Below are 144179 nucleotides of genomic sequence, written 5' to 3'. Positions count from 1 at the left end.
GTGTGGTGGCAGGTGCCCATAATCCCAGTTACTCGGGAGGCTGAGGCAGGAGAATCGCTGGAACCTGGGAGGCAGAGGTTGCAGTGAGTTGAGATCACACCATTGCACTCCAGCCTGGGCAACAAGAATGAAACTCCATCTCAAAAAAAAAAAAAAAAAAAAAAAAAAAGGCAGAGGGAAATGAATATACACCTACTCTGAAATGAAATGGTTGGGGCCAAAGTGTGTGTGTGTGTGTGTGTGCGCGCGCCCGTGCGCGCAGTTGTCTCAAAAACCTCCTGAGTCTTTCCCTTACATCTCTGACACTCCCACTGCTCCAAAGTACACTGTGGGCTTTCCTCAACTTCCACCTAGATACCTGGAATTCTAGGAAACAGTTCCCTCAGTAGATAACTGCTCCCTTATATGGGCAAAAGCAGCAGAGTGAGTACGTGAATCAAGCTGTATTTCACCTTTCTTTTTTTTTTTTTTTTTGCTCTGTTGCTTTATGTACCACACCAGCCCCACACAACTCTTCACCAAAGAGTTGTGGAATTATTACATGAGAGAAAAAACTATGTGACAACTGCTATGTCACAGACTGCTGGTGGCTTACCTAGTACTTCTTACCAACACTATTTTTAGAGGTGACAACATAACCAGCAAAAACACTGCCTCTCCCAGCCACTTTTACAGCCAGGGATGGCCACATGACCAAATTACGGCTTACGAGACATATGTGGAAGATGCTGGGAAGGACTTCTGGGAAAGCCTCTTTAAAAGAGTTTCTAGTCCGGTGCTGTGGCTCACACCTGTAATCCCAGCACTTTGGGACGCTAAGGCGGGTGGATCACCTGAGGTTAGGAGTTCTAGACTGGCCTGGTCGACACGGTGAAATCCCGTTTCTACTAAAAATACAAAAAGTTAGCCTGGCGTGGTGGTGGGTGCCTGTAATCCCAGCTACTTGGGAGGCTGAGGCAGGAGAATCCATCTAAGAGAGAGGGAGAGAGAGAGAGACAGAGAGAAAGAGAGAGAGAAAGGGAGGGAGGAAGCCAGGAAGAAGGAAAAGAAGGAAAGAAGGAAGGAAAGAGAAGAAAGAAAAGAAAAAAGAGAGAAGAGAAACAAAAAGAAAGAGAAAGAAAGAAAGGAAGGAAGGAAGGAAGGAAGGAAGGAAGGAAGGAAGGAAGAAAGAGTTAGTTTTGTTTCCAGGTGGGGTGTGGTGGTTCATGCCTGTATTCCCAGCACTTTGTGAGGCCAGCCTGGCCAACACAAAACCCTGTCTCTACAAAATATTACAAAAATTAGCCAGGCGTGCTGGCGCATGCCTGTAATCCCAGCTACTCGGGAGGCTGAGGTGGGAGGATTGCTTGAACCCAGGAGGTCAAAGCTGCAGTGAGCTATGATCTCGCCACTGCACTTCAGCTTGGGCAACGACCCCTCCCCACCCCCAAAAAAACGAAAACAAAAAAAAGAGTCCCTAGCCATTTTGTAATACTAAGAATGATGGAAGCCATATGCTTGCATAATGGAACGAAAAGAAGACTGGTCTTTGATGAACATGAAATGGAGTGTCATATCAGCCCTGAAACCACTACTTCTGAACTTCCTTTGCATGAGAAATACATTTGTATCTAGTTTATCTCCACACTGAGTTTTCTGTTGTATGCAGCTGGACCTAACTCTTAAATGATACTCAGTCCCAAGATAAAATTATCCCAAGAATATAAACCATCATCAAAGGCCTTGAGCACACCCAGATTCCTACTATTGCCCCTTGTCTTCACATCTGCCTTTCTATCTCAGAGCATTGATGTTGTTCAAATTTCCTTCTTCAACATTTCCTTTAGTATCTCCCTCCTCCTTTCAGGAGATTCCAGGCCCCACTCACAGGGGTTGGTCTCACACCAGCATCCCTCCTCTTTTCCCAAGCCAAACATTTTCTCAGGTCTGAATTTCTCAGGTCTGAATTACTCATTTGATTTAAAATATGGCTCTAGCAAGAAAATCCGTGGTGGGTGTAAGTAGTCCAAGTTCAGTTCCCTTGGAGATATTTCCACCTAATTCCTCCTGGTGCCCAGTAAATAACTATTATGTTAAACACACCCACATCTCCCAAAGACAGGCATTAATTCTGAGAAACGACGTTGTACTGTGAGTACATGTACGTTTTCCATGCTGAGAAAGAGAAATATTTGACTCCTATAATCAATGTAACTTTACCCCTGCTCACTATCAAGATAGCATTTTATTTTGCAGAACAATGTCAATTCTTTTTCGTCTTCTAGTTTTCAGACTGTGCCTAACCAGGCATTAAAAAAAAAATAAAAAGATGTTTGAAATTAGCTTAAAAATCAGTCCCCCAAATTGAGCTATACATCTCTCTTTCTTGTCACTGCTTTGCTACACCAAGATCAAGCTTTGGAAATACCCCATGTATTTATTCTGTGCCAAATTAAATTTTTGTAGGTGTCATCCTCCTACCACCCTCTACTAAATTAAATTCTTGATTAAGGTCTCATACTCCCACTGCTCCAGAATAGAGGCAATATGAGGACTTATTATCCTCTGATACAAGTAATCCTCTACCCCAGGGGGGTGGTGTGGAGAGGAGGTTTGCTTCTCCAGTTACATAAATAACATATTCTTCACAGAGCAGCTTTCCAGGCTGTATTTTGTTGTTTTGTTTTGTTTTTCTGCTACTGACCTTTTGCTTGTTTGCCTGTTCAAGGCTGAACATTTGCCGGTGCCCTGTGGGATCATCTGCAGTTAAATATTTTTCAGAACCATATTGGTACAGGAGAACAACAGCTTGACCCAGTTGTTTGGCAACCCAAGAGCTTTACCACTGACCTTGTGGGCTGTGGTTTGCTTTTTGCACAGGGCTATTATTTCCACTAAAGACGAATCAGGAAATATAAAACAGATATACTCTAACCAATCTATCTGACTCCTTGTTGAACAGACATGTCAAAAGATTTAGAGGAGAGGTTTGAATTTGTGGCCAAAATGAAGGCTTTGTTGTAGTTGTAAAATAAAATTTATGGTTCCTATAAGTGATGTGGTGTCAGATACCCGAAAAGTAACTATTTTGTCCACTATAGTAATTACAATATTATAAGCATCTATCTATCTATCTATCTATCTATCTATCTATCTATCTATCTATTTTTTTTTGTTTGGTTTTTTTGAGACAGAGTCTCGCTCTGTTGCCCAGGCTGGAGTGCAGTGGTGAGATCTCGGCTCACCGCAAGCTCCGCCTCCCGAGTTCACGCCATTCTCCTGCCTCAGCCTCCCGAGTAGCTGGGACTACAGGCGCCCGCCACCTTGCCTGGCTAATTTTTTTTTCTTTTGTATTTTTAGTAGAGGCAGGTGTCACCGTGTTAGCCAGGATGGTCTCAATCTCCTGACCTCGTGTCATGCGTCTCGGCCTCCCAAAGTGCTGGGATTACAGGCCACGAGGCCACGGCCGGCCTTTTTTTTAAGTGACAGGAGTCTTGCTGTGTCACCCAGGCTGGAGTGCAGTGGAGCAATCTGGGCTCACTACAACCTCCACCTCCTGGGTTCAAGTGATTCTCCTGCTTCAGCCTCCCGATTAGCTGGGATTACAGGTGCCAGCCACCACACCTGGCTAATTTTTTTGTATTTTTGGCAGAGGCAGGGTTTCACCATGTTGGCCAGGCTGGTCTCCAACTCCTGACTGCAGGTGATCCGCCTGCCTCAGCCTCCCAAAGAGCATCTATATTATATTTATTTACTTCAAATATCTGTAGACAAATTGAATGCCGAGACAGGAAAAGTAAATAAACTCTATTAGCACAGAAGGCTAACTTCAGGTCAGGGAGAAAGAGTTATACATAACAGGTTAAGCGGAAAAGAGGGGAAAAAAAGGAAAAGAAAGGGAGTTGTCCCTTTCTCTCTGCTACCTTACTCACAGCTGTTTCTTTCACCTTCACTTCTTTGAAAAGATTAGGGTAAATCACAAGCTAGAGAACTGGTTGGGAATAGGTAAGTTAGGGGAGAATCATGTTAAGGGCTGGTGAAAGGAGAGAATCCATGGCTGTTTGATAAGAGTGAAAATGTTTTAATGAAAGTCATCAGCAGAATGCGGTGGCTCATGCCTGTAGTCCCAGTACTTTGGGAGGGCAAGGTGGGTGGATCGCTCGAGGTCAGGAGTTCGAGACCAGCCTTGCCAACGTGGTGAAACTCTGTCTCCACTAAAAATACAAAAATTAGTCAGGTGTGGTGGCAGGCACCTGTAATCTCAGCTACTCGGGAGGCTGAGGCAGGAGAATCGCTTGAACCTCAGAGGTGGACATTGCAGTGAGCCGAGATCGTACCACAGCACTCCAGCCTGGGAGAGAGAGCAAGACTCTGTCTCAAAAAAAAAAAAAAAAGTCATTAATTGGTACTTAACTTCAAGGGAAGGTGGCAGTCTAGGAAAATACACAAAAAATGAACCAGAACCAAAAAAGAAATTTCAACTATAGTCAAACTATGGAACTGACATAACCCATTATAGACTATGAAGAATAACTTCAATTTGTACCCAAATCAAGGAAAGCAGTGAGATTTGACAAGCATTTCCTTCAAATAGTAACTCAGTGCCATTTTTAGTAAGTAAATGAGATGTTCCTGAAGGCCCAGAAGCAATTTGAAATGTGAAGAAATAAGAACTGGGACCTAGGAGCACCATGGAAAAATTAAGAAATACACCCTGGGGTTCATTTTCAGACGTTAAGGAAGGTAGGACTGAAAAAGAGAAGATGCGTCTTGCATTTTTATTTATTTTCAGGACTCAGTTTGCTGACCCTTGACTGAAACTTGGGAAGTGAACGGAGGCTAAAGGGTTAACAGTGACCTGCAAGGCAGATCTGCAACTGCTGACCAAAGTAAACTGAGCAGAGTAAATAAGCACTAGCAGATTAAAATCCTATGACAGGCCAGACCTCCTGACACTCTCAAACTAAAAAAATAAAAATAAAAAAACTTACAATCTTAATTCCAGTAACAATGAGAACTCTTAGTACCTAGATTTTACTTTCAAATACTGTACTTTAATAAAAGGAACCAGGCAGGGTACAGTGGCACACCTGTGATTTCAGCACTTTGGGAGGTCAAGGTGGGAGGATTGCTTGAGCCCAGGAGTTGGAGACCAGCCTGGGCAACATGGTGAGACCCTTTTCTCTACAAAAAAAAAAAAAATTAAAAAACTAGCTGGGTGTGGTGGCAGCTGCCTGTCGTCCCAGCTACTCAGGAGGCTGAGACAAGAGGATCACTTGAGCCTTGGAGGTTGAGGCTGTGGAGTAACAGAGTGAGACTCTGTCTTGGAAAAAAAAAAGGAATTAGAGTTCCTTGAGAAATGGCTGACTCCAGGACTGAGGTAGTAAATGTACACGATGAGCCTGGAGCATCTTATTGTGCCATAAAGTAAGAAAGTGTTCAAAAAGTGAAATAAAAAAACCCCCACATAGATGGGGGGGATGTCAAAGGAACACATAGGCCAACTGCAACTGTTAGAGCACCCAATGGCTAAATCTGGAAAAATTTGGGCAACAAAATGAAAAGATATTGAATTATAATCAAAGTATAAAATAAATATTCAGGAGTCCATACTGATCTAATTAAATGATTGAACATATAAGTAAATGAGGGAGAATGACAAATCATCTGTACAGAAGAATTCTAAATCATTTATGTAAACACTGCTTACTCAAGGAAGTAGAGCATAGTTCCCCATTCCTTAAGTGTGGGCTGTGTGCAATGCCTTCTTTCCAAAGAGTACAATATGGAAAGGCAAGGAAAAGTAACTTTAGAGTGAAGAAAACTGACAGACTACCTCAGCCAGATGATCAAGGTCAACATTAACCACCATGAGTCACGTTAACAATAGGCACCCTTGATATGACATGATGAAAATGGCACTTTATCTCTGTAGTCTTTCTCCCAAAAACATATAACCCTAGTCTAACCATGAGAAAAACAAGTTCCACTTGAAGGACATTCCATAAAATACTTGAGCAGTACACCTTAAAACTGTGAAGGTCATCACAAACAAGGAAAGTAAGAAATTGTCACAGCCAAGAGGACACAATAGCTTAATGTACTATAGTATCTTGGAGGGGATCCTGGAACAAAAAAATAATATTAGGTAAAAATGAATCCAATCTTAATAAAGTAAGGACTTTAACAAATAACAATATATTAAGAATTACTTGGGCCAGTCATGGTGGCTCATGCCTGTAATCCCAGCGTTTTGGGAGGCCAAGGCAAGTAGATCACTTGAAGTTAGGAGTTCTAGACCAGGCTGGTCAACATGGTGAAACCCCGTCTCCACTAAAAATACAAAAATTAGCTGGGCATGGTGGCGGGTGCCTATAAGCCCAGCTATTCGGGAGGCTGAGGCAGGAGAATCACTTGAATCCAGGAGGCAGAGGTTGCAGTGAGCTGAAATCGCGCCACTGCACTCCAGCCTGGGGAACAGAGTGAGACTCTGTCTCAGGAAGAAGAAAAAAAAAAAAAAAAAAAGGGAAGGCAGAATTACTTGAGTGTCACCTCGTGAGAGACTCTGAGCTATTTCTGAACTTCTGACCTAAAGACAGCGTGAGATAATAAATGTTTGTTGTTTATGCCAAAAGAGAGAGAGAGACAGAGTGTGAGAGAGAATTAACAACAACATATTAAGAAAAGAAGAGAAATTTCTTTTCTGGTTCTGGTTCATTTTTATTTTCCTAGACTACCATCTTCCCTGGAAATTTGGAACAATTAACGATTTTTATTAAAATACTTCCACTCTTCTCAACCACGTGTCAGTGTTGGTTCATTAACTAACAAATGTACTCTACTAATGTAAGATGTTAATAATAGCAAAAATTGGGTATTGGGTGTGGAAGAATGCTCTGTACTATCACAATCTTTCCATAAATCTAAAACTGCTATAAAAAATAAAGTTTATTTAAAAAATTTTAAAATCTTTTTTTCTTATTTGTTTATTTTTGTACATGAGTAAGTTCTTTAGTGGTGATTTCTGAGATTTTGGGGTTCCCGTCATCCAAGCAGTGTACACTGAACCCAATGTGTAGTCTTTTACCCCTCACCGCCCTTTCCCCGTTGAGTCCCCAAAGTCCATTGTATCATTCTTATGCTTTTGCATCCTCATAGCTTAGCTCCCACTTATGAGTAGGAACATAGGACGTTTGGATTTCCATTCCTATTTCACTTGGAATAATGGTCTTCAATTTAAAAATTAAAAAATCTTTAAATGGTAAATAAATTAAAAAAAGAAAAACATCTGAGGAAAACACACTCTTGTTCTCTAGACTTTCATACCACACAGGCCACTTCTGTGACCAGATATGTGGGGTTTTTCCCCACAGACAAACAATTCTCCAACAGACAATTTCCAACTGGGTGTCCTGTAATTCTACTGAATTCTTTTTTTTTTTCTTTATCACTCTATCACCCAGGCTGGAGTGCAGCGGCGCAATCTCATTTCACTGTAACCTGCATCTCCCAGACGCAAGCGATTCTTGTGCCTCAGCCTGCCAAGTAGCTGGGATTACAGGCGTCTGCCACCACACCTGGCTAATTATTGTATTTTTAGTAGAGACAGGGTTTCACCATGTTGGCCAGGCTGGTCCTGAACTCCTGACCTCAGGTGATCCACCCACCTCAGCCTCTCAAAGTGCTGGGATTACAGGTCTGAGCCACTGCACCCAGCAAATTGGACACTATATGTAGAGATAGTGTCAAATTCCACAGGTTAAGGGTTCAAGTCCCATAACACAGCCCCTGTTTGAGACACCAATCGCAAGTCCCTATGCTTCTGACCAACTGGTTACGGTAATTGAGGGGTTCCTGTGATTCCCTCTTCAGGTTTGACAGTTTCTTGGAATGGCTCACAGAACTCAGGAAAACACTTTACTTACATTTACCAGTTTATTATACGTACACAACTCAGGAGCACCCAGATGGAAGAGATGCATAGGGCAAGATACGAGGAGTGGTGGTACAGAACTTCCACACCCTCTCTGGGCACACCAACCTCCCAGCGTCTCCATGTGTTCAGCAGCCTCGAAGCTCATCACATCTGATTGTTCAAGAGTTTTTACAGAGCTTAATATCCAGCCCCCTCCTCTCCTACTGACACCATACTGAGGCTACCTAGAGGATCTACCCTAAATCGCCCTATTAGCATAAACCCAGGGGTTATGAAAGAGACTCATGATAAATAACAAAAGACACTCCTCTCCTTCAGGAAATGCCCAAGGTTTTAGGAAGTCTGTGACAGGAACCAGGGACAAAGACGAAATATATTTCTTATACCACAACACATTTTAAACGATTGAATGAATTTGGAAGAAAATAAGGGAAATTCCCTAAGGCAATATTTTCAACCCGTGAGTGGAGTTTGCTTCCCTGGAGATATTTGCGAATGCCTGGAGGCCTTTTTAGTTGTCACATCTGGGAGGGGGGTGGTACTGTTAGTAGCGAATCTGCAACAACTCAATTCTTGCCTCCTCAGAAAAAAGGATTTGAAGGAGGGGCATAAGGCATAGGGAGAGAGGGAGGCAAGTTTTAGAGCAGGAAATGAAAGGAAGTAAAGTACACTTGGAAGTGGGCCAAGCCGGCTACTTGAGAGATTCAAGCGCATGGTTTGATCTTTGACTTGGGGTTTTATAAGTTGGTATGCTTCCGGGCGGTTGCCTCTGCTCTCCTTTGGAGTGAGTCTTCCTTTGGAGTGGGCTGTGCGCATGCGCAGTGACTTGCTAACACTTGGGAGGGGCCACACGCACTGTGTTTACTGAAGTTGTGCACATGCTCATCTGAGGCATTTTTTTTCCCTTACCAGGTCATTGTTGGTAGAGAAGGGTCATATACCAGTTAAGCTCGGCCATTTTGTCTCTTAGTGCACATGCTAGAGGCCACTCGCCCAACTCTGGAGGTGTAATCGGGAAGCTGCTGATCACCAGTTTTAGGTGTTTTCTGTGTGTTGGGAGACCGCCTTTCCCTGGCGCTGGTTGTGACCAATGATCATTTTAGAGAAATAATTTAACAACTGCCCGACCATCTGATGGCCACCTGACATTCCTTGGGTGGGACACCCTCTCCCGCCCTGCTCATGCCTGCCTAACTACCTACTCTAATGGTACTAGCGTCTAGTGAATAGAGTCTAAATATCCAATAATACACCGTCTACTAAACATCCAATAATTCACTGGGAAGTCCCTCCCCTCCATGACAAATAATTTAAAATGTCAGTGGTGCTGAGGTTGAGAAACTATTCCAAGGCATGAGGTCTTGGGACCTATGTCAGTGCTGACAAAAATAGGCTAAATTTTGTGGATATGTGTGTGCATAATACTTGATACATTCAAAATATGTGTAATATATATAAGTTATGAGGCATAATAGTAAACATCTGTGAAACCAACAACGAGCTGAAGGACTAGAGATGATGAAATCCTGGGCTTCTCTTGATTCCATCTCCCTACCTCCTCCCCTGAAGTAACCACTATCCTGAGTTTTGTATTTATCCCTTGTCATGTTTTATAAAATTGTGTGTGTGTCTATACCTATGTATATGTATTTATGTATAGATACCCATACATACACAATATATTGATGAGTTTTGCCTAGTTGTGCTTGATTATTAACATTATAAAAAAGGTACAGTAGCTCACACCTGTAATCTCAGCACTTTGGGAGGCCAAAACAGGTGGATCACTTGAGCCCAAGAGTTTGAGACCAGCCTTGGCAACATGGCGGAACCCTGTTTCTACAAAAAAATACAAATATTAGCCAGGCGTAGTGGCACATGCCTGTAGTTCCAGCTACTGGGGAGGCTGAAGTGGGAGGATCATCTGAGCCCAGGGAGGTCAAGGCTGCAGTGAGCCATGATCACACCACTGCACTCCAGCCTGGGTGACAGAGTGAGACCCTGTCTCAAAAAAAAAAAAAAAAAAAGATATCCGAGTACATATAGTTTTAATTCAATATTTTGTTTTGATTTCTATATATCATTGCCTATGGTATTTTATTCATTTTCGCTGTGATATAGTATTCCATTGTGTGAATATGCCACAATTTTTTTGCCCATTTCTCTTGTTGATGAGCTTTTAGGTTATTTATATATTGCATTAAAATAGATAAATTAGGTTATTCATATATAGCATTAGACTAGCTATATATTGCATTACAAACAGTGATGCTATGAATATTTTTTCATATGTCTTCTGGTGCACAAGGTTATATACATCTGGTGCTCTAGGTTATATACATCTAGGAGTATAATTGCGAAAGTGGCATGTAATCCCAGCACTTTGGAAGGCTGAGCTGAGCAGACCACCTGAGGTCAGGAGTTCAAGACCAGCCTGGCCAACATGGCGAAACTCCATCTCTACCAAAAAACCAAAAATTAACCAGGCGTGGTGGCGCGCATCTGTAGTCCCAACTACTCAGGAGGCTGAGGCGGAAGAATCACTTGAATCTGGGAGGCAGAGTGAGCTGAGATAGCGCCACTGCACTCCACCCTGGGCGACAGAACGAGAGACTCTGTCTCAGGGAAAAACAAACAAACAAACTGACAAGCAAAGAATTGCTAAAGTGTATATGTCTCTAACCTTACACTGAAATTGTGTTTAAGAATACCTTTTATATCCTAAAGTCATATAGTCTCCAAACCATCTAAAACCTTAAAAGTTTTCCCTTTAATTTGTAAGTCATCTGGAACTGCTCATTGTATACGGGTATGAGGTTGGTACCTGTATTTGGAATGAGGAAGAAAATAACTTCCATTTTTTCCCCCTAAATGCCTCCTGTGTTCTACATCAAGTTTTTATATTTGCTGGCCGGGTGTGGTGGCTCACGCCTGTAATCCCAGCACCTTGGGAGGCTGAGGCAGGCAGATCACCTGAGGTCAGGAGTTCGAGCCCCGCCTGGCCAACAGGGAGAAACCCCATCTCTACTAAAAATACAAAAATTAACTGGGCGTGGTGGCACGCACCTTTGTCCCCGCTACTTGGGAGGCTGAGGCAGGAGAATCACTTGAACCTGGGAGACCAAGTTTGCAGCGAGCTGAGATCACGCCACTGCACTCCAGCCTGGGCCACAGAGCAAGACTTCGTTTCAGAAAAAAGAAAACAAGAAAAGAAAACAAAGTTTTTATATTTGCCAAGATCTCCTCACATCTGTAATCCCAACACTTTGGGAGGTCAAAGAGGGCGGATTATCTGAGGCCAGGAGCTCAAGACCAGCCTGGCCAACATGGCGAAACCCTATCTCTACTAAAAAAAAATACAAAAATTAGCTGGGCGTGATGGCGAGCACCTATAATCCCAGCTACTTGGGAGGGTGAGGCAGGGAGAATCGCTTGAACCCGGGAGGTGGAGGTTACAGTGAGCCGAGATCATGCCACTGTACTCCAGCCCGGGCAACAGAGCAAGACTCTGTCTCAAAAAAAAAAAAAAAAAAACCAGAAAAAAGAAAAACAAAAAATGTCTATTCCTATGGCAATACTACATTTTTTCTTGATTATTTGACTTCATGATATATAAATTTAATATTAGATAGAGCTAGTCCCCGCATTATTATTTTTTTAAGACTATCCTGGCTATTCTAGAAGTCATTTATTTTTGTTTTTTATATTTAAATTTACTTTTTTTTGGCCAGGTGTGGTGGCTCATGCCTGTAATCCCAACATTTTGGGAGGTCAATGTGGGCAGATTGCTTGAAGTCTGGAGTTCAAAACCAGCCTGGCCAAATGGTGAAACCTAAACTCTAATGAAAAAAAAATACAAAAATTAGTTTGGTGTGGTGGTGTGCTCCTGCAGTACCAGCTACTCAGGAGGCTGAGGTACAAGAATCACCTGAACCTAGGAGGTGGAGGCTGCAGTGAGCCGAGATCACTCCACTGTACTCCAGCCTGGGCGACAGAGCCAGACTCCCATCTTAAAAAAATATATGTTTTTTTCCTTTTTTTTTTTTAGAGATGGGGGTCTTACTCTGTCTCTCAGGCTGAAGTACAATGGCACACAATCACAACTCACTGTAACCTGGAACTCTTTGGGCTCAAGTAATACTCCTGCCTCAGCCTCCCAAGGAGTAGCTGGGACTACATGTGTGCCACCATGCTTAGCTCATTAAGTTTACCATTTTAACCATTTTAAAGTATATAGCTCTGTAGTGGGGGTATTAATTTTAATTTTAATTTTTTTGCTGTGCAATGGTGCCATCTCTGCTCACTGTGACCTCCGCCTCCCTGGTTCAAGCAATTCTCCTGCCTCAGCCTCCCGAGTAGCTGGGACTACAGGCATGAGCCACCACACCCGGCTAATTTTGTATTTTTAGTAGAGATGGGGTTTCTCCATGTTGGTCAGGCTGGTCTTGAACTCCCGACCTCAGGTGATCTGCTCGCCTCGGCCTCCCAAAGTGCTGGAATTACAGGCGTGAGTCACCATGCCCGGCTAGCCATTTTAAAATAATATTTTCTAATTGTTTTTGTGGTATATAGAAATGCAACTGATTTTCATATATTAATCTTACACCCAGACTTCTTACTAAACTCTCTCATTAATTTTTTCTTTTGCATTAATTTTAGTAATTTTGATATACTTTTGAATTTTCTACATAGGTAATCATATCAGCTGCAAATAATGGCAACTTATTTTTCCTTTCCAATATTCATATTGTCTTAGCAGGTTTTCTGTTGCTATAACTGAATACCTGAGATTGGATAATTTATAAAGAGATTTATTTAGCTTATAGTTCTGGAGGCTGGGAAGTCAAAGACTGGACAGCTGCATCTGGTTGGGGGCCTTGTGCTCCTTTATAGCATGGCAGAAAAGGGAAAGAATTACGTGGCAAGAGAGGAAGTAAAAGAGAGCCAAACAAGCCCAATTTGCTTTATAACAACCTGTTCTTGTGATAACTAACGGATTCCTGTGAGTATTAATTGGCTACAACAAGAAGGGCATTAATTCTCCTTAATGACCTAATCACCTCGGAATGGTCCCCATCTCCCAACACTGCCACAATGATAATCAAATTTCTTTTTTTTTTTTTTTTTTTTTTTTTTGAGACGGAGTCTCGCTGTGTCTCCCAGGCTGGAGTGCAGTGGCCTGATCTCGGCTCACTGCAAGCTCCGCCTCCCGGGTTCACGCCATTCTCCCGCCTCAGCCTCCCAAGTAGCTGGGACTACAGACGCCCGCCACCACGCCCGGCTAGTTTTTTTTGTATTTTTAGTAGAGACGGGGTTTCACCATGTTAGCCAGGATAGTCTCGATCTCCTGACCTCGTGATCCACCCGCCTCGGCCTCCCAAAGTGCTGGGATTACAGGCTTGAGCCACCGCGCCCGGCCCCGATAATCAAATTTCAACATGAGTTTCAGAGGGGACAAACACTATTTAAACTGTAGCATATATCTTTTCTTTCTGTTTCTTGTCTTACTGCACAAGAACCAAGGTATAATACTTAACAGAAGCTTAAACAAAAGACCCAAAACATAAATTTAAAAAGTTGACAAATTTTACTTTTTAGAATTAAAATGAAAAGTTTTTGTTTATCAGAAGACACCATGAAGAAAAGCAAAAGAGAAGTAACATACTGGATGAGGAACTGCCTGCAAATATTATCAGAAAAAAAAAAAGTGTGTGTCTAACTCCTTCAAACCAATAAGTAAAAAATGTATAGTCAAATATGAAAAAAATGGGTAAAATATATGAACAGGTACTTTACTGAAGGATATTTGTCAATGAATGGCCAATAAAATGTGAGATGAAATCCAATTGCATTAATGAAAGGAAATGAAAATTGAGGGCAAGTAAGGTTTTTTTTTTTTTTTTTTTTTGAGATGGAGTCTTGCTCTGTTGCCCAGCCTGGGGTGCAATGGCCCAGTCTCAGCTCACTGCAATCTCCACCTCCTGGGTTCAAGCGATTCTTCCTGCCTCCGCCTCCCAAGTAGCTGGGATTACAGGCGCCGCCACCACACCCTGCTAATTTTTTGTATTTGTAGTAGAGACGGGGTTTCACCATGTTGGCCAGTTGGGTCTCAAACTCCTGACCTCAGGTGATCTGCCTGCCTTGGCCTCCCAAAGTGCTGGGATTACAGGCATGAGCCACCACGCCCAGCCGCATGTAAGATATTTTAAACTGATTGCTTGACAAAATTTTTAAAGTTGGATAATATCAGTTGAGGATATGAGCTAATGCTTGTAGTGGTAGTGAAAACTGGTAAAAAGCACTCTGAACTAAAAATACAAAAATTAGCTGGGCGTGGAGGCATGCACCTGTAATCTCAGCTACTGGGGAGGCTGAGGCAGGAGAATCACTTGAACCCTAGAGGTGGAGGTTGCAGTGAGCCGAGATCACACCATTGCACTCCAGCCTGGGTGACAAAAGCAAAACTCAGTCTCAAAAAAAAAAAAAAAAAAAAAAAAAGTTCAGAGCGTATCTGAATAACCACTGTCCAGATTCCCCTAATGTTAACATTTTGCATGCAAGTAACTTTTTTACTTTCTGTCCTCAAAATGAGCCTCAAGATACTCTAGGCTCATCCTGCATGTTCCCCGATTCATCCCTGGAACCAACAACTTCTCTGAGGAGTCTTGGTTCCTTTTTTATTAGCCAATGGTATCTAGAAACTAAAATATGGGCAATGCTGGGCACGGTGGTGCACACCTGTAGTCCCAGCTACTCAGGAGACTGAGGTGGGAGAATTACTTGAGCATGGGAGTTTGAGTTCAGTCTGGGCAACATAGTGAGACTGCCCCCCTCAACCCACAAAAAAGTGACTGTGATGTCATTGTTTGACCCTCTCAACAGGTAGAACTTGTAAATCTAAGTATATATACCAGCCCATGCCTACACAAGTTTATTTTTAATATCTCTCTCTCTCTTTTTCTTCTTCTTCTTTTTTTTTTTTTTTTTTTTTGAGATGGAGCCTTGCTCTGTTGCCCAGGCTGGAGTGCAGTGGTGTAATCTTGGCTCACTGCAACTTCAAAGCGATTCTTCTGCCTCTGCCTCTTGAATAGCTGAGATTACAGGTGTGTGCCACCATGCCTGACTACTTTTTGTATATTTAGCAGAGCGGGGTTTTCACCATGGTAAGCCAGGCTTGTCTCAGACTCCTGACCTCAAGTGATCTGCCAGCTTCCGGCCCCTCCCAAAATTTGGGATTACAAGGCGTGAGCCACTGTGCCCAGTCTAACCTTTTTTTTTTTTTTTTTTTTGAGGCGGAGTCACAAGCTCTATTCACCCAGGCTGGAATGCAGTGGCGGATCTCAGCTCACATTGCAAGCTCCGCCTCCGGGTTCATGCCATTCTCCTGCCTCCAGCCTCCCGGTAGCTGGGACTACAGTAGCCGCCACCTCGCCCGGCTAGTTTTTAGGTATTTTTAGTAGGAGGCGGGGTTTCACCCGTGTTTGCCAGGATGGTCTGATCTCTGACCTCATGATCCAGCCTGTTCGGCCTCCCAAAGTGCTGGGATTACAGGCTTGACCACCCGGCCCTAACCTCTTATAACATATGTTATAGAGTATATTCAGGCTTCTGTGAGGAGGGCTGTATTAGTCAGGGTTCTCTCTCTTTTTTTTTTTTTTTTTTTTTTTGAGGCCAGTCACCAAGCTCTGTCGCCCAGCAGGCTGGAGTGCAGTGGCGGGATCTCAGCTCTGCAAGCTCCGCCCTCCTGGAGTTCACGCGCCATTCTCCCGCCCTCTCAGCCTCCCGGAGTAGCTGGGGACTGGCCGCCACCTACGCCCGAGCTAATTTTTGTATTTTTAGTAGAGGCGGGGTTTCACCCGTGTTGAAACCAGCATGGTCTCGATCTCCCTGACCTGGTGATCCGCCCGTCTCGGCCTCCCAAAGTGCTGGGATTACAGGCTTGAGCCTTGGCGCCCGGCAAGTCAGGGTTCTCTAGAGAGACAGAACCAATGGGACACACATACACGCAGAGACATATGAGAGGAGACTTATGGAAGCCAGGTTCCACGATAGGCCATCGGCAAGCTGGAGAACCCAAGAAGCCAGTAATGCGGCTCCGTCTAAGTCCAAGTCCAAAGGCCTGAGAAACTGGAAGGCCGCTGGCACAAGTCCTGGAGTCCAAAGGCTGGAGAACTTGGAGTTCTGATGTCTAAGGGCAGGAAAAGAACCGTGTCCCAGCTCCAGAAGAGAGCAAATTTGCCTTTCTTCTGCCTTTTTTTTTCTATCCAGGCCCTCAGCCAATTGGATGATGCCCGCCCACATTGGGTGAGTCCACTGATGCAAATGCCAATCTCTTCCAGAAACACCCTCACCGCATACCCAGAAATAATGCCTTACCAGCTATCTGAGTGTCTCTTAAAGCAGGCAAGTTGACACCTAAACTTAACCATTACAGGGACCTAGTCATTCTAAAGAATTCAGAGAAAACAAACCAAACCAAATGTGGATATTTAGCAGAACTATGTAAAGGATTTTGTGAAGTTTCTGAGAGAAAGCACACCTTACTTCACAGCTATCTACTTATTGGAGTCACTTCACAGTCACTTCCCACTTCACCATCCCCACCAAGTAATTGAAAGATGAAACAAGAATACAAACCATTGATATCCAGCCCTTCAAGTGACTTAAAAACAAAACCAAAAATATCAATAATGCACAAACAAGCAGAGATGAGATTTGTGAGCCCTCAACTCACACTATTCTTTAGTAAATTGCAGATCAGAGTAGTATTGCCATCATTAAAAACAAAACAAAACAAAACCAAAACACGCACACACACACACAACAAAAAACAAAAACATTTTCGTTGCCCAATACAAACAAGGGAAAAAAATTCTAGCAGAGGCCAGGCATGGTGGCTCATGCCTGTAATCCCAGCACTTTGAGAAGCCAAGGCAGGCGGATCACTTGAGGTCAGGAGTTCGAGACTAGCCTGGCCAACACGCTGAAACACCATCTCTACTAAAAATACAAAAATTAACCAGGCATGGTGGTGTGCGCCTGTAATCCCAGCTACTCAGGAGGCTGAGGCAGGAGAATCGGAGAATCGCTTGAACCCAGGAGCGGAGGTTGCAGTGAGCCAAGATAGCGCCACTGCACTCCAGCCTGGACGACAGAGTGAAACCCTGACTCAACAAACAGAATGGAACAAAAAACAAAAAACAACAAAACAAATTCTAGCAGAGATCTTGCCAAAAAAACAAAAACAAAAACAAAAAATCCAAACCAAAACAAAAACATCCAAATGAAGTAGAAGAATATACTATATAAAAACATGAAAATTACACTTTTCAAGAGGAACAAATACGGATAAGAAGAAATCATTAGACAAAATACTTCCTTATCCTCTGTGGGTAATTAAATGTGGAGTCCGTGAAACAAGAGATTTTAAAACATTGATAAGACAATAACATGACATTTTTAAAAAGCTGGCAGAGCTAACGAAAGAGGAGAGGAGAAAACAAAATTATTATATTATTTAAAAACACGTTAAAATAGCAAGGAATCAAACTAATACTGCAGAAATCTGAACTATGATTGGAGAGAATAGACTTGACAAAATCATATAAAATATTAAAAAAACAAACACATGACATTAAAGAAAAATATGTAATAGAACGAAGATCTAATAAATAACTAATTGGTAATGCTGAGGAAGAAAATAGGGCAAGTTTACCAAAAATACAAATTTAATATTAATACAATAAATAGTTTGTGAAACAAAAGGAAGGTTGTCTTTGCAAGGTACAACCTGCTTCACATGTTCAATTAATAAAATATTGACTGCCTATTATGTAGTAGGCATTATTCTGGTTGCTTAGAACACACCGGCAAAAATTAGCCAGGTGTGGTAGCAGAACATGCCTACAGTTCCCGCTTCTCAGGAGGCTTAGGTGGGAAGGATCACCTAAGCCTGGCAGGCTGAAGCTACAGTGAGTCACGACTGCACCACTACACTCCAGCCTGAGTGACAGAGTGATACCCTGTCTCAAGAAAATAAATAAATAAAAAATAAACATGTTTAAATAAATATGAATTTTTATAAGAGTTAGTGTCATGGTTATAATCTTGATAGAAATTTATATCATTTAAAAATTGGGCGGGGTAGGCAGGGCATGGTGGCTAACACCTGTAATCCCAGCATTTTGGGAAGCCGAGGTAGGCAGATCACTTGATAAGTTAGGAGTTGGAGACCAGCCTGGCCAACGTGGCAAAATCCCATTTCTACCAAAAATAGAAAAATTAGCTGGGTGTGGTGGGGTGTGCCTGTAATCCCAGCTACTTGGGGGAGTCTGAGGCAGAAGAATCGCTTGAACCCGGGAGGTGGAGGTTGCAGTGAGCTGAGATCATGCCACTGCACAGCAACCTGGGCGACAGAGCAAGACTGTCTCAAAAGAAAAGAAGAAAAAATAGTAAAAAGAAAAAAAATAAAATAAAAAAGGCAAGTAAATAAAGATAAAGAAAAAAAAAACCAACAATCCAAGAGATTTACTTCTAAGTAGGGTCTGGGAGACTTCTAGGTTAAGAAATTCATCCTGGGACTACAGGCGCCCGCTGCCTCGCGCCAGCTAATTTTTTGCATTTTTGGAGTACGAGACGGAGTTGATCACCAGGTCAGTTAGCTCGAGAGCATGGGGGAACACCAGTCTCTACTAAGGACAATAGAAAAAAGTCAATGTTTAAGGGCAATGATGCTTCTTAGATCACTGTAGCAATTATCACTCAGATCTTCTTACCCCTTAGGACTCGTGTCTGTATCTTTTTTTTTTTTTTTTTTTTGAGACAGTCATGTTGTGTCAGGCAGGCTGGAGTGCAGTGTCATGATCTCAGCTCACTGCAGCCTCAACTTCCTGGGCTCAGGTGATCCTCCCACCTCAGCCTCCTGAGTAGCTAGGCCTACAGGCATGAGCCATGATGCCTGGCTAATTTTTTACATTTTTAGTAGAGATGGCATTTCACCGTTGCCTAAATCTTAAAGGAGGATTTTCTGCGAATTAAAATAAAAAGGGCTGTTTCATTAAAAATTCTGGGAGACAGTGGGTCCTAGGTGACATAGTATGACAAAAGACAGGGAGAGGAATCCTCCCCTTTTCAGAAAAGTGCTCCAGAAAGCCCAATGCAACTTTGGCATGGGCTGGCAAATTATACTATAGGACAGTGACAAGGGACAGCACCTTCAGCACAGACACGAGTCCTCTGTGCCAGGCACTGGCCATATTAGGAACTTCATGTGGAGATGATTACATCAGGGCCAGGCATGGGATGACAAAAATGGACGTGATTCATAGCTGCTGAGAAGTCAGCGAGCATGTAGGAGACACTTGCATGCCGCCTCTTCAAATAGTTGGGAAGGACTTTGAAGAAAGGCTCATAATTCAACAGATTGGGCAGAGTTGGTCAGAGTCAGTGTGTGTCAGCTGTTGTAACTTTATTTGACTACCAAGGTGATATAGCCTGCAAACTATAAATTATACTCAAGATGCCATTTTGCTTAAGCCTTTGAAGTTTGTTATTGTTTAATTATTGAATAAATAACAACAAATATTAAGGGAACACTCAGCCAAGGTTTATTTTGAAATAATTGTAGATTCACAGGAAGTTTAAAAAATAAGTACAAAAAGGTCCTGTGCACCTTCAACCAGTTTCCCCCAATAGCAACATCTTAGTAACTACATTACACTATTAAAGACAGTACACAGACACTGCGCAATCCATGACTTCTCTTCAGATTTTGTCACTTTTTCATGCACGTATCTAAAGTTCTATGCAATTTTATCATGCGTAGATTTGTATAACCACCCCCGATCAAGATACAGAACTATTTTATTACCACAAATATCTCCGTTGTTACTCTCTTGTGGTCACAGTTGTCTCCATCCTCTTCCATCCGCTCCCACCCTCTTCGTAATCTTCGTGACCATTAATCTGTTCTCCATCTCTATAATTTTGTCTTGAGGATATTATAGAAATGGAATCACACAGCATGTAATCTTTTGAGATTGGCTTTTTTCATTTAGCATGATTTCAGATGTTTCTATTTTGGGAAATATGATGTCAATTATTATGATTTTGTATTTGTCGTGGGATAAAATAATATTAAAATGTCTACCTTCCTAGATTCACCTAATAGCTGGTATTATTTCTGACTTATTTGGCAACTTTGTATTATTTTATATATTAAGAAGTCTTACCTGTAAACAGAAATAGGGTTCTGTTGGTTAAATGTTAACTAACTACCGCCTACCAGAATGCCTTAAGGCAAGTGTTCAAAGGTTACATGTTGTCCAAACATAATAGCGACGGGGGTGATGTCTCTCATCAGAAAACGGTGTTTCAGGGGAATTACTTAGTCAAATCAGAAAAAAAGCACAAGAGAAAATGTTAGAAAAATTATAAACTACATTATTTGTAACTGTCTTTTCAAAGCATAGAGCAACTAGCAAATAGAGAAAATGTAACTCCATTCACTATCAGGACGACAGTATACAGAACCTACTGGTTTCAGCTCAAACCAGGTCATGTGGGTGATATCTGAGATACCTGATTCCAGAAACTTCTGTGGGATGATAGAAAGCCATGGCTCTTCCACATCACCTAGACTATGGGAACAGCTAGGATTCTAAAAGTGGTTCTTGAGGAGCTAAACTCTATGCTACCTACTATTTTTGAATGAAAGTGACTCACAAACCCATGGAGCTTAATCTATAAGAAGTTCTCGAAATTGGCCAGGCACGGTGGCTCAGGCCTGTAATCCTGCGCCCGGAGCTGGTAGATTCTTGGTCTCACTGACTTCAAAAATGAAGCTGTAGACCCTCGCAGTGAGTGTTACAGTTTTTAAAGATGGTGTGTCCGGAGTTTGTTTTGTCATTTAGATGCGTCTTTTTCCTTCTGGTGGGTTCACAGTCCTGCTGGCTTCAGGAGTGAAGCTACAGACCTTCGCGGTCAGTGTTACAGCTCTTAAAGGTGGCATGCACCTAAAGAGCGAGCAGCAGCTAGATTTATTGTAAAGAGCAAAAGAACATGGCAGCCAGACTGCGGAAGGGGACCCAACTGGCTTGGGGATGGCTGGTTTGGGCAGCCTGCTTTGATTACCTTATCTGGCCCCACCCACATCCTGCTGATTGGTCCATTTTACAGAGAGCTGATTGGTCCGTTTTGACAGAGTGCTGATTGGTGCATTTATAATCCTCTAGCTAGACATAAAAGTTCTCCAAGTCCCCACTGGGTTAGCTAGATACAGAGTACCAATTGGTGTATTTACAAACCTTGAGCTAGACACAGAGTACTGATTGGTGCATTTACAATCCTTTAGCTAGACACAGTGCTAGACAGAAAAGTTCTCCAAGTCCCCCCACTGTTAGCTAGATACAGAGTAGGGATTGGTGTATTTACAAACCTTGAGCTAGACACAGAGTGCTGATTGGTGTATTTACAAACCCTGAGCTAGACACAGAGTGCTGATTGGTGTGTTTACAATCCTTGAGCTAGACACAGAGTGCTAGAGGGAAAAGTTCTCCAAGTCCCCACTAGGTTAGCTAGATACAGATCACCAATTGGTATATTTACAAACCCTGAGCTAGACACAGAGTGTTGGTTGGTGTATTTACAATCCCTTAGCTAGCCATAAAGGTTCTCCAAGTCCCCACTAGACTCAGGAGCCCAGCTGGCTTCACCTAGTGGATCCTGCACCCGGGCTGCAGGCAGAGCTGCCCGCCAGTCATGCTGCCCCTGCACTCCTCAGCCCTTGGGCGGTGGATGGGACAGGGCACCACGGAGCAGGGGGCCGCGCGGGAGCCCACCACGGAGGAGGGTCTCGGACACGGCTGGCTGCAGGTCCCGAGCCCTGCCCTGTGGGGAAGCAGCTGAGACCCTGCGAGAACTCACGTGCAGCGCCTGTGAGCCGGCACTGCTGGGGAACCCGGCACACCCACCGCAGCTGCCTGGTTGCTAAGCCCCTACATTACACTATTAAAGACAGTACACAGACACTGCGCAATCCATGACTTCTCTTCAGATTTTGTCACTTTTTCATGCACGTATCTAAAGTTCTATGCAATTTTATCATGAGTAGATTTGTATAACCACCCCCTGATCAAGATACAGAACTATTTTATTACCACAAATATCTCCGTTGTTACTCCCTTGTGAATTCAAGTTGTCTCATCCTCTTCCATCCACTCCCACCCTCTTACGTAATCTTGAGCCGGCCCGGCTGGCTCAAGTCACGGGGCCACCTCGAGCCCGTGCCCGCCCACCCAGGAATCCCGCTGGCCTGTGATGCACTTGGCCCAGCGCAGCCCCAGTCCCATGGCTGCTTCTCCCTCACCTTCCACTTAAGCAGGAGGGGCCGCCTCCAGCCTCCACTTCCAGCCCAGGGGCTCCACAGTGCGTGGCGGGCTGAAAAGGGCTCCTCCAAAGTGCCACCAGAGTGGAAGCCAAGGCAGAGGGGCACCTAAAATTGGGGCTGCTAGCATGTTATCACCTCTCAATCCCAGCACTTTGGGAGGCCAAGGCAAGCCAGATCACTTGGGGCCAGGAGTTTGGGGAACCAGCCTGGCCAACATAGTGAAACCCACCTCTATGAAAAATACAAAAATTAGCTAGGTGTGGTGGCACATGCTTCTAATCCCAGCTACTAGGGAGGCTGAGGCAGAAGAATTGCTTGAACCTGGGAGGCAGAGGTTGCAGTGAGCGAGATCAGCGCCCACTGCACTCCAGCCTGGGTGAGAAAAGAAACAAGCCTCTGATTCTAAAAAACAAGCAAACAAAAGTTCTTTGAATTTAGAACCAAGGGGCAGGGGGAAAGGGGACAGGCTTCACCTTTTTTTTTTTGAGACAAGGAGTCACATCACAATGCATGGGCTGGAGGTGCAGTGGCGGGATCTCAGCTCACTGCAGAGCTCCGCTTCGAGGGTTGCTCTGCATTCTCCTGCCTCCAGCCTCGGGGTAGCTGGGACTACAGGCCCGCCACCTCGCCCGGCTAGTTTTTTGTATTTTTTAGTAGAGACAGAGGTTTCACTGTGTTACTCAGGATGGTCTCGATCTCCTGACCTCGTGATCCGCCTGTCTCGGCCTCCCAAAGTGCTGGGATTACAGGCTTGAGCCACCGCGCCCGGCCAAGGCTTCACCTTTTTTGTTGTAAACTGTTTTCTGTTTTCTTATATCTAGGCTTCTGTTGTAAAGCTGGACATTGAGTATTTAGGAAATGCCAAACAGTTTTGTTAATTTCAGTCAGGAGCACTGTCTTTACATTGCAGACTTCTCAGAATTATTGTTAGTATGAATAATAAATTTCAGACACACTTCATATTTACCTTTATTTATTGAGAGATGGGGTCTTCCTGTGTTATTTTTTAATATTGAAATTTGGAATAGCAAAGATAGGGGTGATGTTCTGCTATTTTTAATATTAAAATCTGTTAGCTTAAAGCATAGGGTAAGAGATACATAATTTTAATAATTTATTTTTATTTTTATAAAAATATAGAGACAGGGTTTCACCATGTTGCCCAGGCTGTTCTCACACTCCTGAGCTCAAGCAATGCTGCCGCTTTGACCTCCCAAAGTGCTGGGATTACAGGTGTGAGACACCATGCCCAGCCAAAATTTGTTTTTTTTTTAAATAAACTGTAAATTGGTGCAGCCTTTTGGGAATCATTTTCAAAAAAATTATCAAATTTGAATCATAGTGGCTATAAAGGCTTTATATAAAGGATTGTGGAATTATATAAAGGATAAAAACGCTTATATCCTTTGTTTCTCAATTCTACTTCTAGGGATCTATTCCTCAGCTGTAATAATACGTGTGCAAAGATATTCATACATTCATGATATTTTCTGCAATAGTGTTATTTTGAATACTTGGAAACAATGTAATTTCCACTGTTTTGGAAAAGGTTAAATTATGAAATGAAATTATGAGGCTGGGCATAGTGGTTCACGCCTGTAATCCCAGAACTTTGGGAGGCCGAGGTGGGTGGATCACTTGAGGTCTGGAATTCAAGACCAGCCTGGCCAACATGGTGAAACCCCGTCTCTACTAAAAATACAAAAATTAGCCAGGTAGGGTGGCAGGCGCCTGTAATCCTAGCTACTCCAGAGGTTGAGGCAGGGGAATCGCTTGAGCCTGGGAGGTGGAGGTTGCAGTGAGCCGAGATTGCGCCACTGCACTCCAGCCTGGAGTCTCCCTTTGTCACACAGGATGGAGTGCAGCGGCACGATCTCGGCTCACTGCAACCTCCACTTACCGGGTTCAAGAGATTCCCGTGTCTCGGTCGCCCGAGTAGCTGGGATTACAGGCGTGCGCCACCAAGCCGGACTAATTTTCCTATTTTTAGTAGAGACGGGGGTTTCACCATGTTAGCCAGGCTGGCTTTGAACTCCTGACCTTAAATGATCTGCCTGCCTTGGCCTCCCAAAGTGCTGGGATTACAGGCATGAGCCACCACGCCCGGCCATAATCCAGGATTTTTAGGTGAAAAAAAAAAAAGAAAAGAAAAAGAAAAAGAAAAAAAAGAAAAATGGTAAAGGTTGCCCGGCGCGGTGGCTCACGCCTGTAATTCCAGCACTTTGGGAGGCCGAGGTGGGTGGATCACGAGGTCAGGAGTTCGAGACCAGCCTGACCAACATGGTGAAATCCCGTCTCTACTAAAAACACAAAAACTAGCCGGGCGTGGTGGCGGGCGCCTGTAATCCCAGCTACTCAGGAGGCTGAGGCAGGAGAATCACTTGAACCCGGGAGGTGGAGGTTGCAGTGAGCCCAGACTGTGCCACTGTACTCCAGCCTGGGAGACAGAGCAAGACTCCGTCTCAAAAAAAAAAAAAAAAAAAAAAGGTAAAGGTCTCGAAGGATGCACGCAAAATTTTTACAGTGGTAGACATGGGCGGGGGTGGTTTGGGAAGAAAAATATAATTAATAACTTTTCAATATTTTATATCATTTGAATTTTCCAAAATGAGCATTTATGCTGATATTACTTGTGTAGCTAAAAAAAAAGTTAAGGAAATTTCATCAACAGAATATATCCCAAATACAGCGATAGAAAGACTGCATCAGCTACTTATCTTGTTGATTCTATATTTCCATCTGGCAATGTTTACAAATGCAACTTAATATTTAGATTTAATATACAAAACAAAATATATTTGACATTTTGGAAGAGGGACTGAGGTTAGATACAGTACTTTAAGAATGACCTCACCGAATCACTCTACCTATTTGAAAAGTTTTATGCCAAAAATATACATAAACTGACTGAGGAATCCATTCAACAGTGACGGCTGGAACCTGATTTTCTTTTGTATCCATGCAGTGCCCGGCACATAGTAGGTTAATACTGACTGAATGATAAATGAGTCCACAGTTTAGATCTTTTTAGTAGCACCTACTGATCTGAAAGCAGGAAATTAGCAAGGATAGATGTTTGAGGTTCTTGTTAGTTGCTTTTCAAATGACGAAGCCACGGGGAGGAGCCCCGCTCTTTTTTACTCAGGAGGTTAAGACTTTTGCTTAACAGTTTAGTGGGTTACGTTTTGGTGATCTTTGAGTTGAAAAAGTATTCTATTTCACACTAAAAAGGGAAAAAAGCAAGCGTGTTGTCATTCGTTGTATTATATATATACTTTTTGCTCAGACCAGAGGAGAGGGCTCTCTGATGCAAACGTTTCCTGGTTGTGAAACTGTGAGCAAATCACTCTCTTTATATCCATATTTTCATCTGAAAAAAGCGAATAATGAGTAAACTTTTTAAAAATGCTGGAAATATAGCCATTCCATGTTTGTACAATGAATTTTTCATGTACATTCAATACTAGACGGTCAGGTCGAAATGCACTCAGATACTTAGAGTGTATACAAATTCCAGTCCGGGCGGCCTCTTTCACCTCATTCATCGTCCCAGCCACACCTATGGGGCTGCTGCCGGTCCCAGCGGTCGACTCCAGCGCGAAGCGGCCAGAGGTTGGCCCCTGGACGTGCCATCTACAGCCTTGCGCACGCGGGGCAATTCCACCTCGTTTCTGGGGTCCTCGCGGGACATTCCTGCCTACTCTTGGGAGTCGGGTCCCCAAGGCTTTTCCCGCCGGCAGAGGGAGGCATTCAAACCCGGCAGCCCGGGTCTGCGAAGCCGGAAGGCCCGCGGGGCCGCGAGAGGGCGGGCGGGGCGCGCGCCGGAGCGGGAAGCACAAGGCGCGCGCTCCCGCGAACGCAGGAGGGAGGCTGGGGGCGCGCGCGCGCGCCGGGATGAGGGGCCGAGAGGCGGGGTCTTACAGCGACCGCTGGAAGAGGGCGCCCCAGAGCCGAGCCGGAGGCCGGCTGCGAGCCGGGCGAGGGTGGGCGCGAGCGCAGGGGCGGGCCCCGAGGGAGGGCGGGGACGCTGAGGGGGCGGGGGCGGGCCAGACGGGGACGCGCTCGCGGGGTGGGGAAGGCGGGGGCGCGGCGGTGGCGGGAGCGTGCCCGGTCCCCGCCCCTGTTTCCCACTCTCCTTCCACCTCGGACCGGCCGGGGCTCCGCAGAGGCGACGCTCGCTTGTCCCCGGAACCGCCCTGCTGCCGCCGCCTGCTTCCTCCGCTTGCGGTTAGCCCGTCAGTCCCTGCTCTGTGCGCGCCTCCGTCTGGGCCATGGATGGGTAAGTGCTAGGCGGCGCGGCGGCCGCACCGGGTTGCTCTGGCGCCGCTTCCACCCGGCTCTCGGCGGGACGCGCAAGGGCTGGGAAGCCGTGCGCGGCGCCGGCGGCCGGAGGAGCGGCCCCGGCCAAGCCCGACGGTGGGGCTTCCGGGCGTCTCTGTGGGGATCCCGGAATCGCCGAGGCGCGGTCCGCCGCAGCCTCTCTTTTCCCCACGCGGTGCCCCGGACACGTCCGCTCCTTCCCAGCCTTACTCGACACACCCGGGAGCGGAGGAAAGCCCGGTCCGGCCGCGGTGCCGGGGTCCGCCTTCCGCGCCTCGAGTCCGGGGAGCCCAGCTCGGCCTCCCGACACTTCCTCTCAGAAAATGGTGCGCGGCGCTGGGGGAGGCGGAGGCGGCGCGCGGGGCGGGCGTCCTCCTGCCGGGGGAGTTGCTGTTTACCGGCGAGGTGGGGCGAGCGGCCGACGGCGGGTGCAGGCGTCGGTACCCGTCTGGGCGGCGACCTGGTCCCAAGCCGCGGTTCCACGCGGGGTCCCCGGGCCGCCGCGGGACTTGGCCGAGGTCTCCTGACTTGTGCTGTGAGATACGTTAACGTTTTCTCGACATCAGGGATCTGGACTTAGTGACCGTGGACGCTTCCCCCTCACCATTCTCTCTCCCCAAGAAACTTAATGAATTCTCTGCCCGTGTATGTAAAATATGATGTACGAGCGATTTTCGGGGGCCTTTCAAATGCTCAAAAATTTAATGGGGGTCCGTGACCAAAATAAAAAGATTTAGAGTCTATGTATATGAACGGTGCTCTGGGGACTCAGGGATATGGGGTGGGACTTGACATATTTTGGTAATTAAAGTAACAACTATGTTAGGATCTTGGTGAATTAATTGAAGGTTGTAGTGTCTGTACCTACAGATTAAAAAAAAATCTCCAACTCGGTTTATTCCCTTTATGTATTTGAGGTTTTGTTTGGCTTGTTACCTACTTTCGATGACAAGATTTCTGTAAGGTTGTGGAATATATGCAACTTGCTAGAACAGTAAAAGTCGTTCACATGTTGCCATATAGTTGATAATTGTTATGCTATTTGAAGAAGATGAAATCTTCCAACAGGTTTTGACCTCATTAGATTTCATTTATTTTACTTTCACAATATTAAGTGTATATGACATTTCGGATTGATTCATTTGAATGCAGATTGCACACTGCTCCAGATATCGAAGTGGAATTTTAGATTTTATTCATGATTGGGATGTTCTTTATTTTTATTTAATTGAAGCTTTAAAAATTTTCTTAAAATTATAACTTTTGGGTACACAGTAGGTGTGTATATTTTGGGGGGAATTGAAGCTGTTTTTATTGTTTGAAGTTTCTTCGAGAATATTGTTGAAAACTTATTTCACATTGCCTTATTCAGTTAGATTTTATATGTTGAAAAATTTTGTGGTCGTAAAGATTTGTGTCGTACTAATATTTTGGTTCAGGCAGGCTGTGAAATTAGCATTTCATTATGTGTAGTTAATTGTCTGGAGAGTTTGACTTAAATATGGATGCAGGCTATTCTTTTGTGTCGTAAAATTTATAGTTTTAATAAAGAGGACTCTTGAATTTTGCGTCTTTGCTGTTAAACTCTAGGATAACTGTGAAGTGCAAACTTACTTTTTGATAGTGTTTAAGAAGTTAACTCTCCCTTCACCCTATTTGTGGTTTTAGAGGTAGTATTGGGTTTATTGGTTTCAATATGCAAGGCAGTTATACAGATACTGACTGGAAGGTAAGTTCATTTGGAAGTTCAGGTCGGAGCATAAGTTGCCGTTTGCATCAGAACCAATAATCGTAGTGTTAAACAATCTTATTTTTTATGCAGCAAGGGTCCAGTTACTTTTCACATTTAAATTTTAGACAAATGAATTTCAAGTTTCAGAAGTTTACAAGGAAAAATAAAAAATCTACGTGGTATTTTTAAAACAGTTTACATCATCTAGAGTCATTTGTTAACTTTTATGAGGTAATGATGACATAGGTTATTAACAATATGTAGAATGTATTTGTAGCTTTCTTCTAGGAGATACGAAAAAAACATCAATCGAAGACAGTTTCTTGGGGCTTAGAAAAGAAGAGTTTTTGTATGGCAGGACTTTAAAGGGGATTTTCACACCCTGGTCTTAAGGGATGTGGTTTAAGAATACAGTGCATTTTTGCCTTCAGGAGACTAATTAAATTTCTACATTTTCCAACAGCCTGAAAAAGATCCTTCTTCCTTTTTTGGATAGTTAAAAAACAAACCCCAAGCCACCAGTCAACATATCTTTCTAGTTCCTCCTCAAATCCCAACTGTCTCTTGTGTGTGTGTATGTGTTCATTTCCTCCTGAGAGATAATTTATACTTAAACATAGTTTTGACGTGATAGAATATTTTTAAAAAGCAAATCTTTGAAAATTTTGATGTCTGAAATGTGATGTTTGTATTTATTTTAGTTCTGAGAGACTGCCTTAACTATATTTTGGTGAGCAATTTTGGGTGGTAAATGCAGATTTGCAAGATGCCTTCTATTTCTGTAAAATCCAAGCACTGGTTTTGTTTCATTTAAAACCTCAGACACGATTATTCATGCCAGTGACTTAACAAACTCCGGTGATTTTAAGTTTTGGTTTGGCTTCGTTAAATGAGGGTAAATGGATAAACACTCATTTTTATTGAAGTACGACTATACTTTCCTAAATACTAAAAGATAACTTAGGATTTGTTTCTTGCATTGGTAGTAAGGATTTGCTTTTACACTCTGCTGTTGCTAGACTGTCTCATCATTTTTCTTTGTATTAATATTTCACAACTCATCACATTCTTATTTTTATTATTTGTTATTATAATGCTTTTCCCCCCTTATTCTTACTATCTCTGTCTTTTAAAAACTTGTTCTCTAACTTTGTTTTCCATTTTCTCTTTTTACTTTTTCCATACAGTGTTGTTACAGATCTTATAACAGTCGGTTTAAAGGTAGGAATCTTTTACTATCCTTTCATACGCATTTTTATATCTTTTGGCATATTTTCAATCTCACCTGTTCATAAAATTATCTGCTTTATTGTGTAATAGTCTTTCATTTTTACTTAGCTTCAAAATAAGTAGACCTGAGGTAATTTTGGATTTTACGTATTTATAAGGAGGAACTATAGTATTATGTATAGCAGTTAAATGTAGCCTAGGCTTAGGCTGGGTGCGGTGGCTCACACCTGTAATCCCAGCAGTTTGGGAGGCTGAGGTGGGCGGATTGCTTGAGCCCAGGAGTTTGAGACCAGCCTGGGCAACACCGTGAAACCCTATCTCTATTAAAAAAATAAAAAATAAAAAAATTAGCTGGTCATGGTAGTGCGTGCCTGTAGTCCCAGCTACTTGGGAGGCTGAGCTGGGAGAATCACCTGAGCCCGGGAAGTCAAGGCTGCAGTGAGTGTGATTGTGTCACTGGACTCCAGCCTGGGCAATGGGAGTGAGACCCTGTCTCAAAAAAAAAAAAAAAAAAAAGATAAAAAGTGAGGCGGTGGTGGCTCAAGCCTGTAATCCCAGCACTTTGGGAGGCAGTGAGATTGAGATCACACAGATCGGGAATCGAGAGACTATCTGGCTAACATGAAACCCGTTTCTACTAAAAAATACAAAAAAACTAGCGGTGGCGGTGTGGCCTGTAATCCCAGCTACTGGGAGGCTGGCGGGAGAATAAAGGCGTGAACCCGGAGGCGGGCTGCAGTGAGCGAGATCAGCGCCACTGCACTCAGCCTGGGAGACACAGTGAGACTCGTCTCAAAAAAAAAAAAAAAAAAAAAAAAAAAAGAAAAAGTGTAGCCTAGACTCTTGATTTATCTTTTTACCATGTCCTTTCTTATATCCTCTTTCATGGATGTATCAATGAGAATAATCTAAGCAGGTGACACGTCTTTCTTTAGTGCCTACTATGTGTCAGGTGTTTTACATGTATTTTTACTAATCATAGCAATCCTTCAAGGTGAGTAATCAGTATTCCCATTTTAGAGGTGAAAAAATAGCTTTAGAAAGTTCGTGTCCAAGATGTGGTACACTAGTGTTCAAACTCTTGTCTTCCAGGTACCAAAGCCTGACTTTTTTTTCATTATACCTAGCTTTCAGCAATGAGAGTTGTGTCTAAAAGGCAAACATCCAGAGAGCTGGATAATTAGTGTTTTATAATAATGATTCTTCTAGGTTTTAAATCATTTCAGTTTTACCGAAGTCTTTTCATTTATTGGGGTTTGTTTGTTTGTTTGTTTGTTTTGAGGCGGAGTCTCACTGTTGCCCAGGCTGGGGTGCAGTGGTCCAATCTGTGCTCACTGCAGCCTCCACCTTTGAAGGGGTTCAAGTGATTCTTTTGCTTTAGCCTCCTGAGTAGCTGGGATTACAGGCACACGCCACCATGCCTGGCTAATTTTTTGTATTTTTAGTAGAAATGGGGTTTCGACACGTTGCCCAGGCTGGTCTCCAACTCCTGACCTCAGGTGATCTGCCCTCCTTGGCCTCTCAAAGTGCTAGGATTACAGGCATGAGCCACTGCGCCCGGCCCATTTATTGGATTTTAAAATATAAATTAAGTAAACAGTGCCCATCTGTATAAGACTTAAAATATCTGGATGTTCTAAATGTTCCCTTAGTATTTTAATATTTGATATAGCTGAGTTGAGAATCTAGTTCTAGAAGCCACTTACAGTTCAGATTATTGTAGAAAGAAATAATTCATCTTTGTTTTTATGTATCTTACACATTATAGATTAACTTATGTAAATTTGTTCCACCACTTTGGGTCCATCTGTGTTCATCATCTCTTCTTGCTAGCAAATTTCAGGCTCCTGCTTTATTTGCATTTGTAGGATCTGACAGTGGTGTTCATTCATGGTTTTTTTGTTGTTTGTTTTTAACTCTGTCACCTAGGCTGGAGTGCAGTGGTGGCATGATCATAGTTCATTGCAGCCTCGAACTCCTGAACTCAAGCCATCCTCTTGCCTCAGCCTCCAAAGTAGTAGTAAATCTACAAGTGTGCACCACCATGCCCAGCTGGGATTTTGCTGTGTTGCCCAGACTGGTCTCAAACTCTTGGTCTCTCAGAGTGCTGGGATTGCAGGCATGAGCCACTGCGCCTGTCCTAAAAATATGTCTTGATAAGTTAAAGAAAATTTAAATGTTAGATGCAGGAACCATATTTGAATACAAGATTTGGCTTTCTGACTACCTGCTTTTAGCAAGCACTTGGTAAACAAAGATCAGATCCTACTCTGAAGAGAAGATAAGCTTACTAGTTGATTCAGTAGCAATCTTTATTTTTATAGACTTAGATACTGGGAATGTAAAATTATGCATTATCTGGAGAAATTTCTCTAAGATTGTTCTTTTTGGATTCCATCCAAGGAAGCTTAATTACCAAGTAAATACTAAGAGGCCAATAAGGCTCATAATTCATCTAGATTGTGTGAAAGATAATCTAGCAGTTACTTAATTTCCCTTGTATGCCATCTGAATATGATGACACAACAAATGGTTTCAGCCAGTGGCAAGAGTGGATTTCAGGTTATCTTCCGTAAGTTGCTTTCCTGGATTCAGAAGAGTAATATGAACTTTTAAAAAAAGAATTGAAAATGCTCTGTAGTATAACATAAAATCCATTGTTTTAGAGAAAGAAAACTGAGTTGTTTTTAGAGATTAAGTGATTCACCAGAATATGTTAAGAGGGCAGGGATTTTTGCTATTTTCTTCACTACTGTGTTTCCAGTGTCTGTCACATAATAAGCTCTCAGAAATATTTGATGAGTGAATGAATGCCAAATTGTCACATGGCTAGTTAGGTAGCATACTTATACAGGAACTCAAGCTTTCTCATTTTGCTAGTGTTTTTTTTTTTTCCCCCTCTATTAGTCATATACTGTGGTGAGAAAGAAATCATTTCATTTTTTAAATTGGAATTTTCTTGAAGACAGGTAACAGTTTTCAGGCGGCTTAGGACTGTCTTATGTTATACCTAGGTGTATACCTTGGATATTCTTTGTGGTGTTACAATTTTTTGAGCCTTGCCAAAATTAAGAAAATTGGTTTCTGATACTACTTTCATGAAAAATTTGTTTTATTTCTTCATGTAATTTTTGTTTTGTTTTGTTTTTGGTTTTTTTTGAGATGGAGGTGTCTCCCTCTGTTGCCCAGGCTGGAGTGCAGTGGCGCAATCTTGGCTCACTGCAACCTCCACCTCCTGGGTTCAAGCGATTCTCCTGCCTTAGCGTCCTGAGTAGCAGGGACTACAGGTGCATGCCACCATGCTTGGCTATTTTTTTTGGTATTTTTGGTAGAGACAGGGTTTCACCATATTGGCCAGGCTGATCTCAAACTCCTGACCTCGTGATCTGCTCACCTTGGCCTCCCAAAGTGCTGGGATTACTGGCGTGAGCTACTGTGCCCGGCCTTCTTCATGTAATTTTTGTATTTTGAAATGCTTATTGGGAAACTGAGATGTATTTGCTATTTTTTTTTCTTTCTTTGAAGACAGGCTCTACCTCTGTCGTTGCCCAGACTGGAGTACAGTGGCATAATCATGGCTCACTGCATTCTCCACCTCCAAGGCTCAAGTAATCCTCCAAGGCTCAAGTGATCCTCCTGCCTCAGCCTCCTGAATAGCTAGGACCACAGGCATGTGCCACCACACCCTGTTAATTTTGAAATTTTTTTGTAGAGACAAAGGCCTCACTATGTTGTCCAGGCTGGCCTTGAATTCCTGGCCTCCAGTGATTCTCCTCCCTCAGCCTCCTAAAGTGCTGGGATTACAGGTGTGAGCCACCACACCCAAGCATAATTGCTGTCTTTAATTTTGAATTCCTTTTTTTTTTTTTTTGAGACGGAGTCTCGCTCTGTTGCCCAGGCTGGAGTGCAGTGGCGCGATCTCAGCCCACTGCAAGCTCCACCTCCCGGGTTTACACCATTCTCCCTCCTCAGCCTCCCGAGTAGGGTGGGACTACAGGTGCCAGCCACCACGCCCAGCTAATTTTTTGTATTTTTTAGTAGAGAGCGTTAGCCAGGATGGTCTCTTATCTCCTGACCTCGTGATCCACCTGCCTCGGCCTTCCAAAGTTCTGTGATTACAGGCGTGAGCCACTGTGCCCAGCCTGAATTCTTTTAAATGAAGAACCAACTAGATGATAATGAGTGATAACTGTACATGTTTTAAGAACTTTATTATACCATATAAATCAAAGTGTCAGCCTGTGGATAACATGGCATTTTGTGTGTCTAGCTTATACTTTTATTATTAACTAGCTGGCTTATTTTAAACTCAAATATTCCTCATAATCCTGGTTATTTTTTCGAAATACTGTCATAGCTATTAGAGTATGATTTTAAGAAAATGATGGTCTTACATACCAAATATGTTTTAGACTTTTTCTGGGTTTTCCTATTTTAAGTGAGTAGATGAGTATGAAAAACACATATATGGGAAGGACCATAATTGGCTTCTAGTGGTTATCATCTCTGTCACTATATAGAAGAGAACAATATAGCATATTTAAATTAATTTTTGAGGATTAGTTTTCTGTTTGCTTGACCAGGGGTTGGCAAACTACGGCTATGGGCCACATTCAGCTTGCCACCTGTTTTTGTAGTTTTATTCAAACACAGCTGTGCTCATTCATATTGTCTGGCTACTTTTCACACTACAAAGGCAGTCGTGGTTGTAGTGGAGACTGCAAAGCCTAAAATACTTACTCTCTGGCCCTTTACAGAAAACGTTTGCCTGCTGCTGTACTTGAGCTATAGGAAATGTAGAAGGCATTTGCTGCAATCTTTTTCCTTTTAAACTGAGCTGTAATTTACATAGAATGAAATGCACATGTCTTAAGGGTACAATTCAGTAAAATTTGACACTTGTATCCACTACTGTTTCCTGTATACCTCATTCAAGATAATGGAACACCCACTCTAGAAAGTTCACTGTTGCCTCTTTCCAGACCCAGTTAAGGCAGCTGTTCTGATTTTTATCACCAGAGATTAGTTTTACCTGTTTCGTTTGTTTGAGACAGGGTCTCACTGTGTAGTTCAGGCTGGAGTGCAGTGGTGTGATCAAGGCTTACTGCAGTCTCAACTTCCTGGGCTCAGACGATCCTCCTGCCTCAGCCTCCTGAGTAGCTGGGACTACAGGTGCAGTCCGCCACTCCGGGCTAATTTTTGTGTTTTTTGTAGAGACAGGGTTTCACCATGTTGCCCAGGCTGGTGTCCTGGGCTCAAGCCATCTGCTTGCCTTGGCCACCCAAAGTGCTGGGATTATAGGCATGAGCCACCGTGCTTGGCCAGTTTTACCTGTTTTTGAACTTCATATAAATGGAGTCATAGAGCATAAAAGCTCTTTGATGTCTGACTTCTTTTACTCAGCAAAATGGTTTTGAGAGTCATCCTTGTACTTGCATATATCAGTAGTTCTTTTTTTTTTTTTTTTCTGTGAGTATTCCACTGTGTGAATATAATGCAGGGGTTTTTGCTTCTTAGTTCAGCTAAATCCAGGTTCTTGTGTCACAACCAGGAAAAATTAGGCATGTGGACACATTGAAGGGTGACGAGAGTGGAATTTATTAAGCGAAAGGGGAGCTCTCAGCAAAGAGAGGGGTCCCGCCAGCTGGCTCCCACCTCAGATTGAATACCAGGCCACTACACTGGAGTTGAAGAGGCCAGGCTCCTCCCCAGCCTAAGGTGCAAATTCCTGGTGGCTCCACCCCCTTCCCCTAGTGTGCATGCAGGCCCTTAGTCTGAGCCACTCCACGTTGATTTATTTCACTTACTGCACATGTTAAGTGATGGAATTTTTCACTGTGGGCATGTTTAGGCAAGCCCCTTGTGCATAATGACCTGGGCAGGTTGAAGGTTCTCCAGGGACCCTTCCCTCTTTACCTAGCCATTTTACTATCTCCTGACTCTATCAAATACATAACGATATTTAAAAATTCATTCTCATGTTGATGGACATTTGGGCACTTTTCAGTTTGGGGCTATTACGAATAAAGCTACCGCGAACATTTATGTGTAAGTCTTTGGGTATATGTATTTTTCATTCAATCCATGACTAGGAGTAGAATTGCTGGGTGATAGGATATGTATATGTTTAAGTTCATAAGAAATTGTTCAACTGTTTTCCAAAGTGCTGTACCACCTTACACTCTGATCAGTTTTGTATTAGAGTTCAGTTGCCTCATGTGTCAGCCAAACTGACAACACACTGGGTGTTGTCAGTTTTTAATTTTAGGTATTCTTGTGGACTAGTATTACCTCATTTTTAGTTTTAATTTGCATGAAATTGTTGATCCAGTGATTAGTGGTGGTGAGTTTTTCATGTGCTTAGTAGGCTTTCACTTACCTTCTTTTGTGAATGTCTGTTAAGTCTTTTGTCTATTCTTTTAAAGTGTTTTTTTTTTTTTTTTTTTTTTTTTATGAGGGAGTCTCGCTCTGTTACCCAGGCTGGAGTGCAGTGGTGTGATCTTGGCTCACTGCAACTTCTGTCTCCCAGGTTCAAACTATTCTCCTGCCTCAGGTACCTGACTATCTGGGACTACAGGTGTGCAGCACCATACCTGGCTAATTTTGTATTTAGTAGAGACAGAGTTTCACCATGTTAGCCAGGCTGGTCTTGAACTTCTGACCTCAAGTGATCCACCGGCCTTGGGCTCTCAAAGTGCTGGGATTTCAGATGTGAACCACTGTACCAGGCCCTCAACATATTAATTATACTTCCTTTAACATTTGTTTAGTGGTTGCCCTATACATTGTAGCATATACATTTACTAAGTTTCTGATTTATAATGTTTTCCTTCTCCCTAAATAACTTTTAAAAAACTTTTCTTGTGGGGCATGTCTACTGATAGGAATTCTCTTGGTTTTGTGCTTCTCCTTTACTCCAAGGATGCTTTTTCTCTGCATACAGAATTCTAGGTTGTCTTTTTTTTTTTTCTTTTTCTTTTTTTAAAAAACTCTTTAAATACTTCACTTCACTTTCTTTTTGCTTGCATGGTTTCTGATGGGAAAGAAACCTCTGTAATTCTTGTCCCTGTGCCTCCATAAGTGTGGTATTTTTTTCTTCTGGTTTCTTTTTGATTTTTCTCTTTTGTTTTCTTCAGTTTGAATGATATGCCAAGGTGTGAATTTTTTAGTGTTTATCCTGGTTGGTTTTCTCAGAGCTTCCTGAATCTGTGGTTTGGCTATCATTAATTATGGAAAATTCTTGGCTGTTACTACTTTTACATGTTTCGTCTGCGCTGTACTCTCTCTGTTTTTTCTAGAACTTATCAGAAAATATTTCATTTCCTTCTGTGTTACCCATTTGAAATTGTCTCACATTTCTTGGACATTCTCTAATTATTTTCCTTTGCATTTCAGTTTGGAAACTTTCTGTTGAAATATCTTCAAGCTCATTGATTCTTTCCTCAGCTGTGTCCAGCCTACTGATGATGAACCCATCAGAAGTATTCTTCATTTCTGTTATAGTGTTTTTTATTTCTAGCGAAAATTTCCTTTTGATTCTTTTATAGAGTGTTCACGTCTCTGGTATATTATCCGTCTTGATTGCATGTTATCTACTTTTTCCATTACAGCCAGTGACATCATGTTGCTAAGCAATCAGTGGGCTTGCTGTCTTATGTGCATAGAGGCCAATACCATGGCACTTTTCTGAGAAAAGAAGAGCTTTATTGTTGTTGAATGGCAAATAAACAGAAGGAAATGCTTAAACCTGTCTCCTCTAGCTGGGGGATGGCATTGGTTTTACAGTTGTTGAGTAATGAGGCATGATCCGAGGTGATTCCGGGAGGCGTGATTTAACTGGATCCTCCCATGTGGTGTCTGTTTTTTTTTTTTTGGAGACAGGATCTTGCTCTGTTGCCCAGGCTGGAGTGCAGTGGCATGAATCATAGCTCACTGCAACCTTGAACGTTTGGGTCCAAGTGATCCTCCTGCCTCAGCCTCCTCAGTAGCAAGGAATACACGGACATGCCACCATGCCTGGCTAATTTTAAACGATTTTTTTTGTAGAGACTGGGTTTCTCTATGTTGCTGAGGCTGGTCTTGAACGTCTGGCCTCAAGTGGTCTTCCTGCCTCAACCTCCCCAAGTCTTGGGATTACAGGCGTGAGCCCCTGCACCTGTTCAGGTGTTTGCTTCTTAATTCAGTCTCCATTCCTTGTTCCCGACTCTTGGGTTCCACCCATGGTTGCCAGCTTGGTTCACCTGGACATGTCCAGGTTATGTGACCTTCCATCTAGGGGTCCATGGCAACTGAAAAACAACTCACCATCTTATTACACAAAGGTGGACCAAGTTGGGTTGGTTCTGTGGTTAAAATAGTTATTTTAAACCATGTCTGATAATTCCAAAATCTGTGTCCTGTTTGAATCTGGTCCTGATGCTTGTTTTGTTTCTTTAGTCTGTGTTTTTTCTTACCTTAAAAGGTTAAAACACACCTTGTAATTTTTTGTTGAAAGCGAGATGTGCTGTATCAGAGAATAGGAACTGAGGTAAAAGGCCTTTAGTGTGAGTTTTATGTTATTCTGGCTAGGATTTTCTTTAGTGTCCTTGTTCTTGCCCCCTCTGTTAGAGTCTGAGCCTTGTAGCTCTTTGAGCTATAATCCTTTGCTATACTAGACCCCTGAGATGTGGCGGTAACGCGTTGGGAGTGGGGAAGCATTTCATAGCCTTTTGGTTAGTATCAGCCGTTTCCCAGGACTGTGCCTGTGCCTGTGCCTCTGATATGTGACTTTCACTAGTGTTTCAGTTTTTTTCCGCCTTAGGTAGGCCAGGTAGGCCAGAAGGGGCTGGAGTTTAGGAAATACCCTTTCTCTAGATTGGACAAAGTAAAGTTTTTTGAAAACATCAGAATAAGACTATAATTTTGGAGGAAGCTCTTGCTCTTGGTTGTTTTTCACAGTGGTTACTGTTCCCCCTCCTCCTACTAGAGACTGGAAAGGGCCTTTGTTTTTTTTGGGGGGACGGAGTCTCGCTCTGTCACCCAGGCTGGAGTGCAGTGGCGCGATCTCGGCTCACTGTAGCTTCCACCTCCTGGGATCAAGCAATTCTCCTGCCTCAGCCTCCCAAGTAGCTGGGACTACAGGTACACGCTGCCACGCCTGACTAATTTTTGTATTTTTTAGTAGAGACAGGGTTTCACCACATGACCAGGATGGTATTGATTTCCTGACCTTGTGATCCGCCCGCCTTGACCTCCTAAAGTGCTGGAATTTCAGGGGTCTTTTAATATCTTCACCTTAAGAACTTGGTGTAGGATTCCTGGTAAAGCCTACGGAAGTATGGGGGCCCTTAGGAATACAGGCTCTGAGGGTTTCTTACTTGTATGTTAGTTCTTACTCCAGCAGTTTGTCAGAGTTACCATTTAAGTAGTCCTGTCAAATTTTTTTTTTTTTTTTTTTTTTTTTTGAGATGGCGTATTCCTCTGTCACCCAGGCTGGACTGCAGTGGCACGATCTTGGCTCACTATAAGCTCTGCCTCCTGGGTTCATGCCATTCTCCTGCCTCAGCCTCCCTAGTAGCTGGGACTCAGGTGCCCGCCACCATGCCCGGCAATTTTTTTTTGTATTTTTAGTAGAGACAGGGTTTCACTGTATTAGCCAGGATGGTCTCGATCTCCTGACCTCGTGATCCGCCCACCTCAGCCTCCCAGGTGCTGGGATTACAGGCGTGAGCCATTGTGCCCGGCAAGTAGTCCTATCAATTTACAGTTCCAGCAGATTCTGCTGCAGACAAGGAGACCTCGATTGTGACTCTGGATTCGGCAGTCTTCAGATTTTGATGTGGTGATTTGCCTAATGACCTTACTGTTCAAGAATAGCTGATGATTTTTAGTTTGTTAGGTTGTTTTTTTTTTTTCCCCAGACTAAGTCTCGCTCTGTTGCCCAGTCTGGGGTGCAGTGGCATCATCTCAGCTCTCTGCAGCCTCCGCCTGCCGGGTTCAAGCGACCTCCTGAGTGGCTGGGATTACAGGTGTGTGCCACCATGCCCAGCTAATTTTTATATTTTTAGCAGAGACAAAGTTTCACCATGTTGGTCAGACTGGTCTCGAACTCCTGACCTTGTGATCCGCGCCGCCTCCCCCCACCCCCGGCCTCCCAAAGTACTGGATTACAGGTGTGAGCCACCATGCCCGGCCAATTTTCTTTTTGTAAAGGCAAAAGTGACAGCTTCCAAACTGACTAGGAAGTCCTACCCATTCTTTCAAATAGGGTTTATATCTCTATTACTGAGTGTAAGAATTCTTCATATATTGTGAATGTAAGTCCTTTGTCAGATGTATGTATTGTGAATATTTTCCTGTCTGTGGCTTGTCTGTTCATTTCTTAATGGTGTCTTTTGATAAATAGAAGAATTTAATTTTGATACATTTAATTTCTTTTCCTTTTAGGTTATAGCTTTGTATGTCTCATCTAACTAAGAAATCTGCTTTTTCCAAAGATGAGAAGGAAGATTTTCTCTTTTATTTGCTTTAAGAAGCCTTGTAGTTTTAGCTTTTATGGTTTAGGTCTCAGATAAATCTCAAATTTATTTTTGTGTATGGTATGAGTAAACAATCCAGGTAGTTTGGCACCATTTGTTGAAAAGATTTTCCTCTCCAGACTGAATTGTGTTGGCACTGTTATTTGAAAATCAACTTACCATATGTGAGCGGGTCTGTTGCTGCATACTCTATTCTTATCCCTTGATCTAGTTTTCCATTCTTGTGTTAATTATCACACTGTCTTGATGACGAGGGGGTTATAGTATGTCTTAAAGTCAAGTCAAGTAGGCACTTCTGTTTTGTTCTTATCGAAATTGCTTTGGCTGTTCTAGATCATTTGAATTTCATTTTAAAATTTAAAGTCAGCTTGTCATATTCTATAGAAGAAGCTGTGATTTTCCCTGGCATTGCTTAAAAATCTATAGGTCATTTGACATTTGACATTTTAGTTTTCAAAATGTATTTTTCTTTTTTAAGTTTTAATTGACAAAAATTGTATATATTAATGATAGGCAACATGTTTTGTAATACACATTGTGGAATGACTAAGTCAAGCTAATTAACATATGCATTATCTCACTTATTTATCATTTTTTCTGGTGATAACACTGAAAATATATTTTTTTCTTTTTTCTTTTTTTTTTTAAAAGAGAGAGGGTCTCGTCCTCTTGCCCAGGCTGTATTGCAGTGGTGCAATTATAACTCACTGCAGCCTTGATCTTCTGGGCTCAAGCGATCCTCCCATCTCAGCCTCCTGAGTAGCTAGGACTATAGGGTGTATGCCACCATGCCCAGCTAATTTTAAAAACTAAAGTGTATAGTCACCATGTTAAACGATTGATCTCTCGAACTTATTTCTGCTAACTGAAATTTTGTATCCTTTGACCAAAATGTCCCCAGTTTCACTCCCAACCTCTGGTAACCACCATTGTACTTTCAGCTTCTATGATTTCAGCTTTCTTAGATTGTACATGTAAGTGGGATCATGTGGCATTTGACTTTCTGCACCTGGCTTATTTTACTTAATGCAGTGTCCTCCAGGTTCGTCCATGTTGTCTCATGACAGGATTTCCTTCTTTTTAAAGGCTGAATAGTATTCCATTGTACGTGTATACCACATTTTGTTTATCCATTCATCCACTAAGGGACACTTCGGTTGGTTTCATATCTTGGCTATTGTGAATAATTCTGCAATGAACATGGGAATGCAGATGTCTTTTCGACATACTGGCTCCATTTCCTCTGGATATATAACCAGTAGAAAGATTGCTGGATCATATGGTAGTTCTATTTTTAATATTTTTGGAAACTTCCATACTGTTTTCCATAATGGCTCTACTCATTTACATTCCCACCAACTGTGTACAAGGGTTTCTTTTTTTCCTTTTTTGATAATAGCTCTTCTAACAGATGTGAGGTGATATTTCCTTGTGGTTTTAAGTTGTAGTGTCTTGATGATTAGTGATGTTGAACATGTTTTTATATATCTGTTTGCTGTTGAATACCTGGGACTATAGGCACATGCTACCACACCTGGCTATTTTTAAATTTTTGTAAAGTTACAGTCTCTCTGTGTTGCCCAGGTTGGTCTCGAACTCCTGAGCTTAAGTGATCCTCTCACCTTGGCTTCCCAGAATGCTGGGATTACAGGTGTGGGCTATTGTTCCTGGTTGTGTCTTCAATTTCTGTCATCAGTGTTTTATAATTTTCAATGTACCCTTCTTGGTTAAATTTATTTCTGAGTATTTTTTTTTGTAGCTACTGTAAATGAAATTTTCTTTTTTTGTTTTTTTTTTCCTTAAGATGGAGTTTTGCTCTTGTTGCCCAGGCTGGAATGCAATGGCATGATCTCGGCTCACTGCAACCTCTGCCTCCCGGTTTCAAGAGATTCTCCTGCCTCAGCCTCCTGAGTAGCTGGGATTATAGAGGCATGTGCCACCACACCTGGCTGATTTTGTATTTTTAGTAGAGATGGAATTTCTCCATGTTGGTCAGGCTGGCCTTGAACTCCCGACCTCAGGTGATCTGCCCACCTTGGCCTCCCAAAGTACTGGGATTACAGGCATGAGCCACTGTGCCTGGCCCATAAATCAAAATTTTTAAGTTTCTTTTTGACATTTCAAGCGTATTGAGCCTTCTATGAAACAATATCTCAATTTTTTTCTTTTCTTTTTTTTTTTTTTTGAGTCAGAGTCTCACTCTGTTGCCCAGGCCGGAGAGCAGTGGTGTGATCTCAGCTCACTGCAACCTCTACCTCCCAGGTTCAAGTGATTTTTCTGCCCTCGCTTTCTGAGTAACTAGGACTACAGGTGTGTGCTACCATGCCCAGCTAATTTTTATATTTTTAGTCACGATGGGGTTTCACCATATTGGCCAAGCTGGTCTTGAACTCCTGACCTCAAGTGATCTGCCTACCTTGGCCTCCCAGAGTGCTGGAATTACAGGTGTGAGCCACTGCACCCAGCTTTCAAATTCTTTTATGTCGTCTTTAATTTCTTTCAGTGTTGGTCTGTTGTTTTCAGTGTGCAGGTTTTGCACATGTATCCCATTTTTCTTGATAATGTAAATGGTGTTTTATTGTCAGTATATAGAAATACTTTGCATATTGATCTTGTATTTTGTGATATTGCTATAAAAACATTCCTTTTTTTGGGTAAATTTCTTAGGATTTTTATCTTTTTTAAATTTATTTTTATTTTACTTATTTATTTTTTTTTAAGACAGAGTCGTGCCTTCGCCCAGGCTGGAGTGCAGTGGCATGATCTCAGCTCACTGCAGGCTCCGCATCCCGGGTTCACACCATTCTCCTGCCTCAGTCTCCCGAGTAGCTGGGAGTGCAGGCACCCGCCACCATGCCCAGCTAATTTTTTGTATTTTTAGTAGAGACGGGGTTTCACCGTGTTAGCCAAGATGGTCTCGATCTCCTGACCTCATGATCCGCCCACCTCAGCCTCCCAAAGTGCTAGGATTACAGGCGTGAGCCACCGCGCCTGGCCAGGATTTTTTATGTACATGATCGTGTCATCTGAGAATGTAGTTTTATTCTTTTCTAATCTGGGTGACCTTTATTTCTTTTTCTGATTTCTGTGTATCTTTGCCTTATTGCTGCTCCTTAGGGGAAAGCAGTCAGTCTTTCTGAGCTGTAGGTTTTTCTTAGATGCCCTTTTTTTAGGTTGAAAGCATTTCTTACTATTTCTTGTTTGCTGTTCTTTGGTAACATTAATGGGTGTTGGATTTGTATTTTTCAGGGAATTTTTGTATTTCAGTGAAGTTGTTAGGATTTATGGATGTAAAGTTGTTCATAATGATTTTTTTTTTTTTTTTTTGAGACAGAGTCTAGCTCTGTCACCCGGGCTGGAGTGCAATGGTGCGATCTTGGCTCACTGCAACCTCTGCCTCCCGGGTTCAAGCAATTCTTCTGCTTCTCCTGAGTAGCTGGGATTATAGGCGCACACCACCATGCCTGGCTAATTTTTTTAGTAGAGACAAAGTTTCACTGTGGTCAGGCTGGTCTCGAACTCCTGACCTCGTGATCCGCCTGCCTTGGCCTCCCAAAGTGCTGGAATTACAGACGCCACTATGCCCGGCCCATAATGTTTTCTTACTATCCTTTTAATGTTGTAGGATCTGTAGTAATTTTCATCTTTTCAGTACCAATATTCATAATTGATATTTTCTTCTTTTTCCTGATTGGTATAGCTTTCAGTATTGTTGGTCTGTTTGAAAAGCAGCTTTTGGTTTTATTAATTTCCTGTGTTGGTTGACTCCTGAATTTCATCAGTTTTACTCTTTATTTCCTTCTTTCTATTTACATTGAGTTTAATTTGCTTTTCTTGACTTGATGTCTTTCTTTTAGACAGAGTCTTGCTCTCTTGCCCGTGCTGGAGTGCAGTGGTGCAATCATGGTGCACCTGGATCCTGGGCTCAAGTGATCCTCCCACCTCAGCCTCCCAAGTAGCTGGGACTACAGTCATGTACCATTGTGCCTCGCTAATTTTTTTTCTTTTTCTTTTCTTTTTATTTGAAGACGGAGTCTCACTGTGTTGCCCAGGCTGGAGTGCAGTGATGCAGTCTTGGCTCACTGCAACCTCTGCCTCCTGGGTTTAAGCAATCCTCCCACCATGCCCAGCTAATGTTTTAAAAACATTTTTTGTAGAGATGGGGTTTTGTCATGTTACCCTGGCTGGTCTTGGACTCCTGGGTTCCAATGATCCTCCTGCCTTGGCCTCCCAAAGTGCTGGGATTACAGGTGTGAGCCACTGTTCCTGGCCTTTTTCTTTACTTTTTTTTTTTTTTTTTGAGATGGTGTCTTGCTTTGTAGCCCAAGCTGGAGTGCAGTGGCATGATCTCAGCTCACTGCAGCCTCTGCTTCCCAGGTTCAAGCAGTTTTCCTGCCTCAGCCTCCCGAGTAGCTGGGATTACAGGTGCCCACCACCGTGCCTGGCAAATTTTTGTAGTTTTTTTGTAGAGACAGGGTTTCTCCATGTTGGCCAAGGCTGGTCTTGAACTCCTGACCTCAAGTGATTCACTCGCCTCAGCCTCCCAAAGTGCTGGGATTATAGGTGTGAGCCACCACACCCGTCCCCTTCTTTTTTTTTTTTTTTTTTTGGAGACGGAGTCTCATCCTGTCACTGAGGCTGGAGTGCAGCGGCACAGTCTCAGCTCACTGCAGCCTCCTTTTTCCAGGTTCAAGCTATTTTCCTGCCTCATCCTCCCAAGTAGCTGGGATTATAGCTGCCTGCCACCATGCCTGGCTAATTTTTGCATTTTTAGTAAAGACGGGGTTTCGCCATGTTGACCAGGCCAGTCTCGAACTCCTGACCTCAAGTGATCCACTCGGCTCAGCCTCCCAAAGTCCTGGGATTACAGGCGTGAGCCATTGTGCCCAGCCTGATACTTTCTCTTTAAGCAGCTTAAAACAACATTTATTTGTTAGTATTAAGATTTGTTATCTGCCAGTGTCTGTGTGTCAGGAATCTGGGCATGGCTTACTTGGGTTTTCTGGTTCTAGAACTTCTATAAGGTGGTGGTGGGTGCTGCAGTCGGCTTCCAGGAAGAATCCATGTTCATGCTCACTTGTGTGGTTGTTGGCAGGAGTCATCTCCTGGGCCTTTGAGATAAAGGCCTTACTGGAAGCCACACTGAATTTCTTGCCATGTGCTTCTCTCCTTAGGACAACTTGCTGCTTATAAATACGTAAAAAGAGAGCAAGAGAGTATGAGGTAAAAGTCTTTTGAAACCTAATTTCAGAAGTGGCATCCCGTCATTTTTGCTGTATTCTGTTCAGTAGAAGCGAGTTTCTGGGTGCAACCTATACTTTAGGAGAGAAAATTACACTTGGACACGAATTCTAGGAGATGGGGATCTTTTGGCACCACCTTAGAAGTTCGCCTACCACACTTCAAGAGAAACTGCATGATCTGGGTAGTGCATATGCTTAACTTTACTAGATAGTTCCAGAGAACTCTCTGTTAGTGTATGACAGTTACCATTGTTACAATGTATTGGCAACACTTGCTATTTTGACTAGAGATCTTTTTGAATGTAATAATTTAATGCTATAAATTTCGCTCTAAGCATGGCTTTAGCGCTATCTCAGAATTTTTATCCTGTTTTCATTTTTATTCAGAAAAAATTAAATTCCAAGAAAGTAGAAGGAAGGAAATAATGAGTCCCTTAGACCAAATGTACAAATTCCTTGAAAGACAATGAGCTATCAGATGACCACAACTGACATGAGTTGGAAAGTGTTCCCTTCTGTTTGAAATAATTTGTATAAGATTGGTATTATTTCTTTTAAAACTCTGATAGAATTCATCAGTGTAGCTATTTGTGAGTGTATTTTCCTTGTTGGAAGGTTTTAAATTATGAATTAAGTTTTTAAAACCATGTTATTCAGATGTTCTGTTTCGTTCTTTTTTAAAATGGTTTTTTATTTTTATTTTTTGAGACAGGATTTCACTCTGTCACCTAGGCTGAAGTGCAGTGGCGCTATCATAGCTCACTACAGCCTTGAACTGCTGGGCTCGAGTGATCCTCCTTCTCAGCCTCCTGAGTACAAATTTTCTATTTCTTTAGCTGCATCCCACAACTTTTGATATGGCTGGCTTTAATTTTCACTTAGTTCAAAATATTTTCTGTTCTTGCTTGGGACTTCTCTTTTGGCCCATGATTTTTTATAAATGCATTTAATTTATAAATATTTTGGTTTTCCAGATATCTTTTTGTTACTGGTTTTTTTAAAGCTTACTACTTTGATCAGACAGGATGCTTTGTATCATTTCGATCCCTTTATGTATCCATAGGTTGGTTTTATGTCAAACATATGGTTTGTCTTTATGAATGTTCTGTGAATGCTTGAATGTGTAGTCTAATTTTGTTGGGTGTAGTGCCTTTTAAATGTCAGTGGGACAGACTGGTTGAAATTCAGGTTTTTTGTATCTTTACTGATTTTTTATTCTGCTAATTAAAGAGAAGAGAAATACTGAAATTTCTATCTGCAATTGTGGATTTGTGTATTTCTTTTTGTAGTTCTGTGTTTCTTTTTTGTTTGTTTGTTTGTTTTGTTTTGTTTTTTTGTTTCGTTTGAGACAGGGTCTCGCTGTCTAGCCCAGGCTCTTCTAGGCTTAAGGGATCCTCCTGCCTCCGCCTCCTAAGTAGCTGGGACTGAAAGAGTACACACCACTGTGTCTGGTTAATTTTTAAATTTTTGTAGAGACGAGTCCTTGTTTTGTTGTGCAGGCTGATCTCAAACTTCTGGGCTCAAGCAAACCTCCCACTTTGACCTCCCAAAGTGCTGGGATTACAGGCATGAGCTACTGCACCCAGCTGTTCTGTCAGTTTTTGCTTTATGTATTTTGAAGTTTAGTTACTAGATGTATTCACATTTAGGAGTGTTATATCTTGGTGAGTTGACCTTTTGTCTCTTTGCGAAATATACATTTTTATCTCTAGTAATAGTTCCTATCCTGAAGTGTACTTTGTCTAATGTTAATGTAGCCATTCCAGCTTTCTTATGGTTGGTATTTGTGTGGTATACATTTCTCCCTCTGTATCCTTGGGAGATTGGTCCAGAACTTCCCAAGGACCCCGAAATCTGTGGATGCTGAAGTCTTTTATATAAAATAGAGCAGTATTTGCGTATAACTTACAGCATATCCTGCTGTATACTTTAAATCACTTCTGGGTTACTTAAAATGCCTAATACAGTGCTTACACATAACCTCATTTGCGTGGATTCATTCAAGGTAGTATTTGGCACATGGCAAACTCAACTTTTGCTTTTTGTAACTTTGTGGAACTTTTTTTTCCCCAAATGTTTTCCGTCTTCATTTGGTTCATCCATGGATGAAGAAGTAATCGATACGGAGAATTGGCTGTATTTTTTTCCTATTCCTTTTCTTTTAATCTATCTGTATTTAAGATAGGTTAAAGAACAGATGAGCCAAAGACAACAAATGGCAAGATGGTGGACTTAAATCTACTTAAGAGGATTAACTTCCAAAAGACTCTGGCTTCGCTTTCTCTTTGCTCACTCTGATAAAAGTGAGCTGCCATATTATAAGTTATCTTATGGACAGGCCCATGTACAAACTGAATCCTGCCAGCAACCACTTGAGTAAATGTGGAAGTGGATCCTTCATTTGTTCTGTTAAGCCTTGAGATGATTCTGGTCTGTGACAGACTCTCCAGAGGACCTAGCTAAGCCGTGTCCAGGTTTCTGACTTCCACAAATTAAGTTACAAAATATTTGTTTTTTCCAGCTGCTAAATTTTGGAGTAATTAGTTATGCAGGCATGGATAAACAGTACAGCTGCCTACTCACAATGGTGAATAAATATCGAAGAAATGAATATAAAAATAACTTATTAGGCTGGGTGTAGTGGCACACACCTGTAGTCCCAGTGCCTTGGTAGGTTGAGGTGGGAGGATTATTTGAGCCCATGAGAGGAGGTTACAGTGAGTTGTGATTGCATCACTGCAGTCCAGCCTGGGTGACAGAGCGAGACCCTGTCTCTTAAAAGAGAAAAAGTCTTATTAATGTCAAAGTAAGGTTATGTAAGTGCAATTACTTTTTCGTTGTAAATTACTATGGGTATGACTTTGTTACATGATCATGTTATCTTTATCTGATAGCTTACCATAGTGTGTACATACCACATATATACTTTGATTTTCCTTTTCCTTTTTTTTTTTTCTTTCAGTGTTTTGCTGTCACCCAGGCTGGAGTGCAGTGGCACAATCTCAGCTCACTGCAGCCTTGACCTCCTGAGCTCAAGCAGTCCTCCCACTTCAGCCTCCTGAGTAGCTGGGAACACAGGCAGGCACCACCATACCTGGCTAATTTTTGTATATTTTGTAGAGACAGGGTTTCGCCATGTTGCTTGGGCTGGCCTCCAACTTCTGGACTCAAGCAGTCTGCCCGCCTTGGCCTCCCAAAGTTCTGGGATTACATGCATGAGCCACTGTGCCCGGCCTTTTTCTTTTTAACGATTTATGTTTTCTTAGTGTACTAATGTGAATTTCATTGACTTATTATTTTTCTAAAAACTTTATTTTAATATAAAATTACAGAAAGATTATAAGAAGAGTACAAAGAACTCGTATATCCTTTACCCAGTTCATATTTGTGCCATTTGTCATTTGTTTATCATTTCCCCCAATTGTCTTACTGTTTCCCCTTCTGTATATAGTGTTTCTATAGATGTAAATGTACACATACCCGTTCTTTTTTTTTTTTTTTTTAAAACAAGGTCTCATTCGTGCAGTGGTATGAACACAGATCACAGCAGCCTGGATTTCCTGGGCTCAAGTGATCCTCTTGTCTCAGTCCTTGAATAGCTGGGACCACAGGCATGCACCACCAGGCCCAGTGAGTCGTTGTTGTTGTTGTTTTTTGTCGATACAGGGTCTCACTATGTTGCCCAGCCTGGTCTCAAACTCCTGGCCTTAAGTGATCCTCCTGCCTCGGCCTCCCCCCCTTTTTTTGTATCTTAATCACTTGGTTAAGGTGATTTTCTGCCAGTCTTTTCCATTGTAAAGTTACCAATTTTCTTTTCATAATCAATAATTTGTTGGAAGATGCTTTGAGACTATAGTTTATTCTTTAACCCCTAAATTTTTCTGAGTGTATTACCTATAAATAATTTCCTGTACATTACTGTGATACAGTTATCAAAATTGGGAAATTAATCTGAAATAGATCCTGAGTCTTTTTGTTTTATTACATTGACTCTTTTTTTCTTTTTAAAATAGAGATGTGGGATTTCGCTATGTTGCCCAGGCTGAAGTGCAGTGGCTACTCACAGGCACAATCATAGAGCACTGCAACCTCCAATGCCCTGGGTTCAGATGATCCTCTTGCCTCAGCCTCCCATGTAGCTGAGACTACAGGCATGCGCCACCATACCCGGCTAATTAAAAAAAATTTTTTTTCAGAGATGGGGTTTTGCTCTTGTCCAGGCTGGTCTCAGACTCCTGGGCTTAAGCTATCCTTCTGCCTCAGCCTCCCAAGTTGCTGGGATTACAGGCCTGAGACACTGTGCCTGGCTAGCAGATCTGTTTCAGAATACAGTTGTCCCTCAGTATCTGGTGGGAGGGGGGCGCAAAATCCATGCATACCCAAGTTCTCCAGTTGGCTCTGTATAGGTGAAGTCTGCCTGCATGTATAAGAAGTCAGCCTTCATATAACTGGGTTTTGCATCCTGGGAATACTGTATTTTTGATCCTCATTTGGACTCGGGCAGTTCAAACCCATGTTGTTCAGGGTCAACTGTATTTCCATATAACTTAGCACACTTCCTCCTGAATACTTTAAGTCATCTCTAGGTTATTTATAATATGATTTAAATGGTATGTAAATAGTTGCTATGCTGTATTGTTTAGGGAGTAATGACAAAAAAAGTCTGTACATGTTTATATAGATGCAGTTTTTTTCCAGATATTTTCAGTCTGTGATTGTTTGAATCCACAGATGCAGAACCCATGGATATGGTGGGCCGATCATATATTAAAAAAAAAACAAAACATTTCCACCATAACTGCAACTACCCTGGCCCCTAACCCGGATTATCATCACAGCTTCCAAACCAGAGTCCTTCCCTATTTGTCTTGTTAAAGACTATTCTTAACACAGCAGCCAGAGTGATCCTTTAAAAAAGCAAATTGATCTTTTCACTCCTGTTCAAAACTCTCTTTTCCTCTTTTTGCTCAGAGTAAGATTCTTTAGAACGGGCGTTAAGGCCCTGCATCACATGACACACCTTCTCTGTAATCTCTTTACTTCTCCCCTTGCTCATTCTCTTTCAGCCATAATTGATTGCCTCCTCACTGTTTTTCCAGAACATGCAAGGCATTTTGTTTCCTCTACCTACAACATTCTTCCCTCAGATATCTACATTGCTTACTCCTTACTTTTGTAAGACTTTGCTTAAATGCCTTTTTCTCTTAAGTTGTACCTTGCTGTCCTATTTGAAATTGAAATTCTTTTCACCTCTGGCACTCCTGACGTTTTTTCTCCTACTTTTTAAGAAGCACTTAAGACTTTAAGACATAATACATAATTTACTTTCTTTGATAATAATTTGTTTCTTTGTGCAAGATTGTAAGCTCCATTAAGGTAAGGGCAGGGATTTTCGTTTGTCCCCTAATCTTCCCCAGTGGTTAAAAGCCTGGCACATAGCTGGTGGCTCAGTAAATATTTATTGAATTTGCTGAATGAATAAATATTATTGCTTACACATTTATACATACTGAATTCAATATATATGGGTTATAGCTATATGGTAGGAACTGAATAAATATTCAAATGAATGGCATTTTGATTGGATGTCATGAATTAGAAGGCTTTTTAGAGGAATTACTTGCAGTCATTAAAGAAAGTATTTCAATGTGCTGCCTTCAAAAAAAGTGTTGATATTTTGTTGCTAAGCTGTCCATATAAAATGAAGGCAGTCAGAATCATTTTATTGAAACTGTCCAAACAGAGTAGTTTTTAAACATTGCCACAGCTGCTCATTGAAATAATTTCCTCTACCTTTAACTATCTTTTTTATTCCCACTGCCCTAGAATCTCAACAGTGGCAGCCTTGGAATGGAAAATGTCACAAATGAACAATTTGGTAACTATTCTTTAGAGAATGTTTAGGGATAATCACACTCAGTAGATGAAAGGTGTTGATGGGGCCACAGTGTATGTGAGGGTATGATCTCAATCAAAAGGGTCAGTAGAGTTACTAGTAGCAAATGTCTTTGGGTTTAGATGTGTTTAGAGTTACAGGCGGCTATGGAAGGGTGAATGTTTAAATGTTTAAATGCTAAATGCTTAAAACAAAGCCCTTGGAGTTTCATGTAGTGCCGCACAATGAATCCGAACCTCCTATTGAATATTCTGTTTATTCCTTTATCTCTATAGTTCTTACTCAGTTTTTTTTTTTTCTTTGAGACGGAGTCTCGCGCTGTGGCCCAGGCTGGAGTGCAGTGGCATGATCCTGGCTCACTGCAGCCTCCACCTCCCTGGTTCAAGCAATTCCCCTGCCTCAGCTACTCAAGTAGCTGGGATGGGCACCTACCACCACACCCAGCTAATTTTTTGTATTTTTAGTAGAGACGGGGTTTCACCATGTTGGCCAGACTGATCTCAAACTCCTGACCTCAGGCAATCTGCCCGCCTCGGCCTCCGAAAAGTGCTGGAATTACAGGAGTGAGCTACCACACCCGGCCTATTACTTTTTTTAAAAAAAAGTTTTGAACGTCGATTATGTATGAAACATTGTAGTAGGTTCTGTAGAGGAGTATATAAAGGTAAGTAATCAATAAGTGCATATAGTATAGTGAGATTCCATATAAATATCACTTTTATTTCTGTTTCTGGAAGAACTTAGGGCAGAACCAATGTGAGTTTTCTGTCCTGGGAAGTGTTCACACAGGGTCACTAGACTATCTGCTGGAAAAAGGTCCGACTTGGGTATTTCAGTATTTAAGATTCTATTAATTAAAAAAAAAAAGGTCTAGGATTCTGGAAAATTATGAAATAGTTTTTTGATAGCCTCTTTTGTATAGTCATGTAGTGTCTTGATAGATTTAAACAAATATATTTTCTTGAATTTCATATGCATTTGGTTTATTTTCAGAATCATCTGTACATGTTACTTCATTGGCTTTACTTTAATGCTAAATAAAACCAATTCCTATCAAATTTGATGATGAAACACTTATTTGTGTTGTTTAATTACAGTATTTCTTTGCTTTGTTCGCCCCGTGAATTATGCATCAGCAGGCGAGAGCTTCAGTAATTGATACTTGAGCCAGTAAAGCTGATTGGTGTTTTGACTTAGCCAGAGAGCTGACAAGTCCACAGAGCAACCGCTGGACATATGTAAATTTGCTGTGTGTTTCTAAGGAGACTGTCCTTAGAAACACACAGTGTTGTTTGCAACCAGCACCTGCCCTGCCACTCCCCCATGTCTTCACATTTGGCTTATTCAGGCCTTACCTGTGGTACAGTCTTTTTTCTTTTGGTCATCTGCATTCACTTGTCCAAGTTTTCCTTCCTTTTAAAAATGTCTCCATTCTGCTTGATTATCTTCCATTCTTCCCTTAAACTGTAATCTGTTATCATAGCAGTCAAACCTTATGTAAGTAAAATTGCTTTTGAGACACTTAGGATATGAATATTAAGTATAATTTTGATAAATACTTTTCATTTTATATTGAAGTAGTCTGTAATTAAATGCAGTGATTTCCGGAGAAAGAATTTATGTCTAGGAAAGAAAAGTTTTGTTTTGTTTTTTTAAAATAAAAGGAGTAAGTTTAACATTGCAGTGGCTCAAGCCTATAATTCCAACACTTTGGGAAGCCTAGGCAGGAGGATCACTTGAGCCCAGGAGTTTGAGACCACCCTGGGCAACAAAGTGAGACCCCATCCCTACAAAAAATAAAAATAAAAAATAGCTGGGCATGGTGGTGCTTGCCTCTAGTCCTAGCTACTCAGAAGACCAAGGCAGGAGGATTGCTTGAGCCCTGATTATGCCACTGTACTCCATCCTGGGTGATGGAGCAATACCCTGTCTCAAAAAAAGGGAATGTTTAAAGCAGGGCTTCCCTGGGCCACATTGGAAGAATTGTTTTATGCCACACATAAAATACACTAACACTGATGATAGCCGATGAGCTAACAACAAAAACACCAAAAAATCTCCTAATGTTTTAAGAAAGTTTATGAATTTGCGTTGGGAGGCACTCAAAGCCATCCTGTGCTGCATGTCGCCCTTGGGCTGCATGTTGGACAAGGTTGGTTTAAAGTAATAATACAGAACTAATAACTCTGTTTTTCTCATCTTTTACAATGTTTTACAAAGTAATGTGACTCTTGGGATTTAGGTTTTATAATATCAAAAAAGCCTTTGTTTTCTGTAATTTGAAAATGAGTTCTTGGGAAAAAACTTGGCTAGAAAATTGTGGTTGTCAGAATTATTTTATGACTAATTTTCAAATGTAAGTTTCTTTTGTTCTCTTTGTCTTTTGTTTATCATATTCTGAAATTTTTAAGGGGAAAAAGTTACCAGCTTTTAAAAGTGTCATAATTACTTGAGAAACGTCTTGTTTATTTTTTATAAAGAATGATAAAACATTTCCAGGAATGAAACTTTATGATCTTATTTATCTTTTTTATTTTTTATTTTGAGACAGGGTCTCCCTTTGTCACCCAGGCCAGAGTGCAGTGGCATGATCTTGGCTCACTGAACCTCGACCTCCTGACTCAATCGATCCTCTTACCTCAGCCCCCCAAGTAGCTGGGACTACAGGTGCGTGGTACCATGCCTGGCTAATTTTTTTGTGTTTTTGGTAGAGATGGGATCTCATTCTGTTGCCCAGGCTGGTCTTGAACTCCTGAGCTCAAGTGATCCCCCGACCTTGGCCTCCCAGCGTGCTGGGATTACAGGCATGAGCCACCCCGCCTGGCATATATCTTATATTTTAATTGCTCTTGATGTGTAATAAGACAATAAAAATCGCTATTCCAACACTTCAGTTGATACTAGGGTTCCCTTTATGTGTTATTTGAGGCGTGTTTTATTCTTTTCAAAAAGCTCTTCCTATTATCATTGAAATAGAATTGAAGTAGAATTATCAAATGTAATTGTTTATTTTGAAGACTTTGCAACTTTCACCATATCCTTATAAATAGAGTTTATATTTTGAATGTGACAGTTAAGATGTTGCATTAATTTAAGAAATTCAAATTTGGCCAATACTTTGGGAGGCCAAGGTGGGTGGATCACCTGAGGTCAGGAGTTCGAGACCAGTCTGACCAACATGGCTAAACCCCGTCTCTACTAAAAATATAAAAATTGGCTGGGCGTGGTGGTGTGTGCCTGTAATCCCAGCTACTCGGGAGGCTGAGGCAGGAGAATCACTTGAACCCAGGAAGCAGAGGTTGCAGTGAACCCTGTAGCGCCACTGTACTCCATGCTGGGTGACAGAGCAAGACTCTGTCTCAAAAAAAAAAAAGGAAGTACAAATTTAAATTAATTTTCTGGTTTTTCTATACTTGAATATTTGATCTCATTCTCAGACTACTGTTTTTCTTTACAGATGGAAGTCCAATGGTAATTCAAAGGTTAAGAATGGTTTTTTTTTTTTTTTTTGCCCAGGCACAGTGGTTTAGGCCTCTAATCCCAGCACTTTGGAAGGTTGAGGCGGGCAAATAGCTTGATCCCAGTAGACCAGCTTGAGCAACATGGTGAAACCCCGTCTCTACAAAAAAATACAAAAATTAGCTAGGCATGGTGGCATGCATATGTGGTCCCTGCTACTCAGGAGGCCGAGGTGGGAGGATCGGCTGAGCCTGGGAGATTGAGGTTGCAGTGTGCTGTGCACCGCACTTCAGCCTGGGTTGACAGAGTGAGACCTTGTTTAAAAAAAAAAAAAGTGTAAGAAATATTAAGCAAATTAATACTTTTGTTATATTTATTTAACCATGTGAAGAATTAGGCCAACTGTGATGTTTTGAGACAAGGTCCACGCAAGACTGCCCTTACATCTGACACCAGTTGTAAGTGTAGGGGATTCCCGAAGCTACCCACAGGTTCAATAATTTGCTAGAAAGACTCACGGAAGTCACTGAAAGCACTTATACTCCCAGCGTGGTTTGCTACAGGGAAAGGACACAGATTAAAATCAAGCCTAGGGAAGAAATGCCTAAGGCAGGGTCCTGGAAAGTACCATCGTCCCCGCTCCATGGACACATTACTTCCCCAGCATCAGTGTGTGACAGTAGGCATGGAGTATTATCAACCAGGGAAACTCACTGGATCCTTGGTGTTTACAGTTTTTGTTGGAACACTATTATATAGGCCTAAATAATTTATTGTTCACGAGGCTGATTTCAGTCTAGTTTCCAGCCCCTTCAGGTGTGACCCAAAGCTCCTACCCTAAATCACATTATCCATCTTTCTGGCATGGCTATTCCTTACCCTATGACTGTCTGGTGACCCAAGGCCGCCAGGCAGAAACAAACAAACAAAAAACAGTCCTCAGGCGTGATATTTCAAGGACTTAGAGATTACCTCCAAGAAGGAAAGGGCAAAAGCCACACCTTTCTTTGGGCAAGGTAAGTTTTTTACTACACAAACTGTGGGCCATATTAAAATGAGGCAGTCATTTGCTAATTTTAACAGTATTTGAAAGACTCCTGTAGAAATAAAAATGCTTCTTAGTCATCACTTGTAGTGCAGTAGTAACTTGAAGTTACCCTACATTTTGCTATAGGAATTTGAGGTTTCTTGTAGTTTTACCTTTTCCTCAAAAAACAAAAGTTGTCTGTTTCACTTCTGAATATTCTGAAAAAATGCTATATTGAAGATTTACTGATATAAATTATGTAATAATAGACAAAACACTATAATTTAAAATAGGGGAATAGTTAAGGATGTTATTATAAAATTATGATAATCTACTAAAAATAATTGTGATGCAACCTGGGCAAAATTGCAAGAGTCTACAAAAAAATAAACGATTAATCAGTAGAACCAAATATAATAATAAAATTTTTTCTGTCTACAAAAATTAAAAAATCAGCTGGGCAAAGTGATGCATGCCTCTAGTCCTAGATACATGGGAGGCTAAGGTGCGAGGATTGCTTGACCTGGAAGGTTGAGGCTGCAGTGAGCTATGATCATCCCACTGCAGTCCAGCCTGAGTGACAGAGCGAGACTCTGTCTCATAAAATAAGTAAATGAATAGTGACAGGCTAACAACATGGAGAGAGCTTATCAGCTAAAGGATAATAAAGCAGAGCATAGATTCATATTATAACTTCGTAAAATACGTATTAAGATAAATGACTTATCAAAATGAAATATGATCCAGCTATTTCATATTCATAGATATATTCTGAGATAACTGGATAAGTAGGCAAAGATGCTTAAATAAGGTGGTTACAGTGAAAATTTTTGCTTTTTTTTTTCTCTAAACAAATCTCATCACAGTGTTCTGCAGGAAAAATTCAAATGCATAGGCAGATACATGCTTTATTCTTTTTCTCAAAGGTTAACCGTAAGTGAGACTTTAATAAATGTCCTGTACAATTCTATACAAAGAAGGTATGGACTCTGGTACTAAAAATGGATACTTTTTTTCCCCCACTCTCGAGACAGTCTGACTCTGTTGCCCAGGCTGGAGTGCAGTGGTGTAATCTCGGCTCACTGCAACCTCAGCCTTCTGGGTTCAAGTGATTCTTGTGCCTCAGCCTTCTGAGTAGTGGAGATTACAGGCATGCACCACCATACCTGGCTAATTTTTGTATTTTTAGTAGAGATGGGGTTTCACTGTGTTGGTCAGGCTGGTCTCGAACTCCCGACCTCAGGTGATCCACCTGCCTTGGCCTCCCAAAGTGCTGGGATTACAGGCATGATCCACTGTGCCCAGCCTGTAGTATTGATTGGTTGATTGAGACAGAGTCTTGCTCTGTTGCCCAGGCTGGAGGGTAGTGGTGTGATCTTGGCTTACTGCAACCTCTGCTTCCCAGGTTAAAGTGATACTCCTACCTCTGTCTCCCCAGTAGCTGGGACTACAGGTGCACACCACCACACCTGGCTAATTTTTGTATTTTTAGTAGAGATGGGATTTCACCATATTGGTCAGGCTGGTCTTGATCTGCCTGCCTCAGCCTTCCAAAGTGCTGGAATTACAGGCATGAGCCACTGCACCCAGCCTGTAGTATTTATTTTTTAGCTGCCCATGTGATTGTATTGAGTAGCCAAGGCAGAGGGCTGTTAATCTTGTACCTGATACTCTGCTATAGGCTAGTATAATATAGTATAAAGGCGCAAATAGACCTCAAGGTATCTAAGAACTTTGTGTACATATTTGACAAAATTATGATATTGATAATTATAAACATAGGAATAATAGATTATGTGAACTGAACTAAAATTCTAGAACCATACACATTTTAATGTTGAAAGATGGTAAAAATTACGTTGAACCTTTTCACTTGGGATAGAAAAATTCTTAAGGATTGGTGCCATTTTATCTGTGACTAGTAGATAGGATTGGATATGTAGCAAAGGGATAGTGCTTGAAGCAGGAGAATATCATAAAAAGATGCAGAATAAGTATGATTTATTTGGAGAAAATTACATGACAGGGGAGTGTTATTGTGAGGAAGAGATCCAGATTAGAGAGAGCGTTTCATTGCCATCACAGGCGTTTAGACTTGATTCAGTAACCAGTAGAATAATTTCACATTAATGGTTGATTGGAGATTTATTTGGTAGGAAACTAGGTAACAGTTTATTGAATGAGATAAAAATAGAAAAAAATATGAGTAACTTACTTCCCTGTCAAATTGAAACTGAAATGGCATGTGTGCATTAAGAAGAATATAGTCAGGCCATGCATGGTGGCTCATGCCTGTAGTCTTAGCACTTTAGAAGGCTGAGGTGGGCAGATCACTTGAGGTCAGGAGTTCGAGACCAGCCTGACCAACACGGTGAAACCCTGTCTCTACTAAAAATACAAAAATTAGCTGGGTGTTGTGGTGGACATCTGTAATCCTAGCTGCTCAGGAGGCTGAGGCATGAGAATCATTGGAACCCAGGAGGCGGAGGTTGCAGTGAGCTAAGATCGTGTCACTGTACTCCAGCCTGGGTGACAGAGCAAGACTTTGTCTAAAAAAAAAAAAAGAAGACTATAGTCAGCTTTTGGGATTCTTAGCCCTTATCTGGGGCCTGTGTTAACAGTTTAACACCTCCTCTAGGTGCCTTTCTGGTAATCTCAAGTGTCTCTAAGAAAGTGTTTTCCTGTACATTTCTTCTTACTAGTTTTTTTATGTCAAAAATATGAAAAGAGTTGGTTCCTCACAGCAGGTAACTTGTTTGGATGGTAGAAAGGTGTTTGTGCTTTTGACTTCTCAAATGTTTGACTTTCAAGATACTGCCTTTTCTTTTTTCTCACCAATTTTTCCTTTAACTCTTTTGGTAGATTTCTTATTTGCCTTTCCCTTGAGCTGTTGTATCCCTTTATAGTTTTGTTTTAGAGAGGGTATTAGGTCAATTTTTTCTTTTTCATTTTACAAAAAGCTATTTGCTGTCAATTGAAGTTTGTGTAGTTTCTGGTGTATGTTATCTATCTTTTGTAATGTTTCTTTCTTTTCTTTTTGTTCTGCTTATCTTTGAAGGGATGCCTTCTGGACCAGTGTTGTACAGAGGCACAGAGTTGAGAATGATCTGTAACAGCGGGCTGTGGCAGAGTTGAACACAGGTGTTAGTGATGACTGTTCTAAGACAGCAAGACTCTCAAGCCAGTAGGAATCCTTTGGCTCAGAATGAAGTACCTGTTATCCTATATTTTATTTTTTAATTTTAATTTTATTAAACTTTTCAAACAATTAGAGATGCATGGCAAGTTGTAAAGATACTACAGAAAGGTCCTGTGTGCCCCTCACAAAGTTTCCTCCAGTGGTCACATCTTATGTAATTATAGTACACCATCAAAACAGGAGCATTGGTATTGGCACAGTGCCTGTATATAGTTCTATTTGATTTTATTGCATATGTAGATTCTCATAACTACCATCACAGTCAAGATACAGAACTAATCCATCACCACAAAGATCTCCTTATGGTACCGTATATAATCATACCTACCACCTCCGCCCAACCATCTTTACCTCCTGGCAACCACTAATCTGTTTTCCATCTCTATGATTTTTGTCATTTTGAGAATACTGTAGGTGAAATCATAGAGCATATTATCTTTTGAGGTTGCTAAGTGTATGTTTAGTTTTTTTTAAGAAAACACCAAACTACTTTCCAGAGTGTCTGTACCATTTTACATTGCTACCAACAATGTATGAGAGATCCATTTTTTCCACATCCTGGTCTGCATTTGATATTGTAACTTTTTATTTTAGGTGTTCTGATAGTTAAGTGGTAGTATCATGGTCTTACTTTTTCCTTGAAGTGGCTTTTGATTTCCATTTCCTTAATGACTAATTAGGTTGAGCATCTTTTCATGTACTCACTGGCCTTCTTTGGAGAAATACCTTTTCAAATCCAATGGGTTGTCTTTTTTTATTGTTGAGCTTAAGGGCTCTTAGGTGTTCTAGGTACCAGTTTCTTGTGAGATACGTGATTTGCAAATACTTTCTTCCATTCTCTGTGTTGTCTTTTTATTCTCTCAATGATGTTCTTTGAAATACAAAAGTTTTTATATTTGACAAAGTGCAGTTCAGTTTATTTATTTTTTGTCATTTGTGCTTTTGCTTTTGATAATCCATTTTTTAAAAAAATTTTTATTTAAAAGATACGGGGTCTCCCTGTGTTTCCCAGGTTGGTCTTGAACTCTTGACCTTAAGTGATCCTCCCTCCTTGGCCTCCCAAAGTGCTGGGAATACAGGTGTGAGCCACTGTGCCCAGCTTTTTGTACCCTATATAAATGCAACAATATAGCATGTATTCTTTGTGACTGACTTTTTTTTTTTTTTTTCTTTGATACGGAGTCTCGCTTTGTCGTCCAGGCTGGAGTGCAGTGGCATGATCTCGGCTCACTGCAACATGTGCCTTCTGGGTTCATGCCATTCTCCTGCCTCAGCCTCCTGAGTAGCTGGGACTACAGGTGCCAGTAGAGACGGGGTTTCACCATGTTAGACAGGATGGTCTTGATCTCCTGACCTTGTGATCTGCCCACCTCGGCCTCCCAAAGTGCTGGGATTACAGGTGTGAGCCACCGCGCCCGGCCGTGACTGACTTTTTAGGTTTGTGAGATTTGTTTATGTTATGTGGAGCCGTAGTTCATTCTCATTGTTGTATAGTCATTGCATACATTTACAAACATTCACTCAGCTATTCTACAGTTGATGGCATTTAGTTGTTTCCAGTTTGACGAGTACAAATAATGCTGCTGAAGACAATCTGGCATGTCTGGGTGCACACAAGCAGGCAATATCTTGGGGTTTATGCATCGGAGTAGACTATATAGGGATCCTAGTATATTCATATATTTGGCTTTAGTAGATTGGATCAGACAGTTTTCCAAGTGGTACCAGTTTACACTCCCACTAAGTTATACTTAGCTCCCATGTAAGAGTTTTTGTTACTCCATATTATTACTAACATCATATTGTCAATCTTTTTAATATTATAGTATTTCATGCTGGTTTTAACTTGCATTTCCCTGATGATCAATGAGGATGCGGTCAAATATCTTATGTTTGATTGGATATGGTATTAGTCATTTATATGTGGTTTAAGAAAACATTTATTTCTTGTTCACTTAGAATGGTGGTAGCTGTTATGGAGCTATACTTGTTATTCTGAGAATCAGGCTGAAAGAGTACCTCCTATTTGAGATATGCTCTTACTTCAGAGAGAAAGAGAAAAAACTAGCAGAAATGACTGATATCTTTGAAATTACTGTTTGGATTAAGTATAGGTCCTGTCCATTCGTGTTCCATTGCCCAAAGGATATTACAAAACCGTGTTCATTGTCAGTGGGGAAGGGAGTTATACTCCTCCCACTGGAGGCATTGCAAGTCACATGACCATGGTCGGGGGTGAATAATTCTTGTTCAGGAAAAGGAGAGGGTACAAATACTCTGGAACGGTAACATAGTCCACCACTTTGTGAGATGGCTGTTCAAGTCTCTTGTCATTTTTTGGTTATCTTGGCTTTTTCTTACTGAATTCTAGTGTTTTGTTTTTCCTTTTTTCTTTTTCTTACTACGTTCTGGATATAAATCCTTTGTTGGTTTTATGTATTGCAGATATCTTCTTATTCCATGACTTGTCTATTTATTCTCCTAATGATGTCTTTTGTTAAATAAAATTGTCACTATTATCTAGCTTGTCAGTATTTTTGCTTTATAGTTGTGCTTTTTGTTATTCTTGAAAAAATACATTTCTGCAAATCTCTGAAGAGCTAAAGTGACCACCCTCAAGTGGTTTTTAAGATTATATTAACTTGATGTATGGATAGAAACGTACTGATGCTATCTCATATGTGTGGAAGATACATCTGTTAGTAATGCATTTAACCAAATTCCTCATATAAAAATCATGTTGAGTAAGTTTTAATTTTTACTATTAATACATTTAAAGCCGCGAAAATGTAACTTTCTCTATTTGCAGATAGCCAGCAAACCACAAAATCTGTTAATTATCATATGTAACCTGATAATATCTACATCTCAACTATTATTAGGAAGACCTGTGCTTTAAGTGAGGCCTTAGTCTTGATTTTTCTGGGAGTTGAGATTTTCAGTTTTCTTTTATCCTGCTTACTTAATCCCTTCTTCTTGTTCCGGGATGTTACTATAAATTTCTGGTGAAATATCCAAAGGGAGTAATTTCTGGATGTTTAATACAGGACTTGTTTAAATAATTGTATTTCTATTATGTAGATATATTGGTGGTTTGTCTTTCTTCAGCAAAGACTGAAGTTGTTCCCTACAGAAGTGGCAGCTACATTTAAACATGAAATATGTGCTGTAACACTGTTACTGTTCTAATATTTGTAGGATTGTTTGGGGATTATTTTTATTATCCAGTGGATCAAAACACTTGTTCTTAAAAATTGACCAAGCTAAACCGATAGTACTATTTAAAATAGGTTGGTTTTAACTTTGTACACAGTATTTATTGTCCTTCCTAAAAGTAATCTTGTAGATGTTGGTCATAGATCTTACGTTACAATGAAAAGACTTCTCTGACTTACTTTTTTAGTGTTGCCAGTCGGTTTTGGAAGTTGATCAAAACTCTTACCTGAAAAAAAGAGTAAATTACTTAAACAGTTGTTTAAGAACTAGTCTGTATTAAAGATCATTTTGAGGATTAATGGATAAAAAGTTATTGATTATAAAGAATTTGGCCAATATGGAAATGAATTATATTTTCAATACATTGGTATTGAAAAGTCAGGATTCTTAGGGAGGACTGTACAAACTGTTTGGATATAAATGTATGCTACAAAAACAATGTTATAATGCAACCCCCTAAATATAGTGTGGCAGTTTCAGATGTTACATTTTGGAAACCAGGGTTTGGTTAGAAAGAATTTCAAGATTATGCCCCCATTTCTGTGGTGGCAGTTGTGTTTTTTAAATAACTAATACTATAGTTGTGGATTTGCAGTAATTTTTTCTTGCTATGCAGTTCATTTCCAACCTTTTGATTTTGTGATTCTTGAGGAGTTCCCCGTTTGATGTCTTCGTACAAAGATGAAGCAATATTATTAGCTTTTAATACTTTTAGTAGTAAATATAGACCATTATCTACAACTTGGTTTATTAACCAAACATTGGTTTTGCTTTTCAGCGGGGATCTGATGAGCTTCTTTCTTCTGGCATCATTAACGGACCTTTTACCATGAATAGTTCTACTCCTTCTGCAGGTGTGTATGGTGAGTTTTTTTTTTTTTTTTTTTTTTTATTTTTTTTTTTCCTGTGTTTTTGGTTTTTTTTTTTTTTTTTTTTTTTTTTAAATGTTTTCTTTCCATGGGTTTCAAAATTTTTTTACAGTGTTCTTATTTTGCTTGTCTTATGTTGAAGTGCCACTGCTTATAACAGACTCTAAAATTTGTTTCAGTAAAGTACTATATGATGTTTACATAGATGAAATCACTAGTTATACCTCTGAAATTTTAAGGATTCGTTTGGATCTAATTTGATGATTCTTTTTTTGATTGATGTTCTTTGTGTTACATAATTTTGATAAAAAGACTGTCAATATGTTGGTGACCCAGAACTATTGAGTGAAAGAGCTAGATATGAAACTTGTGTTGAGGTTGGGCATGGTGGCTCACACCTGTAATCCCCAGCACTTTGGGAGGCCAAGGCTGGCTGATCACCTGAGGTCAGGAGTTCAAGACCAGCCCGGCCAACATGGCGAAACCCTGTCTCTACTAAAAATACAAAACTTAGCTGGGCGTGGTGGCAGGAACCTGTAATCCCAGCTACTCAGGAGGCTGAGGCAGGGAGAATTGCTTGAACCTGGGAAGTGGAGGTTGCAGGGAGCCGAGATGTGCCATTGCACTCAGCCTAGGGGACAGAGTGAGACTCTGTCTCAAAAACAAAAAGCAAAAAACAATTGTTTTGAGTGATGATGGACTTGGAATAGAAGTATTAAAGTATAAGACAATACGTTCTAAAAATTGAAGTAATTTACCTACCATAAGGTACCACATGATTTAAAAATAAATGTTCTTGAAATGTAGTGGCTGTAAAGTGAATTGAAGGAGTGCAGTACTGGAAAGAGAGTGAGCAGTGAAGAGGCTATTGCTGTAATCCTAATAAAGGATGGTAACTGGCACTGTGGCAGTAGTAGTGTGATGAAGAAAATTGAATAACTTAAAGAAGATAAAATTGATAGTAATTGATGATTAATTGAATGTTTGAATAAGGGATTTCATCACTGATTTCCAGGGTTTGGATGTGGACTTGGATAATTGGATAGATGAATGGTAATGAATGGTTATGCCGTTCATTTCTATTCATATGTAGGAAGAACGGAGTTGGACAACACAGCAGGTTCAGATTTGTATATATTGAGTTTGAGGTTCCTGTTGAACACTCAAATGGAAATGACAGATAGGCAGTGGGTTCCTGGTCTCAACATCACGAAAGAAATTTGGTAGTATCATACACAGTTGACAACTGAAGCCATGGGCATGGAGAGTTTCAGAGAAGGGAGGGTTTCTTTATCCAGATGTTTTTGGAGTTGTAGGGAGTTAAGAATGAATGGACCTCCCTTTCCAGATCAGGAATTTATATGGTGTTTGGGACCATGGGAACGTAGATGTTCAGGAAAGTGAACAAGTATAGAGATAGAATGAAAATAACTGGATCTACCAAGCTCATTCTAGCTTATTTTAATGTAACTGTTAATAATAATTCTTTTTAAAAATGAAGGCGTTAAAGCATACAGGATAGTAGAACAATGGTATGAAATTGTAACAGCCTCAGGCACACTAGGACTTTTAACAGTCATTCTATTTAGGTGTTGTTATTAAAAAATTAACATCTGATTCTGTCACCTAACACTAAAATTCTGTTTAGGTGTTGTTTTGAAAAATTCTCTTAGCTTAATGTGGACATGTCTTTTTCCATGTCAACTTTAAATTTCATCTAGTTCAGTGGTGTCCAATCTTTTAGCTTCCCTGAGCCACATTGGAAGAAGAATTCTCTTGGGCCACACATAAAATACACTAACATTAACGATAGCCGATGAGCTAAAAAAACATCGCAAAACAATCTTACAACGTTTTAAGAAAGTTTACGAATTTGTGTTGGGCCACATTCAAAGCTGTTCTGGGCTGCATGCTGTGCACAGGCTGCATGTTGGACAACCTTGATCTAGTTCTAAAACAAAGAATCCTTCTTCCCCAAACCTTTACCTACAGTATCTTAGGGATTCAGATAAGAATTATGTTAGAGTTATATGTTAATGTGAAATGTCGATCATTTTGTGGTATTATCTTTCCGTTTAGGAATGTGACCTATGATTCAGTGTTTTTAGGTTCTATTTTATGTCCATTGACAATTTTGAAAAAGTTCCACACTTTTCCATATAAATCATATACTTTTCTTTTAAAATGTAATCTTAGGAATTAATGGCAGAGATTGTTTATTGTGTTCCCCAATGCTATTCTTTCGTTTTTTTTTTTTCCAACAGATCCTCTATTTTTGTCTGGCACATTGCTACCCAGATGAAACTACTACTTTTCTGTTCTTCCTTATAGCTAGATGTGGTCATGTAATTAAGTCCTGACAAGGTATAAGTGGAAGTGTAGTATGAAACTTTCAGGGCGTCTCTGCATGGGTACACTGTTTTTCCTTTTTTCCCCTCCAATCTTATTGCCTGTGGGTGTTCCCGCTTCTTAGATGATGATGGGAATGACAGGCATCTGTAACAGAGACAGCTAGAGCCTGATAACTTTGTCACCATTCCAGAGCTGGAATTCCTACATTTAGACTTTTCATGTGAGCAAGAGATTAACTTCTTCTTTTTTTCTCTTTTGAGACTGAGTCTTGCTCTGTCTTGCCCAGGCTGGAGTGCAGTGGTGCAGTCTCTGCTTACACTAACCACCGTCTCCTGGTTTCAAGAGGTTGTCTTGACTCAGCCTCTGAGTACCTGGGATTATAGGCGCCTGCCACCATACTGGACTAATTTTTGTATTTTTAGTAGAGACAGGGTTTCACCATGTTAACCAGGTTGGTCTCGAACTCCTGACCTTGAGTGATCCACCCGCCTTGGCTTCCCAAAGTGCTGGGATTACAGGCATGAGCCTGAGATTAACTTCTAAATAACTATTACTTCAAATGTTGTTATATGCAACTAAACTTAATTTAGTATTTTTACTCTTATTGAGTGGGAATTTTTTTTTCCTATTTTCATTTTTAACGGGATACTGGAGTACAGAGAAGACCTGTGGATTTTTGAATATTTATTTTGTGTCTACTAACTTTAAAATGTCTTAGTAATTTTTTATTAGTTTTTGAATTTTGCAGTTATTCAATGATGTGTCTTCAAATAAAGATAATTTCAAGTATATAAATATATGGATTATTTTGTTAACTTGTTATATATTCAGTGGAACCTCCGTAAATGAGTTGAATAACAGTGGTATTTGTGATTATCTTTGTCTTGTTCTTAATTGCGGTGGAGGTGACTTTATTATTTAATCTTTTAATATAATGTTTGCGGTTGGGGTTTTTTGTTTTGGTTTGTTTTTCAAACAGGGTCTTGGTCTGTTGCCTAGCCTGGAGTCCAGTGTCCCAAACACGGCTCACTGCAGCCTCAACTTGCTGGGTTCAGGCAGTCCTCTCACCTCAGCCTTTTAAGTAGCTGGGACTACAGGCGTGTGCCACCACACCCAGCTAATTTTTTATTTTCTGTAGAGACGGGGCCTTACTATGTTGCCCATAGGCTGGTCTCAAACTCCTGGGATCAATCAGTCCTCCTTCCTCGGCCTCCTAAAGTGCTGGGATTACAGGCATGAGCCACTGCACCTTGCCGGGTTTTGATAATAATCCTTCATCATACTTTAATCATTTTCTTCCTTTTCTATTTTACTTAGTTTTTATTATCGATGGCTATAAATGTTACCATCATCTTTTGTGCTTCTGTTTATTGTAAGATTTGGTCTCCATTCATTTTTTGATGTAGTGAAATACAATTTCCTGATGTTGACCCATTCTTGCTTGCCTGGAATAAACCAACTTGGTCATGGGGTATTATTTCGATATGCTATATTCAGATGCAGGTTAGATGGCTAATAGAACTGTAATACAAACCTAAAAATACAGATTTAAGTTTATTTCTAAGTTCTTCTGAAGTCTGGGTAAGTAGTTAGGGGCTCACTTAGTTTCTTGAATTGTGTTGGGGACCAGACTTTTTCTCTTTTGTTGTTCTTTTATCCTCAACATGACTACTTCTCAAGATCTAAAATAGTATTCTCTCTCCATTGTACCCACAGGAAGGGTAACAAGGACAGTTGAAGCTGAACTTTTTCATCCATTTTAGGCCATAATGATGAAAATTACACTCTAAGGGTGAGAGATGAGAAGTGGAGGCTGAGTCCCTTACAGGGACAAGACCGAGAAGTTGCACTTTTTTCTCATTCTGTTAGCTAGAACTTTGTCACATCAACACATCAGCTTCAAGGGGGCGAGGGTGAAGGGTCTAGGAAATTAGTCTTTATTCTGGTGTTCCCTGTCTAATCATAATTGAGGGAGTTCGATAACTTTACAAGGGAAGGAGAATAGAGATACTGAAGGGGACACTCTCACATATACGTTCAACCACATATATACTGTATTTTGTGTATGTTTATAATTTTTAGAGCTATATTAATAAAATATTTCTTCATTTCTTTCTTTTTGTACTCTAATTGGTTAGTATTACTGTTACCATAACATCATGAAATACATATACCATATAATCAGCATCCAGAGCAAGAAATAGAACATTGCTAATACTCGCAGGAGTCGTTCTTCCCTTTTTCATTCATTTCCTCTTTCCAAGTGTATTCATTAGCCTGACTTCTAACATCATAAGTTAGTTTTTTGTGTTTGTAAACTTTATATGAATAAGCCAATAAATATAGTATATCCTCCTTCCTGTCTGGTTTCTTTCATTCAACATTATGCTTGTGAGAGTAACCCTTGTTGTGTATTGCCCCTTTCATTCTTCTCATTTCTTTTTTTTTTTTTTTTTTGGCGGAGGCCGGGTTTCTCTTTCTAGCCTGGAGTGCAGTGGCCGGATCTCAGCTCACTGCAAGCTCCGCCTCCCGGGTTCCCGCCATTCTCCTGCCTCAGCCTCCCAAGTAGCTGGGACTACAGGCGCCCACAACCGCGCCCGGCTAATTTTTTGTATTTTTAGTAGAGACGAGGTTTCACCGTGGTCTCGATCTCCTGACCTTGTGATCCGCCCGCCTCGGCCTCCCAAAGTGCTGGGATTACAGGCGTGAGCCACCGCGCCCGGCCCATTCTTCTCATTTCTATACAGTATTTTATTCTATTGATGGACATTTGAATTATTTCCATTTTATACATAGTGTTGCTATGAATATTCCCTTTTTATGTGTTTCATTGCATTTGCTTGTGTGCGCTCTATCTCTCATTTTGGTCAAAAATACCAAATGTACCATCTTGTCCATTTTTGAGTATACAGTGTAGTAATGTTAACTATAGGAACATTGTTGTACAACAGATCGCTAGAATTTTTTCATCTTAACAAAACTGAAACCCTATCCATTTAGCAACAACTCTTCCTTTTCTAGCCCATTCTGCTTTCTGTTTCCAAGAGTTTGGCTATTTTAGATACCTCATATAAATGGAATCATGCAGCATTTTTCTTTTTGTGATTGGCTTATTTCACTTAGCATAGTGTCCTCAAGGTTCATTTGTTGCAGCAGATGAAAGGGTTTCTCTTTTTTGTAGGGTGAATAATTGTATGTATCTACCACATTTTATTTATCCATTCATCTGTCCATGGGCATTTAGGTTGCTTCCACCTCTTAGCTATTGTGCTGTTGTGAGTAATGCTGCAATGAACATGGTGTGCACATATCTCTTTGAGATCCTGTTTTTAATTCTTTTCGTTATACCAGAAGTGAGATTGCTGGATCATATGGTAATTCTGTTTTTTATTATTTTGAGGAATCATCATACTGTGCTTCATAGTGGCTGCACCATTATTCCCACCAGTAGTACACAAGGGTTTCAGTTTTTCCACATCCTTGTCAATACTTATTTTTTGGGTTTTAAATTTTTTCAGATAATGGCCATCCTAACAGATGTGACTTGATATGTGGTTTTGATTTGTATTTCCCTGATGATTAGTGATGCTGAACATCTTTTCTTGTGCTTGTTGGCTATTCATATATCTTCTTCGGAGAAATATCTATTCTAATCCTTTACCTATTTTTTTTTTTTGTTTTACTAATTTTAAAATTTTCTCTGTGATAAGCCCTGTCCCCAGACTGCAATTTTCCTAGTTTATGACTGGGATGTTTTTATTGTTGTTGAGTTGTAGTAGCTCTTTATGTATTCTGAATATTAACCCCCCATCACATATGTGGTTTACAATTTTTTTCTCCCATTTCTTTCATTGCCTTTTTACTCTGTTATTCCCTTGCTGTGCAGAGGGTTTTGAGTTTGATATTAGCACCATTTGTTCATGTTTTCTTTTGTTGCTTGTGCATTTGGTGTTATATCCAAGAAATCTTTGCCAAATCCACTGTCATGAACCTTTGTCTCTTCTAGATCTTTTATAGTTTCAGGTCTTAGGTCTAGGCCTTTAATTCATTTTGAGTTATGTTTTTTTGTGTGTGGTGTAAAGTAAGGGTCAATTTCATTCTTTATAAATGTGGATATACATTTTACCAGCACCATATGTGGAAGAAACTGTTCTTTTCCTATCATGTAGCCTTGGCATCTTTGTTGAAGATCATTTGACCATGTAAGTGAGAGTTTATTTCTGGGTTCTCTAGTCTGTTCCATTGGTCTGTATGTTTGTCTTTATGTCAGTAACATACTGTTTGAATTACTATTGCTTTGTAATGTGTAGAAGTTAGGAAATGTGAGGCCTTCAGCTTTGTTTTTCTTAAGATTGCTTTGGCTATTTGGGATCCTTTGTGATTTTATATGAATGTCAGGATTTTTTTTTTTTCTCTGCAAAAATGCCATTGGGATTTTGATAGGGATTGCATTGATCCTGTAAATCACTTTATATATTATAGACATTTAAACAATTTCAAGTCTTTCAGTCCATGAACATGGATATCTTTTCTTTTCTGGTTTTTTGGAGACAGAGTTTTGCTCTTGTCGCCCAGTCTGGAGTGCAGTGGCACGATCTTGGCTCACTGCAACCTCTGCCTCCGAGGTTGAAGTGATTTTCCTGCCTCAGCCTCCTGAGTAGCTGGGACTGCAGGCGCCCGCCACCATCCCCGGCTAATTTTTGTATTTTTAGTAGAAATGGGATTTCACCATGTTGGCCAGGTTGATCTCAAACTCCTGACCTCAGGTGATCTGTTCACGTCGGCCTCCCAAAGTGCTGGGATTATAGGTGTGAGCCACTGTACCTGGCCACATTTATGGATATTCTTGACATATCTTTTCATGGACAAATGTGTGCATTTTACTTGAGTATGTGTCTAGAAGTGGAATTGTTGGGTCCTAGCATGTGCAGGTGCTTATCTTTAGTAGAGTCTACTAATTTTCAAAAGTGATTTTATACTCTTACCAGAAATTATGTCAGTTTAGTTATTCCAGAACTTTGCCAATACTTAATTGTGTGTGTGTGTGTATATATGTGTGTGTGTGTGTGTGTGTGTGTATATATATATATATATATATTTTTTTTTTTTAAGACAGTCTCACTTTGTCACCCAGGCTGGAATGCAGTGGCATGGTCTCAGCTCACTGCAACCCCGCCTCCTGGGTTCAAGCGATCCACATGCCTCAGGCTCCTGAGTAGCTGAGATTACAGGCACGTGCCAGTATACCTGGCTAATTTTTATATGTTCAGTAGAGACAGGGTTTTACCATGTTGGCCAGCCTGGTCTCGAACTCTTGACCTCAAGTGATCCGTCCACCTTGGCTTCCCAAAGTGCTGGTAATACAGGTGTGAGCCACCAGGCCTGGCCGATATTGTTTATTTTTAATTTTAGTTGTTCTGGTAAGCATATATTGATAGTTCATTGTGACTTTTGTTTGCATAATTATTAATGAAATTGATTATATTTTCATATGCTTACTGATCATTTGGATACTTTTAATGAAGTGGCTACTCCGATCTTTTGCCTGTTTTTCTGTTGGGTTGTTTGCCTTTTTAACTTGTTTTCTTATATATTCTGAATATGAATACTTTGTTATACATGTATGCAGATACCCTCTGACACTATAATTTACAAATTAATACTTAATGGCGACTTTTGTTAAACAGACTTTTTCATGTAGTATACTTCATGTTTTTCGCTTAATGGCTACTATTTTTTGCATCTTATTAGAAATGGACTTCAATTGTCTGCAAATTGATTGATGTTAACATTTTTTTCTCAGATTATGAAGTCTCTTCTTTTGAAACCATTGTATATATAATTATTGAAGTCTTATGAAGCTGAATGTTAAAGAAATCTAATTGATTTACAAATAAAGATGATATGGGTTAATAATATTCCTAAGAAGGAAACCACTGCTAACAAACTGAATAATTTGTATTTATATATATATGTGTATATATACACACAAACAGTAAGTATTATATGTGTGTAGATGTAATCACATAATCACGTAATCACAGCTCACTACAGCCTCGACCTCCCAGGTTCAAGAGTTCCTCCCACCCCAGCCTCTCAAGTAGCTGGGACCATGGGCACATGCCATCACATCCAGCTAATTTTTAAATTTTTTTGTAGAGTCTGGGTCTCCCTGTGTTCCTCAGGTTGGCCGCAAACTTCTGGGCTCAAGTAATTCTCCTGTCTCTGCCTTCCAAAGTGTTGGGATTATAGATGTGAGCCACGGCACCTGGCCTCCTAGAACTTTTGTTTACCAAAATACTTATAAACTGTTAATATGCTCTTTTGCTTTGCAAATAGCTAGTTTTTTTTTTTTTAATCAAATCAAACTTTAATGACCTATTTTTAAAGAACTCAGTATTAAATTTGGCTGCATTGATGGTATAAGCATTATAGAAGACAGAAATTTATTTTCATCACATTCAACAAGTTCTGAAGTAGTCAGTGCTCCAATGTATATGGTGTCTGTTTTCAGATTTAGCAAATGATCCTAGAGGTTATTGGAACTCGTACAAAGAAAAGAGAAAAGAACATACTCCCTCCTTATGAAGACACTTAAGGGAAAAGCAGCACATGTCATTTTCGTTTACATCCTGTTTTCTTAGTCTCACAGCCACACCTAGCTACTTAGGAAGCTAAGAATGTAGTTCTTTTTTCTGACAGGCATGTGCTTAGCTAAAAATAGGTGGTTTTACGTAGAAAACAAATATTGGAAAACAAATTTGCATTCTCTGCCACTGGGATTGAATGCTATGATTTAATAATAAGCACTAGTTTCTCTTATCAGTTAATTTGAGTACTTGGCTTTTCATAGCAAGAAATGCATTCAGATTGCTTTAAATAAAGGCATGTGAAGAATTGTGAACGCTAATCTCCATACTTGATAAATAATTCTTAAATCCATCAAATAAGCAATACCTTAAAGCTGCTCTAAGAATTAATAAGTTTAAAGAAAACTCACCTGCAGTCTTAATGCTCACCCATATAAATTTTGTGATTTAATTTTTCTGATTCGTGAAAGATCTGTAGATTTTTACTCTCAACCATGAGAGAGTAACTGGGACTGGATTTACTGTCAGTTGTTTTTAGACAATGGGCAACAAGTACAACAGGATTGTGGTCCCAGAAGGGAAACAATTGAGGTAACCCTATTGTCACCCTGGCTTTCTTTCTAGACTATGGGAGTTGTGGGAACCAAGCAGACATGGTACAATTGCTGAGTTGAAGAGAGAGATTGAAGTTTGGGAAGGTTGAGTCACCTGGGAGGTATGCGAGCAGAGTATGAGAGAGAAGGGCCTATGTAGAAAAAGTGCTTCAGAAATAATACCTTTGAATCTGTTGTTGAATATTATTAAGCCACATATGCACAGCACATATGCCTGTGAGGTCAGGCAGAGAACAACCAGAGAGCTATAAGCTTAACTTTCCAGGACTCACACAGGACTGGGAGGGATATTTGAGTGATAGCCAACTACAATAGAGAGTCCTTGTTGAATACTTGAAGCACACTTAAGGCACCTGACGCCAGAGGAGACATGCCTTGACAGTAGAACTGAACTAGCTCCAGCATGAAGGCAAATTCAAATCCACCCTAATGAAACTTAAAAACAAGCTCCAAAACAATGTAGCTGATCTGAAAGTAACTTACATTTTTCTAAAAATGAAGTCTAACACTTTAGAAGAAATAACAAATATAACAAAACAACAGAATAACAAATTCTGGTGCTCATAATGTGGAGCATCCAATTGCCAGACTTGTTAGGAACCACAAAAATGTGACCCACAAACAAGTGAAAAATCAATCAACAGAAATAAACCTAGAAAATTACAGAGATGGTGGAATTATCAGCTGTGCACTCTGAAACAGTTACTAAAAGTATATTCAAGTATTTAAAGGAAAATACGAGCATAGGAAGGAGAAAAAATCAAATAGAACTTACAGAGGTTAAAAATAAGACACCTGAAAAAAATACATAATGGCATTCATAGCACGTTACATTCTACAGAAGAAAACATCCGTGAATTTGAAGATAGCAAATGAAACTAAAGCATACAGACAGAAAAAACTGAAGACTGGGTGTGGTGGCTTACCCCCGTAATCCTTGCACTTTGGGAGGTCAAGGCGGGTGGATCACCTGAGGTCAGGAGTTTGAGACCATCCTGACCAACATGGTGAAACCCCTTCTCTACTAAAAATATAAAAATTAGCTGGGCGTGGTGGCGTGCACTGGTAATCTCAGCTACTTGGGAGGAGTAGAATTGCTTGAATTCTACTGAGGCAGGAGAATTGCTTGAACCCCAGGGGCGAAGGTTAGAGTGAGCTGAGATCGTACCACTTCACTCCATCCTGGGCAGAAAAGCAAGACTCTGTCTCAAAAATCAAAACAAAAGAAAAAAACTGGAAAAGAAGTGAACAGAGCCTAAGTAACCTCTGGACAAAATCAAGCAGTCTAAACGTACATATGTATACTGAAGTTGCGGGAAAAAATGGTTGGGGCAGAGAGCAGAAATACATCTCAAGAAATTATCCCAAATTTCCCATATGTATTGGAAAGCATAAACCCACTTATCAAGAAGTTCAGTGAACCTTAAGCAGGATAAACACAACGGAAACCACACCCAGGCTTATCATAATTAAATTGCTGGAAACCAGGAATGCAGAGTAAATCTTAAAAGTAGCCAGAGCAGGCAGGGGTGGGGATTGGTGGAGATTGGGGGAACCACTTTTCCTTCAAAAGAACAAAGATTAGAATGAGGAGAGAGATTTCTTACCTGATACGGTGCAAGCCAGAAGACAATGAAACATCATTAGAGTGCTGGAAAAAAAAAAAAATCAAACTGGAATTCTATATGAAATTTAGAAATGAAGTTAAAATCTTCTTTCAGACACACAAGAGCTGAGAGCATTTGTTAGCAGCAGACTTCCATTTCATGAAATGGTAAGGGAAATACTTTAAACATGAGGAAAATGATACCAGTTAGAAACCTGGGTTTTATACAACATGATAAATATGTGGATATATGGCTTTTCCTCCCTTTTTGTTGTTAATTTAAAAGATTATTGACTATTTAAAGCAAGATAATATATTTTTGGGGGTTATGACATGGGAAAAGCAAAATACACAACAGTACCACAAAGGATAGCTTGAGGGAAAGAGACATAAACTTTGGAAGGTTCTTACAGTGTACTGAGGTGTTTTAATATTATTTGAGGGTAGTCTGTGATAAAGATGTATATTGTCTACTCCAGAGCAGTCACTTAAAAAAAAAAAAAAGGTAAAAAGGGATAGCATATAATGTAAATGAAATAGAATACCAAAAAATAAAATCCAACGAAAGCTAGGAAACAAGGGAAAAAGGGAATAAAAAATAAATGGGACAAATAGAAAAAATAACAAGATGGTGGACTTCTAAACGCAACCATGTTAATAATTATACGAAGTGGGAATGGGATAAAAAATTCAATTAAAAGGCAGATTGTTTAGATGAAAGGAAGACCGAGTTATTTGATGTGCATAAGAAACCCATTTTAAATATGAAATCTCAGGTAGAAAGCCAAAGGTTGGGAAATAAAATATATGCAAACATTAATCATAAAAATGTTGGAGTAGCTAGCTATACTAATATCAGGAAAAGTTGACTTTGGGCAAAAGAATATTACCAGGGATAAAGAGAGACATTTCATAATGATGAAGAGGTCAATTTATTGAGTAGACGTAATCTAAATATAGATCTGTTTAATTACATAGTTGCAAAATACGTAAAGTGAAAACTAATAGAATGAAACAGAAATAGATAAATCTTCAAGTATATTTAGAGATAGCACTCCTCTGCCAGTAATTGATAGTATAGTAGACAGAAAATCAGTAAAGGTATAGAACAGGGATTGGCAAGTTCTTACCTGTGGGCCAAATCCATCGCATTGACCACTTTTAAATTTCCCATTAGCTAAGAGTGGTTTTTAAAATTTCAAATGGTGAAAAATACTAAAGGATAAGATTAAATGACACACAAAACTTTTGTGAAATTCAAATTTCTGTATCCATACATAAAATTGTATTTGAACACAGTTATGTGATTTGTTTATAGCTGTTTTCATGCCGTAACTGCACAGTTGAGTAGTTCTGACAGAGATCCTGTGGCCCACAACATCTGAAATATTTATGTGCCTGTTTAAGAGAAAGTTGGTAGATCCCTAATATAGACATTTTAAACCAGCTTGATCTAATTGACAATGTAGAACAATCTTCCCAACACCAGAATAATATACTTTATTTTCAAGTTCATATAGTCACCAGTTGTATTAGTCCTTTCTCACACCACTGTAAAGAATGCCTGAGGCTGCATAATTATAAAGAAAAGAGGCTTAATTGTGTCACAGTTCCTGTGGCTGGGGAGGCCTCAGGAAACTTATAATTATGGCAGAAGGGGAAGCAGGCAAAGTCTTACATGGCGACAGGTGAGAGAGAGTGAGAGTGAAGGAGGAACTGCCAAACGCTTACATAACCATCATATCTTGTGAGAACTCGCTCCCTATCACAAGAAGAGCATGGGGGAAACCACCCCCATAATTTATCCACATCCCACCAGGTCCCTCCCTCAACACATGGGAATCATGATGATTACAATTCCAGATGAGATTTGGTGGAAACACAGAGTGAAACCATATTATTTTGCCCCTGGCCCCTCCCAAATCTCACATCCTTTTTCCGTTTCAAAACCAATCATGCCTCCCAGCAGTCCCCCAAAGTCTTAATTCATTCCAACATTAACCCAAAAGTCCAAGTCCAAAGTCTAATCTGAGACAAGGCAAGTCCCTTCTGCCTATGAGCCTATAAAATCAAAAGCAAGTTAGTTAGTTCTGAGATACAATGGGGGTACAGGCATTGGATGAATGCTCTCATTCCAAATGGGAGAAAGTGACCAAAATGAAAGGGCCATAGGCTCCCAAGCAGGTCCAAAATTCAGTGGGGCAGTCATTAAATCTTGTTTTTTTTTGTTATTGTTTTTTGTTTTGTTTTTTGAGATGGATTCTCGCTCTGTTGCCCAGGCTGGAATGCAATGGCATGATCTTGGTACACTGCAGCCCACGCCTCCTGGGTTCAAGTGGTTCTCCCACCTCAGCCTCCTGAGTAGTTGGGACTACAGGTGCACATCACCATGCTGGGCTAATTTTTGTACTATTAGCAGACATGGGGTTTTGTCATGTTGGCCAGGCTGGTCTCAAACTCCTGGCCTCAAGTGATCTGCCTGCCTCGGCTTTCCCAAATGCTGAGATTATAGGCATGAACCACCATGTCTAGCCAGACATTAAATCTTAAGGCTCCAAAATAATCTCCTTTGACCCCACATCTCACATCTAGGACATACTTTTGCAAAGAATGGGCTTCCAAGGCCTTGGGCAGCTCCACCCCTGTGGCTTTGCAGGATTCAGCCCTGTGGCTATGTTGAGTGCCAGCGGTGGTGTTGAGTACCTGTGGCTTTTCCAAGCACATGGTGCAAGTCGTCAATGGATCTACCATTCTGAGATCTGGAGGACAGTGGTCCTCTTCTCACAGCTCCACTAGGCACAGTGCCTCAGCAGGGACTGTATGTTTGGGCTTCAACCCCACATTTCCCTTCTGCACTGCCCTAGTAGAACGTCTCCATGAGGGCTCCACCCCTGCAGCAGAATTCTGCCTGGACATCCAGGTATTTCCATACATCCTCTGAAATCTGGGAGGTTCCCAAAGCTCAACTCTTGTCTTCTGCTCACCTGCAGACCCAACACCATGTGGAAGCTACCAAGGCTTGGGGTTTGCACCCTCTGAAGCAACGGTTGAGCTGTACCTTGGTCCCTTTTAGCCACCACTGGAGCTAGAGCAGCTGGAATGCAGGGCACCAAGTTCCAAAGCTGCACAGAGCAGCAGGGCCCAGGCCAGCCCGTGAAACCATTGTTTCCTCCTAGGCCTCCAGGCCTGTGATGGGAGGGGATGCTATGAAGATCTCTGACATGCCCTGGAGACATTTTCCATATTGTTTTGGTGATTAACATTTGACTACTTTTGACTACTGATTACTTATGCAAATTTCTGCGGCCAACTTGAATTTCTCCCCGGAAAATGGGTTTTTCTTTTCTACCACATGGTCAGGCTGCAAATTTTCCAACCCTTTATGCTCTACCACCTGTTGAACACTTTGCTATTCAGAAATTTCTTCTGCCAGATACCCTAAATCATCTGTCTTAAGTTCGAGTTCCACAGATCTCTAGGGTGGGGCAAAATGCCACCAGTCTCTTTGCTAAAGTATTGCAAGAGTATCCTTGGTTCCAGTTCCCAGTGTGTTCCTCATCTCTCTCCAAGACCACCTCAGCCTGGACTTTGTTATCCATATCACTATCAGCATTTTGCTCAAAAGTATTCAACAAGTCTCTAGGAAGTTCCAAAGTTTCCCACATCTTCCTGTCTTCTGAGCCCTCCAAACTGTTCCAACCTCTGCCCATTACCAGTTCCAAAGTCACTTTCATATTTTCAGGTATCTTTATAGCAGTATCCCATTGTACCAATACCAATTTACTGTATTAGTCTGTTCTCCCAGTGCTATAAAGAACTGCTGAGATTGGATAATTTATAAAGAAAAGAGGTTTAATTGACTCATAGTTTCACATGGCAGGCAAGGCCTCAGGAAATTTGCAATTATGGCAGAATGGGAAGCAGGCAAGTCTTACATGGTGGCAGGTTAGAGGGAGTGTGAAAGAGAAACTCTCACACACTTATACAACCTTCAGATCTTGTGAGAACTCCCTCACTAGCACAAGAACAGCATGGGGAAAACCACCCCCATGATCCAATCACCTCCCACCAGGTCCCTACCTCGACAACATCAGGATTATGGGATTACAATTTGAGATGAGATTTGGGTGGGGACACAGCCAAACCATATCACCAAGATAGGCAGGCTGTATTCTGGGTCCTAAAATAAGTTTAGTCCTTTAAACAGTGATTAAAATCATGTAAATTATCTGACTTCATTAGAATTCTATTAGAAATCAGAAAAGCAAGATCCTCAAATATTTGGGGGGAAAATGTACCAAATAGTAAAAAAAGAAAAAAAAAAGAAAAAAGAAAAACATAACCCATTGATGAAAGAAGTTGTCACAAGGGATATTAGAAGGTATTTTGAACAGAAATAAAATGAAACCTTAATGAAATTTGTGGGGTTCCACTAGAGTTGTTCTTAGAAGGAAATACATAGTTTTAAATGTTTATATTAGAAAAGAAAAAATGTCTAAAGTGAATCATCTATGCTTCCAGCTATAACTAGAAGAAAAAGAACATGTTAAACCCTACAAGTAGACAGAAAAGAGGAAATATTAAAGATGAAAGCAAAAGTCAGTGACAGAAAACAGTACAGAAAAATTAATGAAACCAGTAGTTGTTTATGTGGTAAATAAAATTAATAATAATACCTCTAAGTAGACTTAAAAAAATAAAAGATACAAATTGCCAAATGATTCTACAGTCATTAGAAGGATGTTATTATTGACTGAATGTTTGTAACCTCCCAGAATTGGTGTGTTGAAGCCCTAACTCGCTATGTGATGGTATTTAGAGCTAGGACCTTTGGGAAATAATGTTTAGATTACATCATGAAGGTGGGTGGCACCCTCATGAGGGGATTAGAGTCCTTAGAGACACTAGAGAGCTTGCTTGCACATCCTCTCTTCTTGCTGTGTGAGGACACTGTGAAAAGTCAACCAGCAAATAGGCAGCTGTTTGTAAGACAGGAAGAGCCCTCACCAGAAACCCTTATCTTGGGCTTTTAACCTCCATAAATTTTTCTTGTTTAAGCCACCCAGTCTGTGGTATTTTGTATGGTAGCCTTAGCAGACTAAGTAGATTAAGTGAATATTATGAAATTTTAAGCTAATAAATTTCATTCTTTAGATGAAGTGGACAAATTCTTTGAAAGACACAAATTATCAAACTGATGCAAAAGGAATAGAAAACTCAGCAAGCCATATAGTTGTTTAAAAAAATCATATTAGTTATTGAAAAGTACGGTCCTGTATGGCTTTATTGATGAAGTCTATCAGACATATAAGGAGTAAATAATACTAATCCTACACAGACTGTGCAGAATATAAAGGAGGTGGGAACACTTTCCACTTCTTAGGAGGCCAGTATTACGCTGCTGCAGCTAAAGAAAACTACAGATTAATATCTTTCATGAATATTGACATAAAAATGTTAAGCAAGATATTAAAGTCGGGTTTTTCCTTGTGGTAGCAGTGTGAGAACAGAGTACAAGCTGCAGCGGTGGAAATCATGGCAAGACAAGCATTTAATAAGTTTATTCTGCGGTTTGAATGTTGATTGAAAAGAGTACAGCTAAAACCATAGGCATTATGCTTCCAGAAAAATCTCAAGGAAAAGTATTGTAAGCAATAGTTGGTAGCTGTTGGATTGGGCTCTGAAGGAAAGAATGGAGAGATTAAACCAGTGAGCATAAAAGTTGGAGATAAAGTTGTACTCCCAAAATATGGAGGCACTAAAGTAATTCTAAATGATAGAGATTATGTATTAATAATTTTTATTAGAGAACAGGGTCTTGGTATGTTGCCCAGGCTGGTCTCAGACTCTTCCTCAAGTGATCTTACCCCACCTCAGTCTCCTCAGTAGCTGAGACTACAGGTACTTGCCACTGTGCCTAGCAACAAGGATTTTTTCTTATTTAGACATTCTTGGAAAGTATGTAGACTGAAATAAATCGTCACTGAAATGGCATCAACATCAACCTGCCCATCCCACTGAAATCTCTCATCATGGAAATAATTCTTTCATTATTTCTGAAATAATGAAGTTCTGAAATCTTTCAAATGATTGTTATATCTCTCTTATAACTAGTGATCTCTAAACTAAAAAAAAATCACATTCAATTATATATATAATATATAATTGAATATATATACACACACACACATACATACACACACATGTATGAAGAGTGAGGAAAAAAAATCATGGTACATGTGTCATGACCAAGTAGGGTTTCTACAAAGTGCTTACATTTGAAAATCAGTGTAACAGAATACAAAATAAAATCTGTTCATCTTAAGAGATCTGGAGAAGGCATTTGAAAGAATTCAACTCCTTTTGTGATAAAATTGTTAGCCAACTAGGAATAGAAGGGAACATTTTCAACCTGATAAAGTTATGAAACTACAGCTAGCATTATTATACTCGATAGTGTAAGATAATGCCTTTCCCTTAATATCAAGAACAAGGCAAGGATGCCCAGTCTCGTTGATTCTATTCAACATTTTACAGACAGAAAATCCTGGCTAGTTCAGTAAAGCTGTAAAATAAATAAATAACATAAATATACGGCAGGCCAGGCACGGTCACTCATGCCTGTAATCCCAGCACTTTGGAAGGCCAAGGTGGGCGCATTACCTGAGGTTAGGAGTTCGAGACTAGCCTGGCCAACTTGGTGAAACCCCGTGTCTACTAAAAATACAAAAATTAGCTGGGCGTAGTGGTGTGCGCCTGTAATCCTAGCTAGGGAAGCTGAGGCAGGAGAATTGCTTGAACCCAGGAGGTGGGGATTGCAGTGAGCCAATTGCACCACTGCACTCCAGCCTGGGTGACAGAGCAAGACTCCATCTCTAAATAAATAAATAGCATATAAATTTGAGAGTAAGAAAACTGTGTATGTACAAATACTAAAGAACTTAGCAAGACTGTAGGATATAAGATCAAGATATCAAAGTCAGTTGTGTTTCTGTATATTATCAATTATGACAAAAAATTTAAAGTATTACTGGTTCATTAAAAATTATGAAGTACTTAGGGATAAAGGTGTCAAAATATGTATGAGACCATTACACTGAAAACTACAGAACTTTACTGAGAGAAACTTAAAAAGATCTAAATATATGTAGAAATGTCATGATGTTTATGGTTTAGATGACTCAAAAAATGTTAAGATGTGAATTCTCCCCAAATAGGTACCTCATTTCAAGAATGGTGATAAAGCTGTAGTGATCTGTAGGGTTCAGATTGCCCGGGGTGGGGATTGGGAGTTTGGTAGGGAGGACTAACTGCAAAGGGTTACTAGGGAACTTTTTGGGATGTCTTGATTTTTGTGGTGGTTATATGGATTGTATTTGTCAAAACTCATCAAACCCTGCATTTAAAATGTGGGTGGATGTCTTATTCTATCTAAAGTAAACCCTCATAAAGTTGATTTTTAAAAAATGAATCCATGTTTCGCAAGTAGTTTTCCTGACAGAATCTTCTAGTTTTGAGGTGGGAATATTATGAATTTTTAAAAACCCTGTTTCACATAGCTCTTTGGAAGCATGACTAATATGTAGTGGGCATTTTGTAGTTTTTAATATGTAGTTTAGTAAAATACAACACGATTTATACAAGCAAAGTATTTTGAATGCCCGGGCGCCTGTAGTCCCAGCTACTCGGGAGGCTGAGGCAGGAGAATGGCGTAAACCCGGGAGGCGGAGCTTGCAGTGAGCTGAGATCCAGCCACTGCACTCCAGCCTGGGCGACAGAGCAAGACTCCGTCTCAAAAAAAAAAAAAAAAAAAAAAAAAAAAGATTTTTGGAAACTGTACTCTGTCCTTTTGTACAGAAAGTAATTATTTAAATTTGTGTGTCCAATACATTTGAATTTCCTTTTTTCCTACTGGCTTTTAAATCATGGCCATACAATTGCTTATGATGGTATACATTCTTCATCTTCAGATTATCTATCAAATCTTTACATATAACCCTTTCCCAGTCACCTAAATGAGTCATTCTTAGATTTTGAGATTTCATATAATAATAATATGTTCAGTTAATTTGGGGCAATATCTTAATTATGGCAAATAAGGACATCAAGTGCAAAAAATCGCTATCGTTTACAATTACTGGTTTGATTGGAAAAAATAGAACATAATTTCCAAGCAAAACTGTCTTTCTTAAGAAACGCTAGACATATTATTGATTACAGTGTACTAGATGTTGTGCTGAGCATTTAAAATATATTGAAAAGAACAAATTAAAATTTCAAAATATTCTTGTTATACCCGTTTTACAGGAGTAGAATCTGAGGCTTAGTAACGTTAAGTAACTTGCTCAGAACAGGATATCTAATTTCATAGCTCCGCGCTCTTAACGTAGCCTGGGTATTTTATAATATGGAACAATTAACAACCTAAAGTGGTGATTTATAGTTGCACATTTCTTGGTGAAAATTTGTCATCTTACGTCTTTATTTGAAAGTGCAACATAAATGGGAGCTCAGGTAACTTGTTTGGTATTCACATTTTCTCAAACATAGAATACCTCTATTAAAGAAACAACTTTTTAAATGTTCTTTCATTCTTGTTGGACTATTCTGGGTAAACTGATAGGAGCCTCATGCCTTTAGAAAGTTTCTCTAGTCCCTTTCTCCCATCCTGTAACTCCTTGTGCTGGTTGAGCAAGGCCACCTTGGTAGTGTTACTGTTTAGCTCTCTATGCCTGCAGGGAGGGTGCCAAAAAGACATTCCCTGTTCCACTCTCACCCCCGTCCAGTACTCTGATGTTTGTTGTTTTACTCTAGTGCCAGTGTTATCATTTGTTATTGTTCACAGTCCATGTAAGTCTTTGTAAATTTACATTGTCAGTGTCAAGTTACTTACCTTTTTCTAGGAGTAGTAAGACACTTTGAAATTACCTTTACACTTTAGTTTGGGTATTTATGAGACTCAAATGAGGCAATGTAAGTGAAAAAGTTTGAAAGTTATCAGTGAAATGACATTTTAGGTGTTTGGTACCTGTTTAGGTTTTTGGAGCAGAATAATGACATGATACACGTTATGTTACGTTAACGTTACTTTATGTTATGTTACTTACGTTACCTTACGTTATGTTATTTTGAGACAGGGTTTCAGGCTGGAGTGCAAGTGGTGCAATCTTGGCTCACTGCAGCCTCCTCCTCCCGAGTTCAAGTGACTCTCCTGCCTCAGCCTCCCAAGTACCTGGATTACAGGCGTACGCCAGCACATCCTGCTAATTTTTGTATTTTTTTTTTTTTTTTTAAGAGATGGGGGTCTTGCCCTGTTGCCCAGGCTGGTCTCGAACTCCTGACTGCAGGTGATCAGCCCGCCTCAGCCTCCCAAAGTGCTGGGATTACAGGCGTGAATTACTGTGCCGGGCCCGATACACTATTTTAGTTAACATTGATATGATACTGGATCCCCAGAATATGGGAAGCAGGGGAGTGAAATTAGAGGAGGGGAGAGCTGAAGTGGGGGCAAGATCAGGGTGAGGTTGGTGACTTTGAGAGTGGAAATGAAAGAATATAATCAGTAGTCATTTTGGAGAGAAAATCAGTATTTATTGGTAATTGATAAGGGAGACGAGCAGATAGAATCTCTTGCCTTCCAGATTAATTAATCCAATAAACATTTGTGTGCCAGTTATTTTCCATAATCTGACATAGGCATTTGCTATATAAAGGTACATAGACCTGTATGGGCCTCTAGGTATTGTTAGTCTTTTAGGTCTGGGGAGGGTGCTGCTTGCATTCATGAACATAGAGAATTTGGGAACAAGTGCTAGTTTGGGTATTAAGTCAACCTATCTAGTTGTAAACAAGTTGAGTTCTGTGCCACAGATATAGATGGATATGAAATATGGCTATATTAATTTTTATTTGGTCCTCATGAAATTTGTTTAGGATCACAGACATTTGATTGTAAAGTTTAATTATTGTTTAGAGAAACGGTATTTTTAGGCATTTGGAAAGATGATATTTTTCTCCGAGTAGTGGCAAATAGGGTATTTAGTGATCAAACAACATTGCAATGAAACTTTTAGCTTTTAAGTAATTTGTATTTAGTCTTTTGGTTCTGTTTCTGGAAGAAAAACCTTTCTGAATCTTACCTGCATAAACATAAGTGTTGCTCACAGGCTTGTCAATTCTAGTTATTCTCAGTATGGAAACAATAGGATTTAAATACATTTAGCTTAATGAATTTTTTTACTTTACAGCAGTAATTCTCCAACTTCAGAGTAAATAGAATCTCCTGGAGGGCTTGTTAAAGTAGGTCACTGGGTTCCACTCCTGGAGCTTCTGCTTCAGTAGGTCTGGGTGGGGTTGGAAATTTGCATTTTCAGCAAGGTGGTACTTACGTTAAGAATTATTGTTATATAATAAGGAGTAAGATTATCATAGGAAACCACAATTTAGCTTCTAAAAAATAAAGACTATTAACACCTAAGAAATAAACTTTATTTTAATAAATATACAGCTCAAATCCATATCTCCTTAGGATGTGATAAATACCAGATTTTTATCATAGTCTTTCCTGAAATTTTATTGTTCTAATTTATTTATTCAGCAGTAGAATAAATTAGAAAAATGTCCTTAAAATACATTAAAGACATCATAAATAGTGTTCTCTATTCATAAGAAAAAGTTGAGTATTTAGAGGTATTTGAAATAACATAATTCATTTACCCTTATATTTTTCCTTCAATTAAAAATCAGACTTCAGTTTTAAAAAATTTAATACCCACTGTGAAAAACCAAAAGCACCCGTTTATTAAAAGGTAGTTGGTTTTGTTTTCTACTCTCCTTTTCCACCTACCCCCATCAGCCCCATGTTTCCCTGAAGTTCAAAACCCAAAACTCATTTAAGATTAAATGTGACAATATGATTAAGGTAGTATGTCAACCCAAATTAGTTTCAGTAATTTAAAAAAGAATCTTATGTTTTTTAGCTAATGGGAATGACAGCAAGAAATTTAAACGAGATAGACCTCCCTGTTCGCCTTCCCGTGTTCTCCATCTTCGAAAAATTCCATGTGATGTCACCGAAGCAGAGATCATATCATTAGGTCTACCATTTGGCAAAGTAACTAATCTTTTGATGTTGAAAGGAAAAAGCCAGGTATGTAATATTTAAAGATTGACAAAGAGTGATTATCTTCAGATGTTAGTATTACTGATAATTTTTTATTTTCTTGAGCTTCTCTGTATTTTTAAAATTTCATATTATGAACATAAATCAGTTTTAAAAGTAGATTTTTTTGGGGGGGTGTAACAGGAAGCAACAAACCATAGTAACACAAGAAACAGGATTTCTTTTATCCATTGACTTATGTTTTTTCTTCTTAAGACACAAATGTTTTATTTTCTTTTAGTTAATTTGTTTTTAATTTGATTTATATTTTGTATTACACAGTGGTTTATCAAATGTCCTGTGATTAGCAGAAAACGCTGATAGGATATAAATTATACCTCATTTGGCAAATTAAAGAACAGTTAAGTTTTCAAAAATCTAGATAAAAATGTATAGTATTGTCGGCCGGGCGCAGTGGCTCATGCCTGTAATCCCAGCACTTTGGGAGGCCAAGGTAGGCAAATCACCTGAGGTCAGGAGTTCGAGATCAGCCTGGGCAACACGGTGAAACCCTGTCTCTACTAAAAATACAAAATTAGCCGGGCATGGTGGCACATGCCTGTAATCCCAGCTACTCGGGAGGCTGAGGCAGGAGAATCGCTTGAACCTGGGAGGTGGAGGATGTGGTGAGCCGAGATCGCGCCATTGCACTCCAGCCTGGGCAACAAGAGTAAATTTCCGTCTCACCAAAAAAAGAAAAAAAGTATAGTATTGTCAAAAGACAAAATCACAACACATTTAAACATGATTACATTGGCTTCTATTTGTGATTCTAGAACCGAGCAACACCTCATTCTTTAAAATAGAATGAATGTTCCACTGGGCAAGACAGAACAGTTGGTTTTTATAAGGTGGGAACAAGGAAATAACAATTGTTTAAAAAGTGAATTTGTTAACACTGGGTTATTGCATTTTACTTTTCTTGTAAGGGTCAAATCAGTAGGAACTTATTGTGCTGATTCAGGTAGGCCACTCTCTTTCTGATTGGTTGCTGCGAATCTCCTGTTTTCAGGAAAAACTGGTTTGTTTGGGGATTTACTTGCTTTACTTTGCATGAGTGACTCCATTTTAATTTGGACTGGTCTGCTGGGGTGTAGTGCAGGAGGCTAGTCAAAATAATGTCCTCTCAAAAAGTCAGTTTATTTTAGGTATAGAATTAATATGTATCTTCTTTCATAATTCAGAAGAGACTGTAAAGAGTATTCATTTGAGGCTGGGCGCGGTGGCTCAAGTCTGTAATCCCAGCACCTGGGAGGCCGAGACGGGCGGATCACGAGGTCAGGAGATCGAGACCATCCTGGCTAACACGGTGAAACCCCGTCTCTACTGAAAAATACAAAAAATGAGCTGGGTGAGGTGGCGGGCGCCTGTAGTCCCAGCTACTCCGGAGGCTGAGGCAGGAGAATGGCGTAAACCCGGGAGGCGGAGCTTGCAGTGAGCTGAGATCTCGCCACTGCACTCCATCCTGGGGTGACAGAGCGAGACTCCATCTCAAAAAAAAAAAAAAAAGAGTTTTCATTTGAGAAGGTAACAGATTCTTCTTAAGATGAGTAAGGAAACTTGTTTCTTTGGTGACCATGACAAAAATTATAATACTTGTCATGTGGATGTTAATAATTGTATGTCCTCTTGTTCCAACTCAGACCCCACTGGGGTGAATTCTTTAGTTTTTTCCAAGTTTTTGGCAGTCCTAAAAATCTTTTATACTGTTTATTACTGTAAAGAAGAGGACAACAAATCTAGGCCCTAGGTATTTTGTAGTACATTGTGATGTATTACTGTGTTTCATCTGCTTTTGATAAATAATAAGTTTAAGAAACACATTTTAAATACATTTATAAATAGTAGTAAGCATTGGGCATGAAAGAGGGTGGATGATGATGTCTAACTGAGTTCCCTATATTTAGTAAATGACTTATTTAATATCCTCTTTAATTCACATGAGGTTACTGAGATCTGGAGAAGTTAAGTGTAACATGCCTTAATATTTGGCCCTTGTTGTATTTCCACATTTGTCTGAAATCCTTTGGAGACAGTGCATCCCTGCCAGTTAGATCTTTATTTTAACACAGTTGCTACTATTGAGAATAGTATGGTTTGCCTGATTTGAGCAGAGACCACATGGCCATGTCTAATGGCTAATTGCCTGTGAAACGCTGAGCAGGCAACATCATAATTTTCTTTGTCTCTGCTACCGATTCTGGGTTTATTTTTATCGGTAAGCTAACCGTAAGTGTTATGTTAATTGCTTGTGTTTTGATCACAAATCCTGTTTAAAAAAATATCTTTTTAGTAAATACACTTGAGCAGGAGATTCTGATTTGAGTCACTAGAACCACTCGTGAGTGATAACTTTTCTCAGGGCATTTGAAGGGTGAAGTATTGGGGGCCAAATGGGGATTATTTTTACCAGCCTTCCTCTGGGTAGTGACTTTTGGCTGTCTCTCCACTCTGTACTATTAAAATTGGACTTTTTGACTAGATACTTAAATAAAATGTAAATAATTACTGGACTGCATGTGGAAAAAAATTATTTTAGCATATGAAATTTTAGGTCCTATATACTGTAAGAAAGAAAATCCTGTGACAAGAATCATATATTCCAAGTATATTGTTTAGCTTTTCCTTTATGTGACTGATGTTAGAAATTGAGTACGTTCTTAACATTTAGAAAAAAGTTTGCAGAAATATGCCCATACAATGAATATTATTGTTTACAAATTGTTGAAAGATGAAACTGGTTTTCGTACCTTGACCGTTTTTATCCTATTGTCTTAGAAAAATTAGAAAAAATATATTACTGACACAAGTGGATAATGGCTTCAAATTACATCACGGACATTTTTACCTTTTAAATAGTATAAATGACTTGAAGTCAATTTTGCTCTTTTAAGATAGTAGAATTTTTATTTGCTTGGGGAGTTTTGTTTGTTTATTGTGGGTTGATTGATTTGTGATGTTTCATCCACTGTCACATGGCTAACATCACTGTTTCATAGAACATTGGTAGTTCATTTGGAGCATTTCATTGGTTGTTACATTTGGTTGGTACAGTTATACATCATGTTTAACATCTGTTCAGTTAATATTGCTTTTCTAGACTTTATGTGGAAACATTTGACAAGTAAGGTAACTATAAACAAAGAAATAGTTTCATACAGAGCTATTTGCCATTTCCTGTGTTCAGTAATTTTGGTGTTAACGAATTCATATTTTATAAATTGTAAATGTTTTATACATAAGTTGAAATGGTTGATACGTGCTTGCTAATTAAATGCCCTTGTGCCTGGGGATAGTGGCACTTGCCTCAAGGATTGCTTGAGTCTGGGCATTCTGGACTGTAGTGTACTAAGCCAATTTGGTATCCACACTAAGTTTGACATCAGTGTGGTCCAGGCTGCCTAAGGAGGGGTGAACTGGCCCAGACCAGAACCAGAGCAGGTCAAAACTCCTGTGCTGATGAGTAGTGGGATCGTGCCTGTGAATAGGCGAGGCAACATATCAACACCCCTATTCGTTAAAAAAAAAAATGGATGGATGGATGGATGGATGGATGGATGGATGGATGGATGGATGAATAAATAAATATGTTCTTTTGTAGTAAAAAAAAGAATTGGATTGTCTAACTAGAAATTTTGTTGATTTGGATGAGGAGTGGTTCCTGCATTTTAAATTTTTTGAGATGTTCTTACCAGTAGTTTTGAGGACTCAGAATGGTTGGTTAGTGTCTATAGTTTATCTTTCTAACTAATCATTAAAATAGGGCGACAAAGGCTGGGCACAGTGGTTCACGCCTGTAATCCCACCACTTTGGGAGGCTGAGGCAGGAGGATTACTTGAGCTCAGGAGTTCAAGACCAGCCTAGGCAGTATAGTGAGACCTCGTCGCTACAAAAATTGTAAAAAATTAGCCAAGTGTGGTGGCACCCACCTGTAGTCCCAGCTATTTGGGAGGCTGAGATGGAAGGATTGCTTGAGCCCACGAAGTGGAGGTTGCAGTGAGCTGAGATTGCACCACTGCACTCCAGTGTAGTGAGACTCTGTCTCTAAATAAATAAATAAATAAATACATAAAAAGGGTGAGATGGGGACAAAATCTACCACCTTAAAGCTTTGTATACTTATTCCTGTAAGAGGAAACTATGTATACTGTAGAATACAAGTGTCAAGGGGCTTTTGCCAGCTAAACTTTTCCCGAGTCATTCTTCAGATATCTACTGTTAGTACAGTGACTACAGATACCAAGTCACTTGAATGACTTAAATCAATATTGACTCAGTGAGTGTAGGAAGTTCTCAGATTTCCATAATTTGAATAATTGATCTTTCGTCCCTTATTTTTAAAAAAATATTCTGTATTTGGAAGATTATAAACTATTTTCTGTTTTTGAGACGGAGTGTCGCTCTGTTGCCCAGGCTGGAGTACACTGGAGTTCACTGGTGAGATCTTGACCTCACTGCAACCTCTGCCTCCCAGGTTCAAGTGATTCTCCTGCCTCAGCCTCTCAAGAAGCTAGGATTACAGGCACCTGCCACCACACCTGGCTAATTTTTTGTGCGTGTTTTTAGTAGAGACGGGGTTATACAACTTTGGCCAGGCTGGTCTCGAACTCCTAACCTCAAGTGATCTGCCTATCACGGCCTCCCAAAGCATTGGGATCATAGGCGTGAGCCACTACACCTGGCCTTATTTTGTCATAAAGGTTTAATATCCCTAATCTGAAAATGAGGTGCTCCAAAATCTGAAACTTTTTGAGCACCATAACAATCAAAGGAAATGCTCACTGGAGCATTTTGGATTCCAGAATTTTGAATTAGGGATGCTCAGCTAGTAAGTATCTAAGGCAAATATTAAATATTTCAAAATCTGAAATCTAAAACACTTCTGTTCCTAAGCATTTTGGATAAGGGATACTCAGCCTGTGCCTCAGAATTAAATATGACATATATGTGCATGTCTATGTTTTATTGAATGCCTCAGTACTTAAAAAGGAACCTAAAGCCAGGCGTGGTGGCTCATTCCTCTAATCCCAGCACTTCAGGAGGCCAAGGTGGGTGGATCACTTGAGGTCAGGAGTTCAAGACCGGCCTGGCCAACATGGTGAAACCGCGTCTCTACTAAAAATACAAAAATTAGCCGGGTGTGGTGGCACGCACTTGTGATTGTGATCCCAGCTACTCAGGAGGCTGAGGCCGGAGAATTGCTTGAACCCAGGAGGTGGAGGTTGCAGTGAGCTGAGATCACACCACTGCACTCCAGCCTGGGCAACACAGCAAGACTCCTACTCAAAAACAAACAAAAACAAAAAAAGGAACCTAAGCCCTGGGAGCACTAAAGCCATGTGAGTCTATGAGTTGGGGGCAGCTGGTGGCAGTGGTGATGGGTAATATGGTAAGGAGATCACTGAAACGTTTTCTTCACAACGCTTTTTGAGGGTTGAGGGATAGAGAGAGGGTGTGGAATAGGGAGAATTCTTGGTACCTTAAGATAATGCTGTCTGTCAATGCTGCACGCATGATTTCCCATCATTTTAGACTGGAATTTCAGATGCCTTTTTAAGGAATGCTTAAGAATCATGATTCTTATGTTGGGAAACCTTTAAAAAATTAAAAATACTTCATACATTTATTGAAAAAAATTCAAAAGCATAGAATTATTTAAAGTAAAACTTGATATTCCCCAGACAGCACTGTTTTCTGGCCAAAGTTAAGTGTGATTCCATACATACAAGTAAATGTGACATGAAGATGTAGATACCATGTTTATATATGTGTGCACATGTGTGTAATATATATAAACATGTAAAACACAGGAAATACCTTTACATATTTATATGTAACCTTTTTTCAAAATGTAACATGGGTGTTAATTGGAAGCATTTGAAACATTGAGTATGAAGGATTTGGTGACACCTGTAGTCCCAGCACTCTGGGAGGCCGACTTGGGTGAATCGCTTGAGGTCAGGAGTTCTAGACCAGCCTGCATGATGACTCCCCGTCTCTACTATAAACCCAAAAATTAACTGGGGGCATGGTGTCATGTGCTTGTTAATCCCAGTCACTTGTGGGGCTGAGGCAGGAGAATCATTTGAACCCAGGAGGCAGAGGTTACAGTGAGCCGAGATACGCCACTGCACTCCAGCCTGGGCGACAGTGAGACTGTGTCTCAAAAAAAAAAAAAAAAAAAAAAGATTGAGAATTGGAAAATTGCCACTTAATTAACTGGTTTTATATGGTTCTTGATTTTTTTCTCGTTTCTTCTTAGAAATACTTAAGAAGGCAAATCTAAAGTGTGCACCATTATATGAGTAAAAGGTGAAAGATTTATACCATCTGAAGAAAAACCAGAGTATTGATCACCATTCTACAAGGATGCTTTTCAGAGGCTGAGTTTAATAGTTTTATTCTGAAAAATCCCATACAGTCCAACTAACAGGAACTAAAAATGATCTCAATTAAAAAATCATCTCATGTTAGAGCTGCAAAGAGACTTAAAGATCCTGTTAGGCAGTGCTTCATGTTTTAGATAAGGAAACTGAGGCTCAGAGGTGTTAATGAGTAAGGTGTCATAGCCAGGCATAGATTTTAATCAGGTTCCCTTTCTACCATATCATGCTAGTTCTCGTTTCTTGCTATCACATATGTTGGTGAAGTATGAGATAATAAAACTTACTGGAAAAAAGTGAATGCTCTATTAATTTGATTCATAAATGGCTGTTTTTAAAAAGGGTAAAAGGAGAACATACCATTTTGCCCCATTCCTGTTTAAGACTGGGTATTATTAGAGCAGTGTTTCTCAATGTTTTTTCCTCTGTTTTTTCTTTCTGCTTCCCTAAAGACGGTTTTTAGCCTTTTTACCCCTTAATTGCCGGCATTAAATTTAGTATCTGTTTATGTATTATAGCCTTTTAGCCTCATTTTTTTTTTTTTTTTGAGGCAGAGTTTCACTCAGTCGCAGTGGCGTGATCTTGGCTCACTGCAACCTCTGCCTCCCGGCCTCAAGCGATTCTCCCGCCTTAGCCACCCGGGTAGCTGGGATTACAGGCACCCGACAATCATTCCTGGCTAATTTTTGTAGTTTTAGTAGAGACAGGGTTTCACTGTGTTGGCCGGGCTGGCCTTGAACTCCTGACCTCAGGTGATCCACCCTCCTCAGACTCCCAAAGTGCTGGGATTGCAGGCCTGAGCCACTGTGCCCAGCCTTAGCCTCACTATTTTTAATGATAAACTTAAATCACAGCCCCTGAAAGCATCCGTTTACAGTGGTGACATACACATTTATTTTCATATTTTTAATTATTTCTAGATTTTAAAAGAAACAGAAATAAAAGGAGAACCAAAAACTACATAAAATCCCTTAATCAACTGGCAGTTAAATCCTTTTTTTTTTTTTTTTTGAGACAGTGTCTTACTGTGTTGCCCCTGGTGCAGTGCAGTCATGCAGACATGGATCACTGCACCCTCAACTTCCCAGGCTCAAGCAATCCTCCTACTCAGCCCCTCCCTCATTCCCCAACCCCAAGTAGCTGGGACCACAGCCATGTGCCACTATGCGTAGCTAATTTAAGAAATTTTTTTTGTAGAGATGGATTCTCCCTATGTTGCCCAGGCTGGTGTTGAACTCCTGGGCTCAAGCAGTCCTCCCACCTTGTCTTCCCAAAGTAGCTGGAATTACAGTTGTGAACCACCATGCCTGGCTTCTCAAAGTTCTTCAGTGAACTCAACTTTTTAGATGTTTCTAATTGACATCCATGATATTTTGAAGCAAAGTTTTTTTTTTTCTCCCCTTGGGGGTAGTGTCATTTTATTTGAGAATGCATGGTTTTAGAGCAAGCTAGAATGGCAAAATATCTCTTAACTATCTTTCAAAAAGATGAGCTTTCACTTTATCTTCTTGTGTTTATTGCAGGCTTTCTTAGAAATGGCTTCTGAGGAAGCTGCTGTTACTATGGTGAATTATTACACTCCTATTACTCCTCACCTTCGAAGCCAGCCTGAACGCCATTCCAGTAATTCGAATGCAGAGAACTTAGGGCGACAATCTACTGTCAAGCTGTAAGTATTAAAGGTGTTTTTAAAAATAGATATGGGAACACATGATATGATAACTTACATACTTTACAGATGAAGCAAAATTATGTGCCTTTATTTATTTTAGGATACTTTACTGTTAGAATTGTGTAATAATAAATTCTTCTTTAATTCTTTTTTTTGAGGCCAGGAGTCTGCAGCTCTGTCGCCGGGCTGGAGTGCAGTATGGCGCGGATCTCAGCTCACCGCAGCTCGCTTTTCCGGGTTTCGCCATTCTCCGCACTCCAGCTCCGTGGCTGGGACTGCAGCGCCCGCCTGCTTGGCACTAGTTGCATATTTTTAGTAGAGGCGGGGACTTTCCGCGGTATTGGCCTCAGGATGGTCTCGATCTCTGACCACGAGATCGCTTCGGTCTCGGCCTCCAAAATTATGCTGGGATTACAGGCTCCAGGCCACCGCGCCCGGCCCCCCCAATTCTTAAGAATAAGAAAGCAATGCCATTTAGAAATATATTGGAAGTTTATTTTTTCTCTTGAAACTGTTTTCACAATAAAAAGAGGAGAAAAAATATTTATTGTTACATACATCTTAAAATCTCAGATCTGAAAGGGAACTTAATGATTCATTTCAATCGTCTTTTTACAGACTCTAACAAAGGCATTGAGAAACTGAGTGATATTAAGTAACGGAACTTAAGACCTTAAGAGTTTTTTAGAATTGTTTATTAAATGATTTTTGACTCCTGAAGATGAATGTGAAATGTAGCATAGCAACATTTCTTACCCATTTTTCTGTTATTTTGATGTAGCACACGTTGAGTCTTTTGTGTCTTTCCATGTTGATTTTTAAGTGGTTAAAAATAGTTTAATAATTTGAAGTTATTTAAGGACAGAAAATGTTTATCCACAAAGCAAATACATTTTAAGAAAGTGGGTTTTGGCTGGGTGTGATTTGGGAGGCCGAGGCAGGTGGATCATGAGGTCAGGAGATCGAGACTATCCTGGCTAACACAGTGAAACCCTGTCTGTACCAAAAATACAAAAAAAATTAGCCGGGTGTGGTGGCGGATGCCGGTAGTCCCAGCTACTCAGGAGGCTGAGGCAGAGAAATGGTGTGAACCCGGGAGGCAGAGCTTGTAGTGAGCCAAGACCGTGCCACTGTGTTCCAGCCTGGGTGGCAGAATGAGACTCCATCTCAAAAAAAAAAAAACGAAGAAAGTGGGTAGGGCATGTTTGGCCTCTGTATTCTTGCTCTAGGCAAAGAACTCCTCCAGCTCTCTGATTTTGTGTTGAAAGGCAGCATAATGTAAGCTGGTGAGATTCAATTAGTTTTCCACATTGTTTGAAACAGCGATATTTACTGCACGTAATCCTTAACTTATTTTAGGCAATATTAATGGCATATAATAAACTATATAAGCTTATAATAAATACAATATTAGATGAATGGAATAGACTTTTTAAAATAAAAAATTGTCATTACAAATTGTACATAGGATACATGCTTATGGTACACCATTCAATCAAGAAAAGTAAAAGAGAAAAGAACTAAAACCAATCCAGTTACCCAGAGATAACTAATGACTAGTGGTAATATTCGATGTGTATTCAGGTGTCTGTGTATCTAATTTTACACAAAATGTTTTGAAATATTTTTTGTGTAATGTTATGGACATGAGTTTATTACAACAAATATAGCATTACCTCATTAGCTTTTAATGACTATAATACTCTCTTGTATAGGAGAATTATAATTTGTCCAATTTCTTTTTGATACACAATGAAGTTGTTTCCAGTGTATATTCCAGTACAGCATATTCCAATACAATACAATGTATATTGCCATACAATACAATGTATATTCCAATGTGTATGTATGAAATTGCTGGGACAAAGCATGTACATATTTTAAATTTTGGTTTATGTTGCATGATTGCTTTCTGTAGAGATTATGTGCTTAGAGTGCCACCAATATAATGGATGAGCAGATGGCTTTCCAGTGTTCGTTAATAGATAGATGAGTAATTGTATCCTATTTTTTACTTTTATTTGATAATTTGTAAAATACTTATACTGATTTTTGTTAGTGCCACTTCCCCATTTTTTATTGTAGTAAAATATATATGACATAAAATTTACCATTTCAGCAGTTTTTAAATGTACAGGTTAATGGCATTAAGTACATTCACATTGTTGTATAGTCACCACCACTCTTAGTCTCTAGATGCCATTTCTTATCACCTCAAACTTGAAACACTCTATCCATTATACAGTAACTCCCTATTCCTCCCTCCCTCCCACCTCTGGCAACTACCATTCTACCTTATTCTCTATGGATTTTTAAATATATAGTCAAGTCTCTTAGGATGTCATAATACAATCTTTTCTGACTTCGGTACCATGCTCAGAAAGACCTAGTACACCAAGATTAAAAAAAGAATCTACGTATGTTTTCTTCTAATACTTTTATGTTGTGGTTCTTACTTCTATTAGGAATTTTTTGGATGTGGGAATGAGGGTAAGGCTTCAGTCTTTTTTTTACTCCAAGAGACCAGTTTCTCCTGCATTATTTTTGAATAACTCACTTATTATCTATAATGTGAAACTTGTCCTTTGTCATATATTAGTTTTCTATACACACCCTATGCCTGCTGATCATATGTACACACATGTGCACTCTTGTCTGACATGCTTGTATGTTCTGCTTACATGTCTTGTTCTACCCTCATGTGTGTGCTGCTCACATGCTATGCATTCCATGTTTAACCTTTACTTTAACCTTTTGAATTGCAAAAGCTTGGATTCCGTTTCTGCATCTGTGCCCTAAGGCTTAATTTTTTTTTTTTTGGGAGACAGAATTTTACTCTTTGCCCAGGATGGAGTGAAGTGGCGCCATCTCAGCTCACTGCAACCTCTGCTCCCCACCCCCTGCCCGCCGGCTTCAAGCGATTCTCCTGCATTAGCCTCACGAGTAGCTGGGATTATAGGTGCCCGCCACCACGCCCAGCTAATTTTTGTAGTTTTAGTAGATACAGGGTTTCACTATGGTGGCCAGGCTGGTCTGGAACTCCTGACATCAGGTGATCCACCCGCCTCTGCCTCCCAAAGTGCTAGGATTACAGGGTGTGAGCTACTGCTCCTGACTCCTAAGGCTTAATATATTACAGGGCAAGACCTTATTTCTTACTCTCTTTTCAGAAATTAACTGATTAATATATCTTGCCTATTTCTTCAGATACATTTTGGAATTATTTTGGTAACTCCTGTCCTCCAAGAGACACACTTGGAATTGGGTCGATGTTGTAAATTAATTTGAGATAATTAATTTTGCACATTAATTATATTACTCTGATTCTTTTAAGGAGGAAGTTATATTTTGTTTGTTTTCTTGTTTGTCTTTCAGTAGACTTTTTAATTTTCCTTCATGTAAATCCTGCATTTTTCTCATTAGTGTGATTCTTAAATATGTTGCTATAAATCTTGAAGGGAAAAAACAATTTAATAAATCTTAAAGGTTGGATTATTCCAAAGAGAAACAGTGAGAAATCCCAGTTGCTTGGCAACCAAAGCTAGCCTGAATGACCTAGTTTATTCTGAGATAGCCTTCATTTCTTCCCAATACTTTTTCCATCTTGTTGCTTTTGTATAACTTTTATGCATTGATATTTGATAAAATACAATACTTTTTTTTTTTAATTCAAAGTCCTACATCAAACCTAACGTCAAAGTTTCAGATACCTGTTTGATATTTTTAAAGTACTGTAATGTCTTTTTATTCTGACATTCCCAGAAAGCTGATGGATGAGTGTTTCATTCCTTTTTATTCTCTGAATAGCAAGCTATCCCAAAATATGCACTTTATTTTTCCAGTTTATGATTGTACTTGCCAGAAGGTCAGGTGAATATTAAGTGTTTTTGTTTCCTTGATTTAAACTAAAATCACAACTGTAAAATTTAGGTCATATTCTGAGATACAGCATTTGAGAAATGGTTGTGTTAATAGGAGTCGTCATTGTATGCAGCTTTTCTTGACCTTGTGGATGAAAGTTTATAAATCTGCCATGAGATGACCATAGAAAGATTTTCTCTAAAAAGATAATCATACTTAACACTTAAGATCTGTGCATTTTTATTGTATGTTAATTTTCATCTTCTCAATCTGAGAAATATCTTCTTTACATTTTCCAGGCATTTTTAAATTTTACATGAAGTATACATTTCTCCTTATCCCACATTAAATTTGTTTTCCTGATCATACTATTGCTATTATTTCCTTTATTAATTTCACTATTCCAGAGAGTTTGTTACCCAAACATTTTAAAATTATTTCCCATAATAGGAATTCTGCTCCTTCATAATTTTTAGCATTGGACATAATTTTTAGCAGTTTGAGTTTGTCTGTTGTTTCCTTGTGATTTAATTCAGAGTATCTGTCTTTGATAGCACATCACAGAAGTAATGCTTTTTTCATTGCATCATAAAATTTCCATTAGTTGTGTTAGTAATGATGGGCTCTTTGATCACTTGATTAGGGTGGTGTTTGCCAGCCCTCTCCACTATAAAGTTGTTACTTACAAGGGGGAAGAGTAGTATTTTGTGGGCAGGTACTTTAAAACTATGTAAATATACTGTTCCTTATCAGCTGTTAATTTATATCAGTATGGACTAGAGGTTTTCTATGTTATTTGATGGGTTTTTTAACAGTTGTTATTATTTTGATACACAAATTGTCCTAGATTTGGCCAGTACAGGCCCCTTCAAACTGGTTTCTATGTCCTTTTGGAATATCCCTATCATTCTTTGAACATTTCCTTGCATTCTGACCAACGCTTCCTCCCCCTGCCCCAAAACAAAAATGTTTTATACTCATCTTGTGATTTCTGGGCCCCAGTTCTGGAATTAGCTATTCTTTTAGAGTGCCTTGGTTTCTTTTAGTGGAGAATATTTAGAAGCTTGTCTTGCCTACCCTTGCTTGGGTGTAAACATCCCATACCATAGTCTTTAATGTTGCTTTCATATTTCTTCTCCCATTGTCTTTTAAAAATTAGGAAATAAAAATTGTATCCAAATTTTCTCCTTTTCTCCGTGTGTTTTTTTTCTTCAAGTAAATTTAAGCACCTTTTAAAAATACTGTGTCGTTGTGCTATGCAGGGAGGTGTTTGACTGTTTACTTGATTACAAATTTAGGATATGTACCTCCAGACAGAGTAGATAAATCTTGTTTTACTGAACTATATTGCTTCATACTGTTTTATATCAACTAAATTTTAGGATTCATATAATGCGTCTGTATAATCAAAAGTTCTCATTTTGGGTTGTTCTATAGCGAGCCCAGGCTGCACTGCAGGCTGTCAGTGCCGTCCAATCAGGAAGCCTGGCCCTTTCTGGAGGTCCTTCCAATGAAGGCACAGTCCTACCTGGGCAGAGCCCTGTGCTTCGAATAATTATTGAAAACCTCTTTTACCCTGTTACCCTGGAAGTTCTTCATCAGGTAAGGAGGAATAAATACTCTTAAGAAGGTTAAGTTAAATATGGCTTCTGAAACTTTTGATGTTTTATATCTAAGTTGTTTAGCTTGTTGGTTTTGTTGATATATTTGTTTAAATAATGAAAAAATCTTTATCCTGTTTCATAGAAATTAGAGGTAATTTTTTGACAGCCTCCTTTTTCTAACTTGAATACATAATTTAAAAGGATGTAAAAAGTTTTGATTTTTTTCTTACAGGTAAGCATGAAAATGAACAAAGCATAGAATACTGTGAAAAGTCCAGGTAGTAGTTGTTCCTTAGAAAGTAACATCACCATTGAGTACAACTAATTTGTTTCTGTTGACAACTTCTTACATTTGAGTATTTCTGATTTAAAAATTCTAAAGGGAAAGTGTATAATAAGTCTTCACGTGTAATATGAATATACCATGTTAAATATTGACTGATGCCCAACCTAAGCTTCATACACTACCCGTTGCTATATCTAAATTGTCTTGATAAAAGAAATCATGGCAAGTAATATGTAGAATTTAAGAATTGAAGGTCAGTTAGTTTCATAATTTTGTAGTGAGTAAATCCGAAACACACATAATTGATAAGTATTGAATATTGTAGAGAGTAATTGAAGAGCCAATTAGAATTGAGACTTCCTGATGTAATTTCCCATGTTTTGTTTTTGAATGGTTGTTACATTTTTAACTAATATTTCATATATACATATCCTCAAAATGTAATATACAGTTATCTGGTAATCTGTGTATATAAATATTTGACATAGGCCGGGCGCGGTGGCTCAAGCCTGTAATCCCAGCACTTTGGGAGGCCGAGACGGGCGGATCACAAGGTCAGGAGATCGAGACCATCCTGGCTAACCCGGTGAAACCCCGTCTCTACTAAAAAATACAAAAAACTAGCCGGGCGAGGTGGCGGGCGCCTGTAGTCCCAGCTACTTGGGAAGCTGAGGCAGGAGAATGGCGTGAACCCGGGAGGCGGAGCTTGCAGTGAGCTGAGATCCGGCCACTGCACTCCAGCCTGGGCGACAGAGCGAGACTCCGTCTCAAAAAAAAATAAATAAATAAATAAATAAATAAATAAATATTTGACATATAGCCCCAAAATTTAGTCAGCTTTTGTCCTCTTTAGCTATATATTGATTTCGTTTCGTTACACTTATTACACCCACATACTCATTACACCCACATATTAAAATACTGCAACACTTCCCTTGCTTATTTTCATTTAACAGAGTCGTGCCTTTGGATTTGTGGTATGTGCAGAGTCATAGGGATGTGGGTGCTTGTATATGTAAGAATTGAAATGCATCTTACTCTAGCCTCACATTTTACAAATAAAGAAGCTAGGGCCCTTAGAAGTTCATTTACTTTCCCATAGTCTATATACCAATTGACAATAGAGCTCAGACACATTTCTTAGTAAAGTCCTGTGCCATGCATGTGTATATTAAAACATGCCATTGAGTACGCCTACTGGGTTCCCCTTTGATATGCATTGGTGAAGCATGTCCTAAGGAGGACGCTAGCGATGGGATCCACAGCCATGGTTGCTCTCTGAAAGGGTTCAGCTGTTGCTTAAGTGATTGGTTTCATTGTTCTTGTGGATTTTCTTCTGTGTATCCCAGAAAGTGGCATTGAAAACTAATGGGATCTTTAACAGTGTTTGTTCCGGGGTTGCTACTGTAACATTGTAGCTATTGCTTTTATAAAAGATGTTCTTATGCCTGTGTCGCAACACTGCCATCAGCCAGCAGCCAGTTTAGCTACAGTCACGTGGTCCTGTCTTATCATTTCATTTATCATCTCCCTAACCACAGTAACAAATTTTGTTTTTCCCTCAAGAGATCATGGTGACCTTCAGGTGAAGAAGACTAATTCTGAGTGTCCTCAGTAGCAACTGCTGGGGTAGGACTCCCAGTCTTTCAGTTACAGCACTCACTTTTTAAACCCTCTTTTCCAGTGCTATTGAAATAAAACCAGCTCTTTATGAAGGCCCCCAAATGCAGACTTCTCCCCCATCTCTTTATCTTCATTACCTAACACTCTTTTGCTTATTTAACACCTGTCTTTTCTGGCACTGTCTCTCTCTCCCTACCTCCCTTCCCTTTCTCCCTGCTTAATTCTGTCCTTAGTCCATTTCTATCTTGTATTTCTTAGACCAGGAACACTCTTTATCCAGGTAGTCACCTGGCAGGATCGACGTCATTCACCTCTCAGCTCAAATGTTACCTCCTGTGGGAGCAATCTAATTACATTAAGCAAGTCCTCTCCCCTGGCACTCTTATCCCATCAGCCAACTAACAGCCAGTCTGGCATAACAGTTACAGATACAGGGTCTGAAGCTAGTTTGAATCCTGACTCTACTGCCTCTGTAGCCTTGGGCAAGTAACTTACCCCTTCTATTTTTGTTTTCTTTATAATGAAGATGATGTTCTCTCATTTTTTATTGCAAGGATTACATGAGTTAATATATTTAAAGTACTTACTGAATAAAACAGGGCCTGATACATATTAAGTGCCCAAGAAGGAGGGGTTGGGTGTGGTGACTCACGCGTGTAATCCCAACACTTTGAGAGGCCAAGGAGGGTAGATGACTTGAGGGTCAAGAGTTCAACTCCAGCCTGGCCATCATGGTGAAACCCTATTTCTTCTAAAAATATGAAAAATTAGCCAGGTGTGGTGGCATGTATCTGTAGTTCCACCTATTCTGGATGCTGAGGCAGGAGAATCACTTGAACCCAGGAGGCTGAGATTGCAGTGAGCTGAGATCGCGCCATTGCACTGCAGCCTGGGCAGCAGAGCAAGACTCCATCTAAGTGCCCAAGAAGTGTTAGCTCTAATGATCAAATGCCAGTAAAGAGCAATGTAGGAAACTGGTTCTTCCTCTTGTAGTCTTGTGGATAAGACACTAATTTCATAAATAATGGCATAAAATGTAATGAATATTATGGTAGGGGAATATACAGAAGTGTGGAGTTGGTTGTACCTGTTATAACTATTTAGCAAATTATTTTATTATATTCTTTGCTGAAAATTGGTCCTGGCTCAACTGCTATCTAACATCTATAGAAACTAGTGTTCCGTTAGCTCATGGTAAGGGAATTGAGAGTGACTGAGATGGGACTGATGCTATTTTAGATGAAGGAAGCTAGGGAAAGTCTTTCCAATATGGTATTTGAGCAGAGGCTTACAGGATGGGAAAATATAAGTTATGTGTGTATGTGGAGAAATAATGATCCAGTCCAAAAGAACAACAAATATAAGGTACCTAAGGTGGAAGTGTGCTTGTTGTGTTGAAGTATCAGAAAGAAGGCGGTGTCACTGGAATAGAGAGAGTAAGAAAGCCCTATGCGAGAGGGCATCAGAGCAGTGATGATGCAAAGCTTTTATAATTGTTACACTGGGTAAGATGGGAAACCTTTGGAGGATTTTGAATGGAACAGTGAGATTATGTCATTTACATTTTAGCAGAATCACTCTTGTTGCTGTGTTAAGAATAAACTATGGCTGGGCGTGGTGGCTCACACCTGTAATCCCAGCACTTTGGGAGGCCGAGGCCAATGGATCTTCTGAGCTCAGGTGTTCAAGACCAGCCTGGGCAATATGGCAAAACCCCTGTGTACCAAAAATACAAAAAATTAGTGAAGGGTGGTGGCACACACCTGTAGTCCCAGCTACTCAGGAGGCTGAGATGGGAGGATAGCTGGAGCCCGGGAGGTGGAGGTTGCAGTGAACCGAGATTGTGCCACTGCATTCCAGCCTGGATGACAGAGTGAAACCCTGCCCCCTCATCCTCCAAAAAGAATAAGCTGTATGGGGTTAAGTGGAGGCTCTTGTCCTACTTCAAGTGAGAGATGATGGTGGCCTGGATGAGGCCTTAAGGACTGGAAGTGGTGATTATGGATTTTTTAAAAATTAGAGATAGGGTCTTGCTGTGTTGCGCAGACTGGCCCAAAAAAACTCCTGGGCTCAAGCAATCCTTCCACCCCATGAGAAGCTGGGGCTATAGGTACGGGCCACCTATATGGACTTCTGTGGCTATATTTTGAAAGATTTGCTGATGGATTGATTAGATTTGGTTCTGAAGAGAAAGGGAGTAATCAAGAATGCCTCCCAGATTTTGGATCTGAGCCTCTGGTAAAATGGAGCTAAGATATAAAGACTGAGGTAAATAAATAATAGTAATAATAATAAAAAGACAAAGACAAAAAAAGATTTGGGGCTGGAGTTGGAGGTAGGCATAAATCAAGAGTTTGATTTGAACATGTTAACTTAAGATACCTATTAGGTATTCAAATGGGAGATGATAAATGGGAATTAAGTCTGGATTCAGGAAAGAATTCAGGCTGGAGATTTGGAAACCTTCAGCATAGGTGTGGTAATTAAAGCTACTGGACTGGATAACATCATCTCAGAATATTTGTAGATAGAATTCATCAACTGATTAATTATGTAAATGCTCAATCCTGCATACTAAAAAGTGTCTTTGTGCATGAAAGAAGTAGCTCATAATGATGTTCTCATGTAATCCATTCCTTCTGAGTACTGTTATACATGGGAATAGTTTTTGAATGTCCAGTAGATGAATCTCTTCAGGACAAAGGACCAATCTTTTTGAATTGTAATAAAGATAAATAACTTATAAAAGCTAGGCATTATGGGTACTAAATAAAAGAATCAATCCTAGTAATATGAAATTCTGGTTCTTAAATCATATTATTTCATTGGCTACAAAAACTATTATAAACAAGTTGTGGCCAATGTGCTTGATACTAAAAAAACTTTTCTAATGTGATTATTCACTTTTTTTTTTTTGGAGATGGAGTGTCACTCTTACAGCCCAGGGTGGGTTGTGGTGGCACAATCTCGGTTCACTGCAACCTCTGCCTCCTGGGTTCAAGTGATTCTCCTGCCTCAGCCTCCTGAGTAGCTGGGATTACAGGCGCCCATCACCACGCCCAGCTAATTTTTGTACTTTTAGTAGAGATGGGGTTTAGCCATGTTGGCCGGGCTGGTCTCGAACTCCTGACCTCAGGTGATCTGCCCACCTCAGCCTCCCAAAGTGCTGGGATTATAGGCGTGAGCCACTGCGCCTGGCCGTGAATACACTTTTTACAAGTGAATACTAGTGGACATTTTCGGTTTCTGACAAATTACACCTTTATAAAAAATCACTCTGAAGATGAATTTTATCTTTAGTGTCTTCTTAGTCCTGTGTTACAGTCTGAAACTATTAAAATACACACGAGGTATCTAGAGTTGAGTATTTGTCCATATTTTTGACAGCAAAATATATTAGGGAAACAGAGTCAAAGACCTTGTAATTCATAAAAATAGATTCATATGTATCAAAGCTTCCTAAATTTTAATTTTTGATACCTAATCTGTTTGAAATATACTATTTTGGTAATTATGAAAAGGTGTTAAAAATCACACGTCAGGCATTCCTGGACTCCCTGATGTTGATGCCCAGTTACTTTATTCAGAAGTATATTGGTTTTTGTAGCTCCTCTCTCAGTGAATACAATCCAGGGGACTAGAGTGCTATTGCTGGTTAGCCTGTTCAGGCAAGTTTATTCTCTTAGCACATTCAGATAAAAACCACACAGCAAAACACCAAGCTATCCATGAGGATGTGCTTTAGGCCACTGTTGAAGTTAAGTGAGAAATGAGAATGTAAAGTTAAATGAGAAAAGGAATGTAAACATTAACAAAATCTGAAAGGTAAGTGGAAATTAGGTTTTATAGCATAATTTAGTATAAAAATTTTCCAAATGTTAGAGCAAATTATGTGTTCTTATTCCTTCACTAATGAGATATTTTACATCAAGAATATTTATTATTTTTTGAAATTGCTGACTTCCCTTGTTGGGGTGAAAAGAAGTATTTTTTTTTTAAAGAAAAAATGAAAAAAAAAAAGCTTTTAAAAAAGGAAAAAAAAAAATTACATATTGCCATCTGGGTACAGTGGCTCATGCCTATAATCCCAGTACTTTGGGAGACTAAGGTAGGAGAATCATGTGAGGTCACGAGTTTGAGACCAGCCTGGGTGAGGTAGCGAGACCCTATCTCTAAAAAATTTTAAAAATTAGCCATGCATGGTGGTGCACCCTGTAGTACTCCGGAGACTAAAGTAGGAGGATTGCTTGAGCCGAGGAGTTTCAAGGTTACGGTGAACTATGATTGCACCACTGCACACCATTATGGGTGACACGGTGAGACCCTGTCTCTTAAAAAGGAAACAAAAATTGCATATTGCTATAATTCTCAATTTATAATTTTATCAGTTTATAATATCAATTAATAATAAGCATTTTAGTCTGTATCTGTCACACGCCAGGAATTGTACTTAATGATGCAGAAATGATTAAGACAAGGTATATTCCTTCAAGGAGCTTTCAGTCTAATTAAAGGAGACAGTTATATAAATAAATCTATAGTAGAGTAAAAGTACAACAGCAAGATACATATACGTGTGTGTGTGTGTGTGTGTGTGTGTGTGTATATACACTTTTTTTTTTTTTTGAGACGGAGTTTCTCTCTTGTTGCCCAGGTTGGAGTGCAATGGCCCGATCTCAGCTCACTGCAACCTCCATGTCCCGGGTTCAAGTGATTCTCCTGCCTCAGCCTCCCGAGTAGCTGGGATTACAGGCATGCGCCACCATACCCGGCTAATTTTTGTAGTTTTAGTAGAGATGGGGTTTTGCCATGTTGGCCAGGCTGGTCTCGAACTCCTGACCTCAGGTGACCCACTGGCCTCCCACAGTGCTGGGATTACAGACGTGAGCCACTGCGCCTAGCTGATAAATATTTATATAAAACCAAGAAGTAGATACGACTCGGGAAAAATAATTCTGTAGGGATTTGGGGGAGGCTAAGAATTTTGTGGTAGCATTGTTCCCTGAGCTGAGTTTTGGAAAAGATAAATGAAGGCTTACTAGCTGTTAAAACAGATTTCTAGGAAAAGAGAAAATCCTTATATATGGGCATAGAAGTCTGAAATCATTTGGTAAATTTGCAGAACTGTAGGCAACTACACATTATTGATGTAAATAGAATAGTGTTATACAAGAAGTTTCAGGAAGTGAGGTTTGAGAGATAAACCAGGGCAAGAGTGTTATGTTATGTGAAAGAGCTTGTATTTGACCCTGTATATAATGGCGAGGTAGTAAGGGATTTTAAGCAGGGGAAAATATAATCTGACTTATACTTTAGAACGCTACCTGGGCTGTAGTAATGAAGAAGGGAGGTCAGACAGTTGTTACATTACATCCCCAGCCTTTTAAAAAAATCTAACGTTACTCCTTTATTGAGAGAAAACATCGAGTTGATGCATGTGTAATACATAGATTGATTCATGTCTTGCCATAAGTGATTTAAGTGGCAAAATATATATAACATAAAATTTACCATTTTAACTATTTTTAATTGTATAGTTCAGTGACATTAGGTATGTTCACATTGTTTTTCAACCATCACTGAATACCACGTCTCCAGAATTTTTTTCATCTTCCCAAACTGAAACTCCCTTTACCCATTAAACAGAACTCTTTATTCATCTGCTCTCCCAGCCCCCAGCAATCACCAGTCTATTTTCGGTCCCTGTGAGTTTGACTACACCTTAGGTTCCTCATGTAAGTGGAACTATGCAGTATGTGTGTTTTGTGACTGGCATATTTCACCTGGCATGATGTTTTGAAGGTTCATCCATGTTCAGAATTTTTCTCCTTTTTGAGGCTGAGTAATATTCAGTTTGTACATATATATCATATTTTGTTTATCCATTTATTTGTTGATGAACACTTTGGTTGCTTCCTGTTTTGGCTATTTTGTGTAATGCTGTAATGCACATGGGTATATGCATATCTCTTTGAGTCCCTTGGCCGTATACCTGGAAATGGAATTGCTGGATCATATGGTAATTCTATTTTTATTTTTTAAGGAAAGGTTCTACTTTTTCCATAGTGGCTGTAACATTTTACATTTCTACCAACAGTGCACAGTGGTTCCATTTTCTTCATATCCTCCCCAATACTTGTTATTTTATGGGTTTTAAAAAATTTTGTAACTATCCTAATGGAAGTTAGGTAATAAGTAGTTTTGATTTGCATTTTTCTAATGATTAGTGATATTGAGCATCTTTTTGTGGGCTTATTGGCAGTTTGATTAGCTTCTTTGGAGAAATATCTATTGAAGTCCTTTGCCTATTTTTGGGTTGCATTGTTTGTATTGTCATTGAGTTGCATGAATTCTTTATATATTCTGGACCTTAACTCATTATCATGTACATGATTTGATTTCACTCTGTTGATAGTTTCCTTTGATGCACAAAAGTTTTTAATTTTGAGGTAGTCCCATTTATCTGTTTTTTCTTTCATTACCTGTGCTTTAGAATATTCTTTCTTTCATGTTTTTTTCCTAACCGCTAGACTACCAGGGGAGGATAGTTATTCTTGAGGCATACTTTGAGAATTAAAAAGCAGGGCCAGGTATAGTGCCTCACACCTGTAATCCCAGCACTTTGGAAGGCCACGATGGGAGGATAACTTGAGCTCAGGAGTTTGAGACCAGCCTGGCCAACATAGTGAGACCTCATCTCTATAAAACCTTAAAAATAAAAAATTAGCCAGGTGTGGTGTAGTCCCAGCTGCTTGGGAGGCTGAGATGGGAGGATCGCATAAGCCTGGGAGGTGGAGCCTGCAGTGAGCCCTGATTGTACCATAGTGGTTGATAACAGCAAAATCTTACCAGCATAGGGAATACTCAACCTTTTTCATCTCAAAAGCAGAACAAATTTTTGTTTTAAGGTTCAAATTTAAAATGGAGTGAATATTAGTTTGTTTTCACATTGCTATAAAGATACTCCCTGAGACTGGGTAATTTATAAACAAAAGAGGTTTAATTGACTCACAGTTCTGCATGACTGGGGAGGCTTCAGGAAACTTATAGTCATGGCAGAAAGCGAAGGGGAGGCCAGGGCCTCCTTCACATGGCGGCAGGAGAGAGAGATCGCGTGGGGGAAACTGCCACTTTTAAAACCATCAGATCTCTTGAGAACTCCCTCACTATCACCAGAACAACAAAGGTGAAACTGCCCCCATGATCCAGTCACCTCCCACCAGGTCTCTCTTTTGACATGTGGGAAATCACAATTTGAGATGAGATTTGGGTGGTGACACAGAGCCAAACCATATCAACAGAGGAAAACTAAATATATTATTGTTTTATCCCCCCTATTTAGTCTTTCAGAAATGAGTTACTATTAATACTAACACTGGCTATGAACCCTGTGGTGCTGAGGTAGATAGAACACGTGTTGTGAGGATATTGATGTCAGGAAGCCCTCCCCTCACTCTTTTCTTCTCAAAAGACACTTCAGAAAGACCTTCTTTGGCCATCACTCTTACGCTGTCTCAACTTGCATTCTGGTTCATGCTCACCCCTTCCCTTCTTTTATTTTTATTCTTAAGACTTTTAAAATCACCAGATATTAGGATATTTGTCATTTGTTTATTGTCTGTCTTCATATGGGCATAGACTTTTGTCTCTGTTTTGTTTACTGCTGTCTTTGCAGTGTTTAGAACAATCCTCCAAATATTTGACGAATTAATAGAGCAGCCTCTAGTTGAACATCTTCTAGTGGCTACAGAAATCTCAAAAAGTAGATGATTCTTCACAGGGTGAAATAGTTGGTCCGTGACTCCCACTTTTATTCATATGCTTTGTAACACATCTCATCCCATTGATTATTGTTGTCTCCTGTTTTAATACTGTACCATTTATGTATGCCATAAAATAGGCTAGTCATTTAAGTGCCTATTGTGTATCGGGCATTGTTCTAAGATAGGCGTAGGTATTGAAATGTTAATGTTTTAGGTTTAAGTCATTTTGGTACCAAAGTTTTAAAGAGAAAATTTTCACTTAAAAGGATTTGTGAACAAATTGTATTTATAAAGATACATTAGTTTAATACCTTTCTTTTACATTTAACCTAACTTGAACTGTTTTCCAGATATTTTCTAAATTTGGCACAGTCTTGAAGATTATCACCTTTACAAAGAATAATCAGTTTCAAGCCTTGCTTCAGTATGCTGACCCAGTAAATGCACATTATGCCAAAATGGTAATTATGATCTTTGTTTCATTTTTCAATTGTTAATGACTCTAGTGATGCCTGAAGGAAGTCATCATATCTTCTCTTGTGCCCCACTTTACCACGTTTTTAAAAAAAAATTTTGGTAAAATATACATGACGTTTACCATTTTAGTCATTTTAAAGTGTATGATTCCATGTATTTTTTTTTCTAAGCTAAAAATCATTACTTCTTCATATGAAATGGTCTCAAATCTCCTAACACCTCTCACATCTCTGAGACGCAGGTCCTGTTTGTCATGTTTAAAGTCTACAGTTGAACACAGTACTACTGATGTAAGCTAATAGAGCCATCATTACCCTTGTGCTTTCATTTACTTCTCCTATCCAAGTACTAACGAGGCCCAACCCTGCTTAACTTCTGAGATCAGATGAGATCAGGCACATTCATGGTGGTATGGCTGTAGACCATTTACTTCTGTTAAATCAGTCAGAAATTGGTTTCACCATTTTTGCAGCTGTATTCAATGTTTATTCCTGTTGAGCTCTAAATTGGTGGAGATACTAAATCTTAGGAAATATGCTGCTGTCAATTCATGTTATCTTTTTTTTAGTACACGAAAACCTATTTTGACAAGATATAAAACTTGACGTTCAGTTTGGTTATCTTAGGCATACCTCCTGTTGATATCTATCCCTGACTCTAATTTCATCTTGTAGCAGTTTTTGCTAGTCATTTCTAGTTTTTGGTCAAAGATGAGGACTAAGACTTGTGGTACTTTTGTGTACCACACAGTGTCTGGCACTCAATTGGGAGTATAGCGTTTATATTTGCTGTACCCTGAACTTGCGTGTATTATTTGGTACCTTTATGATGGCATACTTGTCAATGACCATTATTATAAATCAGGATATATATGTATATATGTATGTATGTTTTATTTTTATGTTCTTTGCTTTCTGGTATCTATTTTTATAAATTCAAGCATTTGCGAAAGTCCTAAGTGGTCACAAATACCCTTAGGTAAATTTTTGTTCTTGCAAAGGAAGGGGTTGCTAATCTTTGGTCGCAACTGACTCCACATTTCCCTCAGTTTTTATTATTCAAAGTATTACAAAGTAAATTTACAATAGAAAAAAGTAAGTGGTAGATAATATTTTATATATTGTGGCTCTGACAAGTACCATTTACAAAAGCTTTTTTTCATCCTAACAAAGCTTATACATCCTAGTATATTGTGAATTATACTAAAATGAATTAAAATGGAATGTAAAATCAGAGTATCTTAAAACTTTTGGTATAGACAAAATAATCATAATAATAGTGAACATTTCTGTGATAGACAGTAGTTTTCCAATCTTTTACATTTCTCCTCTCTTACTTGATCTTACCACAGACAAGATAAATATTACCAGTCTTATTTTACAGATGAAAGCTGAGACTTAGAGATTTTCTTTTTCTCTCTTAGGCTCATAGTTAATGACTGTGAGGTAAAAGTAAACCCAAGACTTTGGCTTTTTAGTCAGTGCTTTCTGCCTCACACCTGATTGCCACTCTTTGTCAAAGTAGACGCTTCTTGGTTATCAGTGTTGTTGTCTTGCCAAAACCAGTCCCTTTCTTACATGCTTTAGGCTCTGGATGGCCAGAATATCTATAATGCATGCTGCACTCTGCGCATTGACTTCTCCAAGCTCACCAGCCTTAATGTGAAATATAATAATGACAAAAGCAGAGACTTCACTCGCTTAGACCTTCCTACTGGTGATGGCCAGCCATCCCTTGAACCCCCTATGGCTGCTGCTTTTGGTGAGTAGTTCTTTTTTGGGTCACAAAGCAAGTTTTCTGAAGTTACAAGTTTCATTTATTAAGCCATGTATGTTTATAAGCCTTTTTCTTCTTGAGTTCTCTCAGGATTTATAAAGGAAAGCAAGAATCCTGGAACAAAGTATGCCCATTAATTAAATATTAATATTAGGAGGTTCTGTTAGTTGACAAAACAAATGAATATCTGAAATTGAGTTACAAATTTATTTTCTAACATTGATATTTCTCATTCTTTAAAAGCCAGAGACCATTTTCTTCAAATTAGTAGTCTTATTAATTTAAATATACTAGTTTATAGCCAAAATAATTTTGCCATATATGCTCTTGAGGAAAATACTTTTCCCTTGTTAAGTAGTGATATTTTATATCAAGCCTAAATTAATAGTAGGATCTTCTTTTATTCAAAGAAGAGGATTTATTTTGTTTTGTTTCTTAAACTTTAGAACTTCCCGCTGTATCTTAAGCTTGTGTGAAGTTGCATTTTGCATTAGTAAAAATGCAGCCTTCTGAACTGTCTCTGCAAATTGTAGCTTTGAAGAGCCTCCTTTTATTTAAAGTAAACCTCTTAAGGAGAAAGCAATGGATGACCCAGTCTGAATATCTTATTAGGTTAGTATGTGCTACTTTTGGTTTCACAGTTCTCAAAAGAGTGGTTTATTATTTAGATAAAGTATTACTACCTTTTGTGATTGATTTTTCCTTTACCAAATAACACCATGAAATATTGCTAATTGGGACTTTAAGTAGTATTTAGTTCATGCTTTATAGGTGAGAAAATTAAAAGAATTAAGACAATCAAATTATAAAATTAAGACAACCAAATGATTGTCCAAACTTTTCTAGAAAATAGTTCATTACTTTCAAGTAAAAACTTTTTTATTATTTTTAATTTAAAAAGCCAAGGGAATGATTCAGTGCATCTTTCTTATATTGTTAAAAGGTCTGTTTTGGCTTCTTTGACCATATTTTTGTGTTTTATATTTGTTACCAGCCCCTAACTTACTTACCTCATTTGGCAGTGACAAAGGTCTTTGTCATTACCATTTTAATAACAAATGATAGAAATATTTGGGGCAAAAAAAATACTGGGGCAAATTAAAGTTTACTAAAACTCAGCTGTCAAATGTAAGAATTCACTTATTCTAATAATTGATTATATACTCTTGGTGCAATTAATGTTCTTTATTATGGGAGGAGGACATTTTTAAAATATGTTAAGAATTTTGATTTCTAAATATAAAATATCAGAATGTTCATATCCTTTCTCATTAATGTTATTAATAAATCCTTAGTCACTGCAAAATAATGTCTATATCCTTAAAAAGTGATTCATCAGAGAGAGAACAATGCACTTTATATATTATGTGAAAGTTTCTCTACTTTGCCTCTCACTAATATTTGATACAGTTTCACTATTCCCTTCTTTTTTTCTTGGCTTCTGAAACACCACTCTCCTTACTTTCTTCCTCCTTCACTGGCTGTTCTTTCTCTTTTAAAGGTTGCCCTTTACAGTTTCTAGGGCTGAGTCATAAGCACCGTGTTCTTGCTTTTAGTGACATTTGTTATACTCATAGAAAAGCTTATAAAACACGTAAGTATATACACACCCGTGTGATTACCACCCAGATTAAGAAATAAAGTATTTATACATACTGAAGAAGCACACTGTGTACCTTTCTTCATCAATTTTGTTCACTCTCCTTTGCCCAAGATAACCACAGTCCCAAATTTGATAATTATTCTCTTGCTTTTCTGTTTTCCTGTTGTTTTTTTACTACTCATTATATATCCCTAAATGCAACTTAAATTTTTTTTTAAAGCATTCAGTACTTTAAAGCATTAAAAAATTTTAAAACTGTATTTAGAACTTTACATAAATGGACTCATGCTGGTTTTCTTTTGTGACTTTATTTTATTTGCCCTGTATGGCTTTGGTGATTCATCCGTATTCATACATGGGGCTATCGTTCATTCATTCTTAGTACTGTCAAGTCTATAGTATCCCATTGCATTGGAAGAATAATATATTATGGTTTGTTTATCCATTTTATTATTGATAAATATTTTGTTTGTTTTAGTTTGATGCTACTATGAACATTCTTTCCTGCTGGACAAGAGTTTTCTTTAAGAAGTACATAGGAGGCCGGGCGCGGTGGCTCAAGCCTGTAATCCCAGCACTTTGGGAGGCCGAGGCGGGCGGATCACGAGGTCAGGAGATCGAGACCATCCTGGCTAACATGGTGAAACCCCGTCTCTACTAAAAATACAAAAAACTAGCCGGGCGTGGTGGCGGGCGCCTGTAGTCCCAGCTACTCGGAGGCTGAGGCAGGAGAATGGCCTGAACCTGGGAGGCGGAGCTTGCAGTGAGCCGAGATCGCGCCACTGCACTCCAGCCTGGGTGACACAGCGCGAGACTCCGTCTCAAAAAAAAAAAAAAAAAAAAAGAAGTACATAGGAAAGGAATTGTTGGGTCATAGAGAACATATTTCTTCAGTTTTATTACATAATGCCAGTTTTCAAAGTGATTGCACCAGTTTGTAACTGCATTGTGAGATGAAGAAAAATTTTTTAAGTCATCTCCTACTGGAAGGAGTGAGGTTAAATTTTTTTTTTTATTTTATGTGTAATGATATCTTAACACAGTTTTCAATTGCATTTTCCTAATTACTAATGAGGTTGAACATACTTTGTTTATTATTCATCCTGTGGTAAATTTTCTGTTTGTTTATTTATTTCACGAATAAGTTCTTTAGTGGTGATTTCTGAGATTTTGGTGCAAGCAAAGATTTGGTGTTTGGTACACCCAAGCACCATACACAGTACCCAGTGTGTAGTCTTTTACCTCTCACTCCCATCCCTGTGCAATTCTTTTGTCTATTTTTGTGTTTTATTTCTCCTTTTTTTCTTACTTGTACGAATTCATTATGTATTCCAGATACTAGTTTGTTATATGGGTTGCAAATAGTTTCTCCTAGTTTTGGCTTGTTGATTTATTGATAATGATAACTTTTATGTAGTCAAGTTTATTTTTTATTTCCTTTGTATTTGTGTTTTTTTGTGTGTCTTATTTAAGAAATGCTTTGTGATATAAGGTCATAAATATATTTACTTATATTCTAAAGTTTATGGTGTTTTAGTAATAATTTGAACTTTGAAATTAAATTTTGTCTGAAATTAAATTGCAAGAGTAGTACAAAGAACTTCTATGTATCTCTTATTCAGATTTCCCTATTAGCATCATGCCATATTTACTTTATCATCTGAGTATTTATGTGTATGTATGTATATACATATATAATATATACACTACCTATATTTGTGTATGCATGTGTATGTGTATTTATTTTCCCCAACCCCCAAACCACTTGAGTAAGTTGCAGATATGATGTCCCTTTATGTCTAAATTAATCATTGTGTATTTACTAAGAACAAGGACATTCTTACTAAATACAGTTTAATTATCAAAGTTAGGAAATTAACATCTATACAATCCTTTAATCCATAGACTTTTTGTTTTTCGAGATAGTCTTTCTCTGTCATCGAGGCTAGAGTGCAGTGGCATGATCATAGCTCATTGTAGCATTGACCTTGGGCTCAAATGATCCTCCTGCCTTAGCCTCCAAAATAGCTAGACTGTAGGCAAGCAACACTACATCTGGCTTTTTTTTTTTTTTTTTTTTTCCATTTTTTGTGGAGATGGAGTCTTGCTGTTTCAACCAGGCTAGTCTCAAACTCCTGGGCTCAAGTGATCCTCCCACCTCAGCCTCCCAAAGTGCCAGTTGTGAAAATAATGTCTTTTATGACAGAATTTTTTTCTGGTAAAGATCCAAACAAGTATCAGACTAATTTATTTGTCATGTCTCTTTTGAGTCATTTAATTCAGAACATTTCTTTATTCTGTGTCTTTCATAACTTTTTTTTTTTTTTTTTTTTTTGTGACAGGGACTTATTCTGTTGTCCAGGCTGAAGTGCAGAGATGCAATCACAGCTAACTGCAACCTCAACCTCCAGGGCTCAAGTGATCCTTGTACCTCAGCCTCCTAGGTAGCTGGGACTTCAGGCACTCGCCATCATACCCGGCTAATTTTTATTTTTATTTTCTTGTAGAGACAGAGTCTCACTCTGTTGCCCAGGTTGGACTGTTGGATTTTTGAAGAGATTAGGGAGGATATTTTTTGTAGAATGTCTTTCAATATAGATGTCTGGGTTTTCCTCATCGTTGTATACATTTTTGAGCAGAAATACTACAGAAATAATTTTGTCTTTCCTCCCTCATTATATTAGGAGACACATGATGTTAATTTATCCTTTTTCTTGTGGTGTTAGCTTTGATCACTTATTAAAGTGGTCTTGCAGATTTCTTCCCTGTAATGTTACTATTTTACTATTTTTCCCTTTATAACGAATTTACTGATTGAGATGGTAAATACCCTGTTCTTACCACTTTTCATCTTTTCTTTTTCTTTTTTTTTTGAGACTGAGTCTGGGTCTGTCGCCCATGCTGGAGTGCAGTGGTGTCATCTCAGCTCACTGCAAGCTCCGCCTCCCAGGTTCACGCCATTCTCCTGCCTCAGCCTCCCGAGTAGCTGGGACTACAGGCACCCGCCACCATGCCTAGCTAATTTTTTGTATTTTTAGTAGAGATGGGGTTTCACCATGTTAGCCAGGGTGGTCTTGATCTCCTGACCTCGTGATCCACCTGCCTCTTCCTCCCAAAGTGCTGGGATTACAGGTGTGAGCCATTGCACCCAGCCTACTTTTTAATTTTTCACATCTGTTGCCAGAATTATTTGTTACTCTGATGGTTGCCATGAGGTAATTTGCTAATTCCATCATTTCTTCTACCTTTATTAGCTAGCATTTTATTATAAAGAATGTTTTTCTCAGCTGGGTGCGGTGGCTCACACCTGTAATCCCAGCACTTTGGGAGGCCGAGGCGGGTGGATCACTTGAGGTCGGGAGGTCAAGACCATCCTGGCCAACATGGAGGGGAAGCCCTGTCTCTACTAAAAATACAAAAAGTAGCCAGGCATGGTGGCACGTTCCTGTAGTCCCAGCAAGTAGCAGGGCTGAGGCACGACAATTGCTTGAACCTGGGAGGCGGAGGCTGCAGTGAACCAAGATCCTGCTACTTGCACTCCAGCCTGGGCGACAGAGCAAGACTCCATCTCAAAAAAAAAGTTTTTCTCAACTGAGCATAGTGGCTCACACTTGTAATCCCAGCACTTTGAGAGGATGAGGTTTCTTACCATCATCACTTTCATTCATTTATTTCACATCGATAAGGACTCATAGATTCTTATTTTATTCTACAGGTTATATTTCCTACTATCGTTTTTCATTTTATGTTCAAATTGTCCCTGATTTGGCCAGTAGGAGGCCGTTCACACTGGCTCTGTGGCCTTTTGACATGTCACCGTCATAATTGGAGCACTCCTTTCTTTCTGGCACTGGATATTTCAGATCTTCTTTACCCAACCTGGTGCTGGAATCAGCCATTTCTTCAGTGAGCCCTAGTTTCTTTTAGGGGAAAATGATATTTAAAAATCAATACCTAAACATTAGATGTGCTCATTGATAATAGGGCATAACTAAATGGACATGACTAGGACGTGTGTCTATGTTTGCTTCATAAATATATATTTCTCTGTGTGTGTGTATTTTAAAAAACAAATTTTAACTGAAAACCCCAATTCCAATCCAGCACGCTTTACAAATTGGTAACTCTCCAAGAATAAGAAATCTGATTCCCATTATCCTTAACATGTTTACCTGTTTGCTCAATCTTATATTACACAGAATTGGTTTCGGAATTGCAAACACATACTACCAACTTGATTTTTTGTTTGTTTTTGTCTTTGTTTTTGAGGCAGAGTCTCACTCTGCCCAGGCTGGAGTGCAGTGGCACAATCTGGGCTTGCTGCAGCCTTTGCCTCCCAGGTTCAAGCAGTTCTCATGCCTCAGCCTCCTGAGTAGCTGGTACTACAGATGTGCACCACCACACCGGCTAATTTTTTTGTATTTTTTGTAGAGACAGGGTTTTGCCATGTTGGCCAGGCTGGTCTTGAACTCCTGACCTCAAGTGATCTGCCTGCCTCGGCCTCCCAAAGTGCTGGGATTACAGGTGTGAGCCACTGCGCCTGGCTGAGCTTGATACTTACAAGACTTATTTTTCTGGGCATTGCTACATTGGTCTAGTTGTCTCCTTTTGTCATTACCAGAAGTCTGAATCTCTACTAAAATCTTCTTTATCTTACTCTTCTTCAAGACTGTCTTGGCAATTTTTGACTATTTGTATTTTTTAAGCATTTTAAGATCAGCTTGTTGAGTTCCAAAAAAAAAAAAAAAGGCAGCAGCAGTAGCTCTTGGGGTTTTGATTGGGATTACATTGAATTTACAAATGAGTTAGAAGATAATTGACATCATTATGATAGAATCTTCCAGTCTTTGAACATTGTGCATCTATCCGTTCATTTGGACTTTTTTTTTTTTTTTTTTTTTGAAAAGGGTTTTGCTCAGTCACTTAGGCTGAAGTGCAGTGGTACAATCATGCTTCACTGCAACCTTGACCTCCAGGCTCAGGCAATCTTCCCACCTCAGCCTCCTGAATAGCCAGGACCACAGGCATACATCACCATGCTCTGCTAATTAAAAAAAAATTTTTTTTTTTTTGGAGAGATGGGGTCCCTCTATATTACCTAGATTGGTCTAAAACTCCTGGTCTCAAGTGATCTCTGACCTCTGCTTCCCAAAGCACTAGGATTACAGGTGTGAGCCACTGCAGCCTGGATGTTTGTTAATGTCTTTCAGTAAAGTTGGGTGACTTTTCTCCTTAAAGATTTGCACATTTTTTTGTTGAATTTATTCCTGAGAATTTTTTTTTTTTTTTTTGAGACAGAGTCTTGCTCTATTGCCCAGGCTGGAGTGCAGTGGCGTGATCTCGGCTCACTGCAACCTCCGCCTCCCAGGTTCAAGCAATTCTCCTGCCTCAGCCTCCCGAAGCCGAGAGGCACATGCCACCATGCCTGGCTAATTTTTTGTATTTTTAGTAGAGGGGGTTTTCACAGTGTTAACTAGGATGGTTTTGATCTCCTGACCTCGTGATCCGCCTGTCTCGGCCTCCCAGAGTGCTGGGGTTATAGGTGTGAGCCACCGTGCCCGGCTATTCCTGAGAACTTCTTACTTTTACTTCTATTTTACATGGCATAGTGTGGTGTCTAGGAACCATACTTTTTGTATTCTGATTCTAGACCTATTATTTATGAGCTGTGTAATCTTGGGCAAGTTACTTAACTACTCTGCATTTCTCTTTCTTTCTGTGTGTAATGTGTAACCGTTCTTAACTGGTAGGGTTGTGAAGATTAAATGTGCTCATCATGTACATGAAGAGTTTAAAATGATACCTAACATAAGCCCAGTGTAAGTTTGAAGTATCATTATTGTTTTCTTTTCTAACTGTTGGTAATACAGAAATGCAACATTGTTATCTCTTGATTTTGTAACTCAGAAACCCTGATAAACTCTTACGAATTCCAATAATTTGCCTGTGGATTCTTTTTACATTTCAGTATACACAATCATATCATCTACAGATAATGTCAGTTTATATCCTTTCTTCTAATCCCTGGGGCTTTTTTATTTTTTGAGACAGAGTCTCGCTCTTTCACCCAGGCTGGAGTCCAGTTGCACAATCTTGGGTCACTGCAACCTCTGCCTTCCGAGTTCAAGCAATTCTCATGCCTCAGCCTCCTGAGTAGCTGGGATTACAGGTGCCTGCCACCACGTCTAGCTAATTTTTTGTATTTTTAGTAGAGATTGGGTTTCACCAGGTTGGCCAGCCTGGTCTCAAATGCCTCACCTCAAGTGATCCACCCACCTTGGCCCCCTAAAGTACTGGGATTACAGACAAGAGCCACCACACCTGGCCTAATCCCTGGGACTTTAATTCTTTTTCTTACTTAAATAAGATAGACCTAACTTTTAAAATTAATATAGAAATGGAAAAAGAAAGCATTTAGAATAGAGCTGCTGAAAACTTTTTTTTTTAAAGCTGTAAGACTTAACATGGAGCTGCAGTAATCAAACCAGTTTGGTAATGTCAGAAGGATAGATATATAGATTAATGGAGCATATTAGAGAGACTAGAAATAGATCCACAGATGTAGTCAATTGATTTTCAACAATGTTGCCAATCTAATCCACTAGGGAAAGGTAAAATCTTTCAGTAAGTGGGTTTTGTACAAGTGGATATTGGTATTGGGGATAAAAAGTATTAACCATTATCCTGTGGCATACTGACAAATTAACTTGAAATGGATCTTAGTCCTGTATGTAAAATTTGTTGTGTGGACCTGTAGTTCCAGCTATTCAGGAGGCCAAGGTGGAAGGATCACTTGAGCCCGCGAGTTCTGGGCTATAATGTTCTGTTCTGATCGGATGTCTGCACTTAAGTTCTGCAGCGATGTCGTGACTTCCCAGGAGAGGAGGCCAACAAGGTTGCCTAAGGAGGGATGAACTGGTCCAGGTCAGAAACAGAGGAGGTCACAACTTCCATGTAGATCCGTAGTGGTATTGTGCCTGTGAATAGCCATTGCACTCCAGCCTGGGCAACACCAAGACCCTGTCTCTTAAAAACAAATGCACTTATACCTATAAAATTTCCAGAAGAAGACATAGGAGAAAATCTTTGTAACCTGGAGATATGCAAAGTTTATTAGACCAAGAAAGCACAAATCGTAAAAGGAAATAATTTACGTATTGTACATCATAATTTTAGTGCTCCAGTGTTTGAAAGATACATCAAGAAAGCCAAAAGGCAAACATCACTCACTCCAAGTTGGCAAAACCTCTGGCTCCTACCTAGCCTGGTGATTTGTGAAATTTAAAAATGTTGCTGGGTGCGGTGGCCAGCACACCTGTAGTCCCTGTTACATGGGAGGCTGAGGTAGGAGGATTGTTTGAGCTCAGGCTTGAGTACGCTCTAACCAAGCCTGTGAATAGCTGCTGTACTTCATTCTGGGTAACACAGTCAGACCCCATCTCCAAAAAATATATGAATAAATTAATTAAAATGTGATTTACTGTTAAACACAAATGTTCATAGCAGTTTTATTTATAATAGCCAAAATCTAGAAGTATTCTACTAACAGGTGAATAGATAAAAGTGGTCCTTCTATGCAGTCAAATACTATTCAGCAATAAAAAGGAATAAAGTAGTGATAAAGGCAAAGGGATTATGCTGAACAAGAGAAGCCAGACGGAAAGGAACACCTATTGTATAATTCTGTTTGTATGTATTTCTATAAAATGCAAACTAATCTATAGTGTGAGAAAGATCAGTGGTTGCCCGAGGACAAGGTTTGGAGAGAGAGAGATAGCAGAGGGACATGAGAAAATTTTCAGGAATGATGTGAATATTTGTTATCTTGATTGTGATGATAATTTCACATGCTTTAAATATACAGTCATGTGTTCCTTAACCACAGGGATACGTTCTGAGAAACGTGTCATTAGGTGGTTTTGTTGTGTACTTAAACAAACATAGATGTTATAGTCTACTATACACCTAGACTGTATGGCATGTTACCGTAATGAATACTATAGGCAACTATAACATATGATAAGTATTTGTGTATCTAAACATAGAAAGGGTACAGTAAAAATACAGTATAAAAATAAAAATGGTACACCTGTATAGGGCACTTCCCATGAGTAGAGGTTGCAGGACTGAAAGTAATATTTTTCTTTCCTTAATAATAAATTAGCCTTAGCTTGCCCGGGCATGGTGGCTCACACCTGTAATCCCAGCACTTTGGGAGGCCGAGACAAGTGGATCACTTGAGGTTAGGAGTTCGAGACCAGCCTGGCCAACACTGTGAAACCCCATCTGTAGTGAAAAATACAAAAATTAGCTGGGCGTGGTGGAGGGCTTCTGTAATCCCAGCTACTTGGGAGGCTGAGGCAGGAGAATTGCTTGAACCCAGGAGGCAGAGTCTGCAGTGAGCCCAGATTGTGCCACTGCACTCCAGCCTGGGCGACAGAGTGAGACTCAGTTTAGAAAAATAATGATAGTAAATTAAATAAATAAATAAAATAACCTTAGCTTACTACAATTTTAACTTTATAAACTTTTTATTTTTAACTTTTGACTCTTGTGATAATACTTAGCTTGAAACACAAGCGCATTGTGTACAAAATATTTTTTGTTTACAAGGTGTTTAAAAATGTTTTTTCTTCATATCCTTATTCTGTGAACTTTTTTCTATTAAACTTTTTTCAACTTTTAGTTTTTTATTAAAAACTAAGACACATACACACGTTAACCTCAGCCTACGCAAGGTCAGGACTGTCAATATCACTGTCTTCTACTTCTACATCTTGTCCCACTGGAAGGTCTTCAGGGACAGTAACATGCATGAAACTGTCATCTATAATGACAATACATTCTTGTGGAAGACCTCCTGAAGGACCTGCTTGAAGCTGTTTTACAGTTAAGTTTTTTTAAAAAAAACAAGTAGAAGTACACTCTAAAATAACAATAAGAAGTATAGTATAGTATATACTATATAATAAAAGTATAGTATGTATATAAACCAGTAGCATAATTCTTTATTACCAAGTATTATATACTGTACACAATTTTATTTTCTGTACTTTTACTGAGTTTGTTTATACCAGCATCACTACAAACATATGAAGAATATGTTGCACTACAGTGTTACAATGGCTATAACATTACTGAGCAATAGGAATTTTTCAGTTCCATTATAATCATATGGGACCACCATTGTATATGTGGATCGTTATTGACCACTGAGCATGACAGTATATCAAAACTCATCACATTGTACACAGATATACATAATATATTACATACACATGTATATATGTACATTGTATTGTGTGTAAGTTAGAAAAGAAATGAAGTCAAATCATTTTACTCTAATGCTGAGTACCCTCCAAAGGGTACTATTTCTTTCAGAGTGGATGTCCCCATCTTTACATTGGATTACAAGGCCCTGTACCATCTTTTTTTCTTTTTGACAGATCTTTTTTCATGCCCCCCTACTTCATCCTTCTGTCCCTCAATACTAATATCCCTATTGTTTATCAAACATATTAGGTATGTTCCAACCTCCAGATCATTCCACTGGTTATTTCTTCTGCCTGGAGTGCTTTTCTTGCAGGTACACTGGGAGAGATATTTTTCATCTGCCTTCTTTGACCTGTCTTGACAAGCTCTTCCTCAGAACTCTCCTGATCCTTCCTTCCTTCCTTCCCTCCCCCCTCCTCCCTTCCCTTCCCTCTTCCTCTTCCTCTTCTCCCGTCCCATCCCCTCCCTCTCTTCTTTTCTTTTTCTTCTCTCTTTCTTTTCTTTCAACAGATCTCTCTCACTCTGTTACCCAGGCTGGAGTGCAGTGGTTCTATCATGCCTCACTGCAGCTTGGAACTCCTGGACTCAGGCAATCCTTCCACCTCAGCCTCCTGAGTAGCTGGGAATACAGGCAGGCACCACCATGCCTGACTAATTTTAAAATTTTTTGTAGAGAGGGGGTTCTCACTATGTTTTCCAGGCTTCTCTTGAACTCTTGGCCTGAAGTGATCCACCCACCTTGGCCTCCGAAAGTGCTGGGATTCTAGGTGTGAGTCACTATGCCCAGCCTGTTTTTTTCCATAGTAATTGTCACCTTCTTCCATACGATACAGTTAACTTATTGCATATTCTGTGTATTGTTTATTCTGTTTTTAATCTCTATTAAACTTCACCAGGGCAGACTTGGGGAGCAGGATGCCTATTTAGTTTACTAATATTTCCTAATTCCTGAAGCAAAGTAATCATGCAAACAATATTTGTTGAATAAATGTTTATTATTCTGTTTTTTCCACTACTGGTTTGAAGTTTAGCACTGTTTCTGTTTTTATCTAGATTTTTAACTTTCAAACATTTTACCAAAATCTAATGTTAATTAATAGCTGTACCTTTTCTTACATAATAGAAGAATATTAGGACACTTGGACTCCTTTTACCTCCTCCTACTGTGATGTTATTATATTTTTACATTATTTGACTTTAATCTTGCCATTTGTTATTATTGCTTTGTACAATCAGTATTCATTTAGATTAAACCATATATAACTTTAGGTTTTTCATTCCTTCTTGCAACTCAAGACAGGCCATCTGAAAACACTTATATTCTGCCTGAAAGATACTTTTTAGTATTTCACTTAGGGAAAGGTCTATGGTAACATATTTGAAGTTTTTATTTGTCCCAAAATATTTTTCTTTTGTTATCAATTTTAAGAGTTATTTTTGCTGAGTATAAAGTTCTAGGTTGACAGGTATTTTTTCTTTCAGCATATTAAAGATACCATTCGATGGTATTCTGGTTTCCTTTGTTGCTCTTAGAAAGTCAGTTGTCGGCTGGGCGCAGTGGCGCACGCCTGTAATCTCAGCACTTTGGGAGGCCGAGGCGGGCAGATCACAAGGTCAGGAGATCGAGACCATCCTGGCTAACACAGTGAAACCCTGTCTCCACTAAAAATACAAAAAATTAGCTGGGCGTGGTGACAAGCGCCTGTAGTCCCAGCTACTCGGGAGGCTGAGGCAGGAGAATGGCATGAACCTGGGAGGCAGAGCTTGCAGTGAGCCAAGATTGTGCCACTGCACTCCAGGCTGGGTGACAGAGCGAGACTCTGTCTCTAAAAAAAAAAAAAAGAAAGTCAGTTGTCAAGCTAACTACTGCTCTGTTTTTTCTGGCTATTCTTTAGGAATTTTCCTTTTTTTTGGTGTCCTTTTTCTTTTGTGTAGTTTCAGTATAATGTATTTGATGTATTCATTTAAGGATTTATTTTTATTCTAATTGGAGCTCATTGGGCTTCTTGAGTCAGTGAATTGTTTGTTATTTTCAGTGGTTCTAGAAATTATCCTTTCATGTATTTCCCCTTACCACTATTTCTCTCCTCTTTCTGGAGCTTTGATTAGACATGTTATACCCCCATACTGTCCTCAGTGTACCAAACTTACTTTCCTTTCTGGGCTGCATGTGGAATAATTTCTTAGGACCTAACTTTCAGTTCACTGATGACGCTCTTCAACTTGGTTTAATTGTTGTTAAATCGGTCCTGTAATTTTAGATTTTAGCAATTGTAGCTTTCATTTCCAGAAATTTTATTTGGTTCATTTTTAAAAAGTGTCTCCTGTACTACAGATATTTTTTTTGTATGTCTTTTTTCAAACATACTATTTAAATCTTCATCTGCTTAATTTAGTATCTCAGACTTTTTGCAGTTTTCTTTCTGCTTAGATATTTCTGACTTTTTGGGGTTTTTTGTGGGGGAGGGTGAGGATGAGTTACTCACTTTACTTGGAGAATTAATTATGATTGTCCTTTGAGGCTTGGGATTAAGGTGTTTGTTCCTCCAGAGAGAATTTGCTTGCTTGCAACATTAAAGGCTCTATGTTCAGGATCATTTCAACCTAAATTTGCAGCTTGATTTTCCTTTGGACTTCCAAGAAATGTAAATTTGGGCTGTAAAGTTTTGTGAAAGCTTCCTGTCGGTTAGAACTTTTCAGGGACTTTTCTCCCTTCTCTGCTAGTCACAAGTAAACCTTCCTCATAGTCTTTTGAAGATGGTAGGAATAGAAGATAGGGTAGGTTATTTTCAGCTTATACTGATAGGTTAATGCAGTGAGAGTATCCTATTGACTTCTCACCATGGGCTAACCCTGGTATTTGCTTCTGGCCTGCTACCCCATGAGCTGATCAAACCAAAGCTCAGTGTCACAGGGTTAGAGTTTGGGCCTAGTTACTCCTTATAATCTTGGCAACTTTTAGGTTTTTTAAAGAAAGTCTTTATACTTGTTCATTGAGCATTTTTCTACAGTAAGGTTGATTTATATTCTCCAATTTAGACATTAAGCTTGTTTGTTTAGGATTTTGCTCTTTCAAATAACACTGTGATAAACTGATTTCATAGGTTAAAATGTTATGTATTAATTCATATTGCCTTGGTTGCTATCATGGTGGTACATTTTCCAAATGTGAAGAATCTGTTCTTAGTCATTCAGATCCGAAACGTTTTTCTTAAAGGTTTGTGTAATTGCCTCGTTCGGAAATGAAGATATGAATCCATTGTCTAACGGGTTACTTTGCTATATAATGTTTCTGTTTCTGCTCATTTAGGGAGTGTGGATTATATAGACACTTGAAAAATGCATGTTTTATCAAATTTTAGCAAATGTTCTAATTAATCTTATTTTACATGGAAACAGTTATTTAAATTTGGTCTTGATAATTGTTTGCCAGTCCTTTTATGTATTTCTATTGAATGTTCTATGATAGTTATCTCAAAATCTTTCCTAATTTCTCTCAAATCTGCTTGCTAGAGCTCTCTCTCTGCTCACCCTTTCTGTAGCCATCTGTGTTAGCCACTTTGCTGTGCTTAACAACTACTCCCCCTCATCAGTGGTTGATAGAAATTAATGTTTATTTCTCTCCCATGCCTCGGCAGCTGTGAATAAGCTCTTGCTGCCATCCTCCACTTGTCTTTTTTATGTAGGGCCCATGCTAAAGATCACTCCTTTTTGAGTCATGGCATTCTTGTGGCAGAGAGTCAAGAATAAGGGAGCAGGTATAAACCTGTAATGCCACTTGAAGGCTCTGTGTGGAAGTAGTAACATGTGTCATTTCCACCTTTCTTCTTTGGGAAAAACATCACATGATCAAGCCCAGTGTGAACTGCATGGAAATGTGTGCTCTTCCACCAGAAGGCATTGCAAGTCATGTTTGGCCAGTTATATAGAAGTGGACAAGTGAATATTGGCAACAATAATACAATATCCACCATCTCTCTCCTTATGTTTAACTTTGTTTTTAGCCTTTCTAGCATAGATGTTCATAATTGCTTGTGTCTATCTTGAGGTCTCTTTGTGAAGTCTTCCTTTGTGCCTTTAATATACTGTTTTCTGTTGTAAAAATGAATCATTTTACCTATGTATGATCTTGAGCTTACTTGTGTGTAAATTTAGCAAAGACAAAATCTTGTCTGTTTTGTTCAGACTCCTCACTAGAATGCGTAGCTCATGATATGCTCACAACATGTATTTGTTGAATGGATTTTACTCTCCCTTCTTACTTCATCAATTATTCTGTCAGTTTCTCTCATTTTTTGAATCTCAATGTCAATTCTCTCTGCTAATTCTATCCCTGCAGTCTCTTGTGACTGTATTTTCTTGAATTACTGTAATTAGTTACATATTGAATAAATTATAGTAAATCTTTTTAATGAAGAAAATAAAATTATATGAGTTTTTAACTCCTGGCAAATAGAGCCTACATACTTGTGCCTATAAATATGGTCATCTCCCTATCATTAAAAAGCAAACTCCCCACTTTGAGGTTTGCAGTCCAACCTCTCACTATTTCTATAATACTGTTGTTTACCTTTTTCATTTCTCATTCTCTGTGCCCTATATTGAAGGTCCTCCCCATCCCCCTTTTGAAACTGTTCCTCTAGATTCTGAAGTACTATAATTCCTTGTTTTTTTTTTCCTGTTTCTAAGGCTAGTCTCTTTCTCTTTTCTGTAGCATATTCCCTTTCCTTCTATTGCTTAAGTGTGCCTATACCCGCAGGCTGTATCTTTTTTTTTTTTTGAGACGGAGTCTCGCCCTGTCACCCAGGCTGGAGTGCAGTGGCCGGATCTCAGCTCACTGCAAGCTCCTCCTCTCGGGTTCACGGCATTCTCCTGCCTCAGCCTCCCGAGTAGCTGGGACTACAGGCACCCGCCACTTCGCCCGGCTAGTTTTTTGTATTTTTAGTAGAGACGGGGTTTCACCGTGTTAGCCAGGATGGTCTCGATCTCCTGACCTCATGATCCGCCCGTCTCGGCCTCCCAAAGTGCTGGGATTACAGGCTTGAGCCACCGCGCCCGGCCGGCTGTATCTTTAGCCTTCTTCATTTCTTGTCTCCTGCCATTTTTAGTGGAGCTCTCATTTGTATGACTTTCACATTTATTTCTACACAGGTAATTCACAAATTTATGTGTTTACTTATAATAATCTGACTTTGCTCCCTTATTTCCACTTTTGGCCATTTCTATTTGAATATCTCATCATCATCTCAAATTTGATGTTCCCCCAAACCAATTAATCATTTGTCTACTAAAACTGACTCTCCATTGGAACTGACTCCCATTTTTGTTGATGATACACAGTCACAAGGCTTCTTAAAGGAAGGAGAAGACCAGCATTTGTTTAGCATTTAGTACACAGTAAATACTGTGCTTCTTTGATTACATAATATCTGGCTAACGTTTTACCTCCAGTGAAAACTTCTCTGACCAGTCACAGCGAATCCTCTGTGATCGCTTCTTATTCCAGTTGTAATACATTTGAATTTGTACCATTCGACCCTCATCATGAATCTCCTATAATTCATACTTTTAGTTTGTAAGCCTCTCAAAGGCAAGAATTTTAACTCATTTTTTAAAAATCAGCATAGTTACTCCACAGATACAGATTTAATAACATTTAATAAGTAACTGATTTTTCATTATGAAATCTTGCTCTAAATAAGAGAAAGAATCTCAGGCTAGTCCAAAACTAAGTAACAGCTAAACTGTACTCTTGGTCTTTGAACCCAGTTGAAAGGGGTTAGCCTTTCGAAGTGGCAGAGGCTCTTAATTTATACATTAAAGATCACTTTTGAACAGATCTTTACTCCGTAACAGAATCTCTTTGTTAGTAATATACTTTCATGGAGCCGTTTTATATTGCTTTCATAACCGTATTTATAGAAGGCAGTGTGTTTACTTTAGCTTCTCTTTCCCATTAGGTGCACCAGGTATAATTTCTTCACCATATGCAGGGGCTGCTGGATTTGCCCCAGCCATTGGATTTCCTCAAGCTACAGGTGATTCTTTTAAGTTGGATTTGAAATGACTTTTAATGAAGTTGTATATTTCCTGGGAACTTATCAAGATGAAGAATGTTACTATATTTGAAGAATTTACCATAAAGCATTACACATATCAGCTGTAGAAGTGTAGTGATTTGTATGATACATAGCTTCCTTGTTATTTACAAATTATTCTCTCTGGTCCCATTCTTAATTCCAATAATCCATTATGTGTTCTGCATCATTTTTGTTTGCTTTTGGCACAAATAACTGTAGGCTAACTACATGAAATAACCTTAGATTTGCCTTTCCAGTTGTTAATATAAAATGTTTAAGTTGCTTCTGTCTTTACTGATAAGCTTATCAATTATGTGTTGAACAGACCTGTCTTACCTTTGTGCCTTCAATGCCTTTGACAGTACTCAACAAATATACAGTCATACTATACATTCACTATTCATCTTCAGAAAACCTTTTGTCATTAATGGGTTTTGAAGATTACCGTAGAGGGGTATGCATGCTGTGTATTTCAGGGGATGTATGTTTTGTCTCTAGCTAATGGAGATAATTAAGAGATAGGAGTTGATTAATACTTTGATAATGACTCCCATTATTTTCCAAATAGTAAGCAAAATGAATTTGATTAGGGCATCTAAAGAAAACACTGAGGTTGGTGATTAGGGGAATGACAGAGTGGTAAGCCTATTCCATGTATTTCCACCTTAAACTGATTCGTGACCGTAACTACATTTTAAATTGCAACATAGCTGCTTTCTGGCAGTAATCTTTATATTCTAACCTTTGAATTCTGGGAATTTTAACTATTCTCTCTTTCTCTTTTTTTTTTTTTTTTTGGTTGTTGTTATGAGACAGAATCTCGCTCTGTCGCCTAGGCTGGAATGCAGTGGCGCAATCTCGGCTTACTGCAACCTCCACTTCCTGGGTTCAAACGATTCTCATGCCTCAACCTTCTGAGTGGCTGGGACTAGTAGCTGGGACTAGACGTGCATGCCACCACGCCCAGCTAATTTGTGTATTTTTAGTAGAGATGGGGTTTTGCCATGTTGGCCAGGCTGTTCTCAAACTCCTGACCTCAAGTGATCAGCCTGCCTCAGCCTCCCAAAGTGCTGGGATTAAAGGGTGAGCCACTGCACCCAGCCAGTAACTACTCTCTTTTTGATGGAGAGGATGGAGTTAACAGAAAGAGTGATATGAAAGTTGAGGTTTTAAATTTTACCATCTTGGTGGTTTTTAGTATATCTTAACATATATTTAATTAAGTGAATATTCTACCTGTCATGTTAAAAATATAGTTTTATTTATTTGAAGCTCCTCCAAGTTTAATAATTGGTGGACATTTTGATATGTTTTCCCTCATTTTGGATATTTCTTTTAGATATACTCTTTGTATAAATATTAATATTAAGAAAGACGAAAAGTGAATAAAAGAGGGCTTCTGACTTGAGAAGACTTTTAAGCTGATAGAAGATAAACACACACACACACATCCTACAGTGTAGCTGAACTGTGCTCTTAGCTCATGTATAACAGACATACAAACAGCAAAAGTTATGCAAAAGTGTCAGGGTTGGACTGCTGGGGCATGGGAATATGTCATGTGAGGGCTATTGATTTTGTGCAATAGTATTCAGCCTGGGAATGTGGTCTGCACAGTTTTAAAATTCAGCAGTATGGATGATGGTAGTTATGACCTTCTTAGATTGTCAAGCAGAATAGGCTGAATGTAAAATATATTATAATTTAATTACATGATATGTGGTAAAGTGGCCAGACTGTTTATTTTAAAGAATCATTAAATTAAGGAATTGGTTCATTTTGCATAAACTAGAAGTTTTACCTTAGACAGTTTTTAAGCTGAGAACACAATATAGTGGGAAAGTGTGCTGTTTTAAGTATAGTGTCAGTATTCTGGTGTTACTGAGCTTTCAGTATTTCCATAATACCTAGAGAAGTAGAGAGCTCAGAACATTTCTGCTACAAAAGAATATTGAATTTTGTAAATTTCTATTTTGGTCAAAATAGTATTTATATAGCATTTTATACAGTCACAAAATGTTTTTCCCGTATAAAATGTCATATAGCACTACCTAGCATGCATGTTTTTGACTTCTGCTGAAGGACTTTAAAAAAATACACATCTGATTTTATGGTAGAAGTCAGTATGAATGAGGATATATCTATTGTAAGAAACAGAGGGAGTGTTTGTAGTTGACAGACCCTCTGAAAAGCCTAACAGCGTTAGGCCCAGTGAGTTCAGTTACTCTGCAGAGTACTGTGTGAATAATAGAGCACTAAGTATAATAATGTCTACAGATGAGGAGCTCAGCTTGCAGACAGACTGTGCAGGGCAGAAAACTGGCCTTCAGTATCTTTATGGTAGCTGTGACACATTTTCTTTCTGTATTTTTCCTTTCCTCTTTATTTACTTAAATTCTATCAAGTGTTACAATTCTTCAAATAATTAGAATATGAAATGCTTCTGGTATTTTTAAAAGGTCTATCAGTTCCAGCTGTTCCTGGAGCTCTTGGTCCTCTCACAATCACCTCCTCTGCTGTCACTGGAAGGATGGCCATTCCTGGGGCTAGTGGTATACCAGGAAATTCTGTTCTACTCGTCACGAATCTCAATCCTGATGTGAGTTGAAAAGTATTATATGTAAATAGTCTTTCAGGAGAAGGTATGGTAGCGCTTTTTTCTTTCTTTTCTTTCTTTTTTATTTTTATTTTTTTTGAGAAAGGGTTTCACTCTTTCACTCAGGCTCAAGTGTGGTGCTGCAGTCACTCACTGCGACCTCTGCTTCCTGGGCTCAAGTGATCCTCCCACCTCAGGCTCTCAAGTAGCCAGGACTACAGGCGCCCACTACCACACCTGGCTAATTTTTTTATTATTATTATTCTTTTGTAGAAACAGGATCTTGCTGTGTTGCCCAGGCTGGTCTCGAGTTCCTGGGCTCAAGCGATCCACCCACCTCAGCCTCCCAAAGTGCTGGGATTACAGGTGTGAGCCACCATGCCCAGCCATGGTAACTTCTGATCCAGGGTTGTATTCAAATTAAAATGCTTAAGTTTGTTTTAAGAACTTGTATTAAAATTCATCACTAGTATATACAGAAGAAGCATATAAAACCATGCTTTAAAATAAAAACAACTGTCATTACAGTATAAACTTATTTTCAATTTTTCCTTAAATTATTGTCGGACACTTATTTTGTGTTTTTACAGCTTATCACACCACATGGGCTTTTTATCCTATTTGGTAAGTTCATTTTTGCTATTTTAATATTGTCTACAGGTGTGAATTAAGCACATTTCACTTATTTAGTAATATTTATTAATTACTTCTATGTGCCAAGTATTGTGTTGACACTGAGGATAAAACAGTGAATAAGACTTAGTAAGTAGTAAGTAGCACATAAACTGAAATATATTTATAATATGGGAAATAGAGATTTTGTAAAGGGAGTGTAATGCAGGGAGACCTAACCTAGCAGAGGGACTCAATAGAAATGATAGTTAAACTGACTTGTTAAACATGAGTGAGAATCAGCCAGGCAGAAAGTGGGGGCAGTGTCTTCACAGAGGAGGGGAGAAGGGAGAGATGGGTCCTGGTACATGGAAGTGAAGGAAGCCCAGTGGTGAGCATAGGCGAGCATAACAGAGACCTGGTAAAGGTGGACAGCCGCATAGGGTCAAAATTGTGAAGAGCTGTTGAAAGCTTTTTTAAGGAGTTTGGCTTTTACCTAAGAACAATCGGAAGCCATTGAACAGTTTTAAGGGAAGAGAGAAGAGAGTGGCATAGTGCGATTCAGGTTTTTAAAATAGTCTCCAAACTTTCTAACAGCATGGAAATACGAGAACAATGAAATAAGCAATATTTACTATTTTAAAGATTTTTATTAATGAGTTTATTTTTCCATAAAAAGATTAACATTTAATGAACAGTATGATTTAATATGCTTTGATATTATTAAAAATCCTTGTTTTCATTTTGATTCAGTATTCCAAGGGTAGATTATTTTACTACTTGATTTTAATGTTTGTCATAGCTGAAGAAGATAAATCATAAAGATATATAATCTAAATGCAGGGGTTTCATTATTGCTGTACTTCAATAATTATTTCATTAATTTTTTCATGTAATCCACCAATGTTTGTCATGTTTTATCTAGAAAAGTTAGATTTTTTCCTCTTAAATCAGTGGATCTTGAAAACTGTTATATTTGAATATGTCTAACAAATAGAGTTAAAACTCACTGGTATGCTTCATTTGTAAGATTTTTAAAATAAGATAGAAAATTGTTTCCAAATTTTTTGAATGTGATAGTTTTAGAGACAGGATCTCACTCTGTTGCCCAGGCTGGAGCGCAAAGGCGTGATCATAGCTCACTGTAGTCTCAAACTCTTGGGCTCAAGCAGTCCTCCTCCCTCAGCCTTCCGAGTAGCTAGGATTATAAGTGCAAGCCACAGCACCTGGCTGATAGGTTTTTTTTTAATGGAATTTTTTGAGATGTAATTTACAACCATACAGTTTACATGCTTTGGATTTACAACTCAAAAGATTTTTAGTAAATTCACAGTTGTGTGGCTATCACCACAGTCCAATTTTAGAAAATTTTCATTGCCCCAAAGAAATTCCTCATGCTCATTTGCAGTCACTATAAAACTTTTTATTAATGATTGATGTGTGTAATTTTCAGTAATAAAATAATGTATTAATAATACATTTTAATATGACTCTTTTCTAACCAAAGCATGTTTCATACTAAAAGTAGTTAATTTCTCACTCATTTAATAAACAGCTGGGTGCAGTAGCTCATGCCTGTAATCCCAACACTTTGGGAGGCCAAGGTGGGAGGATTGGATTGTTCGAGACCAACCTGGGCCAGATAGTTGGACCCCATCTCTACAAAAAATAAACATCCACATTTTGTAAAACAAATTGTGTATGTTTAGTTTTTAAAGCATAGTTATGTCACCATCTAGTTATTTCTGAGAAGGGTAGCAAATTCGGAATACTTGTCTCTGTTTTAAATTTTTAAAGTGCCATTAGTATGATAATGATGCAGCTAGCAACTATTGAAAGATCTTTTTTTTTTTTTTTTTTTTTTTTTTGAGACAGAGTCTTTCTGTCACCCAGGCTGGAGTACAGTGGCACAATCTTGGCTCACTGCAACCTCCACCTCCCAGGTTCAAGTACTTTTCCCACCTCAGCCTCCTGAGTAGCTGGGACTACAGGTGTGCGCCACCATGCCTGGATAAGTTTTGTATTTTTTGGTAGAGACGAGGTTTCACCATGTTGGCCAGGCTGGTCTCGAACTCCTGACCTCAAGTGATTCACCCACCTCAGCCTCCCAAAGTACTGGGATTACAGGTGTGAGCCACTGTGCCCTGCTGAAAGATCTTATTTTTATAATATTGATGATACTCTGTAGCACATAAACTGAAATATATTGTAATACACTGAATGAATAAATCAAGTGAGACTGGAATTGACAACTAAAACCTGTTGGCTTTAATTTTATCTATATATTAAAAATTCAAAAACTGTGGTTTGTTTATATTGGTTTATATAAGCAGAGTAGTATAGATAAGAGTTGGATTATTATCTTTCCATACCCCAGTGAATCATTTTACCCGTCTTTTAGGATACGCGACCCACTTTGGGGAACACTAGGGTAGAAAAATCAAGGGTAATAAGATCATTTAGAATCAATTAGGTTGTGGTAGTCCCGGTATGAAATGGTGTTGATAGCTTTGATGGTAGTGAGGATTGGGAGAGGTGGGAAAATGTGAGAGATATTTACACCATAGAATCAATGGGTGCTGGTGATTGATTGGGTGGGTGTGAGGGTTTGAGCAAAGGAAGAAGTCAAAAGATGACTCCCAGCTGTCTGACTGGAGCAACTGTGTGAATGATGGTATTTATCTACAGCCTTAGTGAATGCTGGGAGTGGGGAGAGGAAAGGGGGGATAAATCATTTTGGGACGTAATAAGTTTAGAGTGTTTATGGGTTGTCCAAGTGAAAAAGAGTAAGTACATGAATAGATCTGGAACTTGGAAGAGATAAAAATTTGCAAGTGTATATATGGAATTGCCAAGGGAGAGTATATAGTATAAGAAATGCCTTCTTTAAGTGTATTAGTAAAATTGATTAAACACAACACAATCAGACATTAAACACAGTATTTTGTTTTGTTTTAATTAGGAGTCTATGGTGATGTACATCGAGTGAAGATTATGTTTAATAAGAAAGAAAATGCCTTGGTTCAGATGGCAGATGCAAATCAAGCTCAGCTAGGTACTAATGATTAATAATTAATAATAATGCGAACTTGCCCCTTCTGTTGCCCCTTCTGTGTGTGAATTTTCCTTCAAAATAAACAAACACAGCTATAGTAGGAATATGATTTTGTAAAAGAACACCTCCTTGTGATAATGCCTTCATAAAGCATCTGTCTATATGTTAAGATTTAAAAATATTCATTACTCTTTTAAGTCTGAAGTTCATTTGTCTACTTGAACATATTGTTAATGTCTAGAGCTTTGACCCTAGGGTTTTTCCATTAAGTTTAATAAGCATGATTTGTTTTATTTATTTCATTTATTTCTTTTCCTTCCAAATTAAGTTTTCTGTAACCATTGAGTGGCTTAAAAGTTTGGGCAAACTTTGTAATGATGATGCAAGAAAGGGTTCAATGGCTTCACTGTTAAAAAAGCTGTAAAGTTTTACTCAAAATTTCTTATAAAAATGCCTTGCTTGAGACAAAACTAATATATTCAGTAACCATTTCATGAATGCTTACTGTGTTCCAGGCACTCTGAAACTTCATAGCACTCTGCTCAGAAAATATTTTTTGTTTGTTTTAAATTGCTTTTCTTATAGTAAAATAAAGTCATTTAACATATTTCCTTAAGGGTTTTGGGGTTTTGAAACCCTTTTCACCCTCAAACTGGCAATACAGTTTTAAATAACTACATAAAACTAGTTTATGGTAATGTTGACAGATATTACTGAGAAATCTATCCTAATACTCGAACTTTAAAAATTTTCTTCCCATGCGCTAGCAATGAACCATCTAAGTGGTCAGAGACTTTATGGGAAAGTGCTTCGTGCTACACTGTCCAAACATCAAGCAGTACAGCTTCCTCGAGAGGGACAAGAAGACCAAGGTCTGACTAAGGATTTCAGCAATAGTCCTTTGCATCGCTTTAAAAAGCCGGGCTCTAAAAACTTCCAGAATATCTTTCCACCATCAGCCACTCTGCATCTTTCCAACATTCCGTATGTACCTAATAAGTTATTAATCACTTAGATTATTAATAATCTACAGTATGTGATTTGGGAGAGGTTAAAACCTCTGAAATTGTTCTAACCTAGCAGTTGTCCTGGTCTTTATTTGCCATCATGCCTTCAGAAGGTTATCTCCAATCCTACACTCTAAAATAGAAAGATACCTGTTTTAAAATTTTATTTCCAAATGGAGAATTCACAACTAGTTATTTTTCAGTTATAAAAAAGTCATAAAAATAATTTTAGGCAGAAGTATTCCATTGGCACATATTTGTCCATCCCTTTGAAGAAGTAATGACTCTTATGTTAACCAATATAACAAAATCAAATAAATTGTGTATCTAAGAATTTGGTAAAAATGGATTTTGTACTTTTTATCTACAAGCTGTAAAGCCATAGATATGTTAATTACTTAAAAGCTAAAAGTTATTTTCCTGTAGCCACTGTACAGGTCTCTTTATTAACCAGTGTTGTATGTGTGCTTTAGTTATCTTCAAACTCAGGGATTGACAACCTGTAGCCTGTGGCTGTTTTTGTATGGCCTATGAGCTAAGAATGATTTTTACATTTTAAAATGGAAGCAAAATATTTTGTGATATGAGAAAATTATATAAAATTCAAATTTCACCTTTTATAAAGTTTCATGTAATATAGCTGTACTCATTCACTTCCATGTTATTTATGGCTGCTTTTGAGCTACAGCAGCAAAACTGATTAGTTACAGCAGAGATGATATGGCCCATACAGCCTAAGATATTTACTGTCTGGCCCTTTAAAGAAAATACTTGGCAATCTCTGTCCTAATTGTTGAAGTCCTTAATCTACAAAAATGGCAGTTTTGTTCATGGACTTTGGAAATTGTTAAAACAACAACAAAAAAATGGCAGTTTTGTATAATTTGAACTAATACATAAAGGGGGATAAGCTTTGGAAAAAAGATAAAAGCTGCGGGGGATGTGTGTGTATGTGTGTAAAAATTGAAAAACTTGAAGGTGTAGAGAGGGGTGAAGTCTGGAACATTATTGAGAATGAGAATGGGAAGTGAATAGGAATAGAGAATAATTATTCAGAAGAATGTGAATATCCAGCCTCCCTGCTGGTCTCCAGTTAGGCTACATGGAGAAACCTTGAATCCAAGTTGGGCAATGGATCAAACCTCATACCAGCCAGGAAACTGGTAGAGTCAAGGGGAAAAAAAAAAAAGTAGATTACATGGACCAAGAAATTTAGCAGCTCGTTACTGTGGAGTGTAGGGTAAATGGACAACAATTAGATACTGAGGCAGGCACCTGTCATCATTAGCTTTTAATTTTTTTTAATTAATAGATTTTTTTTGAGACAGAGTCTCCCTCTGTTGCCCAGGCTGTAGTGCAGTGATATGATCTCAGCTCACTGCATCCTCTGCCTCCCAGTCTCAAGTGATCTTCCCACTTCAGCTTTCCAAGTAGCTGGAACTACAGGTGTAGGCATGCCCAGCTAATTTTTTGTATTTTTTTGTAGAGACAGTTTCACCATCTGCCCAGGCAGATCTCTAACTCCTGAGCTCAAGCAATCTGCCTCCCACAGTGTTGGGATTAGAGACATGAACCACTGTGCCCAGCTTTGTTGTTAGCTTTTTAAATATATCACATCATGCAGGAGCTGGACTCTAGTTGCAACCTACAGAGGACATGTAGGAAGGAGAGGAAAGGATATTAATATTCTTTCAAGTTCTGGGTACTGTACTGGTGCTTTACACATGTTGCCTCATTTAATCTCCATAACAACCTTTTTAAAAAAACATTGTGATAAAATACACATAATGTAAAAATTACAGTTTTAACTATTTTTAAGTGTACAGTCCAGTATACATTCACATTAAGTACTTTACACATTATTTTGCAACTGTCACCTCTGTCCCTCTGTAGAACCTTTTCATCATCCCAAACTGAAACTCTGTACCCATTAAGCAGTAACCACCTTTTTCCTCCTAACTCCCAGCTCCTGGTATCCACTATTCCATGTTGTTGTTGGCATTATTATCCATAATAACCTTTGAAGTAAGGTCAGTATTTTCATTGTATTAATGAAACTGAGATTTAGGTTAAATAATTTACTCAAAGTGATATACAAGTGAGTGAGGAATGGAACGTGAACTCAGGTCTGTCTTCCTACAGAACTAATGATTGTTCTGCCATACTGTCCTCGTTGGCAGTTGTGAGATGAATCTACTTTTAGTCAGTTGATAGACCACTATATTAGTTATGTATGGCTGTGTAACACATCACCCCAAACTTAACAACTTAACGCAGTAGTAAATGTGTATTATCTCATACTGTTACTGCGAGTCAGGAATCTAGAAGTGGCTTAGCTGGGTGGCTTTGGCTGAGTCTGTCATAAGGTTGCAATCAAGATGCGAGGCAAGGATGTGGTCATCTGGAGGTAGAGGATCCATTTCCAAAATGGCTTAGTCGTGTGCATGTTTGTTGACCAAAGGCCCCAGTTCCTTGTCATGAGGACTTTTCCATAATGTCTTGATGGTGTCCTTCCAAAGCTGATGATTCAGGAGAGGACATAGTGGAAACCACAGTGTCTCTCGGCTTCAGAAGTCACACATTGTCATTTCTACAGTATCCTAAGTGTTTACAGAGGATACCTCTGTTTTCTATGGGAGGGGAATAAACAAGGGCATGAATATAAGCAGGCAGGAATAATTGGGGGCCACCTTAGAGCCTGGCAGCCACATACATTCAGAATTACCCTGCAAACAGTTGAAAATGTGGAATTCCAGACTGTAGCAGACAAGTCAGAGCTGGGAAACTTTGGAAGTACTACAGTTGATTACTGAAGCCAGTGGTATGACTAATAAGAATAAATATAGATTCCAGGCTCAGCTACATTTAAAAGAAAAAAGAATATAGAAAGATTTTTCTTGCCCTTTATATACCTGCGCATGTCTTTTGCAAGGATTGAGACAAAATTCCATTGCTTGAGGATACATGTCAGTTTTTGAACATCTTTCAGGGAACTTCCAAATCAAGTCTTTGTCATATGGTTTAGTAATTCTGTTTGAAATGTACTTTAGAGATTTGATGATTGCAAGAGTTAATCTGCTTCACTTGAGAATGGGGCCCAGGTAGTTGACTCCCTCTGATGTTTTCACAGCCCTTCTGTTACAGTGGATGATCTGAAGAACCTTTTCATAGAAGCTGGATGTTCAGTGAAGGCTTTTAAATTCTTTCAGTAAGTCTTTGCTTTCAAGAAATACATTAAAATTATTTAATATGGTATGCAAATTTTAAAGGTAGTTCAGTGAAGTCTTCTGATGGGGGAAGGAGTTTGGAAGCAAAATTCATTCTAAATACTTTCTGTATTTCTTGTACCGTTTTCAGGAAAGATCGCAAAATGGCGCTCATTCAGTTGGGATCTGTGGAAGAAGCAATTCAGGCCCTCATTGAGCTTCATAACCATGACCTTGGAGAAAATCACCACCTCAGAGTTTCCTTCTCAAAATCTACAATCTGACTTTTCTGTGAATTTTTCTCCTAAAACTGGACCATAATTTCAGTAAAACCTTCAGACATAGACTGAAGCAGCTCAAGACCAATTTTGCCTCTTTGACAAAAATAACTCTTTCTGAGTTTGATATTCAAGTATATTTTAAAAATCAATGGATGTTCTTTTTTTCTATATCCCCCCTTGCCAGTCAAAGGTTTCTTTTCCGTTTTTACCATGGTTTCTACGAAAATAACCTTCAGGAAAAAGAAAATCAGGAAACAATGGTTTTTTTTTTTCCCCTCCCCCCCCAATAATTTTATTCCCTCTATTAAATTAGATTTAAAGAGGATTAACTTTGTTTTAGTTTGGGTCCAGGTCAGCCTTATACAACGTTTCTAAACTCATTTGTACTTAAAAAAAATTTAAACACAGACTTCTAAAATTACTTGATGTAAGTAATTTAAATCACTTATGACCAAGTTATTAACCTTGTGAATCAGAAGCCTGACTCTTGTAGGAAATTATATTCACTTACAAAGTACATCAGATCTTTGCCATATATTGATGGTTATTATGCATAAACACATTGAGTTGTGTTGGAAGCAGATTTATAAACCTGCATGTTTTCTTTGAATGATTTCTTTTTTTCACTGTAAGACACTCCTTTAAATAATGCCTATCTTTAACTTTTTAAGACTATTTGGAAAAATGCAGTGTCTCAGCTGTCCCCAGGGAAATTAAGTGGAATCCAACTCCAGGATCTGTTAAGAAGATGTCAGAATAACTAATAATTTTATTACGAAAAAAATCATGTTTTAAATTTCAAAATGACACTTATTTGTCAAGTAATATGATCTTGGAAAATTTTAAAGAAAAATAATCCTACTTATAAACTACTTTTTTATAATTGTTTTCAGAAAAAAAGTTTACAGTCTTAAGGAAAATATTCAGGTCTATCATATGGTTTGACAGATTTTTTAAAAGTTATTTTTGGTAAGGTCTTCTTTTAGAAAAAAATTAATCTCAAGGGTTTTTTGTACCACTATAATCTCTAATACTCAGAATTACTGTGTATTTACTTAATTTCTTATTATGTGCCTTATTATGTGCTTAAGATACAATAGGTTAGAGTTTAAATATCTGGAAAACTATATTGTGGGCTTGGTAAGCATTTTATTTTTCCTTTCTCTGTTTTGGTAAGGATTTAACATTTTTTTCATTGCAATTTTAAGTGGTTTTCAATAAGTAATAGTTTTTATCAAATTTTTGGTGCTTGGTGCAGAGACGGTGTGGGGGGTGAATGGTTTTGGGAATAATTCAGTGCACACCTGTAGGCCTCTTTACATTGTGACTGATAGGGGTTATTGCATATCAATTTGGGGCTATAGAGTGCAATCTCAGTTTCATCTTTATCACCCATCAGAATTTGTCTCAGGATTACTTGGTTTTTCTCAGTCCTCAAGCAAGAACTTGCTTTTCTTTGTTAATGTGACTTCATTACTGAGTGCCCACATATTTGGAGTATGAGAAGGTGGGTTATTTCTCATGCTCTGTCCCTCTCTTTTTCGTTGAATGTAAGAGTACATTCTAATGTTGCTTCAGTGATTGTATAATGTAAAATGGTTTCTTTTTAATAAGAAACTGCTATTATTCCTTCAATTCTTGATCAGAATTTTTTAAAGCAGAAGTAGTCAAAAGGGTCATTTTTTGTCTACCCCTTTTACACTTTTCAGATTATGAAAGTGTCTCATCTCAACTTTTAAAAGAATAAAGAACATCTTGCTGGGCATGGTGGTGTTCGCCTGTAGTCCCAGCTACAGGCTGAGCCTATAGGCAGGAGGCTACAGGCAAGAGGATCACTTGAGCTCAGGAGTTGGAGGCTGCAGTGTGCTATGATCACATTTGTGAATAGCCACTCCACTCCAGCCCTGGAACATAGTGCAACCCCTTCTCTAAAAATTAAAAATTAAGAAAATCTCAATCTCTTTGCTGTATTCTAGTGATTAATTTGAACATAGGGAGGTTTTTACAGAAGAAATTTTACTGAAAAATAGAGACTGCAAGAGATGATACAGATTATTTAAAAAGCAGAATTCACTCACCACTGAGCAACACTTAGTTGGTAGAATAGAAAGGAAGGATACTAAGTTAAGACTTTTCAAATGGATCAGTTTAGTTCAATAGATAGATATAATCATGTGTGTAGTTGTGGGGGGTTTTTTTGTTTTTTTACTTATGAAATAAATTTTTACCTAGACACAAGGGGTATATGAAGGAGGAAAAAAATTTCTTTGCAAAATCTCCCAAAATTTGCTTTTTTTTTTTCCCTTCCACACAGGCACTATTATAATTTTCAGTGCCATGTTAAATTGGGTTATTTCATTTACTTTAAGTTAGGAATTACTGTGTAATTTATTAATTCATGATTCTCATAACATTCAGCATAAGTGTAGCAAAGTTGCTAATAACGGAAGGGAGATCATAGTGATGTTGAATGTAATTTTGAAGTAGGGAATGGCCTTTTAAGTCTGAGAGAGAACATTTGAATCCTTTTCAGGGATTTGTGTAGGGGTGTGTTTGTGTGTGTGTGTGAATGTGTGTGTGTAGATAAGTGTATATACATAAATACACTCTTCTATAGTTGTATATACATATGCACATTACATACATTTTAATTTATTGACAAAATTAACCAAATTAAGATTTGGAGATGTGGGGTGTTCTTGTTTTAAAATAGCATGTTTGAAACCATCAGTTTGTGTCTAAAATTAGCTGTAGCACATGGATGTTGTCCATATTAAGCTATTTGCTGTTTGAATTATAGAGGTCTACAGTATTTGTGTTGGCATAGTTTTTGTAAAAAAGATTAAAAATCAGGATGGTGGAAAAACTAGATCTGTGTATTTCTGTTTTGGCATGCATTTATTCAGTATCTTCTAGCAATGGTTAATTTTTCTCTGTTGATCTACCATAGGATCCTATTTTTAAGTTTATTTACTTTATTTTTAAGGAGTATTGTCATCAATTTTCAAGGTGTCTTGACTTCTACACAAAGTATATATATTCAGGACTTTAAAAAATAGCAGTACACATTTAACAGTAGCAAATTACACCAAAATGATTTACTTTGAGATTTGAATAATTTGCATAGCAGTAAAATGTGCTTTGTGTAACATACAAATAGAAGAATGACCCAGTATCTTAACTGATACTTACTGGAGAGTATCAGAATTACCCAGTAGCTCTTACAGAATGCCATAAATTCTTTAAGACTAAATATTGTAATCAGTTATTTGAAGTAGTGTTTCTGATTTGCTGTTAAAAGTTGCCAAGCTCAGTTTTTGGAGATACCGTTTCTGCCTGCCTGTTTCCTTATGAGAGCAAGGCCTTCTTTGGTTCCAGCTAGTATGATGATCATGGATTCTGCTTTAGTTGATGAGAAGTGGTTCCTATGAACGCCTCTGTTTAATTTCTTTTTATTTTATTTTATTTTTTGGAGTCTCACTATATTGCCCAGACTGGTCTCCAACTCCTGGGCTCAAGTGATTCTCCTGCCTCCACCTCCCCATAGTGCTGGGATTACAGGCATGAACCATCACGCCTGGCTGTCTGTTCTTTTCAGTGTCTCCGTGCCATCAGACAGCAATGCTTATATGTTTAGCATTTTGTCATGCAGTTTCTCTTCTGTTCCCACGAGATATTTTTGGACAAAAAAATGACAAACTCAAAAGTACATGTGTTTTTCCCCACCTATCTCTTAGAAAACCTAATGTGTGTACTGCTATTTTTAAAACCAAAAAGAGACAGCATGACGATGCATAAAGCATTTTTCTTAACCTTTCCTTTGTCTTGATCTGTTGTTAACAAGAATAAAACTGCCAGACTTAAAATACTCTACTATTGTGCTAAAAGAAATACAATTTAGATTGCACAGAATTTGAAAATATAACTCTGCTGTCTTTTAAAAGAGTTGTGTTGTTACCTACAAGACTATTAGCAGTCTTTTTTCAGAGCAAATTTTAACAGCTAGTTGTGAGTGGTTTAAAATATAGAAAATATTAAAATCTTAAGTTTGAAGGGTTTTATAGTGGGAGAAAAAAACAGGACCAAAGTTTATGTGCCTTCTTCAGTAGTCTTAATTGACCTTTTCTTCCTATTTGAGACTAAAGTAGTATCAGTATTCTGGTTTTCAGGAAATATGTACTATATAGTTTTAAAAGAATGTCATCCCACCAACTATCTATCCAAGCAAAGAATCGTAACTGTAGAAATGAAGTCTCAGTTACACTTTTGCCTTTATCACATAATATTCATTATAGAGCACCGTGCAGGTCCAAGAATAGAGCTGCTTGAAATCTTTGTGGTAGTTTCCTTAGTTTTTGTAACCTGAGGCATATGTTCCAGAGAACAGGGATATTTGTCTGGTCCAGTGACCTTGGTGATCATAGTCATAATTGAAAGATGCCTAAGGCATGCTTAAATCAGCATCGTCAACTGATTTGTTGTTGTTGTTGTTGTGTTATTTTAACTTCTTGGATCTATGTAGTAGTTGTAATAACAAATATTTAAATAGCTATTTTTTTGATGCCATTAAAAAAAATCATACTCTGGCCTTTTTTTCCCCTTACCATTGTTTCCCAGATCTTTTAAAAATCCATCCCATATCCAAAAAGTACCAATTATAAAGATTGCTGACCAAGCAAAGTTTTGCATCAAAATGTCACCTCATTGCTCTGACCAAAGACTGACTGTTGTGGTTTTAACTCCTCTCTGTGAAGCATTTTGCATTTTCCCCAAGCTCCTTTCTGAAAGAAGACCCAGTGCAGAGCGGCCTTTACTTTCTGTTGCCTACTGTTGAATAGACTACTTAGAGAAAATGGGAGTTACAGTGTGAACAGAATGGATTAGGATGACGAGTTTGATGGGCATTTCCAGTACTGTATCTAAGAAAAAACAAAATAGCACAGCTAGGAGCCTCTGACATTGTCTGGTGTTTTACATGGTCTGTTCATCAAAGTTCCCCTTTTCAGTTTGTAAGAATGTTCATCTAACAGAAGAAAATGCTGTAAATATTTGTAACAACATTTTTTTTTTAACAAGGCCAAAAAAGAAAAAAAAGGTTTTTGGGAACAAGTGAACTTACAAAGTGGTTTTTATATAAAACATCAATTGTCTTGTATATTTTGGATAAGCAGCAGTACCAGCTTTCATTTGTAACAGAGTTTGTGGCATTGGAAAAAAAGGATTCTGTGATTGTTGAAGTGAATTATGTTATAAATGCAAAGAGAAGATAAAATATTAAAAACCATATTTTCTAAATGCGTAGTGCATGGTTAATTCAAGCTTCTGTACACTACAGTATATTCCATTTTCGTTCAGTTTGTATATTTGCTGACTATTACTTGATATCTCTAATCTCTTTTCCTAACAAATATAGCATTGTAGCATGCCTTTTAATAAATGTCATGACATCTGTACTCTCTTAAAATTTTTCTGTGTTCTTGTCTGTACTTGGGGTTTCCCCTTGTCTTACCTGTAATTCTAATGATGTCCTATTTTCTTTTCTTTTCCATAGCCATCCATCTAAACGTGTCATGGTTAGAGAATAGCGAGCACAGACAGTGTTCAAAATGGGAAAAACACAAAATCTTCTAACTGTCTCTGTCTTCATTTAGGAATAATTCTCATTTTGAGGAGCAAAGTGCTTTCCTA

At 39.1% G+C, this 144179-nt stretch overlaps 1 protein-coding gene across 1 annotated transcript; it reads left to right on the top strand.

Annotated features, from left to right (window-relative positions):
* Positions 1–27019: 27019 nt before the first annotated feature.
* On the top strand, positions 27020–143955 carry PTBP3 (polypyrimidine tract binding protein 3). Its single transcript, XM_031654404.1, has 15 exons — positions 27020–27266; positions 29541–29574; positions 62919–63003; positions 85151–85320; positions 93240–93377; positions 98687–98851; positions 108876–108986; positions 110589–110763; positions 127615–127692; positions 130194–130333; positions 130921–130954; positions 133905–133997; positions 134765–134981; positions 138135–138212; positions 138362–143955. Exons 1-15 carry the CDS (start codon positions 27250–27252, stop codon positions 138492–138494), a joined length of 1668 nt encoding a protein of 555 aa, XP_031510264.1. The 5' UTR covers positions 27020–27249; the 3' UTR covers positions 138495–143955.
* The last annotated feature ends 224 nt before the right edge of the window (positions 143956–144179 follow it).

Source organism: Papio anubis, chromosome 13, assembly GCF_008728515.1.
Source record: "Papio anubis isolate 15944 chromosome 13, Panubis1.0, whole genome shotgun sequence".
Classification (NCBI taxonomy): Eukaryota; Metazoa; Chordata; class Mammalia; order Primates; family Cercopithecidae; genus Papio; species Papio anubis.
Note: the sequence above shows the minus strand (reverse complement) of the source record. Positions and strands in the feature narration are given on the sequence as shown.

Bases quoted from the DNA above. Each gene is read 5' to 3' on its own strand.
- PTBP3 (XM_031654404.1), top strand. The intron at 29,575-62,918 runs GTAGGAATCTTT...TTTGCTTTTCAG, and splicing joins TTATAACAGTCGGTTTAAAG to CGGGGATCTGATGAGCTTCT. The intron at 130,334-130,920 runs GTGAGTTGAAAA...GTGTTTTTACAG, and splicing joins TCACGAATCTCAATCCTGAT to CTTATCACACCACATGGGCT.